This window comes from Bos taurus, chromosome 27 (genome assembly GCF_002263795.3).
Source record: "Bos taurus isolate L1 Dominette 01449 registration number 42190680 breed Hereford chromosome 27, ARS-UCD2.0, whole genome shotgun sequence".
NCBI classification, from domain to species: domain Eukaryota; kingdom Metazoa; phylum Chordata; class Mammalia; order Artiodactyla; family Bovidae; genus Bos; species Bos taurus.
In genome coordinates, this window is record NC_037354.1 from 43225248 (window position 1) to 43358719 (window position 133472).

The following is a 133472-nucleotide window of genomic DNA, read 5'->3' on the forward strand; positions in this document are numbered from 1 at the left end:
GATCCCTGGGTTGGGAAGATCCCCTGGAGGAGGAAATGGCAACCCATTCCAGTACTCTTGCCTGGAAAACTCCATGGACAGAGGAGCCTGATGGGCTACAGTCCATGGGATTGCAAACAGTCAGACACAACTGAGCAACTAAACAGGAATAACAGTGAACAATACCACACAGGACCCACAGCTGGTGGAGTCTGCAGACTCAGGGCCCTCGGATACAGAGGAGTCTTGTATATGGAGGGTTGACTATAAATTATATGTGAATATTTGGCTACCTAGGGTCAGCACTCCTAACCCATGTGATGTTCAAGGGTCAACTGAAGTGCCTAAAATTCTGGATTTCTAGAAATCTCCCGGGTGCAGCTCAGGCTTATGGTGTGTACATTGAGAGCTACTGGCATGAGCAATAATGATGTTTATTATTCAAACAAGGAGAAGCCCTGGGTTGGAAAATGAAGTATCAAAGATGATCAGTGTATCAGCATAGCCTTCTCACCTCATCGCACGGTGACAAGATAGCTGCTGAGTGTGAAGTCCTTCATGAAGAAGCGGGAGTGCCTAGGGAGTAGAGGGACCAGCTTTCCAGGTGTGTTTCTTTAATCCACGAGGAAATCCTCCCAAATGTCCTCAGCAGACCTCTTTTGGTCATAAGAGAGTCACATACCCAGTCCCTAACCAGTCATTAGCAAGGGGAGTAGGATGACCATGCTAGAGTTGGAGGAATTAAGATTTACCTTTGAGATCACAGATCTAGAGAAGAGATTGGTGGTTGCCAAGGGGCAGGGGCTTGGGAGAGGGCTGGAATAGGAGGTTAGGGTCAGCAGATGTAAGCTTTCATATGCAGAATAGATGAAAACAAGGTCCTACTGCATAGCACAGAAAGCTGGATTAAACATCCTACAATAAGTCATAATGGAAAAGAATATAAAAAAGAATATATATATATATATATATATATATATATATATATATATACATACACACCTGAATCCCTTTCCTGTACAATAGAACCTAACATAATATTGTAGGTCAACTGTACTTTAATAAAAAACACTGATAGAAAACATTTACCTCTGTGTAGAAGTTGGGTCATTTTTCTAAGCACACTACCTGGTGGAGGAAAGGGAATACCCCAAACATAAGCATGACTTGATCTGCAAGACAGAGCTGGGTAAAGGGTTTGGAATGTGCAGCCAATAGCATCCATTCTACTAGATACTGAAGATCTTGCTCAGCTTAGCTTGGTAACAGTGTAACTGCAATAATGAGAAAGACCCTCGGCGCTTCTATCTGCCATGTAACTGGATGTGGCTGAGCACGCACACACGCAACGAGGATCCTGGTTAGTAGGCTACTCCATCTTGGATGGTTTAATATAGATAGATTGCTCTTAGAATAGCATAGCTTTCTCCAAAGAAGTAAAGTGATTTCCCTCAGGCGGAAACGGATTGTATTTGACATGTTTAAAATAATAGCTAAGCTAATATGTTAGGAATAGAGCTTCACAGTTTTAATTTTCTTACCAAAGAAAAATGAGAAGCGATGCCCATGCTTCACAAATAGGGTGAGAATGCAGCTTCTCCGAAGGGCTGGGGAAGGGGGTGTGGACTGTCATCCACAGAGGAAGCTTTTCTGTTCCACATCCTTCCTTCATCTGCTTTGTGCTCTTCCTCACCCTCCGTTTGTTTCTCCAAAATATGGTAACAGAAAGCTGAAGCTTCTAAATTAGGAACACAGGAAAACTTCAACAGTACTTTGAAAGGAAAAAGTACTGATCAATTTTATATATCTCTTGCAGATTCATGTATTTGTGGATTTCTAAGACTGCCTTTGGCACACTGGTGGGAAATGGTTTCTGTCTCCCTGTGAAAAGTGATATGAAGTCATAGTTGTGAGGTCAAATAAACTCTGGGCCTTTAGAGATGATATCTTAACACTGATAAACTAGTAAGTTGTAATAAGATGGTCAGGAAATGATCAGTTTTAAGGATTTATTACCTTTGGCTTAAAATTATTTTTTTTATTGAAGTATAGTTGATTTACAAGGTTGTGTTAATTTCTGCCGTACAGAAAAGTGACTCGGTTATACACATAAGTACATTCCTTTTCATATTCTTTTCCACTGTGGCTTATTCCAGGATATCAAATGGTATCCTGTGGTATACAGTAGGATCCTATCATTTATCCATTCTATATGTGATAGTTTGCATCTACTAACCCCAAATGCCAGTTACCTTTGTTTTTAATATAATTTATTGCAAGCATATATAAATTGATCTTTAATATAGTTTATTTAACTGGCTCACAAATTTCTTGGAAACTTATGAGCTGGTAGGAGCCAGCTCCAGTACACCACTGGATATATTATACACAGGGAAGTAGATTAGACCTGTTTAAGCCAGATGAGTGGTATAATTGCTTTTGTATTCATTCAAGATTCTGCTGCTAAAATGCATTGCATTAGAAATGTATGCCAGCGGTACCAGCTGGAGCCCATTCAGATTTGTGTGACCCCATGATGACCCTATCTTCCCATGACTCTGAGTATCCTAAGTCATAATCAACCATAACTCTGTGTGACCCCATTGTGACCCTATCTTCCCATGACTCTGAGTATCCTAAGTCATAATCAGCCATAACTCAAGTCGTAAAATCCCAGTACAGGTGACAATACCAGACCTACAAGCCCCCCTGACCCTCAGCTGTGCCACTCAGTGTCACGGGCCCCGCTGGTGGCCCTCAGTCACCATTTGATTCCAGCACAAGCCTCTGTCTCAAGGCAACAGGGAAAACAGGAAGAGAGGTGAGTCATTGACTGTGTTAAAGAAGATCAGAGACTACATATGGAACTATATTTTTTCTTCTCCTGATCTAAAAATAACTTTCTGAAAACTTACAAGACAAAATTGGTACTGGTAACCAGCCTAAAGAAAAATGCCTTCAGAGTTTATCCCCTCATACATCAGTTACCATAGTTCTGTATATTGGGAGCCAGAAATTCAGAAGGTATTTTGAGATATGACTTCTCATTATTTGAGCCCTAAAGAAAATTAACATCACTTGTGTCTGCTTCCTGTTGAGCTTCTAACGTGTATAAATTGTGCAAATAATAGAGCATCATGGATGAGCTGGAATACAAACTTGAAGAATCTAGTATGTGTGGTTTGGTAATAATGTATTAATATGTTATTACCATATATATACCTATATATTAATTATAATTACAATATATACAATATATTATATTGTATATAAAAATAATATAGATTATATAATTACAAATATTATATATAAATATATATGATGTTATATATAATATACATAATGCATTATATATAGTTATAGGGTTAGGATTAGGGTTAGTAAAGGTATATTATATTATACATTATATTTATATATATATAGTATATATCATTATAGGTATATATATATTAAATACATATATAATTATAGGTATATTATATGTAATATATACCTATATGTAATATATATTATATTATATACCTATATATAATATATACCTAAATTACATATAATATACCTATATATACCTATATATAACATACCTATAAAAATACATGTTTATATATTATATATAATATACCTATAATTTTATATATTATATATAATATACCTATAATTATATATAATATGTATATTATATATAATATTTGTAGTTATATATATTATATAATTATATAATATATACATTATTTATATATAATTTATATATATTATATATTATATGGGGCTTCCCTGGTGGCTCAGAAGTTAAAGTATCTGCCTGCAATGTGGGAGACAATTATATAATACTATTCATATATTAATTAATATATTAATTATAATTAATATCATATATTATTATGAATATATATTAAATAAATACATATTATATATAATATAAATAAATATATAAAATATAGAATATACCTATAATTGCATATATTATATGAATTATATGTCAATTTATATATTAATATTATATATTCATATATTATTAATATATAATATACCTATATATTAAATGTGATTATATATAATATATCAATTATATATATTAATATATAAAATATGTACATAAATATTATATATATTAATATTAATATTAAATATGTATATATAAATATATACTTTATATTAATATTATATATATTATAAACTTATTATAACAAATAAATGTTACATATTAAGTATTATTTTAGTATTATCTCATAGTAAATGTATTATAATAAATAAATATTATATATATTAATATATTATTAATGTATAATATACCTATATGTTAATTATAATTATATATTAATACATATATTATGTAATATGTATATAAATATACTATATATTATTAGTATATACTATATAATTAGTATATATAATTATATATAGTATATTTATATATAAATATAAAATGTATATACATATATATGAATATTTATATTTATATATTAATATTACATTATAATAAACATATTATAGATTTATTATAAACGTTACATATTAAATATTTCAATATTATTTTATAATAAATTTATTATAATAGATAAAATAAATATTATATATTGATATATTATATGCCTATATAATTATAATTATATATAGCATATTAATTATATATAATACATAGATTATATATACTATATATTGTATATATATATATTTTATATATAATATACCTATATATTACTTATAATTATATATTGTATATATTAATTATAAATATATATTATATAAAAGTATATGATTATAATTAATATATAAAGCATATATATTAATACATGCATTAAGTCAGCAAAACCTAACCAATAGCTAGAAGGGTATTTGGCATGATGGCTTATACTTTGGTCAAGAAGGAGCAGTGAATCCAAGGAGCCTGGGCTCTGTGGTGCACATGCTCGCACACGCTGTGAGGAAGAAGGATGCACATACAATGACAAAGTGTATCACACCAAGTCCAGTTCCTCTGCGAAACCCTCTCACCCCCTGAGAGGTGTATAGTGGGTTGATTGGTATTCCTTCAAAAGATCTGCCCACCATTTTCTGGAACCTGTGAATTGATATTATTTGGGGGAAAAAGAAAGGGTCATTGCAGCTGTAAGTACGTTAAATATCTAGGGATACCATCCTGGGTTATCTGCGTGGGCCCTAAATCCAGTAAGGAGTATTTTGACCAGCAGCACCCGGGGGAGAGCCCCAGAGGGAAGATGGAAGCAGTGATGCGAGTGGTGCTCCAATCCCGGTGCACGCCAAGGGGCAGCAGAGTCCCCAGAAGCAGGAAAGGAGTCTTCAGAGCACGGTCCTGCTCGTCCCTTGATTCTGACTTCCGTCCTCTTGCCTGTTGTAAGTCACCCCGTTTGTGGAAATTGGTTACTGTGGTTCCCGGAAACTAATACAAATAACAAAACTGATTGGCAAATGAATGTCTCTGGATGACTAAGGAACCACCCAGTTCTGTTATGGGAGATTGTGTAAAGATGGGCCACAAGAAGGGGATTTTAACTTTTCATCTGGAAAAGGGCACAGCAGAAATTCAGAGACAAATAAGGATGTAGCTCAATCGGCAGTGATGGGAAGTGTCAACACTTTTTTTTAATTGGAGTATAATTGTTTTGCAATGTGGTGTTAGCTTCTGCTGTACAACAAAGTGAATCAGCCCCATGCAGATATACACCCCACCCTTGTGGGCTTCCCTGTCACCCACATCCCTGTAGGTCATCACACAGCACTGAGCCGAGTGCCCTGAGCTCTACAGCAGCTTCCCACTAGCGATCTGTTTTATACATGGCAGTGTATGTATGTCAAGTCCTCTCTCTCTCTTTGTCCCACGCTTCCCTTCCCACCCCTCTCACCACGACCACATGTCCATCCCTTATATCTGCATCTCTATCCCTGCCCTATAAATAGGTTCATCCGTCCCACTTTTCTAGATTCCATAAGTATGTGTTAATACATGATATTTATATATCATATGACAGTTTTTCTCTTTCTGACTTACTTCACCCTATATGACAGTCTCTAGGTCCATCCACATCTCTACAAATGACCCACTTTTCCCCTTTTCATGGGTGAGTGATATTCCATTGTATATATGTATCACATCTTCTTTATCCATTCATCTGTCAGTGTATATGATCTTATTTGCAAAACGGAAGTAGAGACAAAAGAAATTGTGAACAAATGTATGGAAACCAAGAGGGAAAAGAGGATGAATTAAAAGATTGGGATTGACATCTATACATTACTGATACTCACGTGTAAGATAGATGACTAATGAGAACGTGCTGCATAACTCAGGGAACTCTACTCTATAAAGGCCTAATGGGAAACCAAGCAGGGAGAGTGGGTGTATGCATGTGTAGAAGTGATTCAGTTTGCTGTACACCTGAAGCTAGCACAACATTGTAAATCAGCTATACTCCAATAAAGTTAAAACAACAACAAACAAACAAACAAAAAAAACAAGCAGGGACAATTGATCCAATCGCTTGGAAACAAAATATTACACTTCCTAGGACCTGTACATTGGAGAGTTCAAAGGAGCAGTTTGGTCACATCTATTTTATTCAGTGTTGAGCAGAAATAATCACCGTGTTGCATTTTTCACGTTCCTGTGGGAATTAACTATGTGTTGCCCCCATGGATTTTGATTTCTGTCACCCCTGTGGATGGAACGTCTCCGTTGATACAGGTGTCAGGAACACATTTTGCAAGGCAAAAAGCTGAAAACATCTCTGACAGTTATGTTGGGCCACATTAGACAGCAAATGGCAATTGGGGAGATATTGCTTGGATGACAAAATGCTAGAAATTTCAAATCATGATGGGAGTGAGTGATTCAATATAATCCATAAAGTTGGCACTGTCCCAGAAAACCCAGATGGTGAAGACGAGGCATTAGCAGCTCTTAATTTCTTAGCTTTGGGTAACTGAGATGAGAGAAAAATCAACAATGCATTTGTTTTTACCAAAATATCATTCTAGGAAAAATGAGTGCTATTAATTAAATCTCTAATTAATGGTACTCAGAGTGCTGCAGTCTCTCGATGGGAAAGCACCTGTATTAAACGTGGTACACTCACTGCTCAGGGTTTATGGACTCAGAGCATGAGGCTTCAAGGGCTGTAGGATTCAGTCCCCTCACTTGGTGGGTGTGGAAACCGAGGCAGAAGACATGTCATCGTAGGGATGGGAGCCTGCAGCCTGAGTGGACCTGGACCTCTGAACTCCCATCTGCGTCCTTCTGAACCAGCCACGCTCTTCAAGGGCTCTTTCTGACACTGACTTCCCTCTGCAGACAGCAGCGTCCTGGGGCACTCCTGTAGCTCCAGCTGCTTATCGCTGGTCTCAGCCTTTTTCCTAGCTTCTTATCAGAGGCAAAGCTTTAATTGCCTCAACACAAAGTCAGTTCTACTTGAAAGACGAGACCGGTCGGGGAACTCCATTCCTCAGTGTTCTCAGACATCATGAGTGGTCTTCCTTGCAGAATCTCCAACTCTAAATCATTCCCTTTAATTACCAGCTTTTCTTTCTCTAGAATCACTACCAACATGTAACGTAAACGCCTTTTGGCTCCCAAAATGCAAACTCTAAATTGAAACAAAAAAAACGTTGCAAAGAAGACTTTAAATAAAAGCCCATAAATTCTTTTCATACATAACTAATGCCAAGCAGGACCTGAATTTTCAGACACATTGTAGCAGAAAGCCTGGCACATAAGATTTTGAATGGAGAAGATGTTAATTCAAATCTCACCCACTCTGTCTGAGCTCTTGGCTACAGTTTGTGCCAGTAAACCAGGAAATGCTTTTCTCTCCAGCAGGATAACCACATGGAGTAATTAACTCATTTCTCTGTGGGTTCATCAGAATAAAATGAGGGTGTGGGGTAGAGTATAGCCTTCACACCAGTTTCCATTTTTCTTTCTTTCCTGCAATTCCTAGGGCCATTTACTGCAGAAAGCTTCTGAGGAGCTAATTTCTGGCCTAGGAGTAATACAAAGACTCCCTTTCCTGTCTGTTGATTTACACCGTTTTGGAGCCTGGGAATGGCCCTGGCCGTCTTCCAATTATAAACATGCTCGCAGCCAGGGCTGAAACCAGGAGGATGCTCTTCAAGGCGATGAGGTTCCTAATGCAAATACCTTCGGAATTCTGTTGCTTCCTCAGTGGGGATTTATCACAGTGTTCACTGCCAGGGATTCCCTGGTAGCTCAGTTCGTAAAGAATCTGCCTGCAGTGCAGGAGACCCCAGTTCGATTCCTGGGTTGGGAAGATCCCCTGGAGAAGGGATAGGCTACCCACTCCAGTATTCCTGGGCTTCTGTTGTGGCTCAGCTGGTAAAGAATCTGCCAGCAATGTGGGAGGCCTGGGTTCAATCCCTGGGTTGGGAAGATCCCCTGGAGAAGGGAATGGCCACCCGCTCCAGTATTCTGGCCTGGAGAATTCCACAGACAGTCCACGGGGTTGCAAAGAGCCGGACACGACTGAGCGACTTTCGCTTTCACTGCTAGAGCCAGATGCAGACTCTGTGTCCCAGGGACTGCTCCAGGAATGCAGAATTGGGAACCAGAACAGGTTACCAAATGTGCTGGATTTCTGGCCCAGATTCAGCCACAGATTTATTGGGAAAAATACAACATCAAGGGGATGGGAGACTACATTTCCCCATGAGTAGGACCTCACATTTTCAGCAAGCACGTGGCCCGTGGAAAGTGGATGTGGGTGAGGGTGGCTGACCTGGGTATTAACTCCCCTGGTTTCATGTCCCCTCAAATTACCCATGAGCTTACATGCCATCCATGAAAGTCCCAGGTGTTTACATTCTAGAACTTGGGTAATGATTCTACACTCTGACTGCCTACCTAGGACTCATTTATTATTTTTTAAGAAAATTTTAAAAACTTGTTTAGTTAGTTAATCGGGCATCTGTTTTTGGCCGTGCTGGGTCTCTTGCTGTGTGGGCTTGTCTCTGGTTGCGGCCAGTGAGGGATACCCTCTGGCTGTGTGCAGGCTTCTCACTGTGGCAGCTCCTCCTGCCGTGGAGCGGGCTCCAGGGCACACAGGCTCAGTAGTCATGGCTCCTGTGCTCTGGAGCGCCCACTCAATGCTTGTGGCCACAGGTTTAGCTGCCCTGCGGTGTGTGCGATCATCCCAGACCGGGGATCAGACCCGTGGCTCCTGCATCGGCTGGTGGATCCTTTACCACTGAGCCACCTGGGAAGCCCCGTCATTTCCTCTAAACACATGTAATGGGTACCTACTGTGTGCCAGGGCACCCCCACGGCTGATGGCGGTGTTGCCAGTAACTGGCCTGTTGCCTCTGTCCTGCTCATCATCGTCCCCACTGGCATCTAATGGATTTATTTAGCTCCTTCAAATCTGACTGTCGTTTTGCTTCTCAACTCAGCCCCACTTCTTTGTTCAGTTAAACCCAGAGGTTTCACTCTCAATTGGAGCCTGAACTCCCCAAAATTAACCAATAGAGCTGTAAAGTTTTGGTTGTTGTGGTTCAGTCACTAAATCGTGTCCAACTTTATATGACCCCATGGACTGTGACACGCCAGGCTTCTCTGTCCATCACCAACTCTCAGAGCTTTCTCAAACTCATGTCCATTGAGTTGGTGATGCCCTCCAACCATCTCATCCCCTGCTGTCCCCTTCTCCTCCTGCCTTCAGCGTTTCCCAGCATCAGGGACTTTTCCAATGAGTTGGCTCTTTGCCTCGGGTGGCCAAAGTATTGGAGCTTCAGTTTCAGCATCAGTCCTTTCACTGAATATTCAGAGTTGATTTCCTTTAGACATGACTGGTTTGATCTCTTTGCAGTCCAAGGGACTTATTGGTAAGTCTGTTTGTATAGACAAGAGCCAAGGACACTGGACAATCCTGTAACTGTGGTAGATCTGAAATTCATTCAGAGTAACTCAGGAATCTCCCTTTCTCCTTTCCTCTAATAAAATAATTATACACCATTAACTAGTTTCTAATATATTTTGTGAAACTCCCATCACTGCTCATAAGCAGGAAATAAAGCAGCATCAGCCACCACAGCAAAAACAATACATTCTAAGCTTGTTCGTTAAAGGTATATTAGTGTCTTCCAGTTTAAAATACTTTGTTTTGAGTAGACTCTGTTTCTTCAGTTTAGGAGTCTCCATTTGTAAACCCGATTTCTTTTTTGAAAAACATAGTCTTCCAAGAACGTTTCCTCTCTCTTTTTTCTTTTGTCATCAAAGTGTAGGAGAGACTTTACCCAACTTGGTGCCCTGGGCTATGGGGGCCTGGGGTCCCTTTGTTGGCACTTGCTGATGGCTTTCTGTTGAGGCTAGCTCAGTGACCCTGAGGCAGTGTGTTGACCTTTGACCCCACAGTGACGGATGTCACCTTTCAGTGATGAGGCCGCCTGCGCACGTGGCCTGAAGTTCACCGTGCCCGCGCCTTCCACTGCCGCCTGGTCCTGACCTCAGCCCCATCAGCCCCTCGTGACTTACGTGCTTCACGTCCCTCTTGCTTTCCAGCGTCCAGTCCTCAGTCTGAGCCGTCAGGACCCTCGCCCTGCATTACTTTGATCCTTCAGTCGGCACATTGATTCTCAGATTTTCAGCTATGTCTCCTGTCCTTCCTACAGGCCTGTGGGTGTTTCTGAACCTTCACCAAGTTATGAGCAAGCAGTAGGGAAAGAGGGAAGCGCTGTTTCTGGACTGTGATCCAGACACTTCATAAAAATGCAGTGCGCAACCAGAGCCACCGTTCTATCGATCGCGGCATTCTTACCTCATCTAAGCACGCAGAAATTAAGTTATTAAGGAATGCCATGAGGAAGTCATTTTTTAGAGTTCTATTCAATTAACTTCACTGAGAAAGATGAGAAGCGTTTGGCTCTGGTCACAGCTCCCTGTGAATGATGCTCTTCCCCGTCCTCAGAATGTGTTGGACACAACAGAGAGGAAGCAGAACGCCAGCTTGCTGCTCTTGGACTCTCCTTCGAGCTCCATGGGATTTTTGTTGTGGAGTTTCTACCATCAGAAATCTACTGCCCCACTAAGCCCATGTTCGGGGTGTTAGGACACTGAGTCCCAGAGAAACCATGACTTTACCCTATTCTTATCTTGTTGACATTTCTTTCTGTAACTAATTGTGTCTTCCCAGAGGCTGGTGGGATTTGTGTTTTTCCTTATTCTGTGACAGGAACTGTGCATCCATCAAATTCTCCCCGTTCTGTAGAGTAAAACTCTGCTCAGACCTCCAAGCTCTGCTCTCGATATGTAAAATGCAATGAGCAAAGTATTTTGTCTTTAAACAAAACCTGGGCTTTTCAAGACTGTTCTCATGCTACAGACTCAAGAAAAAAAAATTTAAGTTAAAAAAAATTAAACTTAAAGCTAAACAACAATTTCCTTTTTCTAGGCATCATCTGACTTCCCTCAGACAAGAAGTCTTTAAATCAGAAGCCAGAGGCAACATGATATATGGAGATGGGGGAAAAAAATTCATTGTTTAGACATCTCCAAATAGTATGTTCTATAAAGGACAAGGTGCCCAGGGCCTAGCTCAGCACCTGCTGCACAGTAGGCATGCAGCAAATGTGAACTGGGTGAAAGGATAGTTTCATTAGCTTTTATTCAGATTACTCTTGATAGCACACTCTAGCCATCCCACTTTCTGTGACGTCCACTGCAGAAGGCATGTGAATGAATGAAGTGTGTCTACACTGGACCTGAATAGGGTGTAATCCCATGTTTCCTCAGTCCCACCCAAGCCCCTGAGCTTCAGCTGCATCACCTCACTCCTGACGCAAGAATTCTTCACGTGTGGTACACGAGTTCATCTAATGCCTCTATGTGGCTCAGCCTCCCTCAGGGACGAGGGCCAGGACTTATCGGGGCCTCCACTGAGGCTGCGTGGGAGGGACCTCAGCCTCTCCAAGTCGAGGTCCTCCTGGATCAGCTGCCAGAGGTTCTGGCTTCACAGAAAGACCAGGAAACACAACCCCAAAGTGCCCAGGGGTCAAGGCTTTGTACAGATATCTATGTTGAGATGATGATGAGAGTCTATGTGAAAACTTGAATCAATGAGCTTGCAGTTGAGAAGAATTTCAGGCTCTATGAGGGTGGACATAATGGCTGATTCTAACCTCAATGTTCAGATCTCATCAGGACGTGATTCTGGGGTGGGGGCTGTCTGTCTGGCCCCCTGTCCCTCATGACCAAAGGCTTACTGCCCTTGTCAAGGCCATACATTGTTGAAATATACGATTAACATCTTAAAATCAAGCCTTTTTAAAGATGGTAAGAGGGTTTGGAGTAAGTAAAGTTTTAGGTGGAAGAGCATATAAGATAAGGTTCCGTTTCCCTGGTGGCTCAGTGCAGGAGAAGTGAGTTTGATCCCTGGTCCAAGAAGATCCCCTGGAGAAGCAAAGAGCAACCCACTTCAGTTCTTGCCTGTAAAACCCCATGGACAGAGGAGCCTTGTGGGCTACAACCCATGGAGTCAGACACAACTTAGCAACTGAACAACAACAGGGTAAAGGCCGCCTCACACTGCGTGTTTGTAAAGTATATACAACAGACCCTGCCAACACACAGCTCACCGCACACTGATGCTGTTAAACCCTAATGCCGTTAGCATGTTAAATTTTTAGTGCATTTCCAGTTAAGAACTGGTGAAAGCCTTAGGGAAGTATCTCTGCCCTGCTGTTCTTTTCTCGTTCTGGTTTTCAGTCATTCAGTGAGTGTCTTCTAAGCCCGTCTGTTCCCAGGCCCAAGATGTGTGTTTGATTGGTTGCCTTTCTCACCCTAACAGCAGAGACATTTCAGTTCTTTCTTAGCAGTGTCCAAGGTTCGTGTTGATAATCCAGCAGCTTCATTAACTGTATGTGCAGAGCTTTCTCCTTTGATTAATACCTTCTATGCATTTCACTTCAGTTCTGGAACTGAAGGAAGTTTGCGTTTCTAATGTCTGCTTATCTGAAGACTTTCCTCTGAGGGTTTTATTATAACTTGTTCTCTCTCTTTATTCTCAATTCTTGCAACTCTGAAATCTGTCCCTCTGCATTGGAAAACAATGGTAAAAGCACTTTCCAGCAGGATACAACTACAAAAGGGCTTCTGTCAGTCCCCCAGGCATAGAAATTATTTCTTGATAATTCTTATGTTATTGTCAAATATTTCTGACCTCGTGTATCCATGTAAAGTATTCTTGTTTAACTCTTCTTATGTATAATTACGTAAAATCACTAGAGGAGTAATTTTATTGGTAACAGTGAAAGTTCTCTGCAGACAACAGAACTGTAGAGAGGACTACGGACCTTTACAGGAGGAAAATAGAAGTCCCAGGTTTGGGTAGCAAGCCAATGGTTTCATCAGTCAGTTAGGTCAGTCACTCAGTCGTGTCTGACTCTTTGCAACCCCATGGACTGCTGTATGCCAGGCCTCCATGTCCATCACCAACTCCCGGAGTTTACTCAAACTCATGTCCATTGAGTCCATGATGCCATCCAACCATTTCATCCTCTGTTGTCCCCTTCTTCTCCTGCCTTCAATCTTTCCCAGCATCAGGGTCTTTTCCAATGAGTCAGTTCTTTGCATCAGGTAGCCAAAGCATTGGAGTTTCAGCTTTAGCATCAGTCCTTCCAATGAGTATTCAGGACTGATCTCCTTTGGGATGGACTGGTTGGATCTCCTTGCAGTCCAAGGGACTCTCACAAGTCTTCTCCAACACCACAGTTTGAAAGCATCAATCCTTCAGCACTCAGCTTTCTTTATAGTCCAACTCTCACAAGGGTCTCATGCTCAGTTGCTAAGAAGATCAAGGTCTGGGCTAAGATAGAATGTCTGGATAGAAAGGACTTTGGTTGCATGGTTTAATCAACGCACATAGTAAAACTGTGATCTCTAGGAACTGAGGCTAAGACTTGGAAGTCAGATGCCTGGGGGAAGATGTAGGGACTTCTGAAGGCTAAGACTTGGAAGTCAGATGCCTGGGGGAAGATGTAGGGACTTCTGAAGGCTAAGACTTGGAAGTCAGATGCCTGGGGGAAGATATAGGGACTTCTGAAGGCTAAGACTTGGAAGTCAGATGCCTGGGGGAAGATGTAGGGACTTCTGAAGGCTAAGACTTGGAAGTCAGATGCCTGGGGGAAGATGTAGGGACTTCTGAAGGCTAAGACTTGGAAGTCAGATGCCTGGGGGAAGATGTAGGGACTTCTGAAGGCCACAGTGACTGAGTTGGTGCTTGTGGACCCCAGGATGGGGAAGAAGTTGAGGGGAGTCTAGAAGAAGACAGTTGTGTAAGAGAGTTGACTGAAGAGAGGCCAAAATGATAATTAAAAATTTAACTCATGTTACCATAAACCCCTTCAAAACCCTTTGGTGTTACCTTGGTACTAAATATAAGCTTCTCAAACTTTAGAAATTAACTGCTGTTGAAAATTCCTAGTCTGTGCTGCATAGATTCTGATGATTCATTTGTAAGGTCAGACTCGGAAGTTACTTCTTTATGTAATAGCCCGAGTGATTTGCCCACATTTTTACAAACACTGTACATCAGGATAAAGTCCAAATTCCTGACCATAAAAATGAGCGTCCTCTAGATTTTTTCAAGGCTATTTAAGCATTTGTTCTTCTTTGTTAAGTCATTTGTAATACCACCGAGGTTGAACCTTTCCCTTTATAAAACATTGCATCCCACAGCATTGTAATAGAGCTTTCAGAAAATAAGAACAGCTTCTCAACTGCACACCTATCCTTTTCTACAAATAGTGAGCAATTTAAAGATAGGGACGAGCACTTGCCTCTGATTTCTCAGTGCTCAGTACAGCGCTTAGTTTAGAATAAGCTCTCAAAGTCAGTTCTACTGGAACCTTCCTAGACTGTTAGTGGGAATATAAATGGGTGCAGCCTCTATGAAGAACAGTGTGCTGGTTCCTCAAAAACCTAGAAATAGAGCTACCGAATGCTCCTGGGCATTTATCCAGAGGAAACCATAATTCAAAAAATACACGCCCCCACTTCCTTCCCTCTCATTGCTTCTCCATCAACAGTGTCTTCCTGCACACCTGTACACGAGGTCCTGGACCCCACCCACCTCACCGAGTTCCACCCGAATGAGGGCTTGTGACTGACCTCACCTCACCCTGGCTCAAGGGCATCACGGAGAAATCCTTCACCAAGCTGAATGGCACCCAGCTGCACTTCAAGCCAGCCTAATAGCTGACAAGGAGCCCAGCCTGGAGGTGTTCAGCTCCCACTGAGGCCTGAAGGAGTGGCTGGAGGCAGGAATGTCCAACTCTCTGCCTGAGATGCTGCTGCCCAGGGCTCCTGGAGAACCTGTGGGTCGTTGCCTGGGGCCTCTCCCTGAAGTGCCCAGTGGTGATCAGGTATGGCGTTAACATCCTGCAGCTGGTGGGCCACAAGTGCGTGATGGTATATAATAATCATCTTAGTTCTGCATGAGAAAGAATTCAGGAGTGTGAGTTATGTTTACAACAATTTGGAGGTGGGTCAGAGAGGATCTTGCTGCGATTTGTGTTGGGGAGTGTTTTGCCTGTGTATTTCTCTGGGGGTTTTGTCATTTCTGACCTTGCATTTGGGTCTTAGGTCCCCTTTGGGTTTATTTTTGTGTGTGGTGTGCTTTTGCGTGTAGCTGTCCAGTTTTCTAGCACCACTTGTTGAGGAGGCTTTCTCTTCTCTGTCGTATATTCTTGCCTCTTTGTCAGTGGTGGGGTGACCGTGGGTGTTATGTTTATCTCTGGGCTTTCTATCTTGCTGTCTTGTTCCATTGATCTATGTTTTCATTTTTGTGCTGGTGCCATACTGTCTCGATTGCTGCGGCTTTGTGATATAATCTGAGGTCTGGGCGCCTGGTTGTTCCAGTTCGTTTTTCTTCTTAGGATTGTTTGGCTGTTCAGGGTCTTTTGTGTTTCCCTGCAGATTGCGGAACTTTTTGTTCTGGTTCTGTGAAAAATGCCATTGGTCATTTGATAGTGATTGCACTGAATCTGAAGATAGTATACAGAGTGAAGTAAGTCAGGAAGAGAAAAACAAATATATTAAGGCATATATATGGAATCCAGAAAAATGGTACTGATGAGCCTGTTTGCAGGGTAGGAATAGAGACACAGATATGCAGAATGGACTTGTGGACATAGCATGGGAAGCGAAGAGTGGGAGGCACTGAGAAAGCAGCATTGACGTGTATACTCTGCTGTGCCATGCCATGCTAGGTCATTTCAGTCATGTCTGACTCTGTGTGACCCCAAGGACTATAGCCCTCCAGGCTCCTCTGTCTGTGGGATTCTCCAGGCAAGAATATTGGAGTGGGTTGCCATTCCCTCTTCCAGAGGATCTTCTCCACCCAGGGATCAAACTCACGTCTTTATGTCTTCTGCATTGGCAGGCGGGTTCTTTACCAATAGCATCATGTCACTTCAGTTCAGTTCAGTTACTCAGTCATGTCCGACTCTTTGTGACCCCATGGACTGCAGCACGCCAGGCCTCCCTGTCTATCACCAACTCCAAGAGTTTACTCAAACTCATGTCCATTGAGTCAGTGATGCCATCCAACCATCTCATCCTCTGTTGTCCCCTTCTCCTCCTGCCTTCAGTCTTTCCCAGCATCAGGGTCTTTTCCAATGAGTCAGTTCTTCGAATCAGGTGTCTGAAGTATTGGAGTTTCAGTTTCAGCATCAGTCCTTCTAATGAATATTCAGGACGGAGCTCCTTTAGGATGGACTGGTTGGATCCCTTGCAGTACAAGGGACTCTCAAGAGCCTTCTCCAACACCACAGTTCAAAAGCATCAATTCTTCGGTGCTCAGCTTTCTTTATAGTCCAACTCTCACATCCATACATGACTACTGAAAAAACCATAGCTTTGACTAGATGGACCTTTGTTGGTAAAGTAATGTCTCTGCTTTTTAATAATATGCCATCTAGGTTGGTCATAACTTTCCTTCCAAGGAGTAAGCGTCTTTTAATTTCATGGTTGCAGTCACTATCTGCAGTGATTTTGGAGCCCCCCAAAATAAGTCAACTACTGTTTCCCCATCTATTTGCCATGAAGTGAAGGGGCCAGATGCCATGATCTTCATTTTCTGAATGTTGAGTTTTAAGCCAGATTTTTCACTCTCCTCTTTCACTTTCATCAAGAGGCTCTTTAGTTCTTCTTGCTTTCTGCCATAAGGGTGGTGTCATCTGCATATCTGAGGTTATCAATATTTCTCCTGGCAATCTTGATTCCAGCTTGTGCTTCATCCAGCCCAGTATTATGATGTACTCTGCATATAAGTTAAATAAGCAGGGTGACAATAGACAGCCTTGATGTACTCCTTTTCCTATTTGGAACCAGTCTGTTGTTCCATGTCCAGTTCTAACTGTTGCTTCCTGACCTGCATACAGGTTTCTCCAGAGGCAGATCAGGTGGTCTGGTATTCCCACCTCTTTCAGAATTTCCACAGTAGGTGTTTTTATTAAGTGGTGTGTGCACTCAAATGCAGTTGCAAACCAAAGAAATATGATCACTGGCCCCATGGACCCCAACCATCACAGCTACTATGGCAACAACCATTGCTGAAATTGGCTTATTGAATGTACACTGAATTTAAAATTATACAAATAGAACATGGCTTTATTTTCCTCCCATAAGGCATTCAAATGCACTTTATTATATCCTACTTCTGTGTGTGTGTGCGTACACACACACACACACACACACACACACACACACGTGTTGCCATGACAACAGAGAAGTGGGATCACCCATCGAGACCTGGGGTGAGGTTATCAGTGATGCCTGATCTGACGCTTGAAGGTTACTAAGGAGAGCAGGTATGAGGAGGCATTGGCAGCATAAAAACGCAGACCAAAGGGCTGAACTGTGACACAGCAGCTTTACGAATGGATGCATGAGTTATTACTATTATTATTACTATTGTCTAAGGAAGAAAAAGGGAAAGTACCATGAAATTTTAGAGTTGGAAGACATCCTGGAGTTCATTTAGTGTCATTTTCCCAGCCACTTCAAGACTTCTCACTCAGAGTCCTAGCACACCACTCCACGCAGCATGCTCCGCGCTGCTTCTCAATGCCCATGAAGGTCACTGACATTCTAAAAGCCAAATATAAAAGCAGGAACTCCAGTGCCGGAGTATATTGTTCAGGACTGTGCCTTCCTCTTTTTGGATTCCCCATGGTGCACAGAACTTTCCTTGAGGCAAAGTAAGTATTCACTCTATGGGAGCCTACTTAAGACAGGCACCCTGGAAGCAGTTCAGTACATTGTGAAAAGCAATCATTTCAGTGACTCCATGGCATTCCAGCCTTGCATGATTTTTCCGACAATTACTCTTACTGTAGGACTAACTGAATGCACAAGTGAGTTTAGTGATCAGGACCCTCTACGGTTTGTATGATGTGAAGAAAAACCACAGACTTCTTGTAGAGGCCGAATGTACAGTGATTGGCTTAAAGTGGAAATTACTCATCCACCCTTAATTTGGGTAACTGATAAGCCTAAAGCAGGTAAGTGCTCAACATACAAGACACAACTAGCAAATTATAAAAAAAAAAAAAACTCATTTTACACACACTGAAATGCTGGTAAGTAACTTAGACATATGGAAGTTTTAGAGTTATTTTGGTCTTTATAAGCTATTTATTTCAATTCTTTTTTTTTTATTACTTGAGGCAATTATAGCTTAGAACATTTTATTCTTCTCTGAAGTTGGCCTAAAAGTCAGTTCACTTCATTAATTTTAGCGGGTAGGTCTAGTTACAGCACAGATTTTTTTGAGTCAGTGCTTTGATACATGTACAATAATCCATTGTCCTTTATTAAAACAACAGAGAAAAGAAAAGAATAAGTTTTGAAGGGCTCATGTTATCTTCTTCTGGAGTATTTGCCTATAAAATATGTATGTTCTATGCAATAAACTTAATTGCTTTAATTCACACTTTATGTTTCACATTAGGAGGACATAGGTGTTTTGTGAATGGTACTAGCATTTTTAATAAGATATTAAGAAATAATAGAATCGTTACAATTATCATAAACCTTTCTTAAGCAGTGTAGAGCTATTTTCATTTTTGTTGCCACATGAATCCATCCCTCAAACTCAATGAAAGTATGGAACTACCATATATGTTTAAAAATAATATCCTGAACATAAGAAAATTTATTACAAGTGAGAGATTAAAGGAAAGTTTTAAGCTACATGTAATTGTTCATTCAGTCAGCATTTATTGAATGCCCAGTATGTGAGAAGGCAATGGCACCCCACTCCAGTACTCTTGCCTGGAAAATCCCATGGACGGAGGAGCCTGGAGGGCTGTGGTCCATGGGGTCCCTGGGCGTCCGACACGACTGAGTGACTTCACTTTCACTTTTCACTTTCATGCATTGGAGAAGGCAATGGCACCCCACTCCAGTACTCTTGTCTAGAAAATCCCATGGACGGAGGAGCCTGGTGGGCTGCAGTCCATGGGGTCACACAGAGTCGGACACGACTGAGCAACTTCACTTTCACTTTTCACTTTCATGCATTGGAGAAGGAAATGGCAACCCACTCCAGTGTTCTTGCCTGGAGAATCCCAGGGAAGGGGGATCCTGGTGGGCTGCCGTCTATGGGGTCACACAGAGTCGGACACGATGGAGCAACTTAGCATGTGACAAACAGTTTGATTCTTATTTGTATAAAATATACAAATATCTCTGCTCTCATGGAAATATAAACTTTAATATAGATCTAACCATTCATTACATTAGTATAATATTTAATTCATTTAGTTACATATGCCCATTTAGTATTACATAAGGCAATGGCACCCCACTCCAGTACTCTTGCCTGGAAAATCCCATGGACAGAGGAGCCTGGTAGGCTGCAGTCCATGGGGTCTCAAAGAGTCAGACACGACAGAGTGACTTCACTTTCACTTCTCCCTTTCATGCATTGGAGAAGGAATTGGCAACCCACTCCAGTGTTCTTGCCTGGAGAATCCCAGGGACGGGGGAGCCTCGTGGGCTGCAGTCCATGGGGTCGCTAAGAGTTGGACACAACTGAGCGACTTCACTTTCACTTTCACATTAATAGCAATTTTGACTATTCTCTTTTCCAATTTCATGTTTCAAAAACAATTGTATTCCAACATTTACATACAATTTTAAAAATTAAAAAATTACGACATTCATCTAGCATATAAGAATATGGTTCTGTGTTTACATTCTCATGATTTATGTATTTATAACTGGAAGTTGACATTCATCTAGCATATAAGAATATGGTTCTGTGTTTACATTCTCATGATTTGTGTATCTATAACTGGAAGTTTGTATTTCTTAAGCTCATGACCCATTTCACCCATCCACCCTCATCCTCAGCAACCCCCATTCTGTTTTCTGTATCTATGATTTTGGCTTTATTTTGTTTTGCTCTTTTGTCCTGATTTTTAGATTCCACATGTAAGTGAAATCATACAGCATTTGTCTTTCTCTGACATTTTGCTTAGCACAATTCCCTTTGTGTGAGTGTGTGCTAAGTCGATTCAGTCGTGTCTGACTCTGTGACCCTATGGACTATATATAGCCCACCAGGCTCCTCTGTCCATGGGATTCTCCAGACAAGACACTGGAGGGGGTTGCCATGCCCTCCTCCAGGGGATCTTCCCAACCCAGGGATCGAACCCAGGTCTCCTGTGGCTCCTGCGTTGCAGGCGGGTTCTTTACTGCTGAGCCACTGAAGAAGCCCTTAATTCCCTTTAGGTCCACTAATTTCGCTTGGCAAGTTCAGTTCCATTCAGTCGCTCAGTCATGTCCGACTCTTTGTGACCCTATGAACCGCAGCATGCCAGGCCTCCCTGTCCATCACCAACTCCTGGAGTCCACCCAAACCCATGTCTATTGAGTCAGTGATGCCATCCAACCATCTTATCCTCTATCATCCCCTTCTTCTGCCTTCAATCTTTCCCAGCATCAGGATCCTTTCAAATGAGTCAGCTCTTCACATCATGTGGCCAAAGTATTGGAGTTTCAAATTCAGCATCAGTCCTTCCAATGAACACCCAGGACTGATCTCCTTTAGGATGGACTGGTTGGATCTCCTTGCAGTCCAAGGGACTCTCAAGAGTCTTCTCCAACACCACAGTTCAAAAGCATAAATTCTTTGGTGCTCAGCTTTCTTTATAGTCCAACTTTCATCCATATATGACCACTGGAAAAACCATAGCCTTGACTAGATGGACCTTTTTTTTTTGTGACAAAGTAATGTTTCTGCTTTTTAATATGCTCTCTAGGTTGGTCATAACTTTCCTTCCAAGGAGTAAGCATCTTTTAATTTCATGGCTGCAATCACCTTCTGCTTGGCAAGAGTTAGTTCTTTTTTATAACCAAGTAATAATCCCTTGTATATATGTCTCCTCTTCTTTATCCATCCATCCACTGAGGTTGTTTACGTATTTTGGTAACTGTAAATAATGCTGCAATGAACATGGTCAGGTGCAGATATCTTTTTGAATTAGTGTTTTCATTTTCTTCTTTTTTTAAAATATAAATTTATTTATTTTAATTGGAAGTTAATTACAATATTGTATTGGTTTTGCCATACATCAACATGAATCCACCATGGGTGTACACGTGCTCCCCATCCTGAACCCCGCCTCCTCCTCCCTCCCTATACCATCCCTTGGGGTCGTCCCAGTGCACCAGCCCCAAGCATCCTGTATCGTGCATCAAACTTGGACTGGCGATTCATTTCATATATGATATTATACATGTTTCAATGCCATTCTCCCAAATCATCCCACCCTCTCCCTCTCCCACAGAGTCCAAAAGACTGTTCCATACATCTGTGTCTCTTGTGCTATCTCGCATACAGGGTTGTCGTTACCATCTTTATAAATTCCATATATATGCATTAGTATACTGTATTGGTGTTTTCTTTCTGATAAATATCCAGAAGTGGAATGGCTGAATCATATGGAAGTTCTATTTTTAATTTTTTGAGGAACCTCCATACTGTTTTCTGTGGTGACTGCGCCAATTTACATTCCCACCAGGAGTGTACGAGGGCTCCCTTTTCTCCATTCTTGCCAACATTGTTGGCATTTGTTGTTATTTGTTCTCTTTTTCATAACAGCTATTCTGATAGGTGTGAGGTGACATCTCATTGGGGTTTGATTTGTACTTCCCTTATAATTAATGTTGCTAAGCATCTTTTCATGTGCTAGATTCTGGGTGCATGTGGCAGCTTTAGCAAGGGGCCAGGAGGATGCTGTGACTCCTCGTGTGTGCTTGCCCCAGCTGGGGGGTGGGTGAGTGCTACAGCAGCTGGCTGTAGCAGGGCAGTGGGTGCTTTCTGTATCCGTGTGTAACCACCTGTGCTCGCAGGTGGGGGGAGTCCAGTAATGCCTTCCCCCAATGCCTCGGTCCCCAGGGAGAGTTTCATCTGTCCCCCACCCCACCAGCTGATGCTCCAAGATTAGCAAACGAATATTCTTCAGTCAGATGGGGTGTCTTTTGTGCTGAGTCCCGGAGTAACTGAGACCACAGCAAGTCCTTTGAAAGGGGAAATGCAGTCTTCTACAGCCCTCTGGGGCCTTGGACACAAGCCCCAGTGGTTTTCTGCAGGCATGAGGAGGCCCATCTCTCTGATGCTTGTCCAGGGGTAGGGATGCCTGGCATGGAGCACAAACCTTTTCTCTGGGAGAAGCTCAAACCTGTGAGATCCGTCGCTGTTGCGGGTCACCACGAGGGGCGGGGCTCTGATGAGCCCACATCCCCACCTCTCGCCCCATCTCACATGGTGCTTTCACCCTGCTTGTGCAGGAGTAGTTCAGCCAGTCTGCAGTTCTTTTCAGAGGACATCATTCCATGTGCAGCTGGCATGCGCTGTGTCCCGGGAGCGGGGCGGGGTGGGGGGGGGCAGTGCTTGAGTTCAGGATCTTTCCATGCCAACGTCTTGGACTGCCATCTCACTTTTATCTAAATTGGGATGATTATGCTTTGCTACAAGAACCCGTATGTATATCAGTATCAGTATTATTTACCCATTCTTACTGTGGGTAGATATACATGGCTTCTATCAAGTAATTACTTATTATTATGCCTTTTTAAGTGATTATTGAAAGGCTTTTTTACAATTATATCCGACGATGCAATGGTTATAATACTAATTACTAACACTGTAACTGTTAAATGTATAACAAGTTTTAAAATATTTTCTTACTGATTTTGTCAAGTGACCTCTACAAACATTAAACTACCATTGGTTGGTACTATTTTATGGTAATGCATCTTCCCCAAAGTTTTGTTTTTAAGAAACAAAACCATTGAGAAAGATTGCCCAAATATTATTACAACTTCATAAAGACTTAAATAAAGATAACTGCTCTGCTAGGGAAGAATTTTTGAGGAAAATGCATTCCCCTTATGTTTAGATATACGTGGTAGAAATACCCATCGTTATGACTTTGCCTTCTCCATGAACTTTCTGTTTTCCCACATTCTTTCTTGGGTCACTTTTTTTACAAAGGAGATTTTAAGTGATAATGCCTTGTTGGTTTCTATGATTCTATCAATACTCTCTTTATAGAGCAGCTTAGGGCGTTCTGCGTCAGTGGACAGAGTTTCTGCTTCACGAGGCTTCCTTGCGAGCTTGGCAGCGAGATGACCGGAGTCAGCAGTCGCTGCAGAGCGGAGGCAGGCCCTGGCTTACGCTGTTGGCAGCATACAGTGGGCAGAGGTCGTTCCGTCAGCGGATGCTTACTGAGCGTCTGCTGAGACGCCGGAACTCGGCTCACGTTGACCGTGCGTTCTGAGCACACCTTGTCGGTTTCACACTCTCAGCATCAGCTCTTTCCATCAATTTTTGGTTGTTTTATGTTTTTGTGTTTTGTTTTTTAACTTTTACAATGCTGTGTTGGTTTCAGTCATACAACAATGTGAGTGAGTGAGTGGAAGCCGCTCAGTCGTGTCTGACTCCTTGTGACCCCACGGACTATTCAGTCCATGGAGTTCTCCAGGCCAGAATACTGGCGTGGGGAGCCTTTCCCTTCTCCAGGGGATCTTCCCAACCCAGGCATCAAAACTCAGGTCTCCTGTATTGCAGGTGGATTCTTTACCAGCTGAGCTATCAGGGAAACCTCGGACAATGTGAACCACCCAGAACTACACATACATCCCCTCCTCCTGAACCTCCCTCCGTCGCCATCCTGCCCGCCTCCCATCATCACAGCCTGGGCTCCTGCGCTGCGCGCAGCTTCTCACCAGCTGCCCCTCTCAGCCCGGGGGCGTATATATCTTGATGCGGCTTCCTCCCTTTGTCCCCCCTCTCCTTCCCCCACTGTGTCCACAAGTCCATTCTCCAGGTCTGCGTCTCCATTCCTTCCCTGAAAACAGGTTCATCAGGACCATTTTTCTAGATTCCATACATATATACATTAATATGCTGTGTTTATTTTTCCTTTTCTGATTTACTTCACTCTGTATAACAGGCTGTCGGTTGTTAAAATATGTAAGCTAAGGGTCCATTACAATAAGTTGTCCCACGACTCAGCTCCAAAGTCAAAGTGACATTTTTTTTGAGAACCATCAATATTATGATTTACCCATTATATGTGATGGAATTAGTCTTCAAACTGCTTTTCTGACAGGTGATTTTGCTTGATTAACATGGTTATAGGAAAATCCCAAGATCAACACTGTCAAAACCAAGCATCATTATATGTCTATGATTTGGAACACTCTAAAGATGATTAATTTGAGAAGAGAATGGGGACATTGCTTTTGAAAATACATGCCTTCTGTTTTATCGCAATATACTGTTGAACCATAAATAACCAGTGTTGAAATATATCGTCTTGTTGCTGAGATGTTTTGACATCTGGCCCTTCTGCAATAAAAACTTTGCATGCATTTTGCTTCCATAAATATATGTTGCTTCGTGCACAAAAACATGCCATTCTATATTTCATATAGCTGTTAAAGGTCCATTTTTAGAATTATGCAGATTTAGATGCACAATACAGAGTAGAAGTAACATTTTTTTATACAAGTCATAAAACTGGTAAATTGTTTCATAATTTCTCTTTACTAGAATAGCTTCCTTTGAACTGAAAAACTATTTTCAAGGCTTCTCATAAAAGTAAAATTATGAGTCAAAATGGTTTGCACAAAACAGATTTGTTTGTTTTACATATTTTGAATTATTCTAGAATTACCGTATGCTATTCTCTCATAATCTTTTGTTACAGAATCAAAAATAGAGCCATAGTTTAATAGAGCAGATGAAGCGACTACAGTCCCTACATAATGTGTGACAACTTTGCATCATATCAATTTGCTTAAAAGACTAAGCAAACTAAAATACTTAGTATTATAAGATATGTAGTTAAAAATTATACCTCTTAGAAGGATGATATCAACTGATGATTATACAGGAGAGAAATGTGTATTAAGCGACCATTCTAAAATTCCTTTCACTCAACAGCGATTCCCTCTGGGTCCATGACACACTCTCTGGTTAGTCTTGGGAAGAAACTCGCGGTTTATTTCCTAAACTCACAACTGGGACCACGGTTGCAAGGCTTAAACAAAACCTTTGCAGCACCCCACTTGCTGCGGCCAAGGTCAGGGTCCTGTGGCTGTGACAACTGGGCCGCGTTGGCCTCTCTGCCGTGGCAAGGATGGTCAGAGAGTCCTGGGTTCAGATCCCGTATCCTGCCCTGACACTGACATCAGAAATCGTTTCTGTTTCTCCTGAATCCCCAGAACCATGGCACTCAGGCTGCCATTGCAATCTGACCTTGCATGAAGGTATTCCAGCTCATATCCTGTTTCTCCAGCTGGACTGCATTTGCTTAAAAGGGTAAGGATTGCGCCTTGTTTATTGCTGTGACCCCTAATACTGTCTAGTCTAGGACTTTCCACGTGGTATGTACAGTAAGCTAACTGCTATAAACCTTCAAGTCGGGCACTTTCAAAGATGCGAACGTGCATCCGGTTCCAGCAGGAACCAGAACCCGCGCCACGGACGTCAGCACGAGCGCCGCTGCCGCCGGACTCCGTCTGCGCTGGCGACCCCTCAGCCCCGCCGTCTCCCCACCCACCCAGTCAGCGCTCTTCCTGCCTGTTCACCCGATGCCAGCCCTGGGTGCCAGCTGCTGTCCTCGACTACAGTGCTTTTCAGGGTGCTGTACTATAAGATTTAAATGTTTTGGTTATTCTTTTTTGTTCATTTTTAATGTATTATTTGTGTGAAACGTACTGTAAACCTATTACAGCACAGTATAAATAGCCACCTGTGTTAGATGGGCACCTAGGCTGCACTTGTTGGACTTATGAACAAATTGGACTTACAAACATGCTCTTGGAACAGAACTCATTCATATGTAGGGGACTTACTTTACTCAATATAGGTGGACTGAAGGAAACTAAGAGATAAAAGTGTCTTCGGAATTAAACAAAAAGAACTACAAAATCCAACAAAACAGAAAAAAATTCGAATACTACATAGACTATAGAAGTTAAGTTATAGAAGACTATCAATCTAAGAAATACTGGGCGGATTATATTTAGTTCTATCAAGATGGCCTGAGTGTTTGGAGCAGCAACAGGAGGTGTTAAGACCGTTCTTTCTCCTATGTCTTTTTTTTTTTTTTTAAACCAACTGCTATACTTTATATACTATACTCCTATAAAAAGCAGAGACATCACTTTGCCAACAAAAGTCCATATAGTCAAAGCTATGATTTTTCCAGTAGTCATGTATGGATGTGAGACTTGGACCATAAAGAAGGTTGAGCTCCGAAGAATTGATGCTTTTGAACTGTGGTGTTGGAGAAGACTCCTGAGAGTCCCTTGGACTGCAAGGAGATCCAACCAGTTCATCCTAAAGGAGACCAGTCCTGGGTGTTCAGTGGAAGGACTGATGCTGAAGCTCCAATTCTTTGGCCACCTGATGCAGAGAGCTGACACACTGGAAAAGATCTTGATGCTGGGAAAGATCGAAGGCAGGAGGAGAAACGAGTGACAGAGGATGAGGTGGTTGGATGGCATCACCATCTCTGTGGACGTGAGTTAGAGCAAGCTCTGGGAGTTGGTGATGGACAGGGAGGCCTGGTGTGCCGCAGCCCATGGGGTCACAAAGAGTCAGACACCACTTGGGGACTGAACAACAGCCTACATTTGATTTCACGGTATCTAAGCCCACTCTCGTCTGATGCTTTAGAGACTAACGTCTAGACCACCACCTCCTATCAGGCCTGATGGTGACAAATTCTCAGCCTCTCAAAGCCTTTACCCAGTGGCTCAGCATCCCCTGGGAGCTTGTTAGATCACAGGTCTGCTGAATACAGGTTCCCCAGGTGACTAATCTGTGTATTAAAGTTTGAGAAGTACTGACCTCAGACCTTTGTCTAAAATGCTATTTCTGAAGCCCTCTTTCCTATGGATTCCGATGTACCAGAGGGTTTCCTCAAATTCACATTTTATCATAAAGCAAATTTATAAACTACTCCAGTCAAGGACTGGAGTTTTAAATGATGACCTAACAAGTTCGAATCTCCTTAAAGAGCTCCAAATGGTCTGTAGGTAGAAGAGAAGGAATTAAGAGAAAGGACAAATATGTGTTATGAGCTCACATCAATATTTACAGTTGGGGTGATCCATATTTCTGAAGAGCGAGCCTGTGTTTAGGTGATAAACTGTTGTTGGTTTTTTTTTTTTTTTTTCCTAGCTCTTTCTGATGGAAATATTCTAAGATTGGAGTTTATGGTCCCTTACTTTGGCAATATAATTCATGGTTTAAGGATGACATTATCATTTGATGTGTATATTTATACTATGATGTCACAAAACAGCATCCTGGGGAATCCAGATGAGATGGTGCATAAGGAAGGAGCCACACAGATAGGAAATATATGTACATGGGGTGTGTGTGTATAACTTAATAGTTGCATACGTATTCACAAACAAAAATTCACATGGACACTTCGACATAGCGTGAGTGTATATCACTAGGAAACAAAAAACCGTTTTCTTTTGTCACAGTTTGATTTCCTCCAGTTGCCGTGAGCAGGGCTGCTCTTCACTGCGGTGCACAAGCTCCCCGTTGTGGTGGCTCCTCCTGTTTGGAGCATAGGCTCTGGGGTGTGGGCTCAGTAGTTGTGGCTCGTGGGCTTAGCTGCTCTGCAGCATATGGCATCTTCCTGGACCAGGGATCAAACCCATGTTCCCTGCATTGGGGAGTGGATTCTTATCTACTGCACCGCCAGAGATGTCCACAAAACAGTTTTCTGAAGTGATGCTTTTATCCAGAGCCTTGGAATAAGACATGGCTCTCAAGCAAGCTTTCTTTTGTATTCTAAAATTAGTTTGAAAACTATAGTAATAAATGTATGTAGTCAGACCTACTGCCAAAATAATGAAAGCTCTATCTGAATCAAATATACTATATGCTTTCTTCCAGCGCTCGCCACAGCGAGAATAATTTGTTTCAAAGCAGTTTCATGGCTCGGAGGTGAATCAGGAGTTCTGGAGACCCGGGGCCTCTCTGGGAAGGATGTTTGGAACTAAAACGCAGGTAGCAGAGAGAATACACGGGCAGGTTTGCGCTTGTAAAAATAATGACCTGACGAACAAGACTGTGTGCTGAGAACGCAGCCCTTTAAGTTCAGCCACAAAGGCTCTGTGGAAACAACACAGAATGGAGACTGTGAACAGAGCGTCCTCCACGTTGGCCCCCATGAAACGGGCCCAGTGTGCTGGGCCTGCGCTTGGCAGGTGCCAGGGGGGCTCGTGTGACCTGAGGAGTCTGTTGTTCCAGTTTATCGTTCTGAATTCTGGTGATTTAAGGCTATTGTGAGACGATGCCTCAGACTTTCCTATTTCTCATAAACTGCTCGCATTTTTATCCACACACAAGACTACGTGTCTGCGTGACACACTGTCCTCCTGCTACTAAGCATGCTTTATTACTGTCATTGTCTTTCGTGTGTACAGACTAATCCTTCACTCCTTTGAGTAGGGACCCTCTCATTTAAATGCCATACACGTTGCTTTTGAAGTATTCAGTGGTCAGTACACTTTGACTAGACTTAACAAGATGCAGAGATGCCCTTTGGGAGGTTAACATTCCTTCAACAAATATGTATCCAGTAACTTCTGCGTTATATAAGTGGCTGACTCAAGGGGTGGGGATACAGGTAGCTGTGGTCCCTTCTCTCAGAAAGCTTACGTACTTAATTAACTGAAGTAGAGATGGTTTACACTGCTGTGGTAGTTTCTAGTGTATACCAACGTGATAACTGTATATATCACTTCAGTTCAGTCGCTCAGTCGTGTCCGACGCTTTGTGACCCCATGGATCACAAAGAGTCGGCCTCCCTGTCCATTACCAACTCTCGGAGTTTGCTCAAACTCATGGCCATCGTGTTGCTGATGCCATCCAACTAGCTCATCCTCTGTCTCCCCTTCTCCTCTCACCCTCAGTCTTTCCCAGTGTTAGGGCCTTTTCCAATAAATCAGCTCTTCACAAATCAGGTGGCCAAAGTATTGGATCTTCAGCCTCAGCATCAGTCCTTCCAATGAATATTCAGGACTGATTTCCATTTTTTTCATTTTTTCATTTCATTCTAGTTTATCACAAGATATTGAATATAGTTCCTTGTACTATATAGTAGGTCCTTGTTTATGTATTATATTGATAAGAGTATATCGATATCAAGTTCATCCCAAACTCCTAATTCATCCCTCCCTCCCACCTTTATTTACCCTTTGTGTCAGACTTTATTTTTTGGTTCTCCAAGATCACTGCAAATGGTGACTGCAGCCATAAAATTAAAAGACGCTTACTCCTTGGAAGGAAAGTTATGACCAACCTAGATAGCATATTCAAAAGCAGAGATATTACTTTGCCAACAAAGGTTCGTCTAGTCAAGGCTATGGTTTTTCCTGTGGTCATGTATGGATGTGAGAGTTGGACTGTGAAGAAAGCTGAGTGCTGAAGAACTGATGTTTTTGAACTGTGGTGTTGGAGAAGACTCTTGAGAGTCCCTTGGACTGCAAGGAGATCCAACCAGTCCATTCTGAAGGAGATCGGCCCTGGGATTTCTTTGGAGGGAATGATGCTGAAGCTGAAACTCCAGTACTTTGGCCACCTCATGCGAAGAGTTGACTCATTGGAAAAGACCCTGATGCTGGGAGGGACTGGGGGCAGGAGGAGAAGGGGATGACAGAGGAGGAGATGGCTGGATGGCATCACTGAGTCGATGGACCTGAGTCTGAGTGAACTCCGGGAGTTGGTGATGGACAGGGAGGCCTGGCGTGCTGCGATTCACGGGGTTGCAAAGAGTTGGACAGGACTGAGCGACTGGACTGAACTGAACCGTAAGATCGCTCTCTATGTCTGTAGTTTGCTTCCATTTTGTAAATAAGTTCATTGGTGCATATTTTAGATTCCACGTGTAAGTGATGTCATAGGTGCTGTGTGGACAGTTTAGTTTAACGCTGGGGCCGGCAAGTGAGGGGCCTGCAGAGGGAGAGACACTCTGATGGAAACGGAGAGCTTGTCAACACCCAGCCAGGACCTGGGGATGGAGGCGCATTTCCAGAAGAAGCTGCTCTAAGCAGGTCTCGGGCAGTGGGAGGTGGGGACAGAAGGAGAGAGGGTGGGGCCCCGGTCCACGGAAGAGTGCGCACGGGCCTCCCGTGTGGAGGGAGCCCTTAACGTTTGGAGACCGGAAGGAGGTGGGCGGAGCTGGGAGGAGCATCCTGGTCTGGGAGCATTTGCATCGTGCTGACATGTCACTCAGAGCACTCTCCTGGGTCGTCTACCTTATGACTTAGGGCATCCTCAGCGGACTGTCTCCTGCCGAGTCCACATTCTCTTCTCCCATTTGTTTATGCGTTCTAATGTTGGCAGTCAGTGTGTATAAATCCTTAACCATCCTCAAAGCTTGGAGAAATCTAATTCCTTCTTTAGCTGTTAAATACTTTACTAAGGAAACATCTCTCTCTCTCTCTCATATATATATATATATATATATATATTTTTTTTTTTTTTTAAAGAAAGACTGTTTCCAGGGACTTTGAGATACTAAACCTCAGGGGAGACACCTGGAGAGGTTAAATAACTCAGAATTGACAATCAGATCAGATCAGATCAGTCGCTCAGTCTTGTTCGACTCTTTGTGACCCCATGAATCGCAGCACGCCAGGCCTCCCTGTCCATCACCAACTCCCGGAGTTCACTGAGACTCACGTCCATTGAGTCAGTGATGCCATCCAGCCATCTCATCCTCTGTCGTCCCCTTCTCCTCTTGCCCCAATCCCTCCCAGCATCAGAGTCTTTTCCAATGAGTCACCTCTTTGCATGAGGTGGCCAAAGTACTGGACTTTCAGCTTCAGCATCATTCCTTCCAAAGAAATCCCAGGGCTGATCTCCTTTAGGATGGACTGGTTGGATCTCCTTGCAGTCCAAGGGACTCTCAAGAGTCTTCTCCAACACCACAGTTCAAAAACATCAATTCTTCCACACTCAGCCTTCTTCACAGTCCAACTCTCACATCCATACATGACCACAGGAAAAACCATAGCCTTGACTAGACGAACCTTTGTTGGCAAAGTAATGTCTCTGCTTTTGAATATGCTACCTAGGTTGGTCATAACTTTCCTTCCAAGGAGTAAGCGTCTTTTAATTTCATGGCTGCAATCACCATCTGTAGTGATTTTGGAGCCCCCAAAAATAAAGTCTGACACTGTTTCCACTGTTTCCCCATCTATTTCCCATGAAGTGGTGGGACCGGATGCCATGATCTTCGTTTTCTGAATGTTGAGCTTTAAGCCAACTTTTTCACTCTCCACTTTCACTTTCATCAAGAGGCTTTTGAGTTCCTCTTCACTTTCTGCCATAAGGGTGGTGTCATCCGCATATCTGAGGTTATTGATATTTCTCCCGGAAATCTTGATTCCAGTTTGTGTTTCTTCCAGTCCAGCGTTTCTCATGATGTGCTCTGCATATAAGTTAAATAAACATGGTGACAATATACAGCCTTGACGAACTCCTTTTCCTATTTGGAACCAGTCTCTTATTCCATGTCCAGTTCTAACTGTTGCTTCCTGACCTGCATACAGATTTCTCAAGAGGCAGGTCAGGTGGTCTGGTATGCCCATCTCTTTCAGAATTTTCCACAGTTTATTGTGATCCACACAGTCAAAGGCTTTGGCATAGTCAATAAAACAGAAATAGATGGTTTTCTGGAACTCTCTTGCTTTTTCTATGATCCAGCGGATGTTGGCAATTTGATCTCTGATTCCTCTGCCTTTTCTAAAACCAGCTTGAACATCAGGAAGTTCATGGTTCACATATTGCTGAAGCCCGACTTGGAGAATTTTGAGCATTACTTTACTAGAGTGTGAGATGAGTGCAATTGTGCGGTAGTTTGAGCATTCTTTGGCATTGTCTTTCTTTGGGATTGGAATGAAAACTGACCTTTTCCAGTCCTGTGGCCACTGCTGAGTTTTCCAAATTTGCTGGCATATTGAGTGCAGCACCTTCACAGCATCATCTTTCAGGATTTGGAATAGCTCAACTGGAATTCCATCACCTCCACTAGCTTTGTTCGTAGTGATGCTTTTAAGGCCCATTTGACTTCACATTGCAGGATGTCTGGCTCTAGGTCAGTGATCACACCATCGTGATCATCTGGGTCATGAAGATCTTTTTTGTACAGTTCCTCTACTAAAGCTAAATAATAGGATGCTTTCTTGAACCATAAGTCTTACAGAAAAGTACAGATTTAATGGATGACAAGAAAGAGAAGCATTTAGCAACTATTTAAAGGGTGTCTTGCCCTAATTATAATTTTAAATAACTATCCATTATAGAGTTTTATTTAGCAAATGATTTTGAATGATTTCTTCAGTTTCTTTTAAAAATCACAGATTGAAACTACAGACAAGATAAACCTAAACTTTAAATGGAAAATTTCAATCCTAATGCTTTAAACATAATAGCCGAAGGCAGTGAAGCCAGCAGAAAATGCAGAGGCGGTGAAAGTCTTCTGCTCACCTGACATGAGGAAATGACTCTGAGCCTCAGTCTCCCAATCTGTAACAAATCTATCAGCTAAGGTTTGTGTGATGATCAAATGAGTAGTTATTATTATTATTATCAAATAATTATCAAATAATAATAATAACCATTTTACTTTCATATGAAATCTAGTTACTGAGTAATACTTTTGAATTCATTCAATTCTTCTTGAATTATCCCATATCTCTTTTAATATTCTTTAAATATTAAATAAAAATGAAACTATTGTTGTCAAGGCACTTTGGGACATGTGAACTGTTGTTGAAATCTATCTAGAATGTAGGGTTAGGGTTAGGGTTAGACTTCGGCCACCTGATGTGAAGAACTGACTCATTGGAAAAGACCCTGATGCTGGATAAGATTGAGCAGGAGGGGCAGGGGACAACAGAGGATTAGATGGTTGGATGGCATCACTGACTCGATGGACATGAGTTTGAGTAAACTCCGGGAGTTGGTGATGGACCGGGCGGCCTGGTGTGCTGCAGTCTATGGGGTCACAAAGAGTCGGACACAACTGAGCAACTGAACTGAACTGAACTGAAAACGTTATTAGGTGAATGAGTCTCCCATTAACAGAAAGGCAGATCAAAGATGTAGTAACTTAAAACATTAATCAGGAGATAGTGCTGCCTGGGGAATCAGTGAAGTGGATGCAAGGAGAGTCCCCATCTAATTGTGGAAAGAAAAATCACCAGAAACTTGGAGACAAAACAAAAGGAGGAAGGCATGTATTCTCGGGGCATTGTTTAACAAACCCATCCGAGAATGGTTTAGTTTCCTAGGGAAATGCAGCTCTGCCTTGCTGTCTACTGTTGATCGTGGCCAGCCCAGACTCCCTGAATTTACTTGTTAACCTGCAGGCTTGTGTCCCCCAGAGACACAGATTTCTGCTTCAGATGCAGATGAGTAGAGAAACACAATGGTTACAGTTTTACTGCCCTGGCCCACCCTTTCTCTAACCTAGCAGCCCCACTTCAGCAGATTTTCTCAGACAGACTGTGTTCATTTGTTTCTCAAATGCTGTCTTATCCAGCTTTATCATCCTGAGTGTTCTCTCATGTGTGAATACATAAACCTTTGGCCTATATATTCTACATTTGTAGAATGTGTTTAGCTTTTTAAAATTAAGCTTGACAGTTTTAAATAAAATTTACTTACTTTGTGGGTTTTGTGGATTGAAAAAAAAAATCCACAACCTAGAAGCAGAGAATTCTGTTTTTTCAGTGAACTTGCTGTAAACTTGATCCTGGGATAATGCCTCCCAGATAGTTCTGAGGGATGCTCAGAAGAACTAAAGGAAGGAAAGGACAGGATATACAGGGTTTTTGAAAAAAAAAAAAAAAAAACCAGCTAGTTGAACATCAAAAGCATACTGGTACTTATATAACAAACCCAGAATCTCACGTTAGTGAATTTAAGACTTATCTCTGTACGGGAAGATGCAAGAATCTCTTTGCATTGAAATCACTCTTTTGATATGCACCTTAGCTATCTCAGCTGGTAAAGAATCCAATCTGCCTGCAATGCAGGAGACCCATTGATCAACCCATTGATCCCTGGGTTGGGAAGATCCCCTGGAGAAGGGAAAGGCTACCCACTCCAGTATTCTGGTCTGGAGAATTCCATGGACTACATGGTCGAAAGAGTGAGACACGACTGAGCAACTTTCACTCACTTAGCTATCTAGAGCCAGTATCCTGTTTGTCTCCATTCTGAATCCCCTCTGGGCAGCTGTTAGGTTGATGGCTTTGTTTACTGAAATGGCAGGCATTCTTTGTCCACAGTTTCCAAGGACAATGTGGGGAAAAGAGAAAAGAAAATATTTAAAGTCTCAATTATTACACACTCTTTCTTTCATGAACAGGGTAAGTGAAGACAGGAAGCATGCCTTGTCTGTTAAACTGCTTTGGCCTCATATACCCAGCAGAATGAGAAAATAAAATCTTTCTATTAAAAGAAAACGGCAACATACACAATTGCTTTGAGATAATAGAACAAACTAGGCAAGTGGGGTTACATGAGTTGTCGTTTAAAATGCTGACCGAAAATGATGCACAACTTGAGAGGCGTTGAGTTAAGTTTTATTTGGGGCAAAATGAGGCCTGCAACCCAGGAGGCGGCCCTTCAGGTTGTCCTGAGAGACTGCTCCAGAGGCAGTCAGGAAAGGTCAACATGTAAGATTCTGGGGAAGGAGGAATTCAGAGCAGTCAACTGCTGACTTAGGGCTTCCCTTGTGGCTCAGCTGGGAAAGAATCCGCCCAAAATGCAGGAGACCTGGGTTTGATCCCTGGGTTGGGAAGATCCCCTGGAGAAGGGAAAGGCTATCTGAAGGAGGAAACAGACAGAACAGCAGGACTCCATCTTGGGCCGGACTGTGGACTTTGAGCTTTATGCCCAGTATCTACGGAAACAACATACAAACTGGAAAACCAGACTCGCCCCCCAACCCTCACCACCATGGAAGAGCCCCAGGGCTCATACCTAGACTCTCCATCGCCTAAAAGAATACACTGTGTAACCAAATAGAATCATAAATTCTATTAAGCTTATTGGGGTATGATCACAGGCCTACTGATAATTGCCCACTGTTAACTACCTAGGCTTAAGGCATACGAATCACGGGGTTAAGGCATACGAATCACAGGTTAACTTTAATTGTATCTTTCTTTTCCTTTGTTCAGACTATGTCAGAGAATTTGGGGAGGTGGGTTTGGGCATGTACACTTAGGGTATATAAGGTTTTCACAAAAGCTGGTTGGGGTCCTTGGCTAAGAGGAGACTCGCCTTGGGCCCACCAGTGTAATAAACTGCACTCCACTATCTGCATTGTCCTTCTGAGTCAGTTTGTTTCCTGGAACATGTGGCTACAACACTACCCACCCCAGTATTCTGGCTTGGAGAATTCCATGGGGTCACAAAGAGTTGGAGACGACTGAGCGACTTTCACTTTACTTCGAGTGCTTACTTTACAAAAGGTTTTCTGCAAGTCATGAGGAGCTGATGTCACCATGAAGGGATTAGTGCTTTTCCAGATATGAAGAGATGCAAGCATTGGGATCTTTATTTTCTTGGGCTCCAAACTCACTGCAGATGGTGACTGCAGCCATGATATCAAAAGACGCTTGCTACTTGGAAGAAAAGCTATGACCAACCTAGTCAGCATATTAAAAAGCTGAGACAGAACTTTGCCAACAAAGGTCTGTCTAGTCAAAGCGATGGTGTTTCCAGTAGTCATGTATGGATGTGAGTCATGCATGGAAAGCTGAGTGCTGAAGAATTGATGCTTTTGAACTGTGGTGTTGGAGAAGACTCTTGAGAGTCCTTTGGACTGCAAGGAGATCCGACCAGTCCATCCTAAAGGAGATCAGTCCTGAGTGCTCACTGGGAGGGCTGATGCTGAAGCTGAAACTCCAATGCTTTTGCCACCTGATGCAAAGAACCGACTCATTGGAAAAGACCCTGATTCTGGGAAAGATTGAAGGCAGGAGGAGAAGGGGACGACAGGGGATGAGATGGTTGATTGGCATCAATGAACATGAGTTTGAGCAAACTCAGGGAGTTGGTGATGGATAGGGAGGCCTGGCGTGCTGCAGTCCGTGGGGTCTCAAAGAGTCGGACACGACTGAGGACCGAACTGAAGGATTGGGATCATGAAATCTGTCCCTGAAAATATCTAAGGAGCTAAAGACCTATCCCACAGAGTGCCTCCCTCCAGCCTGAACTCCCTCTTGGAGTGCTGAAGGTCAGCAGCCGCAGCGGGCAGTTTAAACTCCAGAGGCAGATGGCAAATGTGCTTGTTGTGCAGTTGCTGGCAGTGCTCTTGGCAAGTGCCAGTTTGTAGTTGGCAAAAACAACACATGCGTCCTGGTTATTGGGTGTGGTGGGACGCATTCTGAAGATTCACCTTTTGCTTCTGTTTGTGTTTGCTTTCCTTCGCTCTAGGGAGAGGGGCCAGAAAATCCCTACCTGCAGGAAGTCAGGGGGTTCTGGATGGTAGGGAATCCTGGAAGCACTTGGAAGCCCTACACGTAGAGGTGGCCGGGACGTTGCTGTTCAGGAAGGATCTTTTACCTGCTGTTTCGAATACATAAGATCTGAAAGAGGACTGGGAAAAAAGGAAGGTCCATGTGGGCTTTGGATCTGTGGAAGCATGACTATTTAGCTCACTCTCACCAAGAATTCTGCAAGATGCTGTGGCCAGCGCTGGGATGGCACATGGGAGACCATCCAGCGTGGTGGGCCTGGTGAGTGGTGGTGTGTTGGAGCCCAAGGTTCCAGCGGGACCGAAGCTGCACCGGGTGCCCGGCTCCAGCTTCAGACCTGGCTCTACTCCGTGGGCGCTGCACCCCCTTGTGGTTGCAGAAGGAGATGCACCCGAGTTCCCCGAATGACCTTGAGTTTTGAGCGAGTGAGAATCTGGGTCAGGGTCTCCTCTGGCCAGACTTAGTAAGCAAGACCTGGGAAGATGGTATGGGCCCGGAGGGGAGGCGAGAGGAGTGTGCGCGCTTAACTTATTCTGTTGGAGATCAGGATCCCAGGAATGAATGGAAATGTTTAAGCTAACATAAAACTTTGTTCAAAAGGTAAATGACTGATAAAGGAATCAATCATAGGTGTGAGTGTCTGTGTGTCTGTGTGTGTCTGTAGATTTCCGGGTAAAATGACATGTGATAAGATAAAGGGTAGCTTCTTGATCCAAGGACGTGTTTTATATTCATGACAATAATATGTTAGTTGTTTTTTTTTTATTAATATTAGAAGAGGAGCAGAACCTTTACACTTAACTTCAAAGCGATATGAAAGTATTAAGGCCTGTGTTAGTTTCCTATGACTACAAATTACCAGCAAATTGGTTCAGTTCAGTTCAGTCGCTGAGTCGTCTCTGACTCTTTTCGACCCCATGAATCGCAGCACGCCAGGCCTCCCTGTCCATCACCAATTCCCGGAGTTCACTCAGACTCAGGTCCATCGAGTCAGTGATGCCATCCAGCCATCTCATCCTCTGTCATCCCCTTCTCCTCCTGCCTCTAATCCCTCCCAGCATCAGAGTCTTTTCCAATGAGTCAACTCTTCACATGAGGTGGCCAAAGTACTGGAGTTTCAGCTTTAGCATCATTCCTTCCAAAGGAATCCCAGGGCTGATCTCCTTCAGAATGGACTGGTTGGATCTCCTTGGAGCCCAAGGGACTCTCAAGAGTCTTCTCCAACACCACAGTTCAAAACCATCAATTCTTCAGTGCTCAGCCTTCTTCACAGTCCAACTCTCACATCCATACATGACCACAGGAAAAACCATAGCCTTGACTAGATGGACCTTTGTTGGCAAAGTAATGTCTCTGCTTTTGAATATGCTATGTAGGTTGGTCATAACTTTCCTTCCAAGGAGTAAGCGTCTTTTAATTTCATGGCTGCAGTCACCATCTGCAAACAATACAAATTTGCCTAATACCTTACAGTGCTTGAAATTAGAAATATGCAGTGGGTCTTGCTAGGCTAATACCAAGCTTCGGGAAGAACCGCATTCCTTTCAGAGGCTCCAGGGGAGTGCCTGTTTGCCTTTCCAGCTCCTGGAGGCTGTCTGCATCCTGGGCTTGCGCCTCCTCATCTGTAAAGTCATGGTGGCTGATCCAGTCTTCTCACTGTGCGTTCCCCTACACCGACCTTCTGCCTCCCTCTTCCACACTGAAGAGACCCTTGTAAGCACACGGGGCCGCCTGAGTAATCCAGGGTAATTTCACTGTATTAGGATTTGCGTGCTGCGTAGCTTCAGTCGTGTCTGCCTCTTTGAGCCCACCAGGCTCCTCTGCCATGGGATTCTCTGGGCTAGAATTCCGGAGTGGGTTGCCATGCCCCCATCCAGGGCATCTTCCCAACCCAGGGGTCGAAGCTGCGTCTCTTTTGTCTCCTGCGCTGGAGCCTAGTGCTGCTTGGGAAGCCCCGTTAGGGTTAGCTCCCTCACTTACCTGCAATCTCAGTTCGCTTCTGCCACGTGATGCACGTTTCCAGCTTCTATGTATTAAGATATGGGTGCCTTGGAGTGGGGAGTAGTATTCTTTCTACCACAGGTCACAAAGGCAAGGAAAGCAAGATAAAAATCAGAGAAAATATGGAAAACATCTCACTGGATCATAAGTGAAAGTCGCTCAGTCATGTCTGACTCTGTGACCCCATGGACTGTACAAGTCCATGGAATTCTCCAGTCAATAATACTGGAGTGGGTTGCCATTCTCTTCTCCAGGGGATCTTCCCAACCCAGGGATTGAACCCAGATCTCCCGCATTGTGGAAGGATTCTTTAACAGCTGAGGCACCAGGGAAGCCTCTGGATCATAAAGTATCATAAATATTTGTAAAAATAAATTTATGATTACTGCTGGGAATTTTTAAGCCGGGTTCATTATAATTTGATATTATGGTAAGTTAATTTTGCAGATATTTAAATAGTTAATTTTTCTATAAATAGCTTAGTTGTCCTTTTACTGATTATATTACCTTCTCTTTATAAAAATTGTAAGAAGGCTCTGTACATATATATCTCCACACACACACACACACACATATATTTATACACATATGTATGTGAAAATATAACTCATTTGCTGCCCTGTCATATAGAGGCAACTCCAAGCACATTTTAGAATATCTTTCAAGGTATTTAGGAATACTAAAAAAGTATGACAATATGTGTTTGTTTAGACTAATGGGATTGTCTTTTTATCCATGCAATGACTACAGGTGTGCATCATGATTTTTAATTGCTTTTCCAAATTCCTTTATGTGATATATTATTTAAATAATTTCTTATTGTTGGACATTTCACACAATCCCCATTTTCTTTTTATAAAAATATTCTGCATCTAAAAAAAATAGTTTTATTAACATTTTTGTACATACTTATTTCATTTATTTCTCACTGATTTCCTTAGGGTAAATTCTAGAAGTAGGTTAAATGGTAACAAGTATCAATTTAAATTAGCTTTTTTCCCCCTCAAGGATATAAATGAATAAAGCAGGTAACAATTCTGGAGAACAGAGCTCTTATTAGGGTAAGAGTGAATAATTTAAAATAAACTTTTATTGGAAAATAGTAAGAATGAGTTTTGCACTTGGAGATTGAACGTTTATGATTCATATGGTTGCAGTGCACTCTAGTACAGACCGATTTTATTAATACGTTTAAAGCTCGGTTTCATTGTTTGCTTGAGAGATAATAGATCCTGAGACTAATTAGGTAGTGAGATCCTTGCCCAGGAAGAAAAGCAAGCCGCATATGATGCTTCCACTTTATTTTGCATAAGAAGATGGCGGTGTAGCTACGGGTCAGCTGTATGCCTCGGGTCACTGAGGTCACCTGCCTGGACCTTGTTTGTCCCAGGACGGGCCTGGAGAGTAGTGGACTTCCTCTGGCTCTGACGTCCCTCCAGCCTTCGGTGCTCAGCACTAAATACAGTGACGTTCTGACATTGAAATTACGGGTTTAGATTGTTTATTTACGTATCCTCTGTACTTTCAAAAAGTCTTGTTGCAACTTACAAGAAAAACTTGAATATAGTGAGGCCAAGAATCACTATTTGATACAGGTCAAGTTAGAAGTCAAGCATCAGTTTTATTGGTAAAAAGGGAATCTGGACAATGACATCACATGCAGAATAACCCATATAAAATTCCCTGCCCCACTCCTGCTAGCTCCCATCCCTATCCTCTCAAGTAAAAGAGGAAAAGTAGAGAAACATTGTAGCAAAACTCTGGGTGAAGAATACCGCCCCAACTTCCTAGCATTCAAAGCAAAGTGAGAAATATGGGGATAGACGTAGCAGACTCTGCCTGGTACAAAATTGAAACAGGGACTGATAATTTTTTGATCATGAATTCTGAGTGGCTCTCATCCAGATATTAAATGATGTTAAACATTAAATGATGTTAAATGATGTTAAATATGATGTTAAATATTCTCATATGTATGTAAATGATGTTACATGCATCATGATGATGTTAAATATTGTAACATGATGTTAAATATTGTTGTAAATGATGATAAATATTCTATGTATGTATAATAATCTTATAAATGTTTTTCTTCTATATAAAAGGCTTATTACAGATTTTAAAATTCAAAATATAGTATCTTTCAAGAATATTGGCAAACTTTGAGAAAAATATTTATCTAAAATTTTGAGACCACTTATAACCAGTAAGTCCTGGCAGATTTCCTAAACAACTGACATTAATTCAATACATTTAAAGGTAAATTCTTATGACTAAATAGCTTTAAATGTGTTGATAATCTATGACCTACTAACCTACTAGCTTAAGGTGTTAACCGTTTTTACCGCAGCGTTATTTTTAATAAGCAAATATTAGACTTGGTCAAAGCAGAAGCCCAGTAACGGGTGATGGGTAAAGCCTGATATGCATCCCTGACGCAGGTCAAAGAGTTTTTACAAACTGTGGTAAAACACACATAACATAAAAATTTCCATCTTACCCATTTTCAAGTGTGCACATTTAGAGTTAGGGTTCATCCATATTGCTTTGCAACTAATCTGCAGAAGTTTCCTTGTAAAAGTGCAAGTCTAGATCCATTGAACAACTCCCCATCTCTCCCTCCTGGCAACCACCTTTCTACTTTCTGAAAGCGAAAGTGAAAGTCGCTCAGTTGTGTAGGACTCTTTGTGACCCCATGGATTATACAGTCCGTGGAATTCTCCAGGCCGGAATACTGGAATGGGAGGCTTTCCCCTTCTCCAAGGGATCTTCCCAACTCAGGGATCAAACCCAGGTCTCCCACATTTCAGGTGGATTCTTTACCAGCTGAGCCACAAGGGAAGCCCCTCCTATTTCTCTGAATTTGACTTTGTAAGAGGTTCCTCCTTTGAGTAGAATCATGCCGTATTTGTCTGTGTGTGACTGGCTTATTTCACTTAGCATAATGTAGGTAATGTACCTACTCAGGGGTCATCCACGGTGTAACGTGTCAGAATTTCCTTCCTTGTTAACGCTAACCCTAACTCTGTTGTTTGTAGCCTTTTTTTTTTTTTTAACCTTTCATTGATAGATTTCTAAGTTACTATTGTGAATAGAGCTGCTATGAACATGTGTGTACAAATATCTCTTTAAGACCCTGCTTTCAGTTCTTTTGGGTAAAGACTCAGAAGTGGAATTGCTGGGTTGTATGGCTGACTCTTTCTATAATTTTTTAAAGAACTGCCATCCAGCTTTCATCGCAGCTGCAGCATCGTGCATTCCCACTGATGGTGCACGGGAGTCCCCGTTTCCCACACCCTCAGCAACACTTGCTCTTTTCTTTTTCTGTAGCCGCCCTCCTGATGGTGTGCGGGGGATCCAACGATGACTTTGACTGGCTCTCCCCTAAATGAGCGATATCAAGCACCTGTTCATGTGTTTATTGGCCATTGGTCTTCTTTTATTTAACAGAATTTTAAAATCATTTGTTTACGGCTGCGCGGGGTCTTCTGCGGCATGCAGATGTTCTCTAGCGGCAGCAAGCTGGGCTCCTCTCCGGTTGGAGGCGCAGCGTCTCTTGCTGCGGGCACAGGCTCTGGGCACGTGGGCGGCGGCAGCGGCAGGATGCGGGCTCCAAGCTGAGGCCCACAGGCTTGGTTGCTCCGCAGATGAGGAATTCTCCCGGAGCAGGGAGTGAACCCATGTCCCCGGCACCCGCAGGCAGATTCACCCCGGACCACCAGTCCGCCATTGGTTTCCCTGGGGAAGTGCCTATACGGTACTTTGCCAGTTTTTTAAGCAGGCTGTTTGCTTTTGTTATTGAGTTTTAAGTGTTCTTTACTTACCTGGTGATTTTCAGATACATGATTCGCAAATATTTTTTTCCATTCTGCAGGTTGCCTTCTCACTCTGCTGATTGTGTCTTTTAATGCACGGAAGTTTTCAACTTCGATATAGCCTAATCTATTTTTATTTTTGTTGTTACTTGACCTCATTTGGTGGTTTCAGTGTTACAGGATGCAAAGTCTTTAAAATTCTGACCACGTTCAGGGCAGAGTTTCTTCCAGATTCCACTGTGGCAGATCTAGGACTGAACTATAAGGCCAGGCCCACCTAGTTCTCTTGTTCAGATAAAACTTTGTGGTGTCAGTATCACCAAGCCTGTTTAATTTTCTAATTCAGAGGAATATTAAATCACATCATTTGACACACTGCCGTATATGAAGTAGATAACCAACAGGGACCTATCATATAGCACAGGGAGTGATATTCAATGTCCCACAATAACCTATAATGAAAAGAACCTGAAAAAGAATGTGTATGTGTGTATATATTTATTATATATACATATAGCTGAACCACTTTGCTGTATACCTGAAGTGGACAGAACACTGTACATCAACTATACTTAAACAGATTTTTTTTTTTAATGATGAGACAAATCCATCATCTGATTCTAGAAAAATAGAATAAAATTCCCCCATCAGCACAACAGCTTTCTTTTCCCAGTCTTTGTACTGGCCTGACCTGGTCATTTGCTCCAACTTTCTTTTTCCTCACTTTGTGGGAGGCGTGGGACAACGTAATCTTACAGGGAGGTGGGTTCAGTATCTTTCATTCTTGATTCATGTTGACTCAAATCATAAGGCATTAATTTCAGAAAGAAAAGATTTCATTGACTTTTGTGGAAAGAGGGTTCATTTTATGGGCCATGCATGGTTACCCGTTTCAAGTATAGTTTGGTGCAAAAGAAATTCAAACACTGAAGAATATCTCCAAAAATAAAAGTGAACGATGAAATAAGTGTTTTCACTATGCACACATGCTGTAGATAAGCTTTCTGTCCCAGTATGGAATGTGTTCTTAGGTAGTCACCTCTCAGTTGTGGTAAATGTGAGCATCGATTGGTATTGCAATTCTAAGCTTAAAAAGCTATAAATGTAGGGTCACAGATGAAACTGTCTTAAGGCAGATACTCTCTAAATAATATAATGTAAATATTAGCTTAAAAACTCTGCACACATAAAATACTTATAGATTCCTGAGAGAAAAAGCGACCGAAGACAGCTTCTTAAAGAAAACACACACTCATTCATTAAAAATGGAAATGCTGTCAAATAGCACCTGTGGAAGGTACAGTTTGGAAGGAACATCTTTAGGCCCTGAATTCCATGGAAGTAGGTTGAAAGCATGCTATTGGGAGAACCAGGGACAGGCAGAAGGGGGGAAGTTCTACTTGATCTTTTAAAATTTGAATGTAAATAATTCATGTTTTACTTCTCATCGAAAGGAGGGGAAAGTATTGTTTTTATTCCTGTGATTTCCTGCAGGTGGTAAACAGCAAGCTGCTGGAATGACAGCAAGGGCAGGAACCACGGGGGTCCTCTCCCGCCTTCTCGTTTCCCAGAAGGGAACGGAGAGGCTGAGCCACGGAGAGACGGCCCGGGCCCGGGCCCACGGCCGCCTTGGCTGTGATGGTCTCCTGCGGCCCCGTCTCTGGGTTTGCCGGCTGGTGGGGGCGACTTCAGGCTGGGCGCTGGGACCCACTCTTCCCCTTCTCAGCCTGTTCCCAGGAGGCCAGAGGCCCGGACGGCCCTCTCTGTGACCCAAACGCTGTCTTCCCCCTGCCTCTGTAGGAGTGAGCAGTTTTCATTCGTTCTGACGTCCTTTGTTTCAATGTAAACAAGGGATACTTTGAAAGCTCTTTTGTATTTTGGTTTTACATTCTACTCCTGCTAGTATATTCACATTGTAATCATTCTCAAAGCAGCTAAAACTCTCCATTCTATCACAAAAATAGAGGCTGAGAGGCAGTTTAAATCTGCTTTTTTTTTTTTCCTTTCTTTCTTTTATGACTGACTTATCGCGTTACAAGTAGATTGTCAGGAGTGTTTACGTAGCTGAGGTCGCCTTTCTGAGCTGACCAACCCAGACACGGTTGATTGGAAAGTCGGTGCACCTGAGTTCAGCACTGGGCATCGACAGGCCATCAAAGGCGCAGGAGCGCTTTTCCGGGTTCAGATCACGCCGCGCCTGTGCGTGAGCCTCAGCACTTGTACTTTAAATCCTGTTGGGACTAAAAGGCCACACAGACGTCACCTGAACCCTCCTTGCCACCAGGTTGGAGGCAAAACAGTGCGTCTAAAGACTTCAGAGTCAGCTTTGATGCTTTTAGTGACGTGGGAGATTTGTAGAAGGTTTAGGAGTGTCAACAAATCTTGGAGTCTAGCTCAAAATCTAAATGAATGAACGAATGCACAGATGTACTGCTGTTTACATTTCAATGTGGGGGAAATACTGATCAAAACCAGCAGGGCCTTGTGCTCAGAGAAGGTTGAAGGGGGAACGGGTAACTTGCAAGTCACAGGTGAAAGCCTGGAGCAGAATGTGATTTCCTTTCTCACTTTTTCTGAGCTGGTAGTTGGAGGTCGTGGGTTGAGGTTGTCGGCCTGTGCACAGACTTGCTTCCTCCGGCTCCAGTGCAGGAAGGCTCATTTAGCCGTCCTTCACCACCAAGATCGCCACTGCCACACTGCCGCCAGCCATGGGTGGTTTACTGAGAACCTGCTGAACGGGGTGCACGTGAGCAGTGGGAGCTGGTAGTTTTCTGTTGTGAAAACTCCTGTATATCCTGGCTCCTCCCTTCGTTGGAGCGGACCCTTAGAAAGATCTGAGAGGCTCCTTTTTTGGACTTAAGTCCTCAGAAGATCTGTCGAATAAAACAGTTCTTAACTTTTAGGGCTTCCGTGGTGGCTCGGTTGGTAAAGAATCCACCTGCAATGCTGGAGACCTGGGTTCAATCCCTGGGTCGGGAAGATCCCCTGGAGGACGGCATGGCAACCCACTCCAGTATTCATGCCTGGAGAATCCCATGGACAGAGGAGCCTGGCGGGCTACAGTCCATGGGGTCCCAAAGAGTCAGGCATGACTTAGCAACTAAACCACCACCACTTCAACTTTTAGGTTGCATATACATATATATATATATATATATATATATATATATATATATACATACACACACACACACACATATATATATATATATTTTTTTTTTCCAGCCAACAGTACTAAGCAAGGAAGACATTTCCCTCTACTCTCCTTGACTATTCTGGCTGCTGTAAAATTAAACTGACATGAGATAGATAACAGGAGAAAATCAGACAAAATTTATAACACGCATACACATGAGGAAGATGCAGGAAAACTGATTAACTTGCTGAACTGGCTGAAACTCTCCCTTTAAATAGCATCTTTGGCTAAAGACAAAGGAGGATGTTGAGGGTGGTGGTTTGGGACTTCAAAGGTCAAGGAAGGCAATTCACAGGAAGAGGAAAGAGCAAATGTGAGGTAGACAAGTGTTTGGTGGCCCAGCAGAGACAGGAGGACCCAGAGCTTCCCACCAGACCATGTTCACTGCAGATTATCACCAACGACAGCTGTGCTCCTGTGGGAGACCTTCGATCTAAATTCTTTGGACAGCTAAGGGGGAAGTCAGAGGTTCTTCTTGAGTCCCTTGGGTCTTGATCATTTGCAGCTGGAAATCATCTGCATTATAATTTTGAGGTGGCAAATTTTCTTCCCCCACAGAATTCATGCTTGGACACCACTGAGGGGGTTAAGCAGGAGGAGTGAGACAGGACTTGTGTTTCCGAACATCGAAGAATGTTTGGGAGACTTCCCTGGCTGTCGTCCGTCCAGTGCAGAGGGTGTGGGTCCGACCCCTGCGTGGGGAGCCAAGGTCCCACAGGCCTCATGGCCAAAAAGCCAAACCATGGAACAGAAGCAATATTGTGACAAATTCAGTAAAGACTTAAAAAAAAACTGGTCCATAGCCAAAAAATTTTTAAAAAAATTAAAAGAAAGAGAAAGAACAGACAGATTGAAAAGATGAGAATGATTGTTTCATGAGAGCAGGGTTTTATATGTTTTATTCATCACTGGGTCTCCACCTCTAGAAGGTGCTCGGTAAATCTCTCTTGAATATACAAGCAGTTTGTGTGTGTCTGTGTTTCTCTTGAGATTTTGTTAAGCAGCCTCTTGGCCCGTAGAGTCCCTCCATCTCCTTATAAATTTACTCCTTGGAAGACAGCTTTATTTATTGGAAGTTTAACTGTTTCTCACGAGGAAATTTTTTAATTTTTGGTTGTTATTTGTTCTGTATATTTTACACACAAATCAGACCTCTCTGAAGTCCCAGGGAAGGGCCTGTGCTTCGTGTCCTTTGGATCTGTTGTGCATGCCTTTTTTTGTGAAACAAAGCTGTGCACCGAGTGACTTTTCCCTCACAAGAGCTGGGTTTTCTTTTTTTGTTAATTTAATAGCTTAGCCAATAAAACACCCTTATCTGTTCCTTACACATTCACCTCTATTTTATTGGCTCATTTCCTCCTTTACTGTTTTACTTGATTTTGTAACGGGGGTGTTTAAATCGTGCTTCTTTGCCTCATCTCACCTCTGTAGATATATTTTAGATTTCCAGAGAGGGCTGTATCTTCCTTTATTTGTATAACAAAGGTGCATATTGTTAGCATAGCTCCTTGCCTGCCTGCCTGGGGCCATGACTGAACCTCTAGTGGTGAAACTTAAACGTTGTAGAGAGAACAGGTCTAAGCTCTCCTAAACACACAGCCGTATCCCTGTCCCTGGAAGCCTTTTGAAGCTCCTCCACTGACCTCATTCTTCTCATTCCAGCTCATCCTCCAGTTGAAGTCTCAATTTCCGAAAATGCTGGTTTGTGGATGTAATTTCCTCACTTAAACACCTTTTCTGTATTCTTTATCTACAGAATAGATTCTCGGCACAGTAACGCATGATCAGAGGTCCCTTACCGTATGACACCACCGGCTACTGCAGCTCCTTCCTCTCCTCACTGTCTGGAGCCTAGGCCTCCCTCCACTGCGGGCCACATCCCGACTCGGGGCGCAGCCTCCCACCTCTGTTCTTGTCTGTCTCTGCTTTTCATCACATCAAAATCCTACTTTGGTTTTATTTTTTAATTTTTAAAAATTTATTGTATTGAAGTGTAGTTGATTTACAATGGTGTGTTAATTTCTGCTGTTCAGTTCAGTTCAGTCGCTCAGTCGTGTCCGACTCTTTGCGACTCCATGAATCGCAGCACGCCAGGCCTTCCCTGTCCATCACTAACTCCTGAAGTTCACTCAGACTCACGTTCATCTAGTCAGTGATGCCATCCAGCCACCTCATCCTCTGTCGTCCCCTTCTCCTCCTGCCCCCAATCCCTCCCAGCATCAGAGTCTTTTCCAATGAGTCAACTCTTTGCATGAGGTGGCCAAAGTACTGGAGTTTCATCTTTAGCATCATTCCTTCCAAAGAAATCCCAGGGCTGATCTCCTTCAGAATGGACTGGTTGGATCTCCTTGCAGTCCAAGGGACTCTCAAGAGTCTTCTCCAACACCATAGTTCAAAAGCATCAATTCTTCGGCACTCAGCCTTCTTCACAGTCCAACTCTCACATCCATACATGACCACTGGAAAAACCATAGCCTTGACTAGACGGACCTTTGTTGGCAAAGTAATGTCTCTGCTTTTGAATATGCTATCTAGGTTGGTCATAACTTTCCTTCTAAGGAGTAAGCATCTTTTAATTTCATGGCTGTAATCACCATCTACAGTGATTTTGGAGCCCCCAAAAATAAAGTCTGACACTGTTTCCCCATCTATTTCCCGTGAAGTGATGGGACCGGATGCCATGATCTTTGTTTTCTGAATGTTGAGCTTTAAGCCAACATTTTCACTCTCCACTTTCACTCTCATCAAGAGGCTCTTTAGTTCCTCTTCACTTTCTGCCATAAGGGTGGTGTCATATGCGTATCTGTGGTTATTGATATTTCTCCCGTCAATCTTGATTCCAGCTTGTGCTTCTTCCAGTCCAGCGTTTCTCATGATGTGCTCTGCATATAAGTTAAATAAACAGGGTGACAATATACAGCCTTGACGAACTCCTTTTCCTATTTGGAACCAGTCTGTTGTTCCATGTCCAGTTCTAACTGTTGCTTCCTGACCTGCATACAGATTTCTCAAGAGGGAGGTCAGGTGGTCTGGTATTCCCATCTCTTTCAGAATTTCCCACAGTTTATTGTGATCCACACAGTCAAAGGCTTTGGCATAGTCAATAAAGCAGAAATTTCTGCTGTACAGTCAAGTAATTCAATCATGTATATATATACATGATTGAATATATATATATTGATTACATATATATATATAATTCTTTAATATATATATATATAAAATTCTTTTTTATGTTCTTTCCCACGATGGTTGGTCACAGGGTAGTGAGTATAGTTCCCTGTGGTCTGCAGCAGGGCCATTTGTTTCTCCATCCTGTATATAATAGTTTGCATCTGCTGACCCAAATCCCAGTGCACACCCCACCCTCCTTCCCGCTTGGCAATCACAAGTCTGCTCTCTGTGTCCGTGAGTTTGTTTCTGTTTCATAGAAAAGTTAATTTCTGTCATAGTTTAGATTCCACATACAAGGGACCTCATCCAGTGTTTCTCTGACGTACTTCACTCAGCATGATCTCCTCTAGGCCCATCGCTGCTGCTGCAAATGGCATTCTTCCTTCTTTTTAAGTGGCTGAGCAGTATTCCATTGTGTATATGTACCACATCTTCTTTATTCGTTCATTTGTGGGTGAACATTTAAGTTGCTTCCAAGTCTTGGCTGTTGTGAATGCTGCTGCTATGAACATAAGGTTGAATGTATCTTTTTTAACTATAGTTTTGTCTGGGTATATGCCCAGGAGCGGGATTGCTGGATCATATATTCTTTATGCTTTTAGTTTTTGAGAAATTTCCAGACTGTTTTCCATAGTGGCTGCACCAACTTACGTCGCACCAACAATGTACGAGGGTTGCCTTTTCTCCACACCCCCTGCAGCATTTGTTATTTGTAAATTTTTTAGTGATGGCCTTTCTGACTGGTGTGAAGTGGTACCTCATTGTAATTTTGATTTGGACTTCTCTAATAATTTTCAATTTTGAGCATCTTTTCATGTGCTTATTGGCCATCTGTATGTCTTCTTTGGAGAAATATCTGTTTAGATCTGCCCAATTTTTGATTGGGTTGTTTTGTTGTCGTTGAGTTGTATGAGCTGTTTGTACATTTTGGAAATTAAGCTCTTGTGGATTGCATGGTTTCAATTATTTTCTCCTTTTCTGTTGGTTGCCTTTTCCTTTTCTGTGTGATTTCCTTTGCTGTACCGACTCTGTGCGACCCCATAGATGGCAGCTTACCAGGCTCCCCCGTCCTTGGGATTCTTCAGGCAAGAACACTGGAGTGGGTTGCCATTTCCTTCTCCAATGCATGAAAGTGAAAAGTGAAAGTGAAGTTGTTCAGTCATGTCCGACCCTCAGCAACCCCACAGACTGCAGCCTTCCAGGCTCCTCTGTCCATGGGATTTTCCAGGCAAGAGTACTGGAGTAGGGTGCCGTTGCCTTCTCTGAAGTATTTTCTCCTTTTCTGTTGGTTGCCTTTTCCTTTTCTGTGTGATTTCCTTTGCTGTACACAAGCTTGCAAGTTTGATTAGGTCCTGATTTATTTTTGCTTTTTGTATCTATTGCCTTGTGATACTGACCTAAGAAAACATAGGTACAAAAATCTGACTACTCTGAATGTCTTTTCAATGCCTTTCCCAAACTTCTTGGACCAAAGTGATGCTCATGGAACTTTACTTACGCTTCTGTTTTCTTGACCCTCTATGTCACACTTAAATTGACCGCATATCTACTCTCCTTCCTGGTCTATGAGCTCCCTGAAGGCTGAGGGAGAACTTGATCATCATTTTATCACCAGCGCTGTGCACAGTCCTTAAACAACTGGGAGTTCAGCAAATTCTCAGTAAACAAGTGAGTAGCTGACCAAATGAGTAACTGTATTTGTAAGCCTGAGTTGAACCGCTCGGCCAGCATCGTTCTCCCTGTCGCCAAAACACTGATGTCACATCAGGAATTCTGAGATGCTATTGTTGGTGAGGCAAGCCAAAGCAGATTGGGTCATCCTGAAACTCCAGCCAGGATAGTTGGGGAAAGTTTCAGTCTTAATGTAAGGTATCTCTGTTTTTATTCTTCTTTCTGAAATGACACCCTGTTAATAGTTCATATATTTCCTACAAAGCTATTTAAGTCAAGGTTTTTACTGAAGAAAGGCATGCATACACGAGTGGACAGCATGATGAATTTTCACAGGGATAAGACAGCCGGGAATGGGACTCAAGGCTGTAATAGACATCACCGATGCCCTGAAGTCTGTCCTTCAGTCCATCTATTTTCACCTGCATACGGAGGAGCCTCACACACTGACAGCTCCTCTTGCACATGGAAACATGTCCATGAGGGGTTAATGTCCTTAGGGCAAGCCTCAAAGCCTCCTGGGCAGGGGAGCCTGGTCCTAAATGGCTAAGCTTCCCGTCTTCCAGTGGGACAATCTTCGCACTGGAAGACGGGAAGCTTGTGTGTCCATGTGAGTCCTCAAATACTGACTAGGTATTTCATGTATTTAGAATATGGCTCAAGAAATTTCCCACATAAAGTTTTGCTAAAAGGATTGTGTTCTGTGCATACACACACAGAAATTTTATTCTACATAAGCATCACACAAAAACATTGTATTGAGAGGTAAATATGTTATAGGAATTTGAATATTAAACAAAAAGAGATAAGAACATGAAAAGATATTTGCTCAGGAGACAGTCCACGGGCATATCTGTGCACACCACAGGGGCCAAGGTTATTACACAACTTTGGAGATAGAGTCAAGGCTGGGTACATCAACAGTTGATACTGAACCGAACTTGGGTCTGCTGGGCCGTGTGCAGTAAAGCCACTCTACCGACACTTGTGAAAGAACGTGAAGCGTTTACTGCAGGAAAAGAAGCAAGGAATCCAGGGCAGCTTCTGCTCAAAACCCTGAACTCCCCAAACGGGTTCAGCAAACCATTTTTAAAGGTCAGATGATGGGGGAGTTCCAGGGTGTGTGATCAGACAGTGTGCAGTTCTCTGACTGGTTGATGGTGAGGTAACTAAATGGCATCACAGGAGTTAACAGTATCAACCCTTAGGCTCCAGGAGGCCCGGGGGCTATCTGCTTATCATCAAGTAGCTAGCTAGCATCTTCCCTTTAGTGGGGGTTTGTGCATCTTGGAACAACTCAGGGAACGCACATCAGATGCTATTATCTAGGTACTTCAGAGACCAGTTAAAGCAGAGGGCAAGGAGGAAGGGTCTATTCCAGGAAGACCTCTTAGGGTCCTGCTTGGTCATACAATAACTGTAAATTGATTAAATTCATTTACTAAAACGAAGCGATTTTTAGATAGGATTAAAACGAAAGCTAAGCCATATACATTCGATAAGAATGACACCTAAAATCTAAGGCTAGAGAAATTTTGAAAATAAAGACTGAAATGTTAAGTACTTAGGAACAAAAAATATAAAACAGATAAAGAAGAATATCACTCGGTGTTAGAGAAAACAGCACACAAAGAGTATATGACTCTCAAGACTTTCATACTTTTAACAACCTCAGCAAGATCCATAAACCATAAAATAAAAATTATTACACTTTGGGAGAATTCAACACAGCCCTTTCAAAACATATAGATAAAGACTACAAAAAGAGACAACAGCGTTTGTAAGAATGTAACATAATGGAACCACAGAATTTATAAAGTCAAATTAATGTGCATAAAATATATCTTCCAACAAATAGACACTATACATTCTTTCCTGGACTTAGTAAACTTGCATAAACTTATTTATGGTAAAGTCACAAATGGACTCTCTACAAATTCCAGAGAACTAGTATTATGCAAATGATATTCTCTTACTGAAATTAATATGGTAAATATCCATAGATGTAACCAATAGGAACAGAAACTCTTTGAGGTCTTCAGTAGTTATAAACACGGAAAATGTCCACGAGGTCAAACTGCTGGAGCACCACTGACTTGGTCAAGCTTCCTGTCCCTCCCTTCTCCCTCTCCTTGTCCACAATCCCAAGTAAAAAGAAAATTGATCAAGGTTCAGTCAGTTTCCCTGGTGGCTCAAATGGTAAAGAATCTGCCTGCAATGCAGGAGACCTGGGTTCAATCCCTGGGTCAGGAAGGTCCCCTGGAGAAGTGGAAACCCACTCCAGTATTCTTGCCTGGAAAATTCCATGGACAGAGGAGCCTGGTGGGTTACAGTGAATGGGATCACAAAGAGTCAGACACAAATGAACAAACTTTTTTCCTTTCAGTCAATTTTAGTTTCAAGATACGTGTTTTTTTTTTTGTTTGTTTGTTTTGTTTTGTTTTTTAATGGTGTAAAACTGTGTTAACATCAAAAACTGACAAAGACCGTAAAGGAAAGAAACATTTCAAGACGTCTCATTTATGAATGTAGCTGCAAACTGTTTAAATGAAACCTAACAAGGTCTGTCCTGTGTGTTAGTCACCCCGTCGTGTCTCCTCTCTGTGACCGCGTGGACTGTGCCCGGCCAGGCTCCTCTATCGCGCATTATACAAAAGAAGCATGTTGTTACCAAAACAAAACGTCAGAGTTTGGAGCAGAGAAAGGTTTGTTCCAGGGCCAAACCAGAACAGGTGGCTCATGCCCCAAACTGCAAGCTCCCCAATGGTTTGCGAGGAGAAGATTTTATAGGTAAAACCTGGGGTGCGGGCCACAGGGTGTGTGGCTGTCTTCTGATTGGCTGAGATCAGGGCGATGAAATAACAGTGCGGCTCCGGGAACCCTGTGCTCAGCTGGAAGTCATCGTCCTCTTCCGGGGCAGGGCTTAGTCCCGGCTGAAGAACGCGGAGGTCCTGTTTTGTGCATTCCTTGAAGAGAAACCAGGACGCCAGTTATCACCGCAGTGTTGTTTCCTGACCGCGCCTTCTCTGCTGCTCACTCGCTCTCTTCCCAGATTCGAATCAGCCCTTTGGGACTCTGGGAAGGTCAGGGAGGAGGGATGAAGTCTGTTTCGTGCAAACAGAACACCAAGGGACCCAGGAAGGGTTAGTGCCCGGGAGAGACCCTCAGGGTGCTGCTCAGCTTCAGGTGTCGGTGTTACCAGGTAGAGTTTATCCCACAGTTATACAGATGATTCACGTTAAATATTAATGTAATCTGTTCATCAGTGTACACGTGTGTGCTCAGTCACTCAGTCGTGTCCAACTCTTTGTGGCCTCCCGGACTGTAGCCCCCCCGGCTCCTCTATCCATGGAATTTTCCAGGCAAGCATACAGGAGTGGGTTGCCGTTTCCTACCCCGGGAGATGTTCCCAGCCCAGGGATGGAACCTGCACCTTTTGTGTCTCCTGCATTGGCAGGTGGGTTCTTTACCACTAGAGCCACCTGGGAAGCTCTGGTCTAAAGTTAGAAGCATCCAGTTAGAATTAGAGACAATACGGCGATGCCTGCTGTTACCTCCACTGCCCAGTCTGTTGGTAATCATAGCTGATACAATAAGGGACAAGAAATAAAAAGCTTCTTTAAAATAAAGAGATACATTATCATTATTTACATTAATGTAATTTACATTACATTAAAAAGGTCTACAGCATAATCCAAGAAACGTGCTAGTCAAACTATTGAAGAATCAACATACAAAAGAGAGTGGTGTTCACACACCGAGAACAGCCAGTTCCAAAGAGTGATGCGGAGATTCAGTCACAAAAGCAAAATAGCAACAAATTGCAAAATATCAAGGAACCAATCTGAGTAATATTCTTAAGGCTGTGTGAAGAAAATTTTAAAGTTTATTGAAAGATATATAAGAGCTAAGTTGAGAGATTAGTTGTGTTTGTCACTTTGTCAAGCTAGTTTCACTTCAAGCTAATGTACAATTTCATCGTAACTCCAATGAAATTTTAAGTGTTTTCACAAAACAAAGTCATTTAAAAATTAATGTGGATTATAGAATTTCAAATGATAGTTGAGATAATTCTTATGGAGGAAAACAGAAAGAAAAGAGAAGTCCTATCTATAATAAAGCCATTTTTTAAAAGCGATTAATTTAGTGCTGTATCAGTTAAGTATTGAGAAGATCAACAGAAGATTATATAGAAATGCAAAACAGATCCAAGAATATGTAACAAATTGCACAGAACAGAGGTGGTATTCAAATTGCTACATGATGATTGTCTGGTGAAATGCTGTTGGAAAATTTATCTGGCTTCCCAGCAAAAATAAAAGTAGGTCACTATTCAGCATCATATAAAAAGATGATTGTTATAACTTTTAAACCAAAAAGACTCCCCAATTTTCCAAAGACAGCATAGGAAAATATTTTAGTAACTTAAATGTAGAAAGGGTTTGTTAAAGAAAATATACAAACACATATTATAGGAAAAAAACTTTAAAATTTTGATCAATGTGATATTTAAATTTGTATTATAAAATATTGTAAATAAAGTTAAAAGTGAATTTATAGACTAAAAAGAGATATCTGCAACATATCTAACAGGATGAGTTCAACATTAAGGACGTGTAGGAGCTTCCCTAGTGGTCTGGTGGCTGACTCCACGCTCTCAATGTGGGGGCCCCGGGTTCAATCCCTGGTCAGGAAACTAGATCCCGTGTTCCACAACTAAGAGCCAGTGCAGCAAAACAAGTAAAAAAAAATTTTAAAGAACATATAAAAGGTAACTTAATAGCAAAAAGACAAACAATTGAAAAGTGGGCAAAGGACAGAAACAGCTCCAAATGACTGTTAAACGTAAGAGAACAGTTGTGCTCACTAGCACCCTGAGACGTGTGACTTTAGAATCACAGTTACCCATTAAATGAATGAGAGCCATTAAAGCCCGTGTTTTCTGCAGTCATGGTCTGTGTGGCACCAGTCCAGAGTTTTGTCTACTGTGCAAATCATTTTTCCATTTTGTAAATTATTGTTCTCCTAAACTCATGTGCAATTTGAAGACAGGTGAGGGGAGCTGCTGGAACCTTTCAGGCTTGACCAGCCACTCAATTAACAAAAACTGATTTAAAATGGACTTTCCCTGGCAGTCCAGTGGTTGGGACTCCATGCTTTCAATGCAGGAGGCATGGGTTCTATCCCTTGTCAGGGAAGTTTTGCATGCCATGGGGTGTGGTCAAAAATAATTTAGAAAAACAGGGAAATATGAAACATTTCTCAGTTCATTTTGAAAAGTAAAATGGACGGTGCTTGGTTGGTGCCTGTGCATGACAGAATGATGGCCCATGGACCACTGCACATCCTAATAGCAACTAGCGCCTTCCGTGGTAGACGGGGCTTCACAGATATTGAGGATCCCGAGATGGGACAGTCCTGGATTTTCCTGGACTATCCTGAAGGGTCTTTACAAGAGGGAGGCAGGCACAGAGAGGGGAGGTGATCTGAGGATCTGGGGCAGGGAAGACAATATGATGCCCAGAACTGAGGACAGTCCCCTAAGCCTGGGAAGGTTGAGGTGGATCCCCCCAGAGCCTCCCGGAGGAGCGGCTGGGCTGACACCCTGATGCTAGACCGTGGAGACCGACTTTGGACTTCTGTGTTTCAGAACTGCAAGATCGTGTGTGTTGTTTCAAGCCACTGAATTTAACGATAACCTGTCACAACAGCAGTAGGAAACGAATCCAGTGGTCTGGGGGGCGTATAGCATTTCTCTTCCACTCTCTTGTGATATGATACCAGAAAATTCCCGACCCATGCGAGGGCTCCATCCAGGTCTCTTGACCAGAGAAAGATCTGTTCCCCACCGTCCATGCTATAAACGCCCAGTGCAAAAGTCCAGGTACCACCAGAGTCGCTGAGTGTCTCAGATGAAACCAACTAAGCATATGCTGTTTAGTCATCTACTGGCGATTCACAGTCTGAAGCCGTTTACCTCACTGGCTGCTTACAGGGTCTGTGCTCTTGGGCCACCTGAGAATTAACCAAAAAAGATGCAAACCGATCACCAGAGTGGCTACTTTATCACCATCTGCAGGCAGTGGCTCTAGATGGTAAATGTAATGGCGGATAGAAAAGAAGAATCCCCTGTATATCATCAAGCTTTTGATATTTCTGGCCATGCTGATAAGAGACTGACATTTGGAAGGTACCCTGACATTCACAGCTTCAATAAGCGTGTTCCACCAGCCCAGCCTCTGCAGGTCTGGGGATCTGTTTGCAGGAAGAGGGACACTGAGGCTTGGTTCCAGTCTGTCCTTGAGGAGTCGCTGATCTGTGAGTGATGCAAAGTGCCAAACGGCCAGGGAATGGATGGCTGCGATTCTGTGTTCTTCCTAGCACGCACACTGTTCCTGTAATTTTCAGGAGCCAGGCCAGCTCGGTGTAGCTGACTTATATTAATGTCTTCGTCTTTGTGTGGGTCTCTGCTCGTATCTGCAGAAAGTGGTGTGTTTGTGTTCAGATAGAAGCATTCTCATGTAATCACATGTGTTGATTAAATAGGAGGGACCAGTGAGATCCCTCCAAAAAGGACAAAACCCCATGGTGGCCAACAGATGCGAAAGGTGTTGAACAGTAACTGCCAAAGACGGGGTTTAAAAAAGAGAAGGAGACCAGATAGTAAAATATTGTTATTAACCAGTGGGCCCTCTGTGTTTTATCTAGGCACACTGGGATGGCTAGATTTCTCTAGAATTTTTGGAATAATGGACTCTTGGCAGGATTTTGGAAACCTGTAGTTTGCTTCATCAGACTCTAGTCAGCTGTAAATAATGTCTCTTTAAAATATGGTACAAGAAAATGTGGTTAAAATTTCAGGTGGAGGGTCACAGTGTGAAAGACAGATTGGTAATTTATTTGAATCTCCTGGTTTGTTTTTAAGGGTAGGTGGTCCCTTGTTTGGCTGATGTTCCTAAAGCAATCAGTGCCTGGGACTTCAAAGATAAGCTGATCCTAGGAGATGAAGGCTCTGCTCAGAAAAAGAAAATGTTGTTTTGCCTAAAGTGCAGAAGTGCCCCCGACCGACTCACCAGGGAGCTGATTTCAGTATTTGTGCGAATGACATCCTCAGCTTTTGGCAAAACAAAGTATTCTTTTTCTTAGCAGCCCGTAGCTGGAACATTCCATTTTATTTGTCTTTGCCTGTATTTAATTCCTTTCCTCCTGTTGCCTCTGCTAGATAGATAAGAAAATGGAGCATAGGTTAAGAGATTTGTTCAGGCTCACAAATCTGGTAACTTCTTGAGCTGCAGTTTCAGAGCACCTTTTTTTTTTTTTTGAGAAGATAAATATACCGAGGGTAGTTGCACAGCATTTCCAAGAAATAATTAGAATCTATATTTTATCAGTTGATGTGAATTTGTCTGTCTGATGAGAGAATTCAGTGATCAATTTTTTCTTAGATGTGTTTGGTGCATATTCATAATTTTAGCTCAAAGGAATTGTTATGATCTAAGTATCACGAGGTTTTAGTTTTTTGCAGGAGGCTTTTGATAGGCTTGGGCATATTTTGCTATCATAATTGTGCTTTTTTTAAGCCACAAGAAGTTAGTACTCAATTTGGGCTCCTCATTACCATTGGGTTTTGCTAAGCATCAGATAATAACCAAAAGATTAAAAACTTTGCTTTAAAAATTCAAACCTTTTATTAGGCATTTTCCAGCATATACATTTCAGCAGCCATGGTATGCTCAAATTACACTGGGTATTCGGCCTGTTTTGCTTTTATTATTGTTCTCTGTGTTTATAATTACACCGAACCTCAATATATTTTGAATAATAACCTTTAAAAAGTTGTTGCAGAGGCACAAAGAGGAGCATGGCGGGGATCTGCAGCGTCACAGCGTTATTCGGTGTCCTTGTCATATGGTTCATAACAGTGGCCAGGTTTAATCACAGCTATCCATCCCCAAGGAACTGTTTGTTTTGAAACAATTTTAGATGTGAAAGTTCTTTGACCTAAATGCAAGGCAGCCTGGAGTGGAGAAAAATGAGAATTATAGTTAGAAATTACAGTTAGAAATCATGTTGTCATATTTTTAACATTAAAGTGCATATCCCGTGAAGCCACCAGGAGCACATTCATAAGGACTATAATTTATATTGTGGTGGGTGTGCACGCCCGTGTGTGTGCATGCCTGTGTGTGTGTTCACGCTTTGTCGCTCATTTCTCGCTGAACAGGTGTGATGACCGTGCCTTCCCAGCAGGAGCACGGGTGATTCATTAATTTCTCCCCACTTCTTGCACAGGAGCTGTGTTTCACACCTGAGGCGCTTACACTCTGACCCACTCACACCCAGTGGGGGCCAGTGAAACCAGCCTTAAAATAGCAAAAAGGAAGATGGGTAGATAGCTCCTCTGGTGGGTTAGGTGGCCTCCGGCACTCCTCCTGTGTCCAGAGGCAGGGTGCGTTAAAAAGATCAGAGGTTGTATCCATACAAAACTATTCAAAATTCAGGTCTTACAACGTAGAGTGTGTGTGAGTCGCTCAGTTGTGTCTGACTCTCTGTGACCCCATGGACTGTGGCCCACCAGGCTCCTCCGTCCATGGGATTCTCCAGGCAAGAGTACTGGAGTGGGTTGCCGTGCCCTCCTCCAGGGGGTCTTCCTGACCCAGGGATTGAGCCCGGGTCCCCCGCGTTAGCAGGCAGACTCTTTACCATCTGAGCCAGTAGGGAAGCCCGACTCTGTAGTACCTGTATTCAACTGGGGTGGTCACTGAACTGCTGTAAGCATCAGTTTTCTCACCTGGAAAACACAGTTAACAGTACCTGCCTTGTGAGGACCCCGTTCTTGTCCTGAATGTGAAATTATGGCATGCACAGTGCGAGTACATAAAGAGTGGGTGTACATGGAAGCTATTCATATGACGGCATTGCCTTTGCCTCCCCATTGAATCGCAGTCAGTCTGGGCTCTGGCTGTCACTTTGTGCAGGTGGAGAAAACAGGGTCCAACTTTCTGGGGAATATTGCTTTAAGAAGAGAAGCAGGATATTCAGTATAGGCTTTACACAAGAAAACAAATCTAGCCCCTTCTTACGCTATGGAGAGCAGCTAAGAATTTTTTTTTAAATGGAAGTATAATTTACATAGAAGAAATTGCCCAAATTGAATGGGTATGGCTCAGTGATATTCTTGTCTTTATGTATTTTTTTTTGATTAAGTATAGTTGATTCACAATGTTGTGTTAATTTCAGGTAGACAACAAAATGATTCAGTTTTATACACACACATATATGTAGGTGTGTCTGTGTATATATGTGGTAGGGGCTTAGTTGCTATGTTGTGTCCAACTCTTGCAAACCCTATTTTCAAATTCTTTTCCTTTATAGGTTATTACAAGACATTTAGTAGAGTTTCCTGTGCTACACAGGACGCTCTTGCTGTTTATCTATTTTATATATCAGATCAGATCAAATCAGTTGCTCAGTCATGTCCGACTCTTTGCAACCCCATGAATCACAGCATGCCAGGCCTCCCTGTCCATCACCAACTCCTGGAGTTCACCCAAACTCACATCCATTGAGTCAATGATGCCATCCAGCCATCTCATCCTCTGTCGTCCCCTTCTCCTCCTGCCCGCAATCCCTCCCAGCATCAAAGTCTTTTCCAATGAGTCAACTCTTCCAATGAGGTGGCCAAAGTACTGGAGTTTCAGCTTTAGCATCATTCCCTCCAAAGAAATCCCAGGGCTGATCTCCTTCAGAATGGACTGATTGGATCTCCTTGCAGTCCAAGGGACTCTCAAGAGTCTTCTCCAACACCACAGTTCAAAAGCATCAATTCTTTGGCGCTCAGCCTTCTTCACAGTCCAACTCTCACATCCATACATGACCACAGGAAAAACCATAGCCTTGACTAGACGAACCTTTGTCGGCAAAGTAATGTCTCTGCTTTTGAACATGCTGTCTAGGTTGGTCATAACTTTCCTTCCAAGGAGTAAGTGTCTTTTAATTTCATGGCTGCAGTCACCATCTGTAGTGATTTTGGAGCCCCCCAAAATGAAGTCTGACACTGTTTCCACTGTTTCCCCATCTATTTCCCATGAAGTGATGGGACCGGATGCCATGATCTTCGTTTTCTGAATGTTGAGCTTTAAGCCAACATTTTCACTCTCCACTTTCACTTTCATCAAGAGGCTTTTTAGTTCCTCTTCACTTTCTGCCATAAGGGTGGTGTCATCTGCATATCTGAGGTTATTGATATTTCTCCCGGAAATCTTGATTCCAGTTTGTGTTTCTTCCAGTCCAGCGTTTCTCATGATGTACTCTGCATAGAAGTTAAATAAACAGGGTGACAATATACAGCCTTGATGAACTCCTTTTCCTATTTGGAACCAGTCTGTTGTTCCATGTCCAGTTCTAACTGTTGCTTCCTGACCTGCATACAAATTTCTCAAGAGGCAGATCAGGTGGTCTGGTATTCCCATCTCTTTCAGAATTTTCCACAGTTTATTGTGATCCACACAGTCAAAGGCTTTGGCATAGTCAATAAAGCAGAAATAGATGTTTTTCTGGAACTCTCTTGCTTTTTCCATGATCCAGCAGATGTTGGCAATTTGGTCTCTGGTTCCTCTGCCTTTTCTAAAACCAGCTTGAACATCAGGAAGTTCACGGTCCACATATTGCTGAAGCCTGGCTTGGAGAATTTTGGGCGTTACTTTACTAGCGTGTGAGATGAGTGCAATTGTGCGGTAGTTTGAGCATTCTTTGGCGTTGCCTTTCTTTGGGATTGGAATGAAAACTGACCTTTTCCAGTCCTGTGGCCACTGCTGAGTTTTCCAAATTTGCTGGCATATTGAGTGCAGCACTTTCACAGCATCGTCTTTCAGGATTTGGAATAGCTCAACTGGAATTCCATCACCTCCACTAGCTTTGTTCGTAGTGATGCTTTCTAAGGCCCATTTGACTTCACATTCCAGGATGTCTGGCTCTAGGTCAGTGATCACGCCATCGTGATTATCTGGGTCGTGAAGATCTTTTTTGTACAGTTCTTCTGAGTATTCTTGCCACCTCTTCTTAATATCTTCTGCTTCTATTAGGTCCATACCATTTCTGTCCTTTATCGAGCTCATCTTTGCATGAAATATTCCTTTGGTATCTCTGATTTTCTTGAAGAGATCTCTAGTCTTTCCCATTCTGTTGTTTTCCTCTATTTCTTTGCATTGGTCGCTAAAGAGGGCTTTCTTATCTCTTCTTGCTCTTCTTTGGAACTCTGCATTCAGATGTTTATATCTTTCCTTTTCTGCTTTGCTTTTCACTTCTCTTCTTTTCACAGCTATTTGTAAGGCCTCCCCAGACAGCCATTTTGCTTTTTTGCATTTCTCTTGATCCCTGTCTCCTGTACAATGTCACGAACCTCATTCCATAGTTCATCAGGCACTCTTATCTATCAGATCTAGGCCCTTAAAATCTATTTCTCACTTCCACTGTATAATCATAAGGGACTTGATTTAGGTCATATTTTATATATAGTAGTATTCATATCTTTTAATGCTAGACTCTTTAATTTATCCCTGGCCACCTTTCCCTTTTGGTAACTATAAGTTCATTTGCTTAGACTGTGAGTTTGTTTTGTATACAGATTCATTTGCATTGCTTTTTAGATTCCACATATAAAGGATATCATATAGTATTTGTCTATGTCTGACTTACTTCACTTAGTATGGTATCTCCAGGTTGATCCACGTTGCTGCAAATGGCAGTATTTTGCTCTTTTTTATGGTTGAGTGATATTCTATTCAGTGTGTGTCTGTGTGTGTGTGTGTGTTGTGTGTGTGTGTGGTATGTGGTGTGTGTGTGGTGGGTGTGTGTGTGAGTATGTGGTGTGTGTATGTTTGTGGGGGGTGTGTGTGGGATGTGTGTGTGTTTGTGGGGTGTGTTTGTGTGTGTGGGGTGTGTGTGGGGGGTGTGTGTTGTGGGTGTGTGTGTGAGTGTGTGGTGTGTGTATGTTTTTGGGGTGTGTGTGTGGGGTGTGTGTGTGTTTGTGGAATGTGTTTGTGTGTGTGTGGGGTGTGTGTGTGTCAGGTGTGTGTGGTGTGTGTGTGTGGGGTGTGTGGGGTGTGTGTGTGTGTGTGGGGTGTGTGTGTGTGTGGGATGTTTGTGTGTGTGTTGTGTGTGTGGGGTGTGTGTGTGTGTTTGTGGGGTGTGTGTGTGTGGTGCTGTGTGGGGGGATGTTTGTGTGTGTGGGATGTGGGGGTGTGTGTTGGGGGGTTGTGATGTATGTGTGTGTGTGGTGTGTGTTTGTGTGTGTTTGTGTGATTGTGTGTGTGTTTGTGGTGTGTGTGTGGGGGGTGTGTGTGTGTGTGTGTGGGATGTGTGTGTGTGTTTGTGGGGTGTGTTTGTGATGTGTGTGTGTCTGTGTGTGTGTGTGTGTGTGCCTCACGTCTTCTTTGTCGGTTCATCTGTTGATGGGCATTCAGGTTGTCTCCATGTCTTGCCTGTTGTGAATAGAGCTGCTATGAACATAGGGGTGCCTGTACCTTTGAATTAGAGTTTTGTCCAGATATATGATCAGAAGCGAGCTTGCTGGATCACATGGCAACTCTTATCTTTAGTTTTCTGAGGAGCCTCCATGCAGTTTTCCAAAGTGGCTGACCAGTTTATATTCCCACCAGCAGAAGGCAGGGCCTCTTTCCCTCTCCAGCATTTGCTTTTTGGTAGTGGCCATTCTGAAGGGTGTGAGGTGATTTGCATTCCTATTTGGTGGATATTTACATCTGTATGCCCTTGTGTAAGAACCACCTAGATCAGGATATAGGATGTTTTCTAGCAGCTCCCTCATGTCCTTCCGTTCACTATCTGTCTACCTAGAGGGAATTGCTATTCTGACTTTTATAACCATAAATTGAGTCTGTTCATGAACATTATGTAAAGAGAATCATACACTATGATTTTGGGTCTGGCTTCTTTTACTCACCATAATGTTGTTGAGTTCACCCAGGTATCAGTACTTCATTTCTTTCTCCTAATAGATATTTGAGAGTTGTTTCCAGCTCTTGGATTGTGGGAAAATCTACAATCAGCTACTTTCACAAATCTTTTTGTGGCTATATCTTTTCATTTCTCTGGAATATATACCTATGATGAGAATTGCTGAGTCATAAGGGGAGCATATGTTTTAAATGAATAGAAACTACCAGCCTGTTTTCCAAAGTGATTGTTCCAACTTCCACCCCCACCAGCAGCATTACAGAGATCCAGTGCCCAAAGCGACTGGCGTTGTCAATATTTTTCATTTTAGCTATTTTAAAAAACTTTGTGGCGGCATCATAGTTTGCATTTAATTTGCATCTCCCTGAGTGTTCATGAAGTTGAGTGTCTGGATCATTCAGGCATCTTTTGTGAGTTGCCTGTCACGGGAACCAAATGCTCATGGATCAATTGTACTTTGGGGGCTGGGCAGAGTCCTTGTGTATTGTGGATAAGTAAGAGCTTCCTTTGAAAGGCATTAATTTAAAAATCAAATCAGGGGGACTTCCCTGGTGGCCCAGTGATCAAGTACAGGGGCCACGGGTTCGATCCCTGGTCAGGGAACTAAGATCCTTCATGCCTTGGAGCAACTAAGCCGGTGAGCCACAACTAGTGAGTTTGCGTGCTGCAAATAGAGAGGCCGTGCACCCCACCGAAGAGACGCAGCGAAGATCCTGCATGTGCAGCTGAGACCCCGCGCAGCCAAGTACACAAACGCAAATGGAACAGAGACATCCCACGTCACTTTCCTGCTGCCTCTGCTCTGTGCCCAGGGCTGCGTGGCTGCTGGCGCACAGCAGACACGAGTAGGCTTTTATCGGGAGGAGATGTCTGACAGATCCCCTGGCACCTGCAGCTCCATCGAGGTGTTCTGAGACCCTCAGGGTGACGTCCGGTGAAAGGGGAGGCTGAAGCAGCAAGTGTCTGGATGGTTCTAATTGGTGGCTGTTATTGAAAATGCACTTCAGGAAGCAGAAATGAACATGTGGCTTACAGAACTGTAGGATCTTAACGTTAGAAGGAGCCCTCAAGGTGACCCAGCCTACACATCTCGTTTTCTGAATTGGAGGAAAACGAGGAAATGGAGGCTTAGTGAGATTCTGGACTTGCTCAAGTTTGAGGTGCTAGTTAATGGAGGAGTTAGATCTTAAATATTTGTTTTTATTAGAATTAGTTTAACCTGTGAGTAAAATTAAATTCCTTGCAGGGAGAGGAGGGACATACACTTTGCCTCATTTCGAAGGTACTGATAAACCCAGGCACTTCTATATACTTATTACACGCGTAATAACAGCAGGATGCTCCTTCTGACCCCAGACTCCTTCAGGTGGGATATGCCCTGCCTTTCTTCTCTTCTCCAGCCCACACATACAGCCTGGCCTGAGGTCTGAGCCTCTTCTTCGAGGAAAAAAAAATTGCAAAATAAGCAGCAGCTCAGACGCAGCAAGTACAATCGAAGAATAAATCATAGAATTATACCTGAAGAGTTCAAGGTCAGGCTAAAGAAGTTTGACCTGAAGTGTGTTAAACTCAAGAGCCTGGATATGTATGTCAGGGTATTGAGCAAGACGCTGTCTGCTGCAAGTAATAGAAATTTGACCACGTGTCCCTTTATGATCTCACAGGACAATACACCCGGGGGCAGAGACTCACCAGTTGTGGCTAATTGAATGAATCGATGGCATGGGCAAGGACCCCGAGGTCTTTGGTGATTCCAGGGAAATCCGGGGGTCCCGGCTCATCCTCAGCGGTGGGCATGGAGACATGTTCCCCCGATGGCCCTCCATGGAAGAACCTGCGGTCCAATTGTGAGCAGTGATGTCGACAGGAGCCCCTGGCTGGCAGTTCCTCTAGAAGCATGGTGCCCTCAGCCAGAGAGGGCTGCTCAGGTTGCACCCTCTCTTTAGAGAAAGGGGGTGGGAAGAGCAGCCCCAAACAGGGCAACTTCTGAGGCTGATTCTGGCCCTCAGATCCCGTGGGTTCTTTTTTTAAATAATTACTTAAGCTGTGTGTGTGCTTAGTTGCTCAGTTGTGTCCAAAGCTTTGCAACCCCATGGAGTGCAGCCCGCCAGGCTCCTCTGTCCATGGGATTCTCCAGGCAAGAACACTGGAGTGGGTTGCCATCACTTCTCCAACCCAGGTCTCCCACATTCTAGGCAGATTAACTGTACTGAAAATCATTAAGACAGTGCTGCTCACTTAACACAGCATGAAGTTTCTCATAAAATTAAGTTACATTTGATGAAATTCCTTAGTCTTAAGATTTGAGGACTTCTAGTCAAAAGGTACAAACTTCCAGTTATAAGACAAATAAGTACTAGGAATGGAACGTACAACATGATAAATATAACGAATCCTGCTGTATGCAATATATAAAAGTTAAGAGAGTAATACTGAGTCTTCACAACAAAAAAGAATTATTTTTCTTTTGCTTTAATTTTGTATCTGTATGAGATGATGATGTCCACTCAGTTTGTCATGGTCATCATTTCTTGATGGGTGTAACTCAAACATTGTAGTGTGTAGCTTAAACTTTACAACACCGTATGTCAATGATACCTCAGTAAAGCTGGAAGAAAAAGAAATTAAATGTGACACCTGTATAGGATATCAAGGCAACACCATCCTTACGTCATGGACATTCACCTGGACTTGGTGTTTGCCTACTTGGGTGGCAGTGTAGAATGCTAACCATTAAACCCTGTTTTTACTTTTCTTGTAAAATAAGCCTGACTCCAGAACAAAACTTGGATCTGTACTCCATTTCATTTAATTATTTATTTTACATTTTAATTTTTATTTTGGAGCATAATTGATAAACAATGTCGTGTTCCTCTCAGATGTACAGCAAAGTGAATCATCTATACACACACATGTATCTGTTCTTTTTCAGATTCTTTTCCCATGTAGGTTACTGGAGAGCCCTCAGTAGAGTTCTCTGTACTGTACAGTGGGCCCTCATTGGTCATCAGGAGAGACTGGAGTCTGGGGTCTGCTCCATTTTAAGGAAACTGTTAATCACTCAGTCGTGTCCGACTCTTTGCGACCCTGTGGATTGTAGCCCACCAGGCTCCTCTGTCTGTGGAATTCTCCAGGCAAGAACACTGGAGTGGGTGGCATTGCAGGCAGGTTCTTTACTATCTGAGCCACCAGGGAAGGGCTCCATTTTAAAGAAATGCCCCATAACCTGGGAGACCTCTTCATCCAGAGGAGCAGCGCCTTCTCTGAGAAGCTGCGAGCAAACGCCTCTCCAGGGATTCTCCTGTCTTCCTGGCAGGGCCGCCCCTTTCTGGGCCCTCAGGGTGCTTTCCCCCTCCTGTCCACTGCATTCAGAGTGGCCCCCACCCCTTCACCCCTCAGCAGGTACAACTGTGATCAGAGTCACTCTCAGATTTACTTTACTGACGTGGGTTTGGGAAAGCTGCATTCACTTCTTTCCAAAACTAACCACAGGAACCAGCACAGCTCCTAAGCTGTTTTCTGGCTGCCTTTGGCTTAGCTCCTCTGTTTACAATTTCAGCTTAATTTTAGAAGTCTTTAGAAATGTTGATTACATTCTTTATGCTGAGCTTGACAAAGGATGGATAAACTGGTTTATTAAAACCGCATTATTTTACAGTTATAATGAAAGTGAAGGTGAAGTCGTTCAGTCATGTCCTACTCTTTGGGACATCATGGACTGTAGCCTAACAGGCTCCGCCATCCATGGGACGTTCCAGGCAAGAGTACTGGTGTGGGTAGTCATTTCCTTCTCCAGGGGATCTTCCCAACCCAGGTCTTCCATGTTGCGGGCAGACGCTTTACCATCTGAGTCACCAGGGAAGCCACAGTTATAATAAACACACTTAAATTGTAATTTTCAGCCAGTCTGTGAGCCAACCTAAAGATCTTAATGTGTGGCTTCAAAGTATAATATCTGCTTCAGATGAAACCATAAGTCTGCCTCGCCCTCTGGTAAATGCGCCAAAAACCTAGAGGACTGCAGCCAGCTTCACTGTGGTCCAGGCTCACTGAAGCCAGGAAAGTCCCTTGTGATACACACACACACACAGATCTATGGGCACACACACACACACACACACACAGATCTATGGGCTTACATCCTCAACTGACGTGAATCTTGTTGATGGATTGAATCCAAACAGTCTTGTGGACTCTGTGGGAGAGGGAGAGGGTGGGAAGATTTGGGAGAATGATATTGAAACATGTAAAATATCATGTAAGAAACGAGTTGCCAGTCCAGGTTCGATACACGATACTGGATGCTTGGGGCTAGTGCACTGGGACGACCCAGAGGGATGGTGTGGGGAGGGAGGAGGGAGGAGGGTTCAGGATGGGGAGCACATGTATACCTGTGGCGGATTCATTTTGATATTTGGCAAAACTAATACAATTATGTAAAGTTTAAAAATAAAATAAAATTTAAAAAAAAGATAATTTCTGGTTATAAAGATAACCAGAAATTAAATGCATATAACAAAACTTTTGACTCAATGTGTAGAATCCATGGTAAATCATTAGAACACAATGGAGGTGACCTACTAAATATTACAGACTATATTCTAGTTTATAATGTTCCTTGTAAGAAATGGCACATATTTTTGTAAGTCAGAAATTCGAAAGAGTCTAAAATGCCCCTGTTCCCTTTTTTGGCAAAGATGAGATGTCTAAGTGAATTGTAGCAATTGGTGTTAGGGACTTCAAAGCTTCCTGTTATCTATGAAATGCTTCATTATTAATGCCCTGATGTAGCTGGTAATGTTTAGTCTAATTGGATTTAAGTCATTTATTGCAGGAAATTTTCATTTGAGGTTATTTTTGCCGCCTCAGTGATAATAACCTGAGTCACTGAAAGTTTGTCCTGAGAATCTTTGCCAAGAGATAAACATTGTCAGCTGAATGGTTATATTGGCTCATCATGTCTGTGATGGGATAGTTGAATCCAGTAAGTACTACTGATAATGATCTTATTTTTCCTAAGTGTAGAGATATTAGTGAGATCTGGTTTATATTATTATATATCATTCTGTCCTAAGATGATGTGTTAGTCTTGAGTGGCTGGAGTGGCTAGGAGATGTATCTACCTACTTCTCTACAAGAAGTCTCAACATCTTTGACCCTATTCCACTGAGGGAAGAAAAAAGGGTTAGGGGGTGCTGGAAAAGTTGTATGACTGGGAATCACAGGGTTCCAGAGCCCGCAGGTATGGTTCACAGGAGATGAATGTCTTTTATGTCTTTTATATCTGCCCTCATTCATCCATCACCTGTCTTTTCACTTATCACCTGTCGGTCTGTCTTCTCACTGTGGGTGAATCACTGTTCTAAGTGTTTCAGAATAGTAGCTGATGGGTGAGAAGGGGCATTCATAAATGGACTAAACTCTGTTTTGTATTTAGGCTTTAAAAAAAGACCAAAGCTAAGATTATAAAATAAAATAAAAACCAAACCGAGCTGTAGTCACAACATCATGAGTCTTGAAAGGCAGGCAGATGTGAGAGTTTAGGCATGAATAGAGAGTCCCTTCAACCAATCTTGAAATACTTGGGAGGTCTGGCGTTCTGCCTATGAACATGGCACAGTGTTGGTGTCTGCCAAAGGACTAATCGACCTCAGAATAAGTAGAGATCAGGGACAAATAGAGAAGTCAGAGGAATGAATGGAACCTGTGTTTTGCTACTGGTTTTATTGATTCAAGCGTCTTATAGGAGTACTGGAATTCACTGGTTATTTTGGAAAATACCTCTAGGATTCAACAGAAGTCAACAGACACTCCATCCTTCACTTTTTACAAAGTACACCGTGAGGCCTAGTTCCAAAGATGCCCCAGAGTTACAAGTGGAACCTGTGATTATTTTATTGTTTCTAGCCTTTTTTTCCTCCAATCCTCTAATTTTCTCCCTAATAATCTCCCTTGATTGCCATTTCCCAAGTCCTTGGAAGGGATGGATCCTCTTAGACATTACAAAACAGAGTGGGAATGATTTCACTGGGTGGTCAGTGATCATCTCAGAGATGAAGATGCTGTCAAGGTTGCTAGGCAGAACCCAGGGGGTTATCTTGTGAGCATCAGTTCTGAAAACTTTCAGGTTTAGGAAAACCAATCTCATTAACACATGATTGTAATAGTAACAGCCAGAGATTTTGATTTTCTGTGTTCAGATGAGATTTTTATAAAGTAGTAGTAAAAATCTAAATACAATAAGTAAAATACTTCATAAAGAACTACAAAGAGAAAAATTAGTCCCAAGGGAGAATAATCCTATGTACCCAAGACTGTAAATGAATTTCAGGAAGAGTGTTACCCAGTAGACCTTTCAGTGACGAGGAGATGTTCTATCAGCTGCCCTAACACTGCAGCCAGCTGGCCACACGTGACCATCAAGCACTTGGCAGTGGGACTGAGACCTTGAATTTTTACTTTTACTGAGTTTTAATGAATTTAAATGTAAGCATAAATGCCACGTAATCACTGCATTAGATACAGCAGCTCTACTCATTTCTTTTCTGAAATTGTCAGTCATAATTAATTCTGTATGATAAGAAAATTTGAAACTGAAGAAACATTTTGTATGTTTTACATTATATACCTGAAATCATTATATTTTAAAAACCGCATGCAATTTATAAGAACTATTAGAAGGACATGTTTGGTTAAATATATACATTTTCAAAATTATATTTGACACCAGACTCTAGTATTTCAAATGTTTTTCCCATTGACATTACACATTTTTATTCAGTTCAGTTCAGTTCAGTCGCTCAGTTGTGTCCAACTCATTGTGACCCCATGGACTGCAGCACACCATGCCTCCCTGTCCATCACCAACTCCCAGGGCTTACTCAAACTCATATCTATTGAGTTGGTGGTGCCATCCAACCATCCCATCCTCTGTTGTCCCCTTCTCCTCCTGCCTTCAATCTTTCCCAGCATCAGGGTCTTTTCAAATGAGTCAGCTCTTCGCATCAAGTGGCCAAAGTATTGGAGCTTCAGCTTCAGCATCAGTCCTTCCAATGAATATTCAGGACTGATTTCCTTTAGGATAGACTGGTTGGATATCCTTGCAGTCCAAGGGACTCTCAAGAGTCTTCTCCAACACCACATTTTTAATATTTTTAAAAATTGATTTTAGCTAAAGACATAAAATATGCTTATAGCAATATTAAAACATTTGTAATTTCAGGTTTTATTTACTGATAAAAATCCTACTTTTAAAAATAGTTTTATTGAACTGACCATAAAATTCACCTATTCAGTATAAAAAATTTAGTGGTTTTCAGTATATTTGTAGAGCTGTACACCCAGCACAACATAATCTAATTTTGGAACATTTTCATCACACATCATCCCCATCGGCTGTCACCCCCACTTACCCTTTGGACCCTGGCAACTCTGCTCTTTCTCTCTAAATCTGCTTAATTCTGGATGTCTGATAGTAACGGGATTATAGGCAAGGGAGTTGGAGAAAGCAATGGCGACTCACTCTAGTACTCTTGCCTGGAAAATCCCATGGACGGAGGAACCTGGTAGGCTGCGGTCCATGGGGTCGCTAAGAGTCAGACATGACTGAGCGACTTCACTTTCCCTTTTCTCTTTCATGCATTGGAGAAGGAAATGGCAACCCACTCCAGAATTCTTTCCTGGAGAATCCCAGGGACAGGGGAGCTTGGTGGGCTGCCCTCTATGGGGTCGCACAGAGTCGGCCAAGACTGAAGTGACTTAGCAGCAGCAGCAGCAGGCAAGGGAGTAATGTGTGACTTCCACTCTGAAATTCATTTCTTCACCCAGGAAATCTATTTCTTTACCTGAAACAAAATAGGTAAATATGGTTAAGGATAATACACTTCCCTTCTAGGGATGTTCAGAAGGTTCTGGAGAACAGAGAAGTGTAAGCATTCACTTACACTACAGAGCCAGTGGCCGGAAAGCTCGTCGGGAAAGGACTCCTGTGTCTCCTACGGAAACCTGCTGCACTCGCCGGCTCAGAGAGGGTTTGGGTCGCGTAGCCGCCAGGCCAGGTCTCTCCCTCTCTGCTTCCCGCGTGTTTTGTGGGGCTGCCTGCTCAGAAAGGATGTGTGGAGCACGCACGTTTCAGGGTCAACTGAGGGGAGCTCCCCTACATCTCCCTCTCGGCGGTCTCCCCTGGGAAGGGCGCGCGAGGCGGCTCTGCTTCCCCCCGTATCCCAGTGTCAGGGGTGACTCGGTTGAGCCTTTTCCCGGCAGCTCCCCCTGCAACCGGTCTGTGTGCCCCGAGGGCCTGGGGGCCGGGATCTCTGCAGACCCAGACCGTCCGGGCTTTGTTCTCTTCCCCAGGGCTGAGGTTCTGTCTCCTAGAATTAATCCCCTGTCAGTGCAGGCTCCGCAGTTTGTGAGACACATCCAGATATTTTTCTGAACACCAGAAAAATGTGGGAGCTAAACCCAAACTGGAAAATCCATTGTTTTTCTCAGTAGAGAATACGGGTAGGTGGCGTCACCTGGTAGGACTATTATAGCATCTCCCCCTTCCCGGATCGCGGCTCTGTGCTCCTGTATGTACAATTAGCTTGTTTCTCACGCTTGGTGTGATGGCTCTCAGTTCTCCAGTGATGGCAAAAACCCACCATTTCTCATATTCAGTAAATTGACTTATAAACCTGCTTTATGAATAGACCTGCTGCTGCTGCTGCTGCTAAGTCGCTTCAGTCGTGTCTGACTCTGTGCGACCCCATAGACGGCAGCCCATCAGGCTCAGCGTCCCTGGGATTCTCCAGTCAAGAAAACTGGAGTAGGTTGCCATTCCCTTCTCCAATGCATAAAAGTGAAAAGTGAAAGTGAAGTCGCTCAGTCGTGTCCAACTCTTAGCCACCCCATGGACTGCAGCCTACCAGGCTCCTCCATCCATGGGATTTTCCAGGCAAGAGTACTGGAGTGGGGTGCTATTTCCTTCTCCAAACAAATAGACCTAAATGTAGTCAAAGGCTTGTCTAGAAAGTTTATCTTGAAAGAGCTGTATGTATGTCAGTGACAGCAAGACAGCTAGCTGGAAAAGTAAGCATTTCATAAAGCATTACAAGTAAAAGATTAGAGCTGTTAGTCATTATCTGGTAGAACGTGAACCCAAAAAAGAGACCAGTTAACAGCTTTCTGCTTACAGAAATTAATGAATTCAGTCACATGAGTTGTCTTCGAGCCCAAAGTTACTCACAGTGTTAACACTCTGTGTGTGTGTGTGTGTGTGTGTGTGTGTGCATGCATGCACACTAAGCCACTTCAGTCCTGTCAGATTCTTTGCGACATAAGTTGAATAAAAAAATTACTCATTTCCATCACTAACACCATGGAAAAATGAGCAGGCTAAAGAATATGGAATTTCTTGAAAAGTTATTTAAGAAAGTATGTTTTTCAAAGTGAAAGGATCCAACATAAATCCAGACCTAGGGCAGGAGAACTCTTGCAACACCTACGGGATGGGGGAGAATAGTCTCGGACTTGCAGGGTTTTTAGACTCCTGGGATATTAGATGGTCCACGATCCTTCAGTGGGTTTGGTCTCTAATTGCGTTGCGTGGACAGAAATGACGAGTGTACAACTGGTGACTCTGCTCTGGGGCCAGAACTGGGCGGGGAGGAGCCGCCCCCGGTGCTGCCCCCACGGAGGACGGGGGTGCTGGTCTCAGGACACATGGGCCTGTTCGCTCTGGTCAGAGCATTCCTGTTTCCCACGCTCGTGTGTTCTAAGGGTCACCCTACTTTTCCCTTTCTCCTTCCCCCTTCTTTGTCTCAGCACCATAAAAACTGTCCCTGGGGAGTCTTCTTTTTTCTAATTTTATTATTTTTTTAAAATTAAAGTTTTCATTTTGTCTCAGAGTATGGACAATGAACAAGATGGTGACAGTTCCGGGTGATCGGCAGAGGGCCTCAGCCACGCCCCCACGTGAGTCCCTTCTCCCCCAGGCTCCCCCCACCCGGGCAGCCACACGACGCTCTTCTGCCTGCATCTGCTCACGAGGGCACGAGGCCTTCCCGAGTTCTTCTGATTCCTTAGGTTTCCGTTCTCCCAACCTCTACGCAGTTTAGAAATGAGTGGAGACAGAGGGTGAGTAAAACAGACGAGAGTGACCCTGGATTTTTGACACCAGGGGAAGCAGAGGGGACGTGTTTCTAGGCTTTGGAGTCATGCATCCTTGATGCAAGAGGGGGAACCACAGGTGTGCTCGGGAGAATCCTGGTGCTCTCGGAGGAGCTGAGGGCCGGTGTGCAGCCAAAGGCTCTGTTACGGTCTGCGAATTCTGATACTGACGTTTTTCAACCTGCTGAATCTTCTCCTCTCCCTGTGGCATTGGGTGAATCCCAGGTCAAAGCAGGAATACAGCCGCGTCTTCAGAGAAGGAGAAATATCCTGTGACATTCCCTATATGTGTAATCTAAAGAATGATACAGATGAACTTACAAGCAGAAAGGGACTCACAGACTGAGGCAATGAACTTATGGTTGCCAGTGGGGAAGGGTGTGGGGGACGGATGGCTAGGGAGCCTGGGATGGTCATGTCATACTCTGTATCTAAAGTGGATCACCAGTGAGGACCTACTGTATGACACGGGGAACTCTGCTCAAGACCGTGTGGCAGCCTGGATGGAAGGGGCGTTTGGGGGAGAAGGGACGCCTGTGTATGTATGGCTGAGTCCCTTTGCCATCCACCTGAAACCATCACAACACTGTTAACTGGCTCTGCTCCAATACAAAATAACAAAGCTTTTTAAAAAAAAGAATACAGCATCTCTTGATCCACGTTTACTGGTTTGGGAGGTCACATTAGTGTCCTGACAAGCAGTGAAGATCAAACAAGACTCTCCATGTTCTGAAGGAAATTACGGTCTAGTAGCAGGAACTTGCAGGCCAGCAGGCTCAGTGCAGCCTTCTATGGAGCAATGGAGGAAGTCTGGATTTGGGAGGCAGCCTTGTGAGGAATGCACGACTTCCACCTGGGGAGCCTGGAAGGCATAGCCCAGTAGGTGACATTTGACTTGGGCATTGAGGGATGAGTTTTCCAGGTTACACGGAGCAGAAAGGGAACAGCTAGGGCACAGGCCGTGGGAGAAAGGTAGGCATGAAGGCAAAAAAGCTTTCCGTTTTCATAGCTCTGGGCTCTGCCAGACCTTGGAATGTCAGCAAGAGTGCCCTTGGGGTTCTTTTCCTTTTTAAAAAATATATGTATGAATATGGGCTTCCCTGGTGGTACTAGTGGTAAAGAACCCATCTGCCAGTGCAGGAGACACAAGAGATGCAGGTTTGATCCATGGATGGGGAAGATCCCTGGAGGAGGAAATAGCAACCCACCCCAGTGTTTTTGCTTGGAGAATCCCATGGACAGAGGAACCTGGTGGGCTACAGTCTGGGGGGTCACAAACCCTCAGACATGACTGAGCACACATACACACACACATATGCATAAATATATAGAAATCTTCATTTTCATAGTATTTTCCATTATGGTATCCTATACATTGATGTATGTGTAGTGCCAAATGGAGTTTATGCTCAAAATTGCCTAATCCATTAATCTTCAGGTGTTTTTCACATTTTCCACTTGAGTGACTCCAGGAGACTCCCTGACCTCTGAAGGTTGAAGGACCAAAGAGAAAACAGCAGCAGTATCCCTAAATGGTGAATGTTTACAGAAAAGACAGTTCACTTAGAGTCATTATGCAGGGAAATTAGGGGGAAAGCTCGGGCTGAATGCCCATCATTTATTAGCTTAGAATCAAACCAAGTATCATCTGGGGGTAATGAGTAGAGACGCCTTTTTAAAGTGACTCCTTTGGCCCCTAGTGCTGCAAACTTGCAACGCTGTGGCTGGCTCGTGTGCAGAATCACTCAGATCGTGGCTCAGTGCCCAAAACTCCATTTCTATCGTTCCGTGGCCTCTGAAGCATGTTTGCTCTGAGACTCAGCTTGTTCTAGCAGAACTTGGCCTTATTGAATTCTGCTTGATCTGCTCTTCCTTGTGGGTCTGATTAAAGTTCCCTGCTCTTTTCAGCACCCATTTGTTTCTGCTTCCAGCGAAGAGCTTGCTTAGTTGGCTCAGTCTGATTTCCCCTGTGTGTTTTCCCCCAGGGGGTTTCTTCGGTGCAGAAGCCCTTGCAGGTAGAAATGTGACCTCTTGAACAGGTAATAACAACAGCTCTTGGGAACCAACACAGGCAGCCAGCCCTTCTAGGCTGTACAAATGAGTGCTGCTCAAACTTGAATGTGTGAAAGAATTACCTGGGGATCTCGTTAGGAGGCCAGATCTGATTCCAGAGGTCTGGGGTGGCACCCAGGGTTCTGCATTTCTTACAAGTCCCCAGGAAATGTCAATTCTACTGCTTCATGGACCACATTTTGAACATCACATCTTGGCCACAACCCAGCGTATCTCAGGCTCTTCATCTCTTTCCAGAATTCACTGCTGATTAGCTCAGTGTCCTACCATTATTTCTACTATTTTCCCAACAACCCAGCCTGAAATTTGTGGACATGTTGCAACCCGTTAATTTTCCGTGAAGCCTGTAAGTCTATGGAGCACTGTCTTTTTATTTGAAAAGCACTGTAAAGTGAATATGAACCTCAGGGTTTCTGCTTTTGAGAAAGGCTTTGGCACCCTCCTGGGTGACATTATATTTGCATGGGGGTTTAACCACATTGGTATCATAATTGCTCATCACAGATCACCAAACTCCTGGCGATGATGATGGACGGCTTGAAGATAAGGAGCCTCGTGATTCTTATCAGACTTTACACAGCCAACTCAGCCACAAAGAGGTCAAAGAAGACAATCCTGTAACATTTTCATATCACATGGAGGATGAGTGTTGCATAAGAAAAATGAATGGACGTTATAAAGAGGTGGTTATTCAATCACGTCTGAGGTCATGTCCATTTATAATTTAAGTTTCAATGTTTTTATAAATAGTTCTCTGGCTATAAGCTAGGCAATTTTATCTCCTAAATTTTCAGTGAGTCTTAGAATATGGTTTAAAATATGTTTAAAAGATGTTTGACTTAATTGATTTTTTAGATGAACCACACACGGCTTGTGGTATCTTAGTTTCTCAACGAGGGATCAAACTCAGGACCCAGCAGTGAAAGTGCCAAATGCTCACCACTGGACCGCCAGGGAATTCCAAAAGGCATGTGTTTGTAGGCCTTCTCGATTCACAAACATCCACTTGCATTTTTAAACAAAATAAATTGTATGTTACGTTTTCCCAGTTTCATTCAACACTTCCCTTGGGGTTTGCCTTATCTTGCAGATATACTGTGTCACTACTGTGGACATTTTATTACATAACAGTGTGTTGACATTTTTTAGGAAATAATTCTAATGCACCATGCCAAACATTTTCTAATGCTTGAAATAGCTAGTGACATAAAATACCAATGTGCAAAGCTGTTTAACCATTACCTAAAAAGAAATAGAAAAGAAAGTCCTTGGTCAAGATGTTTTGAAAAATTTATATGTGGATTTGTGTGCATGTGTCCCACAATTTCTTTCACTGTCTGACTAATATTTTCTTGCCAAATAAGGATTTTAAGAAAGAATTTGTTGCCAGATTTAACTAGAAAGACAATTAACCTCAGAAAAGGATCCAAAACTTTGGCTTCTTTCAAACCCCAAAGATCTCAGGTCACTGATGGCTCAAGGGAAAAACAAAAATCTGTTGTACAATTGCCAGGGCCAACTTTGAACTTTAAAGAAACTAGAAGAGAAAAGGAAACATGAAAACCTTCGCTCTCTTTTCCTGTCTTTCTCAGGAGTTACTAGATCTGATCCAAGAAGTGTTTAAAGAGGCCTGGCTTCAGAAAGGAGAGATGACTAGAGAAACCTACAGAAATATTCTAATGATGTTACAACATCCGGTGTTCATGAAGGTTTATGTTTTCTAGGGTATTGAAAAAAAAGCCTCCAAAACCCTCCATGCACCAGCTTTCTGAGAAGTGAGAGACTGGCTGGCATTCGGGGGTGGTGTTTATACTTCAGGCCACACTTGCCAAGCAGTAAAGTAACTTTTGATAAAATATGTATTTCACGGGGTGGGCTAGTTCTGCAGAAACTGCCTTTTCCCGGTCCAACTTCCTCTGATACAGTGGTCCAGTGCAGTCCGAGGTGTACTGTGGGCATCCAAGTGCCTCTCCAGGGCAATTCTGATGGAGACCTGGTATTCCAGGCTGTGCTGCTCCTATGACTCCTGCAAACGATCCAGGTTTCTGAGGGCAGAGATGATGCGGAGAGCCTCCTGGCAGCACTGAATGTTTTCACCTGGTTGTCCCAAAATCATTTCTACCCATGTCTCTTTAGTTGAAGCAAATGCTGTGGTCCATCTACTGATACCTTCAGAGGGCAGTAAAATGCAACCATCTTGTGTGCCAAAAAAATTCTTTGTGGTAAGATTTTACCACAAAGTTCTCTGTATTTATTTATACATCTCCTGATTCATTATTTTTTTCCCTTCCATATGTCACTTTGTTGGCTTCTGCAACTCTCACCCAGACCATTGTTTAGCCTCATCTGTAACATTTCCTTTTTTCCAATTTCCTGGCCCTTGTCTCTCTCACTGTTATTCAGTTGCTAAGTCATGTCCAAATCTTTGTGACCCCATGGACTGCAGCAAGCCAGGCTTCCCTGTCCTTCACTATCTCTCAGAGTTTGCTCAAACTCATGTCCATTGAATGGGTGATGCCATCCAACCATCTCCTCCTCCATCTCCCTCTTCCCCTCTTGACCTCGATCTTTCCCAGTATCAAGGTCTTTTCCAATGAGTTGGCTCTTCATATCATTGGCCAAAGTGTTGGAGCTTCAGCTTTAGCATGAGTCCTTCTAGTAAATATTCAGGTTTGACTTCCTTTAGGGTTGACTGGTTTGATCTCCTTGCTGTCCAAGGGACTCCCTAGACTCTTCTCCAGCATCACAATTTGAAAACATCAGTTCTTCAGTGCTCAGCCTTCTTTATGGCTCAGCTCTCACATCCATACACAACTATCGGAAAAACCACAGTTTTGACTCTACAGACTATACAGTCAGCAAAGTGACGTCTCTGCTTTTTAATATGCTGTCTAGAAGGTAATGGCACCCCACTCCAGTACTCTTGCCTGGAAAATCCCATGGACAGAGGAGCCTGGTAGGCTGCAGTCCATGGGGTCTCGAAGAGTCAGACACGACAGAGCGACTTCACTTTCACTTTTCCCTTTCATGCATTGGAGAAGGAAATGGCAACCCATTCCAGTATCTTTGCCTGGAGAATCCCAGGGACGGTGGAGCCTGATGGGCTGCCGTCTATGGGGTCACACAGAGTTGGACACGACTGAAGCGACTTAGCATCAGCAGCAGCAGCAGGTTTCTCATAGTTTTTCTTCCAAGGAGCAAGCATATTTTAATTTCTGTCTATCTCATGGATTTCCCTGATGGTTCAGATGGTAAAGTGTCTGCCTGCCTTGCAGAAGACCCAGGTTTGATCCCTGGGTTGGGAAGATACTCTGGAGAAGGAAATGGCAACCGACTCCAGTACACTTGCCTGGAAAATCCCATGAACAGAGGAGCCTGGCAGGCTACAGTTCATGGGATCACAAACAGTCTATCTCATACAGAGTCACAAAATAACTTTCCTCAAACCAAGGGTCTTCCTATTTAACCCTCTGCCCCATTTCACCCATAATTTCCTTACTGACCTGTTTCCTAATATGTCATGACACTGCCAGGTTAAATGTGGCTGGGGCCACATAGCTGGGATCACCAGTAGAGAAGCAGGTATCCTAAAGCAGCCTCACCCACCATAGCTGAGGTCACACTGCAGAGAATGGTCCAGAAACAAGCTCAACCTGCGAGAGCAGACAGACAGAATCGAGCATCCATCCAGACCAGCGGTTGGCACAGAAGAGGCCCAACCAAGAGAGCTGTGGGTCCCCTTTCAGTTAAGCTGGGAGTTGGGTGCATTGACTCCACATATATTCCTGCAGGCAGATCCAGCAGGAAGCAGAACCTCCAAGAACTGGGATCTGGGGGTGCCTCACCACTGGACTGTGCTGAGGGAGGGGGAATCCAAGCTGGAGTGCAGAAAGATGGCAAGTTATGAAGATCAGAACCCACGTTAGGGTGACAGTGAGGGTTTAGAGACGCCAGTCATCTCCACAGCACTGGCTTTTCAATCGTTCACCGCCACTTCAAATGGAACACTCAGAACCCCAATACAGAAGCTGAATGGCAGCAGAGATCCTCTGGCTGAAGTCACTGTGGTCTCCACCCTTTCTTCCTCTGGCCTAGCTCTACCCCCAAAGTTGGCTACCCACATGGCTCTAGGGTAAAGATTTTGCCCGCAGTATAGGATTCAATCCCTGAGTCAGGAAGATCCCCTGGATAAGGACATAGCAATCCACTCCAGTAATCTTGCCTGGAAAATCCCATGGACAGAGGAGCCTGGTGGGCTACAGTCCATAGGGTTACAAGAGTCAAACATGACTTAGCAACTAAACAACAACAACCATCTCAGAAGGAATGTCTCAGCATCCCTAGGGTTCCACCAAACAACTATATAAAGTCTTAGTTGAAAGGCCCATGGCAAATGTGCAGGTGCCAAGACTGGATTGGGAGCGAGACACTGGAGAGAGTGTACACATGTGTGTGTTCTCAGTCGTGTCTACTCTGTGGCCCCGTGGACTGTAGCCCTCAAGGCTCCTCTGTGTGTGGGATTCTCTAGGCAGGAACACTGGAGTGGGGTGCCATGTCCTCCTCCAGGGGATCTTCCTGACACAGGGATTGAGCCCACGTCTCTTGTGTCTCCTACACTGGCCAGCAGATTTTTTACTGTGGCGCCACCGGGGAGTGAGAGGCTGGAGGCAACACTCGAGAAGCACTGGCAGTCAGAGCACCTGAGCCGTGCTGGACTGAGATCCTGTGTGATGAACCGGGTCAGGCTTTCAACCCCATCAGACTGAGGCACATTAGACCTTGATCTGGAGGCGGATGGACCTGTGGAGAGGGGCTGAGCGGCCCTGAATGTGTCCCCTGGTTTCTGTGGAAGCAGTCTCCCTGTGATGCTCAAGGGCATTTGTGTGTTGGGTTCCAGACCCTCACACACTCTCAAGAACTTTGCTCCTGAACTGCTTCCTCTCGTGCCTCACCAGTGCCTTTCTCCACACAGGACCGTCTCGGCAAGCATGTGTCGCTCTAGAGCAGTGATACTGAAGGTGTGGTTCTTGCTTGCACAGCCTCAGTATCACCTGGGAAATATAATGCAAACTCTCACTGTCTACCCCAGACCTACTGAGTCAGAAACTTTGGGGCCCCCAGCATTTATTCTTAAATAAGCCCACCAGATAATTCTGATATAAGGAGAGTCTGAGAACCAGTGCTTTAGAGAACCCACTTAAAAACAAACAACAAAACCACACTTTGGGGGACTTCCCTGGCGGTCAAGTGGGTAAGACTCCATGCTCCCAATGCAAGGTGCCCAGGTTTGATCCCTGCTCAAGGAATTAGATCTCATGTGCAAGCCATAACTAAGACCCAGGGCAGCCAAAATAAATACATGAATATATAAAAAAGTAGAGTCAGTGGCAGTCTCTTATACTCAACATATTAATGGATTGTTTAAAGAATAATATGTATAAATATATAAAAAACACTTCCCTTGGCCTCTATCCTCCCACAAACACTGTCTAGTCTCCCGTTCTCATCCAGGGTAAAACCCCTTAAACATCTGTCCACACTTGCCCTCACCTGCCATGTCACTTTGAATGTGACTTCAGTCCCTACCACTCCACAGAAAACATCCTTTTCAAGTCACCCAGAATTTCCGTCCCAAGATCAGTGGACACTCCTCTCTTCAGATCTAATCCCGCCTCTCACATGTGTGTTTGAGTGGGTCTCACCCTTCCCAGGTCCTCTCCCGTCTTGACTTCCACGGTGCCACTGTGCTTTCTTTCCTTCCCTGAGCCTTTAGTTTTCTTTGCTGGCTTTTCATTCTCTAATCGCTAGAGATGGGTGTTCTGCGGGCATTGGAACTCTGCATGTGCCTTTCGATTCCTCCTTTGCCCAAGGGTGATTTCACCCAGTTTTGAAGTATACGCCCCTTCTCTATCTGATACCCCCAATTTAGATCGCTAGTCTGGGTTTCTCTGAGCCGAGGATCTGCAAACTCAATTCTTCCTTCTCTGCATCTTCAGTATCACATGTTTAGAACAGAAACACTGAATCTCACTCCTGGACACACACAGCTTGGTCTCTGCTCCAATATCATTCCTTAAAACTGCCACTGCTGTCTACATTTTTATCAAATATCCATTTTCAGACCCATATCCTGACTACCACGTACTAGCTGTATGACCTTAAATAAACTTCATGACAACATTTCACCTTGGCTTTGGAATCTGTGAAATGTGTATCTGCAGAGGATGTAACAAAATCTACTTTGTAGAATTGTGATGCTTTCCATATGTGTGTTGCTTAGTACGGTCCCTGGTGTAGAGCATTAGCCCAGGATTATGTGTGTTTTGAATGTCTGCCATACACAAGGCGTGAGTGTGAGGCAGGGCACAGCCTGGCCTTTGACCGAGTCGATCCCAGGGTGCTAAAGCTGATGGTCACCGTGCAGGGGCTTCTCACCAGGGACCCCCTCCAGGTGGCCCACCACATGGTTCTTAGAGATGCTTAAGACACCAATACCATCAATACCATGGTAATCAATAAGGACATTTCTCTTGTCTTTTGGAAGCTGCAGTAGAATAAATTAACCCCCCCTGCTTCCACATTTTCCCATATAACTGTGATTTGCCCACCTGGTGTGACATTGGCTTGACTGTATGACTGGGTTTAGCCATTTCATGATTAAAAGATACTGTGTGAGTGGGGTTAAGCTCTCTCAATTCTCTACCATGGCATGACAGAATTCTTCAGTGTGATAGGTAGGTAGACCCACTCCCTATGCCACAAAGATGTCCATCAGTTCAGTTCAGTTCAGTTGCTTAGTCATGTCCAACTCTTTGTGACCCCATGGACTGCAGCACGCCAGGCCTCCCTGTCTATCACCAACTGCTGGAGTCTACCCAAACTCATGTCCATTGAGTCGGTGATGCCATCCAACCATCTCATCCTCTGTTGTCCCCTTCTCCTCCTGCCTTCAATCTTTCCCAGGATCAGGGTCATTTCAAATAAGTCAGCTCTTCGCATCAGGTGGCCAAAGTATTAGAGCTTCAAATTCAGCATCAGTCCTTCCAAAGAACACCCAGGACTGATCTTCTTTAGGATGGACTGGTTGGATCTCCTTACAGTCCAAGGGACTCAAGAGTCTTCTCCAACACGACAATTCAAAAGCATCAATTCTTTAGTGCTCAGCTTTCTTCACAGTCCAACTCCCACATCCATACATGACCACTGGAAAAACCATAGCCTTGACTAGACGGACCTTTGTTGGCAAAGTAATTTCTCTGCTTTTTAATATGCTGGCTAGGTTGATCATAACTTTCCTTCTAAGGAGTAAGCATCTTTTAATTTCATGGCTTCAGTCACCAACTGCAGTGATTTTGGAGCCCAAAAAGTAAAGTCTGACACTGTTTCCACTGTTTCCCCATCTATTTCCCATGAAGTGATGGGACCGGATGCCATGATCTTAGTTTTCTGAATGTTTAGGTTAAAGCCAACTTTTTCACTCTCCTCTTTCACTTGCATCAAGAGGCTCTTTAGTTCCTCTTCACTTTCTGCCTTAAGGGTGGTGTCATATGTGTATCTGAGGTTATTGATATTTCTCCCGGAAAACTTGATTCCAGCTTGTGCTTCATCCAGCCCAGCATTTCTCATGAGGTACTCTGCATATAAGTTAAATAAGTAGGATGACAATATACAGCCTTGACGTACTCCTTTTCCTATTTAGAACCAGTCTGTCGTTCCATGTCCAGTTCTGACTGTTGCTTCCTGCCTACATACAGATTTCTCAAGAGGCAGGTCAGGTGGTCTGGTATTCCCATCTCTTTCAATATTTTCCACAGTTTATTTTGATCCACACAGTCAAAGACTTTGGCATGGTCAATAAAACAGAAATAGATGTTTTTCTGGAATTCTCTTGCTTTTTCGATGGTCCAGCAGATGTTAGCAATTTGACCTCTGGTTCCTCTGCCTTTTCTAAAACCAGCTTCAACATTTGGAAGTTCATGGTTTACGTACTATTGAAGCCTGGCTTGGAGAATTTTGAGCATTACTTTATTAGTGTGTGAGATGAGTACAATTGTGTGACAGTTTGAGCATTCTTTGGCATTGCCTTTCTTAGGGATTGGAATGAAAACTGACCTTTTCCAGTTCTGTGGCCACTGGTGAGTTTTCCAAATTTGCTGACATATTGAGTGCAGCACTTTCACAGCATCATCTTTCAGGATTTGAAATAGCTCCACTGGAATTCCAGAGAAGGCAATGGCACCCCACTCCAGTACTCTTGCCTAGAAAATACCATGGATGGAGGAGCCTGGTGGGCTGCAGACCATGGGGTTACGAAGAATCGGACACAACTGAGTGACTTCACTTTCACTTTTCATTTTCATGCATTGGAGAAGGAAATGGCAACCCACTCCAGTGTTCTTGCCTGGAGAATCCCAGGGATGGGGGAGCCTGGTGAGCTGCCGTCTATGGGGTCGCACAGAGTCGGACACGATTGAAGTGACTTAGCAGCAGCAGCAGCAGCACTGGAATTCAATCACCTCCACTAGCTTTGTTCATAGTGGTGCTTCCTAAGGCCCACTTGACTTCACATTCCAGGATGTCTGGCTTTAGGTGAGTGATCACACCATCGTGATTATTTGGGTCATGAAGATCTTTTTGTACAGTTGTCCTGTGTATTCTTGCCACCTCTTCTTAATATCTTCTGCTTCTATTAGGTCCGTACCATTTCTGTCCTTTATTGAGCCCATCTTTGCATGAAATGATCCCTTGGTATCTCTAATTTTCTTGAAGACATCTCTAGTCTTTCCCAATATGTTGTTTTCCTCTATTTCTTTACACTGATCACTGAGGAAGGCCTTCTTATCTCTTCTTGCTGTTCTTTGGAACGCTGCATTCAAATAGGTATATCTTTCCTTTTCTCCTTTGCTTTTCACTTCTCTTCTTTTCATAGCTATCCGCAATGCCTCCTCAGACAGCCATTTTGCTTTTATGCATTTATTCTTCTTGGGGATGGTCTTGCTCCCTGTCTCCTGTACAATGTCACAAACCTCCATCCATAGTTCATCAGGCACTCTGTCTATCAGATCTAGGCCCTTAAATCTATTTCTCACTTCCACTGTATAATCGCAAGGGATTTGATTTAGATCATACCTGAATGGTCTAGTGGTTTTCCCTACTTTCTTCAATTTCAGTCTGAATTTGTCAATAAGGAGTTCATGATCTGAGCCACAGTCAGCTCCCACTTTTGTTTTTGCTGACTGTATAGAGCTTCTCCATCTTTGGCTGCAAAGGATAGAATCAATCTGATTTTGGAGTTGACCATCTGGTGATGTCCATGTGTACAGTCTTTTGTGTTGTTGGAAGAGGGTGTTTGCTATGACCAGTGTGTTCTCTTGGCAAAACTCTATTAGCCTTTGCCCTGCTTCATTCTGTACTCCAAGGCCAAATTCGCCTGTTAATCCAGGTGTTTCTTGACTTTCTACTTTTGCATTCTAGTCCACTATAATGAAAAGGAAATCTTTTTTGGGTGTTAGTTCTAAAAGGTCTCGTAGGTCTTCATAGAACCGTTCCACTTCAGCTTCTTCAGCATTACTGGTCGGGGCATAGACAGCTCCAGTGCTGCACAGCTGCCACTCGCCCCAGTGCATCCTCAAGGAGATCAGTCCTGAATATTCATTGGAAGGACTGATCTTGAAGCTGAAGCTCCAATACTTTGGCCACCTGATGTGAAAAACTGACTCATTAGAAAAGACCATGATGCTGGGAAGGATTGAAGGCAAGAGAAGGGGATGGAAGAGGATGAGCTGGTTAGATGACATCACTGACTGAATGGACATGAGTTTGAGCATGCTCAGGGAGATTGTAAAGGACAGGGAAGGCTGGCATGTTGCAGTCCATAGGGCCACAAAGAGTCATACACAACTTTAGTGACTGAACAAGAACAATATGTATAACTGAATCACTTTGCGGTATATCTGAAACTAACACAACATTGTAAGTCAACTATACTCCAATAAAATTAAAAAACAAAAAGAATACACAGGGCTGGGACAACAGAGCTCAGTTGCCCCACCCGGCCTGGCAGAGGACCGCCTATAGCAGCTGACAGACGGCCCACTGCCAAGCATAAGACAGGCAAATGTGCCGAGACGAGGCCACAGGACCTGGCCAACCACCTGCAGACATAAGCAGTACACCGCAGCCCTGTCATGCCTCTGATGTGTGACGGCTACTGTTAGGCAGCATTGTTGTGGCAATGAGTATCTGACAGGTGGCCAAGGGAAACTGGGGGGATCGCTTGCTTTTTTAATGAAGCTCTCTAAGAATGGTGAGTGAGAAAAATTTGCTGATTAGCTCTGAAGTTCAGTCATGGAGCAAGATTCCAAGGTGGATTCGGACAAAAATGTTCCATTTAAGGAAAGGATATGGAGAAGTTGAATTGCTTCTCTCTATTATTGATGAGATATTTATGAGAATTCTTTGCATTCAAGGAGAAGTGGAAGTTACTAGAACTTCTACTAGAGGCTCTTTTCTTTTTCTAAATGGCTGGCCTAGTCAGCCCAAAAGATCTTCACATTATGAAAGGTTTGAATTCATAAAAAGGAAATAAAAATTTCCAGCCACACTGCTTCTTTGCCAAATGAATAAATAAACAAACCCAAAACCCCAAAATGAAGCAGTTGAATACTGAGACTTATATGAGTGAGAAACTCCACAGAGTTAAATAAAGCATAAAATGGCTATTTCCACTAGGGCTATCTTAACTGAAGCAGCTATTAAAAAAAAAAAATTAATGTAATTCTGGCTTAATTTGGTTTTGTTGTATCAAGTCAGCAGAGCTAATTCTCTGTCAATAAAAAAAGAAACTCAAGCTGTGCGAATCATTTTACACTCTATGTGAATTTCTGGAGGAAATACTGAAAACATATTTAAATTGCACCCCAGGAACTGTGAGTACATTTCATTTTACATTTTTTAAAAAAAGCATTGTTTGTGTTTTAGGAGAATAAAACAGAGCCAAAGAAGAAAACTTCTATAATTCAGTGTTTGGGACACAGTAGGGTTTCAATTGAAGAAATTCCCTCCCAGGCCCAAAACAAACATTTCCTAATGTATTGTTCTTCAAATCAATACCAGACTCAGCAAGGCTGGGATTTGTGGCTGCATCTTTCTTCTGGAGAGGTTTAAGGGAAGTATTCACGGTGTTTTATGAATGAAGGAGATTTGGTTCTCAATAGAGTGACAGCGGAGGAAGTTTTGTGCAGGGCTCAGAGTGTTAGCTTTGACCCTGAGCGATCTTGTCTGTGTGCGCTTGTCCCTGTAGGTAAATAATAACTGTTTAAAGAAACCGTGAAAGAGAACAGATGAACCATCTATGATCTGTATACAGCACGACTTCACCTCTGCTGTAGTCTCTAAAAAGAAGACAAAGAAATTAAAGTTTGCTTTGCACACCATGTGCTTCCAGAAAATGAAATGGGAGCCAGCCAGCCATTTGCTTTACAGATTGTTTTAATTGATTCCAGTTTATCGTGGAGTGTAGGCATGAGGAGAAGGGGTAACAGGAGACTTGAAGTCTGTTTAATCTCTCCACGCTGGCTGCATTTTTCCCTCTATACTTTCAGAAGAATGGACCCAAACTTTTCTAGCAAAGGATAACTTCATTGTTTTCTTCAAGCTGGAAAATAGAATTGGTATTTATTGAACATCAATTCTGTAAGCAGGAGAGGACTGGAACCTTGGCAGAAAAGAGAGTGTGTGGTGTGTGTGTGTGTGTTCATTAGTATAGAGACATGAAGGAAAATTCATAAACATGGCTGATACTGCAGAATACATATTACCTGACTGTGGAAAAGAAAAATTCTTCCCACCCTACTTCCCTGTGGTGTTTCTGGCTATAAGGTCTATTCCTACAGTTCCAGAGGTCTTGTCATCTGATAGAATCTCTGAATTTTTAAAAATACATTCCTCTAAAAGTACTTGATTTATTTACTTTAATTGGGGATTAGATGATATGCTCTTGACATTATTATCTGCATTCTTGAGTTTATTATTCATTCATTCATTGAATTTATGGGCATTTACGGAGAAGGCAATGGCACCCCACTCCAGTACTCTTGCCTGGAAAATACCATGGACGGAGGAGCCTGGTGGGCTGCAGTCCATGGGGTCGCTAAGAGTCAGACACAACTGAGTGACTTCACTTGCACTTTTCCACTTTCAGGCATTGGAGAAGGAAATGGCAACCCACTCCAGTGTTCTTGCCTGGAGAATCCCAGGGATGGTGGAGCCTGGTGGGCTGCCGTCTATGGGGTCACACAGAGTCGGACACGACTGAAGTGACTTAGCAGCACTAAGGCATTGCTTAATGTATTTGATAGCTGGATGCAACTGTTTTTCCGTTCCATTCATTCCCTCCATATGTCAACCCCATCTTCAGTGATAACGATGGAATAAAGCAGACAAACATACATATGCAACAAAGTTTGCACTTGCCAAACACGAATGTTACACCTTGCACTTTGCATTCTGTTCCATTGTTTTAATGTTTCCATTGAACATAAGTAAAAATTCCAAGTGGTCATATAGAACCATAGGGTTGAGCTAACTCAACTGCCACTTCTTTGCTTTCACAAGCATTATGTTGTTGAGAGGTTGTTGTTGAATCACACGAAGACACCGGGATTCTTGGCCCCCGGAGGAGAAGAATTCAATCCGGGGCCAGAGACGAGGCTTGATCGCTCAGAGCTTTTGTGTAATACAGTTTTATTAAAGTATAAAGGAGATAGAGACAGCTTCTGACATAGGCATCAGAAGAGGGTAGAAAGAGTACCCGCTTGCTAGTGTTAACAATGAAGTTATATACTCTCCAATGAATCCAAAGAATGTCTGGAGGTTGTAAAGACCTCATCAGACCTACTCCCATAAGTTACATTTTAAGATAACAGAATTAGCCAGAAGGTTTAATCCAAAGACTGTCCTTAGGCCAGATACATTATTGTTATATAATCCTAAGGAATGTGGAGAAAGAAAAAAAGTTTGTCCTTTCTTCCTCCTTGAGAATTCCAGACCCCTCTCTCCTTGGGGACCCCTAGACTGCCTATCAACCTACCTAGGAACTGACTCTCTCATTCCCCCCTTTTCTTTTAGGAGAATTATGTTGCCTAGGGAAAAGGGGCGTCGTTCTCGTTCCATAACTGCTTCCGAGCTGACAAGGGGCGTTGTCCCTAAATTGGTGAGGCAACATATTCTCCTAATCCTCATATTGAGGATATCTGATCCAGGGGCCCCAAATAGTAGCTGGAGGAAGCTACAGCAGTAGCAGGAGTTTGAGCAATCATTTGTAACTTAAAAGCTTTCATGCAGCTAGAAACAAATCTAGTTATACAATTACAGATGCAGGCAACATAGTCAATAAAACAAGTTAAAATCAAAATTAAAAGTCACATTATGTCCATAGTTAAAGTACAAAGTGTTGCACCAGTCCATTTTAGGGTTGGTAGATGTCATCAGATGAAGAAGAGGCATCGCATGTGATTGTTGTTGAAGACTTGGAGAAAGTCTTTTCCTTGAAGTGGAGATGTCCACCACGGGAAGCCTTCCACTGATGAAGAGGGGAGCGCTCTGCAGACCCAGCAGTTAGACCGATTGTGGAATGCAGCATAGGAGTGAGCCCAGGACAGGAAGGCATTGTCTTGAGGATCCAACGGCAGACTCAGGATTTTTGGAGTCAGCAGAAGTAGACTCACATAGATTATCAGGCCTATCCGCTGCCCTTTGCTTAACTCTAGAGCTCGGGTCAGGGCCACAAGCTCCGCTAACTGAGCACTGGTTCCCTGGGGGAGAGATTTTGCTTCCAAAACCTGTTCAGCAGTCACTACAGCGTAACCTGCTTTACGCTTTCCATCCTGAACAAAAGAACTGCCATCTGTAAATATTTCCATGTCAGGATTGTCTAATGGGGTATCCTTTAGATCCTCCCGAGCTGCATAGTTTAAAGTTAGGAATTGAGAACAATTATGATCAGGTGTTTCATTTTCCTTCTCAGGAAGGAAAGTGGCAGGATTTAAATTTCCACAAACTTTAAGCTTAGTTTCTGGTCCTTCTAACAAAAATGACTGATACTTAAGAAGCCTACTGTCTGTCATCCAAATATTAACCTTAGAATTTAAGATTCCACTCACATCATGAGAAGTCAGTACAGTAAGGTTTCGTCCATTAATTATTTTTAAAGCTTCAGGTGCTAATAAAGCCGCTGCCCCAATTACTTTTAGGCAGTGGGGCCACCCACGTGAAACTACATCTAATTCTCTGCTTAGATAAGCAATAGGTTGCTGGTGAGGCCCTCGGGGTTGTGTCAAAACTCCCAATGCCACACCTTTTCTTTCAGTGACAAACAAATTAAATTCTGACCCTGTGGGCAAGCTCAGAGCTGGAGCTTGCAGGAGAGCAGTCTGAAGAACCTTAAAAGCCTTTTGAGTTTCTGGAGACCAAACCAGTTTGTCGGTTTGGGCCTGCTGAGTTTCAGCTATAAGTTTATATAAAGGTCAGGCAAGTTCCCCATAACCCGGAATCCAAATGTGATAGTAACCTGTGATTCCCCAAAATCCTCTCAATTATCTTAAAGTCATAGGTAGGGGATGATTTAGTATAGGTTTAATTCTCTCAGGGCCTATGGCCCTAGTCCCTTCTGGTATGATTAGGCCCAGATATCTGATTGTTGACAAAGCTGAGCCTCTTCTCTTGATGCCTTGTAACCACAGCCTGCCAGAAAGTTTAAGAAATCTTCTGAGGCTTGCGAACAAGCTTCCTCTGTCTCAGCACAGAGCAAAATATCATCTACATATTGTAACACCACCGCTTCAGAGCTATTAAAGTTTTGTAGATCCTGTGACAAACTTTGTCCAAATAAGTGAGGACTGTCACGAAATCCCTGGGGCAAAACTGTCCAGGTTAACTGAGAAGCTGGCTGTGTAGAGTCTTCAAAGGCAAATAGAAATTAACTTTCTTCCGCCAAAGGCACTGAATAGAAGACATCCTTTAAATCAATTACTGAAAAATATTTGGCCCGTTCAGGAATTTCAGACAATAGAGTATAAAGATTAGGCACCACGGGGTGTAAAGGAACTACAGCCTCATTTATTATTTGTAAATCTTGAACTAGTCTCCATTTACCATTCGATTTCTTTATACCCAAAATAGGAGTGTTGCACGGACTGTTTACAGGGAATTAATAGTCCCTGCTCCTTTAAATTTTCGATGATGGGTTTTAACCCTTCCTTAACTTCAGGTTTCAGTGGATACTGCTTCTTATGTGGAAATATGTGTGGGTCTTTGAGCTTAACAACTACAGGAATAGCATTCTGTGCTCGACCCACAGATTTTCCATCAGCCCATACTGTAGGACTTTCCATCAGCCCATACTCCCTTTCAACTAAAGGGAGAGAAAGGAAGGGCTCCATATTCATGAAAGCAGAGGCATGGACCTTGCTCAGTATATCCCTTCCCAAAAGGGGTGAGGGAGATTCTGGCACAATCAGAAACTCGTGTGAAAACAGCACAGAATCACAGTTGCAAGATAAAGAATAACTGAAATAATACCTTTTGGCTCGTCCAGACAGTCCCATTACGGAAGAGGATCGGGAAGAAAGTGGGCCAGGGGCTTCAGTAAGCACAGAATAAGTTGCCCCAGTATCTAAAAGGAAATCGACTGATTGGCCCCCCACAATTATTAATACCTGGGGTTCCTCAGGTGTTATTAGGATGGGAGCTTGTGTGGGGACCCCCGGGCACAGTCCTGATTGTCTTGAGAGTCCTCTGGGGACAGTCTCTATTCCAGAGTGGTCCTTTGCAGACCTGACATGGAGTCGGGGGCGGCTTAGATGCCTGAGGGCAATCCTGCTTGAGGTGCCCCTCCTTTCCACAGTAATAGCAAGCCCATCCCTTTTCATCTGGGCCCCTCTGGGCATTTTTCTCAGGCTGTTTAAGAACGTTTTTCATAGCCATGGCGAAGGCTTCCGCCTTTTCCTTTGTCTTTTTTTGCCTTTCTTTCTTTTCCTCATATTCCCTACCATAATAGACTGTCTGAGCCAGTTGTAACAGAGTATCTAAAGACTGATTTGGTCCATACGCCCATTTTAATAGCTTACAGCGGATATCTGGAGCCGACTGAGTGAGAAATCTATCCTTTAAGATCACTTTTCCCTCTTCACTTTCGGGATCAATCTCAGTGAATCTGCGAAGCCTTCTCTCAGTCTATCTAGGAATTTACCAGGAGCTTCCTTCTCCTCCTGTTCTATGTCTGCCAATTTGCCATAGTTTAAAGGCTTAGAACGCCCTGCCTAAGTCCCTCAAGAATACATCTAACAAAATGACTCTGATCCCATCTTCCTTTAGCTGTGTTGTAGTCCCAGTCTGGTTCTATAGTTGGGACCGCCTGATTCCCAGTGGGGAGGGCCGCTATCTCGTTCTCCCTCTTCCCTACTGATTCATTACCAAGCCACTCATCTCCATAAGCAACCGCTTTTCCCAAAACTCGAGTCTTTGACTTGGGAGTCAGCGTTTGTCCCAAGATATACATCACATCCTTCCAAGTGAGGTCATAAAGCAGAGTAACACCTTTAAAAGCTCTAATATATTTTTCTGGGTCCTGTAAATAGTCTCCCAGATCCTCCTTGATTCTTTGTATTTCTTGATAAGAGAAAGGCTTATTAACTCTCACAGACTGATTATTTCTCCCAGTGGGTGTTTCATAAAGAGGCAACAGCTTGTGTGGCCGTTCCTCATTCTCTCTGGCTGCTCTGTGCATATGATCCCAGGGATAGATTGGAGAAACCTGTTTCTCCTCTTCTCTTTGTCTCCTGTCCTCCATCTCATCTCTTACTTTGATGGTCTGAGTTTCTACTGAAACCAGAGTAGTCTGAGGTCGTACTGAGACAGGAGTTGTTTGGACCTCCACGTGGGCAGTTTGAATCCCAGTTTGGAGTCGCCGGTACGGGGGCAAAGTAAGAGGACAGGAGGGAGCTGAAGGTTTCACGCCCAAATCTATACCCTTAGGACATAAGTCTGGCATATTTCACAGAGAGAAAAGGGGCAACACATATGCTACTTCTACTCATTTCCCTTGTTCCTTACAGAACCAGTCTAATTGTAGAACAGTATTATACTTAAGAGACCCTCCAACTGGCCACCGTTCGCCGTCCTCCAATGGATACCGTGGCCATGCAGTATCACATAGGAAGACCAGGTGTGTCTTCTTTAAGCCCTGAGAGGTTGGATTTTTTGCATCAACTCTATGGCTGTGTGATTATGAATGTCACTGTTTCCTCATTGCTAGAATAAGATTGCTTGATGAAAGCTTATGTACTCGCCGCCCCAACCCATGATTCTATGAGAGTAGGCAACAACAGCACCAGTGGGACACAACCTTATTTAAAAGCACTTTCCCCTTTAAGCATCTCTCTTAACTTCACATTAATGCTGTGAGGTAGGTTTTATAGTCATTTCCATCCTACAAGACTTGCAAGAAGGGGGACCCTTTCCAGGGCCCGAAACTGGGCTCTTGTCTAACACTCGGAAATGAATTGTCCAAGGAGACACATGTGCTGACAAAGCAAGAGATTTTATTGGGAAAGGGCACCCGGGTGGAGAGCAGGAGGTAAGGGAGCCCAGGAGAACTGCTCTGCCGCGTGGCTCGCAGTCTTGGGGTTTATGGTGATGGGATTAGTTTCTAGGTGGTCTTTGGCCAATCATTCTAATTCAGAGTCTTTCCTGGTGGCACATGCATCGCTCAGCCAAGATGGATGCTAGCGAGAGGGATTCTGGGAAGTGGATGGACACGCGGTGTCTCCTTTCGACCTTTCCTGAACACTTCCGGTTGGTGGTGGCTTATTAGTTCCGGTGTTCCTTATCAGGCTCTCCTGTCATAAAACAACTCATGCAAATGGTTACTATGGTGCCTGGCCAGGGTGGGCGGTTCCAATCAGTGTGCTTCCCCTAACACAAGAACAGTGACTGCTTCCTGTTTTGATTGTTAACATCTCCCAAGACTCTAGAACACTTGTCCTGGCTCATAGAAGGCTCACAAAAAAGATTTGTTACATGGATTTTTTAGGTGATACAAATGGAGTTCAGAAAAGTTGAATTGCTTATCTTGAGTCCTTTACTTGGTATTAATAAACAGTACCTGTTCTGGAACCTAGGCTTCCAATTTCTATGGGATTTTTATCACTCTATTTTGACACATGGTGCTTCTAGCTGTAGGAAAAAGTATTTATTAGTGATGTGTCTTGCTGAGGACTTTCACATTCATTATCTCATCTATCTATACCACCCCCATTGGGTTGTTCCCATTTTATAGATGAGGAAACTGAGCTCAGAGAGTGGAAGTGACTTGTCCAAATTGGTTAGTGGCAGAGCTGAGATTTAGATCCCAGGCCTCCAACTCTGGAAGGAGGCTCTATAAATAAGGCATCAGAATTAGCAGACTCTGCTACTTGAACAAAAGGAATTTGAGCTTAGCCTTGAAAGAATTGTAGGATAACTTTAGCAAAATTATGGAAACAGTAGCATAAGCAAGATTTGCTCAGGAAGTGACTGGGTCTGGCCCTTCAGAGGAGGTTTCTTGGGAACTGGTGAGAGAGGAGACTGGTCCTGATCCAAAAGCACAGGCTGATGCAGTAGTCTTTCGAGAAGGATAGCATGGGAGACTTTTCTTTATTTCAGGGCATATTTGCAGTTGCTATTTGGTTCAGCTGTCTGTTATTCAGGTTTACAGAATAAGGCATTCATTCGGTTCCCTGAATTCATGAAGATACAATGAGTCTTTGGCCAGCAGATTCATACTAGACAGTTCATAAGAGAATGACTCATAGATCAGAGTTATATTAAGGAAGGAAATTTGCTTCACCTGAGAACTAGAAGGATCCGGAAGTGGATGGGAACGCAGTGGCGGTTGTGGTAGGGGGTTGACAAGCATTGATGCTGGGAGCTATTTTAGCTCAGGAGATAAAGCAAATGATTTCTTCCCACATATTAAACCGCATCAGAGTCCTGGTAGCCTTTCTTGCTAAAGTAAGCAGATTAGATGCTATTCTAAACTCTAGACCTGAAGTCAGTCCTTTAAAAGAGCATCTCCTATAGCTGCTCCAGGAAAAGCACTCATTCATTCTTATCCTCTAATCTCCGGTTCAATGCCAGGATGACATTCTCGTTTGAATATATGTTCTCATGGTACAGCTGGCAGTTGATAACTCCACAGTTGTTTCAGATCCCTGGGTTTGGAGCTGAGACCCATGTTCTGTCAATGATTAGACAGTGGGCCTTGAGCAAGGCACGTCTAGAAACAGGCTTGCGTTTCTTCACCTTTGTACCGAAGTGTTAGTGCGGTGGTGATGGTCGTGGTTCAGTCACTAAGTCACTGACTCTTGCCACCCTATGGACTGTAGCCCACCAGGCTCCTCTGTCCAGGGGATTCTCCAGGCAACAACACTGCAGTGGATTGCCATTTCCTTCTCCAGGGGCTCTTCCCAACCCAGGGATCGAATCCAGGTCTCCTGCACTGCAGGCAGATTCTTTACCAGCGGAGCTACCAGGGAATTCGCAGTGTTAGTGTAGGAGACATTATTCTGTTCTGCTCCAGGGGACTAAAACATGTATTAAAACTGCTGAGGATGCGCACTTGGTGAGCCTCCTGTGTGGATCCGCTCGTTTAATTTGACTGCTCATCTATTCACCTTGTCACATGTGGGTCCTCACCAGACGCCTGCTGTTCTTGGACTTCCCAGTGTCCAGAAATTGGGATAAATCTGTTTAAAGCATCCATTCTATGGTATTTTAGTTATAACTGGCCAAATAGACTAAGACAGTCTTCTTCGTTTCAGTTCATTCACCCATCTGTGCTTTTTCTTCTGGGTGGTTAATTTGATGCAGGCTCTCTGGGGCTTTGACTGGCCTCTGTCTCCAACAACCCTTAGGAACTTCTGTTATATCCAGTACTCTGTTACTTCAGACGCTGCTCCTTCTTCCGCTGCCCAGTGGGGTCTCCTCTTTTTTCCTCTAGTTTTTATCGTCCTTGCTGGTTACATTTTTCAAATGTCTGTACTGCAATTTTCATGGGGTTTCAGGAAGTAGTGGAGATAAACACATGTATTCCATTTGCCAGTTTCAACCAGAGAAATCACCTCTGTAATTTTTGATTACAGGGATGAAATGGAAAATGTTGGGGAAAATTATTTCGGCAGCCATGTGTGAATAATGGAGCAGAATAGGTCAGGCTATTTCCCTGAGAACGATGGAAGAGGATCAAAGAGGGGTTTCCTGATGGGAGCAGTTTGAATCAGAAGTTGTACTGGGGGGAGAGTGCGTAGGGTGTAACGACCTTCGAGGTACTGGATAACCACAGTCAAAGGGGAAAGAAATGCAAGGAAACACCACAATTTGGAGCTGCCTGAGTGCTCTTGATTGGAGTCAGGAAGACTCTTAGTGTTAAAAGGAAGCTGGACTTATATGAATTGATGAAAAGTTTAACTCTCGAAGAAAAAGCAGGAATTAAGGGAACAAAATTTTGGAGAAGGATTTTAATTTTATTCTGTGGTGGGTAAGACTGACCTGAGCATAAAAGTATTGAAGAAATTTAAGACGTTGGTGGGTGGGAGGGAAGGGTATTTGGTGGGAACATCCATGACAACATCCCCAAAGCTCTTCCCAAAACTGGCACCGTGGTGATGCCATAAAGGCTGCTTTGTCTACAGAATATTTTCAGAGTTTGATGGTTGCGTGTTAATAATGGCCTGGGTACAAAAGCTGCTGCAAATTAGGAGTCTGGGATTAATAGACGTTGTGAGTTAAGTTTTATTTGAGGCAAGATGTGAGGACTATAGCTCAGGAGATGGCATTTCAGATAGCTCTGAGAAACTGCTCCAAAGAGGAATGGGGAAGGTCAGTGTATGTGTGGTTTTGATGAAGGGGACGGGGGGTATGTGCAATCAAACCCATATTTTTTGCAGAAGGTTTCTGCCAATCACGAGGAGCAGATGTCACCATCAAGGATTTCAGTGCTTTTCTAGATTGAGGAGATACAAGAATGGGGCTCATGAAATTATCACCTGAAAACATCTATCTGAAGACCTGTGCGTCCAGTTTTTCCCAGAGCACAGAGTGAGTGCCTCATTCCTGATCTCTACCCTGCACCACTTCCAGGGGCGCTGAAGCTCAGCAGCTACCGTGGCTCATAACTTGATCCTTGTAGGTGACAAGTACCAGTGTGTGGGTGATACATATAGATAACCAACGGGGACCTGCTATACAGCACGGCAAACTATACTCAACATTTTAAAATAACCTCTAAGATAAAGGAATCAGAAAAAGAATATATATGCATATATATCACCTTGCTGCATGCCTGAAACTCACACAACACTATAAATGAACTGTGTGTGGGGGTGTGCTCAGTTGATCAGTTGTGTGCTGCTGTTTGTGACCCCCATGGACTGCAGCCCACCAGGCTCCTCTGTCCATGGGATTCTCCAGGCAAGAATATTGGAGTGGGTTGCCATGCCCTCCTCCAGGGGATCTTCCCAACCCAGGGATCAAACCCTTGTCTCTTAAGTTTCCTGCAGTAGCAGGCAGGTTCTTTACCACTGAGGTACCTGGGAAGCCCAAATGAACTACACTTAAAAAAAGAGCCATCGCAAAACCCTTGGAGTCATCTCCCTTCTTCCCGGCTGGTCACATTTGGGTTTCCAGAGACCAGTAGTAGTAGTTTGGAGAAGGAAATGGCAACCCACTCTAGTGTTCTTGCCTGGAGAATCCCAGGGACGGGGGAGCCTGGTGGGCTGCCGTCTACAGGGTCGCACAGAGTCGGACATGACTGAAGCAACTTAGCAGCAGCAGCAGCAGCAACAGATGTAGTAGTAGTTAAAGAACTACCCAACTAGATGCTTATGGCTAGTGGTTACTCACTATCTAACCTCTGTTTCTCGCACATTTCCATTCCTCCATGTAGACTTTTGAGAGGACGTTACCGGTTTTCCTGGGCTTTCCGGGTGGTGCTAATGGTAAAGAACCCGCCTGCCAGTGCAGGAGACAAAGGAGATGTGGGCTCAATCCCTAGGTCAGGAAGATCCCCTGGAGGAAGGCCCTGGCAACGCCTGGAGAATTCCATGGACAGAGGAGCCTGGTGGACCACAGTCCATGCGGTCGCAGAGAGTCGGACACGCCTGAAGAGACTTAGCACATATATAGATTTTTGAGGGGTCGTTCACTAGTTTTCCTTAATTCCTCATGAAACCAGTTTCAGGATCTGTGCTGTGTGTAAATCTGCTAAGCCAGCCCTGGACACCCTGGTTCTAGGGTTATAAGCTCCAACTGTGTCAATGCCTTTCTCCTACCCTCCGAGGAGCTGACTGGCTGCTCTTACCAGACGGCTGTGGTTTAGCATCTGCATGTATGTGACACTTGGCTTTGTGTCTAGATGTTTCACTCACATCTAAGGTCTGGCTTTCTCCTTTAAAAGCCACTTGAAAACTTTTACATAAAATCACAGCCTTTCTGATGTGGTTACAGTTCCATTTTGTCTGCTCCCAGGTTCTGAGATTTATCTATTGCCTTTTTTTTCCCCCTCATCCCTGTGAAAGAACACCTTTCTCTTGACAACATATTCTAACTTTAGAGGCAGATTTTTTTTCGTGGTGGTGTCTCAGATGTTTCAGTGGGAGCAAGGTGTTTGGGGTAGTGTCGTTCTTATTATTTTAGGATTCTTCACACTTTGCAGAATCCTGTTTTGTCAGCTGCTGCTGTGTGTATGGTTATAAGGGCATGTATAGACAGGGTCAGAAAATTGGCACAAAAATGAAGGACTTATAACTTCTGAGGGGAAACCTGGGTCCTACAAATAAGAAGTTACTTGTGGTGTGATTTCTTTTAAGAGTGGAGAAATATTAGGGATTCCCTGGTAGCTCAGCTGGTAAAGAACCCACCTGCAAAGCAGGAGACTCTGGTTCGATTCCTGGGTTGGGGAGATCCCCTGGAGGAGGGCATGGCAACCCATTCCAGTGTTCTTGCCTAGAAAATCCCATGGACAGAGGAGCCTGGCGGTCTATAGTCTATGGGGTCACAAAGGTCGGACAGGAGTGAGTGAAATATCATCAGTCCTAGAGAGAAAAAAACTGGGTACCTCAAGTAGATTAGTAAAAGGTATTTATGATACTGAGGAGCAAAATTTTATGTAAAGTTTGTGATGGAGTTGTTGGAAAGAAGGTCAGAAATAACATGTTTCAGCCAAGGTACTGATTAGAGATAATAAGGAAATAAAACATAAGAGACTCTGTGTTGTGGTTTGAATTGAATAGATTATTAATACAGACAGAAGGTAAAAGTAGTGAGTCAGAGTCCAGTAGCATGGGGTGAAATAGCTAGCATATTGATTCATATATTGTTCATCTTTTTTTTTTTGAATTTTCAAGAAGTGAATGTGTTTTTATTGATGGGTAGTTACAGTTGGAGAATATCAATTTCCAGCCTGTTTATGCAGGGATAGAAAAGAGAGATATTAATATATTATCTTAAGAATATATGTGGTGTTGTTGGGGAGCAAACCAACTCCTGGAAATCATTTCAAATGTGTATCATTAAAGGAATTTCAAAGTGAGACTAAATGACCAGATCTGCAGGGATTCATCATTTTCCAAGTTTTCTATCAGTGAAGACGTCATGAATTATGTATTTCTGAATGGACATGGTATGCTGAGAAATGGCCTTATGGAGCAAAAACCTGTTATAAAGTAAAAGTTCATTTTTCTCCTCTTGATATTAAATCTACAGATGCATAAAACAGCAACCAGAATTTCTAATGACCACAAGGGAATGTGCATACCTACCTTAGTTTAATGTGCTGTAGTCATGGCACTTTCATCAGTGTGTCATTCTCAGTTTGGAAAAAAAAAATTAGCAATTTTTATTTAGTTCTCTGAAATATTGAAAATAAATTCTCTGAGCCCTTAGCTTCCCTGGAAAGTCATCTGGATATCAGGATTCACAGATTTTTTTCTGTGTTACACTGGATGAGGCAGGTGCTTTGAGAATGATATGGAATTTAAAGATGAAAATGAGGAATCTCTCCTTCCACATTTCTAATCATAGCAGTTAGAGTTTTTAAATGAAGTCTTTCAAACAGAATCTTGGAAGAAATCCAAGTTGTTGGCTCTGTAGTTGCTAAGACTCTGCAGGTTTTGCGGCTTTTCTATAAATCTAATTTTGAGAATGTATATGTTTTGACAAGCTTTTTGGAGTCCTTCATTCTTCCTGCATAGTTCGTGTTTATAAAGTATCCTGCCAGTTAAACTAGATGTACTAAAGCAAGAAGTGGAGAAATATTATTGTGTCAGATAATGAACTCTTCTCTTGGATATATTAAGCATAAAAGTTATAGCAAAGCTAGCGGATCTGAAATGATATACACGTTGAAGGATTGAGGGAAAGAAACCATCCAATATACACGTTGAAGGATTGAGGGAAAGAAACCATGCAATATACACGTTGAAGGATTAAGGGAAAGAAACCATCCAATATACATGTTGAAGGATTAAGGGAAAGAAACCATGCAATGTAACCTAAAAGGAAAGTAGATTGTTAGATAAGCAAGTGCCCAGAAAGGACGTGGTTTTAAAAACTTTCTGCTATAGACAGATCTCTAAATGTCTTATTTTAGTCCTGCCATGGTACAATGAATATATAGGTGTCTGGGTCTGAGTGTGTGTGTGTGTGTGTGTGTGTGTGTGTGTGTGTGTGATAGGGACAGAGTAAAGGGACAAAGCACGTGAGTAAATAGTTAATCCCACTAGAAGACTGTAAGTAGAAAAATTACAGGACACCCATGTCAGTTAATGATCACTCAAGAAAGCTGGTTTGCTGAACCACAAAACCAAGCAGCAGAAGCCTGGGACATGCCCCAGGACAATAAAACAGTGGTGGTGTGAGACCTGCACCCTGTCCAGTGAGCTCAGTGATCCCCAGGGCATGCTTTCTGCACACATGAGGGACAATAGGGTGTGAATCTAGCTCAATTCTTTAGGGACAAGAAAACTCCCTGCCCATCATGGAGGAGGAAGTGATGATGGAAGACGTCATCTCAAGAAAGACAAAGAAGGTTTTCTCCCCTCCCCACTTTTTCTTTGACTAAGAAACTGAAGCCCAGTAAGTTCTCGTGGCCTGGCACCTCCTCATCTGCCTGCTTGTAAGCCTCACAAGCATTCATTTCTAATAAATCACTTTTTGTCTATTACTTTGCCTGTGGCTGAATTCTTTCTGTGCTGAGACATAAAGGACTATCCAACTGGAGCTCTTTGAAACCCCCCAAACAACACTCAGCAGTTTCATATGTGCTTAACATATGAAATAGGTAGACAAAACAGGCTCGGTTATACCCAAGAAAGACAAACAGCAATACTATGTGATTCTTTCAAGTGAAAACCAGCAAATGGATAAACGAATTATGTAAAAATTAGGTTTAATATAAGTTCTCCAGAAGAAAATTTGTAACATTTATAATAATAATGTATGTTCTTAGCTAAGTTTTAGTAGTGTAAATCAGCACAATGAGTTAGAAACTCCTGCTTCTGATGCTAAGTCTATAGGTTTTACTTCCCACCTGGGCCAGAGTCCATACCACAGCCGGAAGTGAGCTCTAAGGAACCAAGAGGTGGCCACCCTCGTGCAAATAACCCAGCATATCTGCCCTGCTGACGCGTGTTGGCCTGAAAGGAGCTGTAGAGTATAGGTAACAATGTTGTCATAAATTTGAGTAGAGGGTCTTATCTTTGGATAGTGATGCAGATAAAATTCCATTGCAGTCTGTATATGGTTTGGTCAAGAACTGCTTTCCACAAAGTCTACATAACTTGTAGCCCAAGCAGGCAGTGCTAACTTCTGATAAGACGCCATTCTGTAATCAGCGTTGCTTGCTTATACTCGTCTGTCATCTCCGTATGTCCATTGGCCTTCAAATTGTGCACACAGTTCTCTTGACCTCTCCCTGACTCAGGACTTTATAATGAGTCGCTAAACCCCACTAAGGATGGAGAGCTAGCGAAGCTTCCTATTGTTCGATGTAAGCATGCACTTAGAGGCCTGGTATCATTACCAGAGCATCGTCAGTCTCTGAAAAGTCTAGACGTAGACACCGAGTCCTCCAAAACTGCATTTTTACCATTCTAAGGATAGAAGTTGTCCTTGCACAGTTCCAGATGATTCCATCTTCAGCTTGCTGTTGAAAGTGCCTGCTTCAGCTTGTAGCGTCTTCCTGAAGACCTCACTCTCAGTGTGGCTCCTCCGTCCTTCCACCATCTCTCCTCTGGGCAGCGTCTCTGCTTCCCCTTTCTGATTTGGGTTTGGGAATGGTTTGGAGAATCTTGACTTTTACCCAGGAAAAACCCCAGATTGAACAACAGGAACAGTGCTGTATCTCCTGCCTCTTCCTGGCTTGTCCTCTTTCCTGAGTGCAGCTGTCAGCCCCGTCCCTCCAGGAGAAGCCCGTGCTCCCAGGCAGGGGCTCTCGGGACCTTGTTTAAGCATCCCGACCTGCACAGCATCCAGGTGTGTAAGGACCATTCACTGACTTACCTTTGTCTTCTCAGCAGCAAGGGTGCGCCAGAGCTTTGGGAGGAAGCCTCTCTATTTCTGAAAAAAAGGAAAAGGGATAGAAAAAATAACCATCTCTTGTATTTGTAGTACACTTTATGGTTTACAGGCTTGACCTGTGAGGCTCTACACAGCCCTATGAAATACACATACTTGTTTACTATTTTACTTCATTAAAAAAAAAACAAAAAACAAAGTCTCAAAGATGCAAATGTTAGGGGCACCCCTAACTGGAACTGATCACCCTGGTCAGACAGCTTAGTAAACATGTGCATGAGTTGTTTTATAACAGGAGGTCCTGGTAAGGAACACAGAGCTAACAACCCACCACCAACAACCGGAAGACTCAGGAAAGGACAAAAGGAGGCAGGAGACACCAGTCCACGTGTCCTCCCAGAATCCTCCTTGCTGGAATCCATCTTGGCTGAGCAATGCATGCACCACCAGGAAAGACCCTGGGTTGGAATGATCATCCAGTGATAACCCAGAAACGAACCCCATCACCATAAAACCTGACACTTGAAGTCTCATTCAGAACAGTCCTCCTGGGTCCCCTTAGCCCCCTACTCTCCATCTGGGCACCCGTTCCCAATAAAATATCTTGCTTTGTTAGCACATGTGTCTCCTTGGATAATTTTTCTGAGTGTTAGATAGGAGCCCACTCAGCCTCTGGAAAGGATCCCCCTTCTGACAACACAAATTCATTAGTAAGAAATGAAAGCAAGAACCTTAAATTCTATTTCTGTGTCCATGCTATCTCCATAAACCATCTTTCCAAAGGTTTCTTTCCCAGGAAACTTCTTCTGTGACACCTGGCAGCCCCACTGATAGGAAACTGTTGTCACTGGAGGAGAGGATCTCCCCTTATGGGTCACACAGGCCGGCAAGGTGAGGGCTGCAATTACACCTCTGCAGGAACGTTCAAGTGTTAATTACCTCAATGTTCCTGAAGCCCTGACTTATTGCTTGGTGCAGCTAAAGCTGTGGGGTATAGAAAATAATGTTGCCATAAATTTAAGAGTATAAGGTTCTATCTTTGGAGAGTGATACTGATGAAATCACAGTGCAGTTTCTATGCTGTACAGATTTTTAAGAAACTAGCGTCTATGCAGTGTAATTTTCTGTTTTTTTTTTTTTTTTCTACTAGCAGCAGCAGAAAGGTATCCACAATAAATTTCTTAGACTCCCAGCAGGATGTGGTTTGGAGAAAGGTAGTGAAATAGAGCAGGATCCTATGGTCCTTGCCCTCCATGTCTTCAGCCTGCCTTTTGTCTGTGGAAAAATTTAGCCAAAGAATAAGTTTAATTAGAGAAGTGGGAACATGCAGAAACAAAGGGGAACTATCAAAGGAGACCACATAATAACAGTTTAATAAGAAGCAAAGTTAAGGACCTTCAGTTCCTCCTCAAGGGCATAGGTAATATTCTGAGCCATGTCCTGTGAGCTGTCTTATAGAGACTGAGACCCCCACCAGGTGGAAGAAGTTACCTACATGATGACCAGACTGTGGCCACAACACGTGCGTGCACGCGTGTGTGCGTGCTAAGTCGCTTCAGTTGTGTCCGACTCTTCACGACCCTGTGGACTGAGACCCTGCCAAGTTTCTCTGTCCATACGATTCTCCAGGCAAGAATACTGGACTGGGTTGCTATTCCCTTCTCCAGGGGATCTTCCTGACCCAGGGAATGAACCCAAGTCTCCGGCATTGCAGGCAGATGTTTTTTACCATCTGAGCCACCAGGGAAGCCCAGCCATGACGTGAGCTGCCACAGTTCTGATAACCGGCCTCAAAGAGATGGGAGCACACTGACCGTAGAACTAAAGATGAACTGTACTTAAACGATAGAGATGGTGCAGGTCAGCCCACTGATGACCAGTGTCAAGATGACTGTCGAAGCAGACTGGGCTGTTCTTCATGTAGCCCCCTCCCTGCACCTGTAAAAGCTCTTGCCCACTGATGGTCACTGGGCAGGGAGGAGTCACCCTTTAGATAAAAGTCCACCCCGCCCTGTTGCCAGCATCCAAAATAAAGCAACTTCCCTTTCCACCAACCTGGCCTTTTTAATGGCTTTTGGGCAACAAGCAGTCAGACCCCACTTTCAGTTATAGTAGGAGGGGTAATGGAAAGAAAGGACATACACGTTCTCTTATGATAAATAAATGCCTACAAATAAATAAGGCCTAAAATACAAGCAATGACAAGGACGGTCTCAGATGTGTGGCATCAACTTGGCTATGTTGTCCCAGCATTTAAAAATTAAAATATTGCTCCTTCTGTGCTTCACCCTCCACTGGGGGTCATACTAGCAGAGCCTTTAATGAGACTTAGCTCAGTGCAGAAGAGCTTCACCGAGAGCAGGGGCTGATCATACAGAATGCCTTCTGGGGAACGGTCAACTCAGAGACATGACAGTCATTCACCTCAGGAATCTGAAACCCCAGAGAGCTTCCTATGTTGTTACACCAGTGTTTTCTTTTAAATTAATAACTGTTGTAGATTTCTATAGACCGCATGTTTGTGTCCCCTCTAAATTCCTGTTAAAACCTAATGCTGAGTGTGATGGTACTGGGAGGTGGGTTAGGGGAGAGGATTAGGGTGGATCCCTCATGAACGGGATTAGTGCCCTCGTGAAAGAGACCCAAAGAGGTCCCTTGCCCCTTCTGCCACTTGAGGACTTAGTGAGAAGACAGTGGCCATCTATAAACTAGGGGTAGGTCTTCACGAAACACTGGCGCCTTAGGCTTGGGTTTCTCCGTCTCCAGAACTCCACGAAGCGTGTCTGTTGTTTATACGCCACCCAGCGTATTGTACTCTGTTCCAGTGGTCCAAACAGACCAAGATCTGGGCTGAAGGTTTACATTAACTCTGTGAGCTTCATATGCAAATAAGAGGAAATTGTCCCTGAACTTATGATAAATGCACGTTCCGGTTTAGGTGTGACGCTAACGGATGCATCAGCTGCACGTAGACGCCAGTCGCAGTCAATTATTGTCCATCCTCTGTGCAGTCAGGGTCCTCACTCACCACCTGGTCTCCTATCTGGCATCTTCACCTGACGTCACCTGAATGAAGAGAAGATTCGGAGAAGGCAAGGTGGGCTCTAGGCAACTCCCAGGCACCCGCTCACGCACTGCTGGCAACACTATCAGCCTTAGCAAGGAGAGCGCAGCACTGAAATCAAATTGATTTTTTGAAATCACGAGTTATGCACTGGAAAACAGGGAATGAAGATAACCAGCATTTTTATCTTTTATTAAGGTAGATAGCATCGTTCTTTTCTAGAAATGGTTTGTGTGAAGATAACAACCCAGTAGTAGCTGAAGAGCTGTCTATTGGGTAGGAAAGCAGGTGGTATAATCTTTCTTATTGTTATCTTAGTAAAAGTAATTATTTGCTAAAAGGCACGAGCACATTTCCCCTTTTGTTACTTGTTTATCACCGAATGCTTTTCAAAATACTTCCACTGTGGCTTTTTACTTGATCCAAAGGGATGCTTTCCAGCTCTCAAAAGAGCAGCAGTAACAATACAAACCCATCATAATAAAAAAGATAAATAAATAAAACACTCTGGAAATAAAAGCATTACGAATATAGCTGAAACTATCAAGAAGGACTAGAACTGCCAGCCCTCTGCCCCCTGGGGTAGGATGGTTCTCCGGTCAGAGCTGCTGTAATTTACAAATAGCTTTGTTTAAGCACGAAGTACTGTACGTAGTCATTTCCTCATGAAAACAAACCTAGGAAGTGTCACTGACTATTTTATGGATAAAGAAACTGAGGCACAGAGATGTTACGTCATTGCCCAAATCACACAGCTCATAAGCTAGAATTTGGAACCCAAGGGTCTGCATGTTCACACACAGCGTATCACAGAATTTGGTTTGGAGCAGAGGACAAACTCAGGGCTTCCCAGGTGGCTCAGTGGTAAAGAATCCTCCTGCCAATGCAGGAGACATAGAGACGTGGGTTCAACCCTTGGGTAGTGACGGTCCCCTGAAGGAGGGCATGGCAACCCACGCCAGTATTCTTGCCTGGAGAATCCCACAGACACAGGAGCCTGGTGGGCTACAGTCCTTGGGGTTGCAAAGAGTTGGCCATGATTGAGAGAGTTAGCATGCACACAGAGGACAAACTCATCTTTGAAAACCTCAGATACTGAAAATAGACTTCTCATCTAATCATTCTTTCCCATCCTGTCTTCTCTAAGCAGCTCAATTGAATGTTAATAAGCCTGTATTTTGTTGAAGCTCAGCCAGTCACCTGGGGGTAATTAATCTGAGTTTTACACATCTAGTCTTTCTTTTAACGAGTAAACTTCGAGCAAAGCATGCTTCCACCTGTGGGTATTTGCTTCTACTTGCGGATGCAAATGAGCAGCATATATTTGGTTCCTGTTTTGCCGTCCTTGTTACCAGACTTGGTAGTAAAGAGGAATGGAGAAATTGTTCATTGGTGTACAACAGTTTGTTTTAGCAATGGATTGTGGAAACCCTGACACGCGTAGACACCTAAACCCATCATCAGAAGACAAACAGAGCCTATAATTTGCACGACCGACACGTAGGCACTAGTCATTCCCAGGCACAGTTAGTGGTGTCTGAATTAGAAAACTGTCAGCAAGCCACGTTTGCAGTTCCAGGAATGACCAACATATGCATTAAGTATGAAAACAGAACCGTGTTGCTTTCCCAGCTCCCATTCATTTTGCTTCCCTTCTCATTTGCCCCCACGCTTGCAGATTGGGGCATCCTTGAATTTTGTTTCATAACATATGTGGTTGTCGTTCCCCAAGATTCTCCAAGTTCCTGAGAACTTGAGGTGTTGAAAGGAGATAAAGGTAGGAAGCGTGCACTGCTTCAGAGCATAGGACCTGAGAGTCACCTGGGGCTCAAGGAAGGAAGCTCGGGTTTAGGGCAGGCTAGATAAGCCTTGACTAAGCCTGCAGAAAGACTCGGGCTTCCCAGGTGGTGCTAGCAGTGAGGAATCTGCCTGCCAATACAGGAGATGTAGAGAGAAGCGGGTTCGATCCCTGGGTCGGGAAGATCCTCTGGAGGAGGGCATGGGAACCCACTCCAGTGTTCTTGTCTGGGAAAATCCCATGGACAGAGGAGCCTGGCGGGCTACAGGCCACGGGGTTGTAAAGAGTCAGACACGCCTGAGTGAGAGCGCACACGCGGGACGATTCACACCGGGAGGCTCAGTGCCCCCGTCACTTTTGTGATGAGCTGTGTTTTGAGTTAGGGTGAACGCATCACAATCCCTGGAGATTAAGTGTGCGTGTGTGTGCCCACACACTCAGCTTTGCCTCCGGCCATGTCTCTGCAGCCTGCTGTGGGGAGACCAGAGAAGGGCTGTGAGGGGGGCCCGGTGGGGAGAGGGGCCCTGCGGGTGCTCGACTCTGTACTCTGTTCCGGTGCTTGCATGCTGTGTAAAGGACGCAACAGGTTAGGAAGCAAATGGCAAAACTTTGGAGCCGGCCAAAGGCTTCAACCGCAGGGAAGCCTTTTGCTCTCTGTCTCTGGGCAAGTTTCTCTTTCCGCCAAGTGCTAGTTCACTCATCTGTGAAATGGGACTATCACCCCTAATTCCTGACACCGTTGTGGGGATTTAATAAGATAATGTAAGAGCAAAGGCGGAGCCTGGTGTGTGGCAGTCATAAAAATTAATAAAAAAATTAGCACTTTTAAGCTATACCCATTAAACTGTCCCTATGAAAATCTATCCCTATGAAAAAATAGTTAACCAAATTGAATACTTTGACAGAATTAACTGAATAATTAACTTGAAGGGTTGAACCTGATTGATTTTAACCAAATTAACTAATTTCCTACCACTACAAATCAGAATTATTTATTTGATTAGTAACGATTTTTTTTTTTTTTGGTTTCTTATTGATTCAGTTTTAGCACAGTATAAATATTCTGATAGTTACCTAGCCTCAGGAATATAGCAACATGCAAAAACCTGATTTCCAAAAAATAAAATTGGTGACAAGGTTTATTTCTGCACATGCTTTTATAAACAGTACACATTAAGGAACCTTCTAGATACAAGGAGGACACATCTGAGCAGTTTACACGTCAGTGTCAAGAAGTAGATGCAGCCTCCTGCCTTTTCTCTCCTCCAAAGCAAACCAGTGAAGGAAAACTGGCCAAAATTAAGGAATGGAATGATTAGAAAGAGACAGGATTGGTTTTTTTCACACACTCAGGGTTATTTGGGAATATAAAGTGTAGTTCTCATTTTATATTTCCAGCATGTGCAAGCATATGTTCCTTTAATTACAAAATAAAGATGGAAGCCTATGAAACACTCTAAAAAGTGAGCTTATGAGTAATTCAAGAGGCCAGACAGGGGTGCTCTGTGTGTTGCATGGAATTCACTGCACAGGTAATGATGATGCGGAGTGTCAGCCCATTAAGGAACATCTGCCTTCCCACCTGCCACCAGGCTAAATTATGTTTGTGCCTTCGAGGATGTCTTCGGTGGAGATAAATAATATATGTGAAGCTGTTTTATGGATTAACTTAAAGTGTGTCATATTCTACACTTCTATTGGGAACCTCCTCATTGTGGAGGAACAGCTGATTCAGTTTCTGCTCATTATGCTGACCCTGTTCCTGACTTTAAAGCTTCCACCCCAACACTAGGTAAGACCATTTTTATCAGCATGTCCTAAAAATGATCATTTAAAAAGCGAGTATTTGGTCTCCCCCAATGGCAACCCACTCCAGTACTCTTGCCTAGAAAATCCCATGGACAGAGGAGCACTGTGCAGGCTACTGTCCATGGGGTCGCAAAGAGTCGGGCACGACTGAGTGACTTCACTTCACTAAACTAATTTTCTCAGTGCCTTTTGAAAGTCTCTACCAAGGATCTTTGAGAACTGTTTGAACCTAAATTTTATGGCATTGCTTACCACAATTTAAAACATGCTTAGGAAAAGCAAACCCAGAATCTTCTGTCATTTTGGTTGTGCCTAGTGGGGGCTCACATTTAAACTGAAATAGGATTTTGTGAACCAGGCAAACTATTTCTCTTTACTCTTTGCTCTGAAGACTATACTAATAATTCTGTAAATGAACAGCATTGTATTAAATTCATTACATTTGTCTATAACTTACTGTTAGGAGTCTTAGCAAATGAAATGGATTTATTCACAGCACATGCATTAGAGTATTATGATATCAGATATTATTTAATCATACCTAAAATTTATTGACTATGCGAAAGCCTTTGACTTTATGGATCACAATAAACTGTGGAAAATTCTGAAAGAGATAGTCCTATCAGATCACCTGACCTGCCTCTTGAGAAACCTATATGCAGGTCAGGAAGCAACAGTTAGAACTGGACATGGAACAACAGACTGGTTCCAAATAGGAAAAGGAGTACATCAAGGCTGTATATTGTCACTCTGCTTATTTAACTTATGTGCGGAGTACATCATGATAAATGCTGGGCTGGAAGAAGCACAAGCTAGAATCAAGATTGCTGGGAGAAATATCAATAACCGCAGATACGCATATGACACCACCCTTAAGGCAGAAAGTGAAGAGGAACTAAAAAGCCTCTTGATGAGAGTGAAAGAGGAGAGTGAAAAAGTTGGCTTAAAGCTCAACATTCAGAAAACGAAGATCATGGCATCTGGTCCCATCACTTCATGGGAGATAGATGGGGAAACACTGGAAACAGTGTCAGACTTTATTTTTTGGGGCTCCAAAATCACTGCAGATGGTGATTGCAGCCATGAAACTAAAAGATGCTTACTCCTTGGAAGGAAAGTTATCACCAACCTAGATAGCATATTCAAAAGCAGAGACATTACTTTGCTAACAAAGGTTCGTCTAGTCAAGGCTATGGTTTTTCCTGTGGTCATGTATGGATGTCAGAGTTGGACTGTGAAGAAGGCTGAGCACCGAAGAATTGATGCTTTTGAACTGTGGTGTGGGGGAAGACTCTTGGGAGTCCCTTGGACTGCAAGGAGATCCAACCAGTCCATTCTAAAGGAGATCAGTCCTGGGTGTTCATAGGAAGGACTGATGCTAAAGCTGAAACTCCAGTACTTTGGCCACCTCATGAGAAGAGTTGATTCATTGGAAATGATCCTGATGCTGGGAGGGATTGGGGGCAGGAGGAGAAGGGGACGACAGAGGATGAGATGGCTGGATGGCATCATGGACTTGATGGGCATGAGTTTGCGTAAACTCCGGGAGTTGGTGATGGACAGGGAGGCCTCAAGTGCTGTGTTTCATGGGATTGCAAAGAGTCAGACACAACTGAGCAACTGAACTGAAAATTATTTCAGCTACAATGGGAAAAATGTGTGTCTTGGAAAAATGCCCAAAGGGAATTTTATAAAGGGACGTGAAAAAAAAAGAGGACCTGCCTAGGCTCAGGCAGAGAGCGCAGAGCAGTTGAGGGGAATTCAGAGGAGGAGGGGTGGGTTTTCTTGAGTTGACCAAAGGTCTGCGAACAGGAACGTGTAGGTGGCTCAAGCTGAAGTGGCAAGGAGGGTTGAAATAGCTGGTTTTGAGGACGGAGCTGGCTGTCTGGGGAGGGTTGAAAGAGCTGGTTTTGAGGACGGTGCTGGTTGTCTGGGGCAGGTTGAAAGAGCTGGTTTTGAGCACAGTACTGGTTGTCTGGGGCGGGTTGAAAGAGCTGGTTTTGAGGACGGAGCTGGCTGGCTGAGGGCGGCCAGGTAGTTTAGTTTCGCCAGCTCTCAGTGTGTCGGTGAGGAAGGAGGGTCTGATGCAGTGGTCCCCAGGCCCTTTCCTTTGTACATTACTCCGTCATCCAAGGGGAGGTCACCTTATCCTTATTCTTATGCCTTTTTTTTTTTAAATTACTTTTATTGGAGTACAGTTGCTTTGTATATAATTATCACATTTATTTTTGGCTGCAATGCATAGCGTGCTGGATCTTAGTTCGCTGACCAGGGATTGAACCTGTGCCCCTTGCGGTGGGAGAGTCTCGACCTCTGGAACACGCTCGGAGTCCCCTTCCTCTGCTTCTGTTAGGCCCTGGAACTCCGTTCCCTCTTCAGTCTCGCTGCATGTTGCCACTCGCATTGTTTTGCACCACCACAGATCTGCATAATTTATGGAGCGTTGTTTTCAAGGGCAATTTTGATCTTTAAATGACCTTATTTCCCAGAGAATGTATTATTCAGGTATTACTTTTCATTAATATTACAGAACCGTGGGATATTTGAGTGTGAAGGGCCTTTGGAGGAAACTGATGTTTAAGGGAATTTTTAAAATAATTGCTGATCAACACTTACCCAATGTGACAAGTGTTCCAAAATAGAAATGGTTTCACAAATAAGTGGCTTCCCAGCAGCTCAGTGGTAAAAAAATTCCCCTGCCAATACAGGAGATGCAGGATACACAGGTTCATTTCCTGGGTCGAGAAGATCCCCTGGAGGAGGAAATGGCAACCGACTCCAGTGCCTGGAGAATCCCATGGACAGAAGAGCCTGGTGGGCTACAGTCCATGCGGTTGCAAAGAGCTGGACATTTGCTCAGCTGGACACAACTGAGCAGGCGTGCACCACACAAATAATTGCTGAGTTAAAAATAGAAGTGTCAGTTTAGATACGATCTACTAACTAAGCGGATTATTAGTCATAATTGTCAGTGGCTCTACTTTAAATATGAAACTACTCTGACACTATCAGAAAACATCATTCAAGGAAAGTTTCTATACATGTTTAAGGGGAAGTTTATCCAAATGAAGCAGTGAAGTTCACATTTTCACAGTCCTTCAGCTTCATTATCACCATCAAAGCTAATACTGTTAGAGTCTTTTCTGTGTAATTGCGTCTTGAGTCAACTTTTCCCAGAAATAGCCTCTAGGATGGAGAGTTATGTGCAGGAAGTTTCCTGGGAAATGGTCTTATGACCAACACCTATAAGAGGCTGAGCAAAGCAGGATGAGACAGAAGGAAAGGTTGGGTTCTGTGTCGTCATTGGAGAGGTTTCTTTTGCTTCCAAAGGCAGATCTGTACCTGGGGCTTCAGAAACTGTCCAGAAATGACACAAGAATGTGGTGACCATGACTAATCCCAGAGAGTGACTCAACTGAGAGCTGTGCAGGACCAGTGCAGGGAGGCAGGGGTGCCTCAGCCCAGGTGAGGAGGTCCCCGCAGTTAGGCATGCAAGGGGCATATACAGTATCTCACGTAATCCAGCAATAACTCTATTGTTACCATGAGGGGACAGAGACTTAAAGGATTACCTTAGTCAAGGTCCCACAGCAGGATGCGGCTGTCGCCAGAATCTTACCTCTTTCCTACCAAAGTCTGAGCTCTTCCTTATCTCTATCGTCTAAGGATTTAACCCTCCAGGTAAAGTCCACCTGAAATCATCGCATTACTTTGAACGGGGCTTTGTGGTTTAGCTCCAAATCCATGACAATGCCCTGAGTTATATACCAACATCAGCTACAATGGCATCATCTTAAACTACTTCTTTCTATCTTATGTATTAGGGATCTAAAAAAAATGTGGTACATTATTTATACTAAGTAATGATCTTAATATGTAAGGTTAATTATTCCAAACCTAACATTTGGTTTGTGTACACATTTTGCTTCCCTGGTAGCTCAGCTGGTAAAGAATCTGCCTGCAATGCAGGAGACCCCGGTTCAATTCCTGGGTTGGGAAGATCCTCAGAGAAGGAATAGGCTACCCACTCCAGTATTCTTGGGCTTCCCTTGTGGCTCACCTGGTAAAGAATCTGCCTGCAGTGACCTGGGCTCGATGCCTGGGTCGGAAAAATCCCCTGGAGAAGGGAAAGGCTACCCACTCCAGTATTCTGGCCTGGAGAATACCATGGACTGTATAGTCCATGGGTTCACAAAGAGTCAGACACGACTGAGCGACATTCACTTCTACAGATTTTGCTAAAATATAGTTCTTCTATTGAATTCTATAATCCCTGAATATCATTATCTGCAGTTACAGAATTTGGGAAGTTGCGTTTGGGTAGGTAAGGGGGTGGAATTTGATGTAGAATGCATGTAATATCTATCTTCTATTTTTAAAAGACATATCTCAGACAATATAATGCAGTATAATATATGTATTATATTTAGTATATGTAAAGTGTTAGTCACTCAGACGTGTCTGACTCTTTGTGACTCCATGAACTGCAGCCCACCAGGCTCCTCTGTCCATGTGAATCTCCAGGCAAGAATACTGCAGTGGGTTGCCATTTCCTTTTCCAGGGCATCTTCCTAAGCCAGGGACTGAACCTAGGTCTCCCGCATTAAAGTGGATTCCTTACTTCCTAAGCTACCAGGGAAGCCAGAAATATGTAAAATATCTTGATAAAAAGTACCTGGCTATTAGGTGTAGTATGTTATTATAAAGTTAAAAAAAAAGAAAAATTATGAGAGATCCAATGTTTGAAAAGTTGACCTTAGCCCAACCCTTTTTTTGATTGTGGGTAAAATCTTTACTTTTACTTTCTTTTGATTGTGGGTAAAATGCTTTATTGACTATGCCAAAGCCTTTGACTGTGTGGATCGCAATAAACTGTGGAAAATTCTTCAAGAGATGGGAATACCAGACCACCTGACCTGCCTCTTGAGAAATTTGTATGCAGGTCAGGAAGCAATAATTAGAACTGGACATGGAAAAACAGACTGGTTCCAAATAGGAAAAGGAGTACGTCAAGGCTGTATATTGTCACCCTGCTTATTTAACTTATATGCTGAATACATCATGATAAATGCTGGGCTGGAAGAAGCACAAGCTGGAATCAAGATTGCTGGGAGAAATATCAATAACCTCAGATATGCAGATGATACCACCCTTATGGCAGAAAGTGAAGAGGAACTAAAAAGCCTCTTGATGAAAGTGAAAGAGAGTGAAAAAGTTGGCTTAAAACTCAACATTCAGAAAATGAAGATCATGGCATCTGGTCCCATCACTTCATGGGAAATAGATGGAGAAACACTGGAAACAGTGTCAGACTTTATTTTTTGGGGCTCCAAAATCACTGCAGATGGTGATTGCAGCCATGAAATTAAAAGACGCTTACTCCTTGGAAGGAAAGTTATGACCAACCTAGATAGCATATTCAAAAGCAGAGACATTACTTTGCCAACAAAGGTCTGTTTAGTCAAGGCTATGGTTTTTCCTGTGGTCATGTATGGATGTGAGAGTTGGACTGTGAAGAAAGCTGAGCACTGAAGAATTGATGCTTTTGAACTGTGGTGTTGGAGAAGACTCTTGAGAGTCCCTTGGACTGCAAGGAGATCCAACCAGTCCATTCTGAAGGAGATCAGCCCTGGGATTTCTTTGGAAGGAATGATGCTAAAGCTGAAACTCCAGTACTTTGGCCACCTCATGCGAAGAGTTGATTCATTGGAAAAGACCCTAATGCTGGGAGGGATTGGGGGCAGGAGGAGAAGGGGACGACAGAGGATAAGATGGCTGGATGACATCACTGACTCGATGGACGTGAGTCTGAGTGAACTCCGGGAGTTGGTGGTGGACAGGGAGGCCTGGCGTGCTGTGATTCATGGGGTCACAAAGAGTCGGACACAACCGAGTGACTGAACTGAACTGAACTGAAAATCTTTAAATAAAATGGTATTTTTGTAAATACGTTCATTTGTATAATGTTTTTAGATTCCACATATTAGTGATATCATATGGTATTTGTCTTTCTCTTTCAGACTTACTTTACTTAATATGATAATATCTTATTTACAAAATATAAATAGATTCACAGACAAAGAAACAAAGTTATGGTTACCAAAGAAGATGGGAATTAACATATACACATTACTATATACAAAATAGAAAAACAATAAAGACCTACTGTATAGCATCGGGAACTATACTCATTATCTTGTAATGACCTATAATGAAAAAGAATCTGATATATATATATATATATATATATATATATATATATACATACATATACATGAGTCACCTTGCTGTATACTTGAAACCAACATAACATTGTAATTTAATTATACTTCAATTTAAAATAATAATTACCTCACCCCTACATAACTTGTAGTGGGCAACAAAGAAAAAAGAAATGATATTTTCAAAGTGTAATTTTCCTCCTGAAATGTGTTTTTGTAGTCTGTGTTGATGTGACTTCCATACAATTTGTTTTCATTACTAACATGAATATGTCTAAATGACACCAAATAAATTAGCTTGCTTTTCAAATAAGTAACTGAAAAGAACTTTGGCTTATATAGATAAGATGTAAAAAAGAATAATATTCAAATGTAATTGTATTATTTTTCTATGTTCTCTACACACTGGTAACTGAGGATTTTGCCTGGGTATTTTTTACATTATGGAAAGCATTGCATTTATCGTGTGTTTTCAGTCTCTTAAGACACTGCCTTAATTAATATTCCTCCTGACCACATGTAACTGAAAACCCAACTCAAGCTAGCATAAGCAAAAATGGAACTTATTGATTCAGGTAATTAAAAATCCGCAATATGTCTCGCTTCAGGCCACAAAGTCAGGTGATTCTCCAGCTCCCTCTCCTCCTTTTTCCACCTTGGTTGAACTGTCAGATCTGTCCTTCCTCTATAGTAGCAGGAAGGCTGAAGCAGTTTCACCATATATCCTCTCTTCTGCCAGATAAGGAAAGCATACCTGCCCATCTCCTCGTGGTCCAGCAAGAGTCTCATTTATCCCTCAGCTGTTCTGGACCTGTCACTGTGTCCAGGTCAAGCTGGAACTGAATGCAACCAGGAGCAGAGTTGAGAGCAGCCAGACTCCAAAGATGTCTCTGTGGATACAGTAAGAGGTGGCCCACTCTCAGAGTATACCTGGATTTTCCCCCTAAAAGAACATGAAGAAATGAATGCTGAATAGCTAAATCCCAGTGACCAGCCGTGACTGCTCCTTAAATCTATCAAGTTGACATCTCATAAAGTAGCCAACAAATTTATTTGTTGGCTAGATTATGTGATTGGAGAATTTTGAGCCTTGGAAAATTTTGAGCCTTACTTGGCTAGTGTGTGAGATGAGCACAATTGTGTGGTAGAACATTCTTTAAAGACTAGATTATGTGATATTTTGTGAGCCCTCAGTTCAGTTCAGTTCAGTTCAGTCATGTCTTTGAGACCCCATGAACTGCAGCACGCCAGGCTTCCCTATCCATTGCCAACTCCAGGAGTTTACTCAAACTCACATCCATTGAGTTGGTGATGCCATCCAGCCATCGCATCCTCTGTCGTCCCCTTCTCTTCCTGCCCCCAATCCCTCCCAGCATCAGGGTCTTTTCCAATGAGTCAGCTCTTTGCATCAGGTGGCCAAAGTTTTGGAGTTTCAGCTTCCACATCAGTCTTTCCAATGAACACCCAGGACTGAGCTCCTTTAGAATGGACTGGTTGGATCTCCTTGCAGTCCAAGGGACTCTCAAGAGTCTTCTCCAACACCACAGTTCAAAAGCATCAATTCTTCAGAGCTCAGCTTTCTTCACAGTTCAACTCTCACATCCACACACGACTACTAGCCTTGACTAGACAGACGGACCTTTGTTGGCAAAGTAATATCTCTGCTTTTTAATGTGCTGTCTAGTTTGGTCATAGCCTTTCTTCCAAGGAGCAAGCATCTTTTAATTTCATAGGTGCAGTCACCATCTGCAGTGATTTTGGAGCCCAAGAAAATAAAGTCTGACACTGTTTCCACTGTTTCCCCATCTATTTGCCATGAAGTGATGGGACCAGATGCCATGATATTAGTTTTCTGAATGTTGAGTTTTAAGCCAACTTTTTCACTCACCTCTTTCACTTTCATCAACAGGCTCTTTAGTTCCTCTTCACTTTCTGCCATAAGGGTGGTGTCATCTGCATATCTGAGGTTACTGATAATTTTCTCGGCAATCTTGATTCCAGCTTGTGCTTCATCCAGCCTGGCATTTTGCGTTATGTGCTCTGCATATAAGTTAAATAAGCAGGGTGACAATATACAGCCTCTACATACTTGTTTCCCAATTTGGAACCAGTCCATTGTTCCATGTCTGGTTCTATTTGTTGCTTCTTGACTGCATACAGATTTCTCAGGAGGAATATAAGGTGGTGTGGTATTCCCATCTCTTGAAGAATTTTCCACAGTTTGTTGTTATCCACACAGTCAAAGGCTTTGGTGTAGTCAATAAAGCAGAAGTAGATGTTTTTCTGGAACTCTGTTGTTTTTTATCTTATCCAATGGATGTTGGCAATTTGATCTTTGGTTCCTCTGCCTTTTCTAAATGTAGCTTGAAGATCTGGAGGTTCATGGTTCACGTACTATTGAAGTCTGGCTTGGAGAATTTTGAGCCTTACTTGGCTAGTGTGTGAGATGAGCACAGTTGTGTGGTAGAATATTCTTTGGCATTGCCTTTCTTTGGGATTGGAATGAAAACTGACCTTTTCCAGTCCCGTGTCCACTGCTGAGTTTTCCAGATTTGCTGGCATATTGAGTGCAGCACTTTCACAGCATCATCTTTTAGGATTTGAAATAGCTCAACTGGAATTCCATCACCTCTACTAGCTTTGCCCTACGGGTCTAAAATGAAAATAAAGCAAGCACAAAAACTAAGAAATTAGCTCTAACAGTAAAGTGAAGCTCCACCAGAGAGGAAATATGCACAGAATAAGTCCTAGGTGCAGGTGTGAGTTACATGCAAAGTTCTTTTAATTATTCATGAATGTTGTTTCCATGAACCTTGAGGTACTGTTTTTATTAGAAGGAGAAACTTCCCTTCAAGTTCACTGTGAGTGGATAAGTTTGCAAAGTGTCTTTTAATGTTGCAGGAAAGGTGTAGACTACCCCTCTCCGTTTAGAAAATGTTGACGGGTGGCAGCTTGTCAAGGTTGCTCCTGTCAAATCGAAGAGTCATGTTTAAACATGAGTGCAGTAGTCTCAATGTTTGATTTTTGTTGTGATTTTTAATAGCATCTGTGATTGTTCCTAGGGAGATGGAATATATACGTGTATACACACACTCACACACATATATATGTATGTAGCAGATGACTCTTTCCATTAACCTTGCCAGAAAATAATCTTATACTCTAATACAAGCAACAGAGATGATGGTGCTCTTTTCCTGGCAAGTTTTTCAGAGTTTATACATCTAGCTCATCTGAAAGTTACAAGGGTGATCATAATTGGCAGATTAGGAAAGTAATTCTAAGCCTTATTCTAGAGTTCTGCATACATTAATTTACATCAGTTTCATGTTCATACATTGAAGACTGCTTTCAAATAAGGAATCTACTTATGAATAAACACATTCCTGAATGTTATATCTTTGATGGGGTTAAGTATCTCCCTCCTCTTTCAGTACTGAAACGGTTCTCCTGCCACCAACGTGGGTGAAAGCCCAGGTTGCCAGACAGTGTTGCTGGAGAGGGGATGGCAGGAAAGATCTGGATTGAAACTTCCCACCGGCGTTGAGAAACACTTAAGGGACAAATCCATGTGCAGGCAGTTTAAAGATGTTCCTCTGGGCAGGTCTGTGCCAAGACAGTCAGTACACTCCAGGCAGGAAGTGTGGGTGCTCAGCTTAGTCTAAGAAAGAAAGGAGCAGTAGGGTCACGAGGCAATGAGAGGAATCAAGGCGCTGGTGGAGCTCCGCGCACAAGCTTAGACACAGCAGGGCAGACTGAGAGGTTATCGTACTAAGTGAGACAAGTCAAACGGAGAAAGACAGGTCCCATACGATACAACTTACATGTGGAGTCTTAAAACAACTGTACAAATGAATTTACTTACAAAACAAATAGTCTCGCACAGACTCAAAACAAACCTACGGTTACCAAAGGGGATGGAGGAAGAGATAAATTAAGAAGTTGGGCATAACATATACACACTTCTGTACATAAAATATACAAGGAGCTACTTTATACGGTATAGGAACTCTGATCAATATCTTGTTAATAACCTATAATGAATCTGAAGAATAGATGTAACTGAATTACTTTGCTGTACACCAGAAATAAACACAGCATTGTAAATTAACTATCAAAGTGTTAGTCGCTCAGTCATGTCAGACTGTGATCCCACGGACTGTAGCCCCCTAGGCTCCTCTATCCATGGGATTCTCCAGGCAAGAATACTGGAGTGGGGTGCCATTTCCTTCTCCAGGGGATCTTCCTGACCCAGGATCGAACCTGGGTCTCCTGCATTGCAGGCAGTCTTTAGCGTCTGAGCTACCAGGGGAAAGTAATTATACTTAAATTCTTTTTTTTTTTTTTTTTGAAGAAGCACAAATTCCTCAGGGATCCATGAAGGAAACCAGAGTCCGGGGCTTTGCTGTCTGAAAGATAACTTCCACCCATAAGCTTATGAGCAAGATTTCAGACTCAGGGTCTGTTAGCATGGATCTAGGACTTCAGTCCTGGAGGGATTAGAATCCTGGGGAATAATCTAGCCAGACACTCAGAGCAGAAGAACAGAACAGAAACTCAGCAATCAGAAGAGGACAACTGGAAGCTTAGTCTCAGCAGTGCTGCATTGCGAGTCTGTGCCGCAGAGACGCACAGACACGGAGAACAGACTCGTGGTGGCGGAGGGCGGTGGGGAAAGGGAGACGGATTGGGACTTCGGGGTAAGCAGACGCAAACTGCTTACACTTAGAACGGAAAAACAACGCGGTCCTACTGTCTAGGACCCTGGGATAAACCACAATGGAAAAGAATACTGTAAAAGAATGTATACATGTGTGTAACTGGGTCACTTTGCTACGCAGCAGAAATTCGCGCAACTTTGCAAACTAAAAATAAACTAAAACTAAAGAAAGCAAGCGGAAGTGGGGACTGGCTTCACAACGTGTGCTCTGCCGTCTCGCGGCTCCAGCAGCGCCCGGAAGCCTATGAGAAACGCCATGTCGGGCCTCCCCCAGATCCCCTGAACCGAAACGGCACTGTGACGTGGCCTAGCGTCTTCAGGGGCTTCGTGTGTCCCTTACGTCCAGGGAGGCTCCGGGAGCCGGGGCGGGGCCGGCAGGCCGAGAGGCTGGCCTTGCCGCGGGGCCTTTCGGCGCGAGCTGCGGGCACCGCTCCCGTGGGCATCCTGGGCTCTGTGCGGCCTCCACCTTCTCGTTCACCCTTTGCAGCCCTTCTGTGAGGGGTGCACTTCCCTCATATAAATCAAGGAACTGAGACTCAGAGGAGTTCAGTCGCTTGCTCTAGAACTACTTACGAGTGATGTAACCTGATCTTCTAAAAACGTTTTTATTATGGAATTTTTTAGGGACTCACAAAAGTAGACAGAAGATTACAAAGAATCACGTGTCCTGGTTGCTTCACTACTTGTCAACACTGTTACTTTGGTTTCATCTTCCCCGCTCCCAATGCACGTACTTTCTCTTTTCCTCCCTTCAAGTCTGGATTGAATGTGGGCCTGGCTGACTCCAGAGATGGTGTTATTTCCACCACACTTGTCACCTACTTGAGTTATGCTGTTTGTCACAAGAAACAGCCCAGAGGCAGAGGAAGTGGAACAAGCAGGCGGCAGGGAGAGGAGAATCAGATAGACACAAAGATGCTTACTGAAAAGGGGCTCTTCAGCCAGCACGTCCCTCTGTGAGTGATAGATTTCTTGCTTCCAGAAGGAGTTCATTCCACATTTGTGAACATCTATAGTACCCTGGACTGCAGGAGATCAAACTAGTCCATCCTAAAGGAAATCAACCCTGAATGTTCACTGGAAGGAAGGATGCTCCAATACCTTGGCCACCTGATGCAAAGAGTCGACTTATTAGAAAAGACCCTGACACTGGCGAAGATTGAAGGCAGGAGGAGAAGGGGGCGGCAGAGGAGGAGATGGTTAGATAGCATCATTGAGTCAATGGACATGCATCTGAGCAAACTCTGGGAGATGGTAGAGCACAGAGGAGCCTGGCCTGCTACAGTCCATGGGGTCACAAAGAGTAGGACATGACTTAGTGGCTGAACAGCAGCTGGACCCTGGGCACTGTGCCACGTGACCTGGTCTGCAAGACTTCACCTGGCACGGCCCCTGCCTGCCTCCCCAGCTCACGCCACCCCTGTGCTCACTCTCCAGGTTTCACTCATGCCACAGCTCCTCCAAGTCTTCTGGAAAGATCACCATATGTGGTATTTCTTCTGATTGGAATATTTTTCACCTCATCATACCATTTCAACTTCTCCTTTAAATCCCAACATCAGTCTTACTCAGGACAGCTTTCCTTGACCATGCTCCCCCACACACCCCCACTGCCACACCCAAACATGGAGTAAGTTATGCTTTATGCTATGAACTCAGGGTCTTTTCCAGTGAGTTGACTCTTTGCCTCAAGGTACTGGAGCTTCAATTCTTCCAGTGAACATTCAGGGTTGATTTCTTTTAAAATGGACCGGTTTGATCTCCTTGCAGTCCAGGGTACTGCAGATGCTCACAAATGTGGAGTGAGCTTTATGCTATGAACATGGGCTAAGTTGCGCTTTATGCTGTGAACTCATAGTGCTCAGTGTCATAGCCTGGAATCGGAACTCTGATCAGCAGTGACAGGGTTCATCTTGTTCATCACATTGGTGTGGCCCCGTCCTCACAGGGACAGGACAGACAAAATGCATGAGCGTTCCCAGGCAGGCACGTTCTTTTTTTTATCCATCCACAAAAGACGACTCTGACATGGCTGGCTCATTTTCTTCTCCCTTGTTGACCCGAATTTTGTGATGTGGGATACTTAGACAAATGGTAGGTTCCAGAAGGAAATGGAGAGAGATTTTACAGGAGATTTTGGGGGGAGCTGTGGAGTATGAGGAAAACGAAGAGTTGCTTAGTTAATAGCAACTTAGTGATTGCTTACTAAATGTCTAACTCAGTGCTAAATGCTCATCTGCTATATTAACTCATTTACTTTTCACATCCATGCTATAAGGTAACATAATCACAGTAAATTGACTGCATTTTTTTTACAAGATAGCAACATATCTCTGCCTCTGCCCACCTCTTAACAAACTTTAGGGGTTAAAACTTTAGGGGAAGTGGATTCCTATTCAGATATTATTGGGCTAGCCAAAAAGCTGGCTTGAGTTTTTCTGTTAACATGTTATGGAGTTATTGGACAGCCCAGGTCTGCATGGATCCACCTAGCCCTGGTACTAATCACTGCATTTAGTATAGAGTGGATGCCAGTCATACACTGAGCTCCTGTACTAGACAGAGGTTTGTGTACAACTTAGGGAGACTGGATGATCAAATTTCAACTTAATTCTAAACAGGAAGTGCCATGATTTTTCAATTCCAGAAACACCCTGCATGCTTTTAAACAGTCCTGACCTTGGGATGAATCTCATACTATGTGCAAATTTACTGTGGCAAGTGTTGCCACCCCACACAAACAAATCCAAGGGAAGAAACACTGCTATTAACTTTGTGGTGAATCGGAAACTGATAGCATCTTTGCGTGGAAAAATAGCAACCTTTTTCTAAGCAACTTTAAGGTACCGCTGCTATGGATATAGGAGACGAAGAACGCTCAGGTTACACAGGAATAGATGCCCACACGATCACAGTCATTGCTGGGCTGAGCAAATCAATCCGTCAACCAGTACTTCAGTCTTTCCTTGAAACTCCATTAAGTTGTCAAGACTCAAGATCTGAGTTATGGAGCACAGAGACACCTTAAATTAATCAGATTTGTATTCTCTTAGGCACATAGTTAAGAGGATGGGCAGTTCTTTATCGAAGAACTAGAAACTGATTTTAAACCTATTTTTAAAGTTTATTTTATATAATCATGTGTATAATAAACCACCTCATGGCTTTTATCCCCAAGGTAGGTGGGCCATTTTCAACACACCCTATTGCCATCCTCAGTACGTTCCTCATATGATATATCTTATGTTATACATGAGTTATACAGGTTGCTGCCTAAATTGACTTAATTCTTCTGGCAATTAGTATGCGGATGCCTAGAGCTGGGGCTTCCCTGGCGGCTCAGCTGGTAAAGAATCCGCCTGCCATGCAGGAGACCTTGGTTCGATCCCTGGGCTGGGAAGATCCCCTGGAGGAGGGCATGGCAACCCACTCCAGTATTCTTGCCTGGAGAATCCCATGGACAGAGGAGCCTGGTGGGCTACAGTCCATGGGGTGGCAAAGAATCAGACATGACTGAGCGACTAAGCACAGCAGCACAGAGTTGGAAAAACATCTAACTCTTCTCTGCTTTCTTATTCTATTTTTGTTTTTCAGAATAAGGTGTCACTCTCTTTTAAACATTTCCTTCGTAGAAAGGACTTCTGTTGGAATGATTGATCACTGTAGTTACAAGTATTTGCAACTCCTATGAATGCTGTGAACACTCACTCAGCTGCCACACTTTGCCCCTAGATTGATTGCAAACTCCGAAAATAGGGTTAGTGCTACCAACTTCTCTCATGTAGGCTTATCTCAGGTGGACACATGAACAGAAATTCATGCAGATCCTTCCAATTCTTGGTGGGTTTTGCTTAGTTTTTGAGACTTCTGTAAACTATGAATGAATGTCTTTATATGTGGAGCAGAGTGACCAAACTGTAGTGTGGTTTGAAAAAGGCTCTGCTCTGTTTGGCCTGGAGTCTCCTTTAGAGATGACAGGGTGAACCCTCACGGGACAGACTCACTGGATGCTCCGTTTTGACTCTGGGGTCTGCTATCCCTGGGGCTCCCCAGGTGGTGCTAGTGGTAAAGAACCCCCTGCCAATGCAGGAGACACAAAAGATGCGGGCTTGATGCCTGAATCAGGAAGATCCCCTGAAGAAAGGAACGGCAACTCGTTCCTGGAGAATCCCGTGGTCAGAGGAACCTGGAGGGTACAGTCCATGGGGTCACAAAAGAGTTGGACATAATTGAGCAACTGGGTGTGCATGCATCACACAACCCTAACTGACTGCACTCTGCCCAGCCTTGAGCATCTCTCAGGAATAGGTTGGCACAAACCACCTGATAAGACACACACCTGGTTTTCTTACTTGAGGATATTCTTAGCAATCCAACACAACCTCACCTTCTGATACAGTGTACCTTGCCTGTCGTCTTGAATTTTAAACAGAAAAAGCTGTATGTCGATAATGATAGCAAGTCCTTGATTGATCTCTTGCCTACAAAGCTGAAAATTCCCCCCAATCAGTTTCACAGTGTATCTTACTGGCATATATTTCTCAAACACATGTCAGTTTTGTTTCCGGATCATCTCCAGCTTTCCTCCTTCTTAGTTCTAGTGGTGGCTCCCACAGCAGAATGCAGCCCTTCTTTAGCAGGACAATTTATTAGTGCCTGGAAGAGGGCTGGGGTTGGAGTTACATAATGGGGTTTCTAGGGCTAGTTCCCCGTTCATTTGCTTGGCCTGGCCTTTCTCCTAATAATCTCATTTGCAAGCAGTTTCCCCAGGGGCAAGTGGGAGTTGCTATTGCCTCGACGGCTTAACTGTGATGGTGTCAGGACGCGAAATTAGGGGGAAGTTACGAAAGTGCTTTGGAAAAGTTAAGATGCCTACACAGATGTGAGCTACTACTAATGAAAAGAGTTTTAAAAGCTCAGATCATTTGCCTAACCTTCGTTTCTCCAGGGCTAAGAATGCATTTTAAAATGATACTTGCACCTTATTTCATAGGATCCTTTTAATCATCGCATTAAAGGATTTCATTAGGGCCGTCACTATTAATTTTAGAACAGTATGCAGCACCACCCGGTCAGCCTTTAAAATTTTCATTGCCCCCTTTAGACTGAAGATGGCTGGAGGAGTTTACAATTCCTTCTTCCATATTCGTAAAGCGCAGACCAAAGCATGTCAGAAAGTCACACACTTCATTAAGGAACTTCTACTGGGTGTAATACATCCTTATTATTTAATTACTGGAATAAATTATGTGTGAATAATACGCTTAGGGACTTATGCTTTTGCGTACATCCCAAGTCTAGGTCGTCAAGTCAAATGTGAAGGTTTGTGCTAAATGATTTCCAAAATCCTCCACAGCTCAAAAGCTTGGTAATATTTTCTGACTATATAAGTCAGGTATTATTACTGTTATTATCTTAAGACAAAAATGCATACAATTTTAAGCTGTTTTCTTTTTAACCCTTAACATGGATGGCCAGTGGCTTCTAATAGGTAACATTTTGAACAAAGGTACCAGATATTTTGGGGGGTTTGTTTAAAATTCCATTCAGTCAATATGGATAATTGGGAGGTCTTTTAAAAATTAAATACAATAAAAATTTATCTCTGATGTATTGATCAATAGACAAATCCATGTAATTCATGTTATAATTCATAATAATTTTTCATTAAAGTATCTTTAAGAAAGCATTCTAAAACAGGAAGTGGTGAACTTGAATTAGATGCAGTGAAATGGCATGAGGGTCTATTAGAATTGTGTAATTCACATGCCAAATACTTACATAGAGGTAAATACAAAGTTACAAAATGTATTTGTTTGATTTTCCAAGTCTTCCCCCGAAAGTGTCTATTTGAAGACCTGTTCTGCCAGTTTTCCCAGAGCAGAGAGTGCCTGGGTCCTGAACCCCACCCTGACCTCCTTTCAAGGGGTGTTGAAGGTCAGCGACCGCATTGGCTTATGATGTAATCCTTGTAGACGTAGATGGCAAGCGCCGATTAGTAGCTGGCAGGATGTGCAGCTCAAAGCTGCCTCTCCTCCTCTCCTTTGAGGCATTCCACTACTAGCCGTGGGTCTACCTCAAGGAAAGTGGACCCAAACACACACCAGTACTCTTGTCTTTTCCCGATGCTGCCACAACAAGGAGGGTTGATTGTCTATTCGCGAACAGTTGGTTTAGTTCTTGTTCTTCAGCAAAGATTCTAAACAAAATTAAATAACGGGTGTGGCGGAGGCATCTGCCTTTAACTGAGCGACACTATCAGAGGATGGAGGGTTGGCAGAGTCCTTCCCTGCATTTATGGGAACAGGTTCTTCCCATCACACGTTCTGCTTCAGAAGTCTTCAGAGCTGAAAAATCTGGAGACAGGCTTTGATCTGTGCTATACTCATTTCTTACTGAAGACTTTCTCCTTTTTTTTTTTTTTGAATTAGTGTTTTATTTTTTTCGTGCTAGTACTCAGAAGTGGAACTGCTGAATCATATGGTAATTCTGTTCTTAAATTTTTGAGGGACTTCCATACTCTTTTTTTTTCTATTAGAGGATAATTGGTTTATAATATTGTACTGGTTTCTGACGTATGTCAGCATGAATAGCATGGAAACACACACGTTACCGCGTGTGAAATGGGCATCTGGTGGGGGTCTGCTGTGTGACACAGGGAGCTCAGCCCGGTGCTTAAGGCTTTCTACTTTAAAACACTTGATGCTCAAGGCATTATCAGGATTGCATTAAATACTTTAAAATTAGTCATTTGAAATTCACGATTAAGCCTTTATATCAATCAGGAGTTATTACATTTACGCTATGGTTACAATCAACCCCCAAATCTCAGTGGCCAAACACCAAAAAAAAAAAAAAACCCACTAATTTCTCACTCGTGTTTTGTGTCTATTGGTGGGGTTTTATTCATTGTTAACGTATAGGAGCCAAGGATGATGGAGCTTCCATCTCATGTATGCCTCTGTGGTCACCGAGGTGGGGTGAAGGGCGTGTAAAAGCCCTGTGCTGCCTTCTAAAACCTTCAGAAGCTTCCATCTCATGTATGCCTCTGTGGTCACCGAGGCGGGGTGAAGGGCGTGTAAAAGCCCTGTGCTGCCTTCTAAAACCTTCAGAACTGACATATGTCACTTTCACTAATGTTTTGTTGACTGTCAAGTCCTAGGATGATGCCTAACTTCAAAGAGGGTCAAAATGATACAGGTTCCCCCAGGGGTCTGCAGAGAAGGTGAATCAGAAAACGTATAAAGAGTCTCTTACAAGGCTTGATAAAAACAAAGAATTAAAGCAAAGACATACAGATGGTCATCAGCTTAATGTATTAGCTACACAGTATGACTCTATTCCTTTGAAAACCCTGATAGTAAAAAAAAAAAAAAAAAGAATCAAAGTTATATCTCACTTCTGAGAAAGACAATTTAAAGTGACAGTATGACCACAGTGATTTTTCTCCCAGTGATTTTCCTTGTCATAAGTTCTGCTTTGTCAAGAGTTTTCCTTGCCCTGTCCCTGCTGTTTCCTTTCAGCCGCATGGTGATGAAGTCACCTGTGCTCTAAGTTCTAGTCCGCTACTGGATGCGTTACACAGCTGTGACTCGACTGTGAGGATGACAGTCTGTTAGTAACTTCCACGGCATACCTTTACCTTCTGATAGACGTGCCGGCAGCAGTGAGATGGTAATAGAAATAGCAACAGCAAGGACCATGGAGATAGTTCACAGACAAGCCAAGTCGCAGGCAGCGTCCGAACTGCAGAGAAAGAAGAACCTGTGGGCTCATTTAGAGTGAGCTGTTTTGCAGATACAGAAACCCAGACCCCATAAGGTGCAAGCAGTTCCCTGCACACTGCTCACAAGTGCCCAGACCCCGGACCAGCTGGAACCAGAAGGTCGATGATGCCCAGTTACCTCATCACGAACTGATCAGAAGGATGCCCATGAACTGATCACAGACCCCAAAACACCACTCCCTCATTCTGTGTTAAAAACCTTTTCCTGAGAGCTTCTGGGAGTTCCAGCGTCTTGAAGCACTAGCTCCCTGAACTCCGTGCTTGGCGCCTGCAGTAAATGCCGCCCTTTTTTCCACCACAATCCACTGGCAGTAGATTGTCTTTACCACTTGTGAATAAGCGGACCCAAGTTTGGCTCAGGAATAAACCAGGTTTGGTTCCCTAGGCAGGTTAGTGCCCCTAGTGTCCTAGGGCATTTTGATTAAAGGAAAAGCCTTGGCTGGAACCATTTATCATCTGCCTTATATTTTTGCTGAAACGTACCAGGCAACTTGATATCCACTCACTGCAGCGGAGGAGCCACTTTTAAAGTCTTATCTAAGAGAGTTCTTTAACGAATCACTGTCATCCCAGAGAAGATGAGGGGACCATCAATGTCTAATCTTCTTTTCTCTAGGGAGAACAAACTTCAGCTATTTATCAAGAGAATACAGTCAAATCCAACATAGTCACAATCTTTACTGACTCAATTCTGGAGACATGTATCTAGCATCTACCTTGCGCAGCAGAGTTTTAATACCTTAACTGGCTTTATCAACTTATTAAGTATTTATTAGAACACTTTTACAGATTAAGAAATCTGAAGCCCAGACTTGGGGCTGGGTTGTTTTATGAATTCAGGATTCCTTATTTTAGGGACTCCTGTAGTAGCTGTAGCCCTGTTCTCAGGAACTCTGTGGACCCGTAAGAGGAGGAAAAGACAGGTGGACACATAAATATAAATGCACAGTAGCTTGTATGTTGAACACAATGCTATTTATCATTTCTTTAATTCTTAATATGCCCAGGCATCTGTTTAGGTGCCAGTTCCAAAAGAATTCCTTTGCTCATCACAAAACTCACAAAAGACTGATGGAAACTAAGAATTCGTTGGTGGTGGTTTAGGCACTCAGTTGTGTCCGACTCTTTGTGGCCCTGTGGACGGTGGCCCACCCGGCTCCTCTGTCCACGGGGTTGTCCAGCAAGGACGCTGCAGCGGGCACCATGCACACGTGGTCTCTGCACTCCACGTCCTTCCCCCGCCCTGACCAGAGTGCATGTTCACGCAGGGGCGCTTGTTTCATCTGTTGTGAATACCACATCCCTGAATAATGCCCAACACACAGTAGGAGCTCCATAAGCACTTGCTGAGTGTAAGACCTCAATAACCCACATTGGAAGAAGGCCTCCTAGAAAGCACAGCAGTATTTCCAGATGATCATGGAGTTTTTAAGTTTATACAGAAGTACAAAAAGTATGAGGACTCTGCCCAAGGTAAATTACCTTCCAAATCTAAATGTGACCAAGAATGGACTGTGAATGCACACGTTACATGTTGCTGCTGATCGAAGTAGCTGGTGATACTATCCTGATGTGATGGAAGGGGACAGCTGTTCGGCGTGCGTTTTCTTTTATGTAACTTAAATTCTGGGAAAGATATTCTTTTTCGGGGGGAATCTGAGGGATAATGTGAGCAGATTTTGCATTCCCCTCGCCTTCCCCATCTGCCCTTGGAGCCGCCTTGATCGTGACACCTCAGTTTCTCTGTCGGTGCGGCCCACTCACGGCAGAGCCTCTGGCTTTCGCTGTGGACGGCTGGACAGTGTCAGGGAGCCTTGTTTGCTGGGTGAGTTTAAACAAGGTGTGCTGACTTTTTACTTGGATTTCTGTGCAGATTGGCAAAGAAGCCAGAGATTGGCCGTGACTTCTGTTCAGGGTTCCGCACTGTGGACCCAAGCATGTCAATGAAGTTATGAAAGAAAGAATCCGTCTGAATCTAGACACTTCCTGGTTCTGTCAGCAGCATGTAAATCCCGAGATGCTTGTCATCTGTATTGGAAGTGAAAGACTCAGAAGACTCTGGGCTCCATGGAGACGGTGCTGATGCTCTGGACTCTGTGAGCCAGTGGGCTTCACAACTCCTGGTGGGTTTTGTTCTTTGTCTCTGAATATCTATTGGTTAACAGACTAGACATGAGAATCGGGTCATGGCGATGACTTTTTAGCTTTAGGTTTTGGGACGGTGGTACTTTCTTGGGAGAACAGAAATCATTTCCTGAAGGATAACTATTGAAGCCAGAAGAGTAGCCCCCAAATGGATATGACAATGTCAAGAGTGCAGACAGGAAGTGGTGGCCTATGCACAGAACCCAAACTGGGTGAACCTTTAGGAACCTTAGCAACAAGCCTGAGTCGGGCTAACACACAGGGCCTGGGGAGTACCAGCTCCCTGCTCTGTGACAAAGCAAAATGCCCTTTTCTGCGGTTCCTGCACAACCTTGCAGGGTCACATCATGCACTCCTACACTGACATCGCGGAACAGATCTATCCTGACTAGCAGAAAAAAATGAGTCATGCTCTCTGAAATGACAGTTTAGACATGCATCCTTGTTGCCTTGTCCTTGGTAAAAGGCTTAGGATGTTATACTTTGACCAAACTTTTCTCATTCACCCTCTCCCTTTTTCTTTCTGCTAAGGATGGTGAACAGTTCACTCATGGGCTTATGAGTTCAGGCATGCAGGAAAAAAGAGCTCAGCTCCCTTATGTCAGAGCTGCATATGTTGGTATCCCTAATTTTTTGACTAAATGCCAGAGTCTGCCAGTACTCTTTTGACTCAATGCCACAATTATTTGGGCAATAAACACCTTAACAGAACCTAGAGAGTCTTGCAAAATTTAGGTTTCTGTATAAATCTATACTTTAAGAATAGCCCCTATTTATTGCTGCTCAGTGGACATTAGGCAGTGTAACAGAGAATTGGCAAATGCTGCCAGCTGGACACGACTGGATGCCAGGGAGCCCAGGGCAGGGTTTTCCAGTGAATCCAAGTCACCCTCCACTGGCTATTGAGATGGACAGTGCTCTGTGGGCCTGTCCAGGGTCTCCTGTCCGTCACGGACAGAGAGGATGGGAGAGTCAATATGCAGTCAGACTCACGGTCCGAAGTGCCCAACGGCATCGTCTGCTCTTAGCGTTAGACCCCACGCTCCGCATGGCGTGTGAGCTACAGCCCAAGGGTGGGGCCAGGCTTCGCTCTGAAAGCATCCACAGTCTGTCTGAGAGCTCTGTCCAGGCTCAAGGGGGATGTGCTGGGATGGATCAGCACTGTTTGCCCAGAATATGGGCAGGGAAGTGAAATTTCAGGAGCCCCTGAAACGAACTTCCACAGTTAAACACCTGCCAGCATTCCCCTTGAACTTAAAAGTAGCTTATTTGGGGCTTGCCATTGATGAAGCTGCAGAATGTGTCTTGAAGAAAAGAAAATGGATATTCACAAAGTTTTTAGCTGTAACTTTTTGCCCTTGTGGGTTTTTTTTCATGCTTTATTACCTTAATCAGAAAAATATGCATATTTTAAATGGTAATTCAACTTTTCCTGTATTTTTTAAATTAAGGTCTATTGTGGTACAGTTGCTTTACAATGTTGTGCTGGTTTCTACTACACAGCAAAGTGAATCAGTCACACACATACGTGTGTGTGTGTGTGTGTGTGTGTGTATGCATGCGTGCTATGTGGCTTCAGTTGTATCCAACCCTTTGTGACCCTGTGGACTGTAGGCCACCAAGTTTCTCCATCCATGAGATTCTCCAGGCAAGAACACTGGAGTGGGTTGCCATTCTTTCTCCAGGGGATCTTCCCAACCCAGGGGTCGAAGCCGGGTCTCCCACATTGCATGTGGATTCTTTACCATCTGAGCCACCAGGGAAGCCCAGATATATGTACACACATGGCTAATTCACACTGTGGTACAACATCATAAAGCAACTGTACTCCAATTCAAAACAGAAAATCTTAGAAATATATCCTGTTGCCCCTGGCCTCAGCAGCCCAAAGCCTTGGCTGGGCTTAGCGTTCCCGTGACAAGGAGACTGCTGTCTCTAGAGAAGACGCACGGCAGTGGCTCTTGTATCCTGTTCCAGAATGACATTTCTTAGCTTTCAGACCTTCGTTTTTAAAGTGAAATTTAGATGGTTGACCTCTGAGCAAATGATAGCCGGCCCACTGCCTGTTTTCGTATGACCAAGAACTCAGCATAAGTTTTACATTTTGATGAAATGGAAACTGAATTCGGATGCAAGTTAAGTGACATGTTCTCTTGGGCCATGAAGCCTAAGCTATTTACTATCTGGCCCTTTATAGGAAAAGAATGTAAATGTTTCATTTAAAAGCTTGCACAACTAAATAATAATAAATTTAAATAACTTTGTGGCATACCTAGTTACTGTTTTTATTCCCATAAATGCTGGCTCATGAGATTTATGAAATGTGAAAAAAAAATTAAGTGAATTAAGTCAAAGAATTTCAAAATCAAAATGACTGGATGATTAAATGGCAGAGTAGTTCTAAGAACTGCATCACAAGAAAGTCATTTTGAACTGAATTGTGTCTAAGAGGTGGATCTGAGGCTGGAGGGGACCTGGGACCCTTGGCTGCCCCTGGAAACGCACCTGCTCCAGCAACAAAAGACAAAGAGACTACAAGGGATCAGAAACTGCATGCTTGTGTGGCTGGGACAAACTATAGACAACAAGGTGTAAATGCACCCAAACCCAGCTACTTCTGAGGCAAAAGCCAGGAGCAAAAGCAGGGTGCCGCGGATGCCCCCTGCACTCAATGCCACCAAAGAGCTGGGCAGACCACCTAGGACGTGCGTCCAGCCTCACCCGGGGCTCATCCCCACCCTCCTCCCCATCCCTGCCCTCCTCCCCATCCCCATCACAGCAGCTCGCACACCTTGGGCTCATCCCCGCCCTCCTCCCCATCCCCATCACAGCAGCTCGCACACCTTGGGCTCATCCCCGCCCTCCTCCCCATCCACGCCCTCCTCCCCATGCCCGCCCTCCTCCCCATCCCTGCCCTCCTCCCCATCCCCATCACGGCAGCTCCCACACCCCGGGCCCATCCTCACCCTCCTCCCTATCCCCATCATGGCAGCTCCCACACCTCAGGGAGCAAACTAGGGTGCCTCTTGTTCTCACTCCCTCCCACCCCCTGCAGCAGGGGTCCCCATCGAGCCTTGCCTAAATTTCTTGTCTGCCCTCTTATCAATTTCTATTGATTAAGGAAGGCTAAAACCCCGCTCAGTAACAACTCCATCAATACAAATGGCATAGTTAGAACAACCTAGGATTCAGATTGGTCAAGGTCATTCTT

General features: G+C 43.4%; 1 long non-coding RNA gene across 1 annotated transcript; it reads left to right on the plus strand.

Moving 5' to 3' along the window:
* The first annotated feature begins 2617 nt into the window (after positions 1-2617).
* Positions 2618-76806, plus strand: LOC132344080 (uncharacterized). Its single transcript, XR_009493198.1, has 4 exons — positions 2618-2800; positions 28446-28559; positions 73773-73840; positions 76613-76806. It is a non-coding gene; the product is annotated as an uncharacterized lncRNA (long non-coding RNA).
* Positions 76807-133472: the final 56666 nt, after the last annotated feature.